Genomic DNA, 144,179 nt, shown 5'->3' on the forward strand with positions numbered 1-144,179 from the left:
GGAGCCGAAGCTCCCGGGTGGGGACCGGCGGGGATCCCTCCCTTCCCATCCTGGCGGCCGCCGCACCGGGACCACTCCTCGAGGGGTGGAGGGACCCACACGGCTCTCCGCTTTTCCACAGTTGCGTTTGCACGGAGCCTTTCTCCCTGCTGGATCCCACGGAGGACAGCTTGCAGGATGTGGCTTACAGCACCCAGGATGGTCCTTGGGAACGGGACGGGTCTGAGGCCGGTGGGGTGAGTGAGCCCCCCGCTCCAATCCTGATAAAGCAAAGGGGGAGGCATCAGGCTCAGCTCCGGCTTAGAAAACACGTATGCGTAGAAACAGAGCAGCTCCAGGAGTGCCACGGGGATCCTGTCCCCCAGGGCTAGTCCTGCACAAGCCAGTGGCTCTGGGTGCTGGAGAGTAACCGGGCGCAGCAGGACCACATGCCTGGGCAGGGGGAGGCACTGGCAGCCGAAGCAAAAAGCCAGTGGAGGGGAGATGCTCCACAGTCAGGCCCTGCATTCTTACATGATGGTGCAGAGGAACTGAAGCTCCCAACCAAATGCATTGCTCCAAGCACTGCTCTGAGGGTCTGGGTGGGCACTGTATCTCCCAGGCTCTGCTTGGGAACACCAGCCAGCTTTGAGACTTGTGGCTGTCAGCCAAGGAGAGAAGAACTGGGAAAGATGGAACCTACAGGGGTAACACTTTCCCAGAGCAGCTCCCCAGAATGTTTATCCGGCCCCCCATTTTTGTGCCCCTTGCTGTCAAATATGGGGAGCAAGGGACAAAAGGCCGCTTACACCCCAGATTCATCCTTGGGAGCAGCACACACCTTTCCCGGTAGGAGGATGAGCCACCCTGCTCCTTCCCCCAGCCCTGCACTCAACAACCACATTTGCATGAAAATTCACATTCGCTGCTGGTTTTGTTCTGCTCAAAAAGCAAAATTACTTTTTTAAGACCCAAATATTTCCCCGGCAGAGAGAAGCCCATTGGTGCTGGTGCGGGCTGCTGGTGTTTCCCAGCTCAGAGCAGGATGGCAACTCTTTGCATTACAATGAAGGATCCCGCTCCACCCTCAATCACTTGAAAATAATGAATCCAGCTTCATGATTTCTTCCTCACAAGGTTACACTGGTCTGGTCTTTTTCCTCATTGCTGGTGATTAAGATCTGGACCCTCCAAGGAAGGGTCTGAAAAACCTACTCACAGGAGCGTCAGTCCTTGCAACCTTGTCTAGGGGCAACAGCAAAGCTGAGGAGCTTGAGGTATAGGATAAATGTGTTATTGATGAAGTCCAAGTGTGGTACAGGGGAAAAATGTTATGTGAGCATTAATGCTGTTCATTTAACTGGACATTCATAATTTTGTTTTGATTAAACAAAGATTTTTAACTCTGGTGTAAAGGCTATGTGGAATCACCTTCCCATAAATTAATATGAATGTGTGCATGCAGGGGTAGACAAAAGATACAAACACGTTGTGGAGGGGGGTAGAAGGAAACCACTCAGTGATGCTCAGAATTTCAAAAGCCACTTTATAAAGCAAATAAAAATATTCATTGATTTGGTACACTCACATGAAAAATTCCTAGAAAGAAGGCTAAAAATGAACAGAAACTCTGCACCTCGCAGCTATTTTAAATTATATATCAAAACAGACAAATACACCTTCTGTACTTATTTATGTTACAATTACAAAGTCAAAACCAGGCACAAGTTGTAAAACTCAAAATGTTTTACTTCAAAGTCCCAAAAAATCTTCCCTCTCAGTCAAGGAAGCAGCATCTGACAAGGACGTGTCTGTGAACGCCGTGCTCTGTAGACTGCCTGCTGTGTCTTCCTCAAGAGTTAATAAAATCCAATTCCTATGCATTCTTTAAAACTCTGTTTGTTTTCAGGCTCTTAACATGTGAAGCAAAGGATGTTTGGAGTTTGGATTGACAAGCAGAGCTAAGCACAGCTTGTATATGTAATAAAGACAAAACAGCACTCCTACATCATCAAATGTCTCACAGGCAAATTAGAAAGTCTAGTTTACTTGTTTTTTTGCAATATGCTATTTCCAAGTGACATAGCCCACCTCACCCCCCAAAATAATCAGTTTTGTAAGAAATGTGTACATTTAAAACAAGTGTCATAGTTTAAAAACTACAGGTGTGTGTCTTAAGGATTTAATTTTTTCCCCCCAATTAATAAACGAACAAAAAAACCCCTGACATTTTCTACACTTAAAAAACCCCCAAACCCAAGCTAATTCCAGCTGTATCTTCCTGAGGGAGGTGGTAGTGGGTAGGGCCTCCCAGGGCCATATCCCTGCAAACAAACAAAAGGGAGCATTTATTTTTTGGATTAACAATACAGTAAACAAGTTAGATGAGCTTCAGGCGCCATACAAAAATGAAACAATGCATCCTTTGCAGAGAAGGTACCACAGGCAGAGCCAGGCATCTCTAAAAGCGATTACGGATGCTCTCCTGAAAACACAAGCTTGAACTTCCTTCCACCAACAGAGAACGGTTCTGTACAGCAACGGCCTCAGCTTCTAGCTGTACCGCAGGAGAGGCAATACTTCTAAATTAGAAATAAACTTGCCAAAAGACAGCACTGAGGACAAGTTGCTCCCAAGAGGTAACACCTTGGCATATTCTTTGCTTTCAGCGATGCTGGAAGCAAAAAGGTACAGAATGTTAAAGCCACAAACACATACCCACACCTGAAGGGCAGATTTGAAATGCAAATGTTTAATTCCTAGAGAAATGCTGGGTTTGCAGTATGTACGCTTATGCTTTACACAGAGTAACGCTCTAAATGTAATTCTTGTGGACTAACTGAAGCATCAATCTGCCTGTGCGCTGTTAGTGGGGACCAGTCAGGTTTATTTTTTTATAGGAGAAAAATAATCTCCCCCAAGTACCAGCTTTCTCTTCTAGTTGTAAGCAATCTCATGCTAAAGCAAGGCAGACATTTTTAAAGATAATAATTTTAAGGGAAAAAAAAGTATTTGTTACAGCAGCAGTATTTTTCAGCAGTCATTCATTTTCAATCATAGATGAAAGATGCCTAAATCCCACCTTAAAAAACGCTGCAAATCAGATATAGTTTTGTATTTAAATTTCGATGAGGCATTCTGGACATCAGTATCTAGTGAAATACCCATCAGAAAATTTCATTAAAAGTCCCCTTGAAACATTTAAAATTATTTCAAAACCTGATACGCTGCAGCAACCAGAAAGTTAATTAAATGTAATGTACTAACAAGGGCTATAGGGCTGGCTTTGTTTGTTTCTTACTTAGAGTTTTCTTTGGTGTGTAGGGGAAGAGGGGCTTTCTTTCATTTATTGAAAAGAAAAGTCCACCCATACGCTGTCTTACAGGGGGCTGAGAGATCCCAGGGAAACTGAAGAGAGTGCAAGCGAACCTGTGACAGAAGTTCACTTCAGCCTGCTTCTGCCAGGCAAGCAAAAATGACTTGCTGAACAGAAACCTATTTGTTACATCCTGGATTTAAAGGGCTCTGAAAGAGTGGGACTGCTTCAATGTCAGAAGGTTTCATGTTTGTCTTTGGGTTGGGTTGTAATCAATTACAAAAGGAAACAAGTTGACTACATCCCTTGAAAAACTCTTCCAGCTACATAAATAGCAGCAATCTCTGTACAGAACTTAAATTTAGAGATCTTGTAAGAGATATTTATCTGGACATTCAGTTGTGTATTATTAGACTAAAATAAAAATTTCAAACACCTGCACAACACCATCCAGTTTATTCTTCAGTTTTCTAAAACAGCTGGGACACGCCGACAAACACCCACTACCCCTGAGCAACCCATATCCATGGCAGTTACATTAATTTTGTAAGCACTCTGCAGGAGCGCGTTTATTAACCTCTTCAGACCATGTTCTGTATGCTGTAAAAAAAGAATTCAGAGGTGAAAGGGACCAAAGATAATTATTTATGCTGCTATGTGTCACCACTTCCACTTGAATTGCTTTTCAAGGCTTTAAAGCTTTGAAATTTACAGGCAGCAATGCTAGATTCAATTACTGGTTTTGCACCCTAAACCCTTTAAGGTAGCTTCTAATGTTACTCCAGTGCTGTCAAACCCAAGGAAATAATTACATCTGAAGTTAATTTAAAAATAACAACAAAAATGGTATGAGAAAAGGCAACAAAAATCTAAAAGGAGATAAAAAACAGTTGGAAAGCAATACAATTGCACAGGAAATTTTTTAAGGGAGCAAATTTACCTGAGCTGCAAGTTGTGTCCTTGATAATCACCGTGTATGTGAATACAAATAAAAATGTTGTCACTGTCTAGTTTTAACTTTGTTTAATGATCCAGCAGACACAAAACATGCTAGTGACAGGTGAACTGAGTTTTGGGTAAGCCTACAATATTGTCAAATGACAATCTGCCTCTTACTTCATCATTCAGGTGGCAAAGAGCTGGAGTTCGGTGAAGGCAGAGGTTTTCTGTCACAGCCCATGATGCTCTGAGACCCCACAGTTAGGAGATAACTTACCAAATGTGAACAGGGGATGTCCTCCCACTTCTGGAAGACAATTTCTGTTCACCTTTGTGATTTCAGCTGTAGATGTTACGTACGAAGATTTAAGGGTGGGAATAAACTAGTTTAAGCACCAATTCCTTTTGCAAATTTATTGATCTAAGCTGCCCAGGATAGAGGGTAGAGCAAAGCATGGCATAGCAGACAGACTTTTTTCAAGTATCTATTTCCCAGCCCTAATTAACTACAATTCAGACTCCACAAGCACCAAAATCCTCTGCTGATTTTTCTACGTTATTACAGCAGACCCTATATGGATTACTGCAATTATGCATTCATTCCCTAGTCTCCAGTATTTTAGGTAAACTTGTGTAACACAAAATGAAATGTTTTTGAAAACTGATCTATCAATACACCTCACCCAAATTTTAAATATCCTTAAAAAACACTGGGGGCTGGCTGCGCAGCACAGCCAGGACTTGAGCCCCACCATTTCCCCATGAAGCCTAACGCAATCATAACCCACACTGTCTAGTTTTACTTATAGCCAAAAAAAGTCCTGGAAGGATTTGTACTGGTAAGGCCTCCACACTATACTTGGAGCAAGGGTGCACAGTGGCATGCTTGCCTCGGTTTTTCCCCTGTTTCTTGCTGCAACACCAATTGAATGAGCTAAAGACAATTCTTTCTCCAGTCTTAAAAGCCTCTTCTATGCTAAAAATGCAGGGTATGAGTTGGGGCCGGGGAGATAGGAGTCTCACTGCTGCTAACAAGAGTCCAGTTAAACAAGAGTTTCAGAGTTGGGAGCACTGGGGCAGACTGCTCCCTGGCTATAGATCTTTTCAGCAGCACCATGTAATCCTGCTGTCGGCAGACAATGCTGAGAGCGGTATTAGCAGCTCACAGGCTGTTTCTGCTGGGCTTCGGTCCTGACAAGCTGAACCAGACAGAGAAGCACACTGCACTCTGCAAAAAGCTTCCCCAGCAAAGGCCAAACGCTCTGCTCTAATAAACTTAGGTTGATGGTACATGTTTCTATTTTATTAGTTTCCTCAAAGCCCCTACGCCGTAACAAAGATACGGTGCAAATGCAGTTGTGATACAGTGCTATCCGAGTCTCCCAATCAGAACAAAAAAAGGAAAACATAAAGCAGACAAAGGATCTGAGAAGTGGTAAAAAAAGCTATAAACACAATTTTTGCATACGCTATATAACATTACAATTTAAATAGATTGTACCTGCAGTCCCTGCTGTATAAGTAAAGGAGACTGGGATATAACAAACACTACAGGACAGAAGTCACATCTACGTGAAAACAACTGTATGCTGCCAATAGCATGGAGAAACAGTCCCAGAAATCAAACGCCAAATTGAACCCTGTGTGTGCTGTACTGTGTAATGCAAATGTCTGCGCACTAGGAAGACAGGCAGACTGGGAAGAAGAAAAGAAAAATGACGTGCGTACACGAAAAAGTGACTTGAGCACGTTTGTGAGAGGTAGCTGAATCGGGTCCTAACAGAAGGCAAATTTCAGTTCGCGCCTTAGTTTCCATACAAAGGATTGGGAAACAGTACTATTACAAAGCAGCTGAGCACTCTTCCTCCTCTTTCCCATTCCTGGCCAGTAACCTTCTCACAGCTGAGTAACAGTTCTGACTTACCAAAACAGCAACAGAACTTGAAGTTTAGTATAGATATCCAAATTTTCTTTTAAACTAATATGTAGTGTTGTAAATACTCAAAAGATATGCAGATTATGTTTTTACTGGGAACGCACACACAGAGAAATCATGTAAGCAAAATCATCTGCCGCTTTCAAGAAGCATTTTCATCCCGTGGCATTTTCACAAACTAATGACAAAGTCATCTATAATTTTGGATGAGGTTTTCCTATAATATTCACTAGTTTTCATTTAACCACTCAAAGCTGTTTTCACGTGTACTTTCACAGATGTTTATTTCTCTGTCTAGTAGAATCCAGCATTTGCATCTAAGCAGTTTTTCACTTAAGAGAAAGCCAATAAACATTCCAAGGGAAAAATTATTGAAGCTGTAAGAATTAACATTTTAAACATACTGGGGAGAAGCCCTTCTACCCCCAAGATGCGTAGCTGATAAATTACCTTATGCACAATGACGACTCCGGGTTAAACACTTGCCTTCAGATTATGTTTTCTCAGGCTGCAAGAAGCGTGTGACTTGGTAGTGTGTTTGATCTACTTTTAATGAAAAGCACTGGTAGCACAATCACGGCGTGGGCCTTTTCCCAGAGGACACACAGAGGGGCTGGACAAGGCCAGGAAGCTTACCTGTCAGTGCTTTTACTGGCGACACATCGACTAGCCTAAAACCAGTTTAGGAATGCCTAGCTAGTCTACATTCACTCTCCCCAGACACATGAAGGAAGCCTTACTCAGGAGAACAAAACATGCAAAATGGGGCAGTGTTTTCATACCTGTCTTCCCCTATCCATCCGATCTTCAGGTCTCTGTGGGTAACCCATTGGTCCGCCCAGCCCTTGGAATTGATTTGGCTGGTACTGATTTTGGGATTGCAGCATGCGGTTCCAGGCAAGAAGAGGAGCAGCCCCAGCAGTTCTGCATAAAGAAAAAACAGGTTGTAGTAGCATGAATTCTGCTCCTACAGAGAAATTCATGCCATAAAATCCACATTTCTATAGTTTCGTAAGATAAACGATTTGCCTCAAAGTTAAACACTGTCAGGGTCCAGCTATGCTTGCACTAGCACCGCAGATGGTCCAGTTGTTAAGAGGCAAATAAGGGGGAAAAATAATCTTCCAAGATTCTCCGTCCAAAAGAAGATATTTGATTATTGCTTACTGCCTCACCACAGCTCAAAAGCTACAGAACCAAGTACTATCACAAGCAGCAAATTCAATTTTACAAATTGGAGATCTTTCAAATTCCTTGGAATGATTCTGACCATTTTTATTTTAGGGGCAAATTTGACAGTTCATCCACACTGATCTTGAACATAGATTAAAACCCAGATATCACCAAGTTAGCTGATCGTAACACACCATCCAAAGAGTAAACATGTGCGATACAGGAGAATAAGGCTTTCTTTTCTAAATGTCCAGACTCTTTCTGGGAGTCCATTCTTTCTAGTTAATTGCAGGTTGCAAATGAATTCTTACTGCGAGTATTCTGAATCTAGGGTAGGGGCCTTGGCTGCTTTTTCCCATCCATTATTCTGCTCAATATGTCAGAAGGTCTGATCAGGAAGAAACCTTTTCAAGTTCTATTGATGCTGTTTTCAATTGACCACGGTGACCTAGCAACATAAGCACTAATTGGCATGGACTGACTGACATTTGGTATACAGTTTATATGGGAACGCAAATTCAACATCCATTATAACCTAGTTTGCTATCCTAGATTACTAACAGCAAGAAATGTTTTAATTGCCTTCAAGTACCTATTCTAATATTACAATTATAAAGCAACAGGTATAATACATCAAATCATTGTTTGATTAAAAATATTTAGAAAAATGATATAGCCACAGTCCTTAAAGCTGGGCATGGGCAAGGGTACGATTCCTTACAGAATTCATATCACTTATGTTTTGCAGCATAATATATTGTCATAAAGGAAAAAACATTGGCTACTTGAGGCAGTTAATCTTTTCTGACCCCTGTTTAAGAGAGTCAGTTGAACAATCTGTGGTCAGCCTGCTGGGAGACAGGAATAGCAGAGCATGAGCACTCCATGTCATATTTATCTGCTGCACTGAAAGTTACTTTGTAGGTCTTCAAAGAGCCTCTGCCTAGATTTGCTGGATTAAATTGGCAGGACTTCAGCCCTGGAGGAGCAGCCCTACTCAGAGGCTGATCTATTCTCCCCAGTGCATGTGTGGTTCAGGGAAAAGTATGGATTTCATGACCAAGGGAGTATTCACAGACAACAGTACAATGCTGGGCAGGCTGAGCTTTGAGCAACTGAGGAAGCAATGCTGAAAGAGGAAGGACTTTTAAACACACATTTCACCAGCTGGAACAGAGGCAAGGTTGGAATCAAGACAGGTAAACATAAGATTAAAATGAACGACAACAGGCATTTTGGACATGAAGGCTTACTGCTTTTGGATGCAAGCTGGTTTTGGTTTCACACTAAAGCCTGCAAGACAGCTGCTCCACCTGGTCAGATTAAAACCTGCCTGAATTATACAAAGGCAAGATAAACTCCTAACCATCTCCAGAAATGAAATAATTTGATTCCTGTTTAAAAAGTATGAGTCTTACGTGGTAAATACACAATTGGTAAATATGACATATAAAACGTGCTAAAAATTAACACCTATAAAAGCTAAGTGGTAATACCAATCTGTGTGGCTTTACTTTTAGTTTCAGAGGTATGTCCAGAAATGCAGCAATACCCAAAACATTCATTGTAAAGAACAACACTATTTAAAGTTAATAGCACATTACACTTCCAGAGACTAAACACCCCATATCAGTATTTTAAGTATGATACTCCTTTTGATTAAGTATTTTGAGCACCAACTTCCCCTCCACCCCCTTACTGCTAGAAAACAGCAGACTCTCCAGGAAGGATACATTGCTCAGCCTTAAGAAAAGCTACAGGGAATTACCCCAGCTCTAAGGCTTTCATCAGCAGTCACTCTGTCTCCACAACTTTCCCAATGTGCTTGTGACAAACACCCCCAGCGACTAATGACCACAGACCAACATCTGCTATGTGCCTGGAATGGGAAAATATATCACAAATTTCACTTGATATCAATATGTATTTGGCACAGATTATGAGTTTTTTATTTTAATAAAGTGCTGCTTAGTGCAAAGCTGGGATATTTAATGAATGAAGCATGTTAACACCAATATCACCATTATGTTGAGGCATTTCTGCTTTGAGATAGAATTGGTGATTTTCAGTTAGAAACACTACATATTCTAGAGGATTTTCCTAGTAGGAAAAGAAAAAAAAAAGTTGCAATGCATTTTCTGATTTAAAAGCTAAAAAAGCAGTTCACACTGTTTTGCTGTTCTTAATTCACAGAACTATGTACTATTCTTTAAAAAAACAATATTTTAGGTTTTAATCTGGTAAACAGAAACCAGGAAATTACAGTACTCACAGCACTCAACTTCATGCTCATCTAGCGGATGTATTAATTGGTGATTCAAATTACCTGAGGGTGGAGATTTGTGCACAGCAAAGCTGTGCATCATGGGTAACAAAAGATTTGTGCCACTTGGAATACCACATGAGTTCATGCTGGCAGTTACTCAAATGCACTATCCAGAGTTATGTCAACTTATGATTAAACAGGCACATACATACGGGATAGCTAAAATATAACTTCAGGAAGCTTTACGCAGTAAAATATTTCTGTGTTAAAAACAGCCTGCTTGGAAATCCCTTCTATGAGCAGGTTAAGCAAAAGGATTTTACTTCACCAGATTACAAATTCCCATCAGCCAGGAAACCTCATAGCAAATAAAAACACAACCTCTGAGATGTATCAGGTCACCAGCACAGAAGGAGAGAGCATGAAATAATCTCTGGGAGTCTACAGTAGTGCCACCCAGTCAGACCAGAGCCTGAATGAGACACACTAAAAGGTTTCCTGGTCAACAGCAGCTCCCCAATTTTGTTTTACATGCTGCATACTGAAGTGCATCACTCAATTTAAAAATAAGAAATGTTATGCAGTAGACAAGATTATCTGGATTATGAAGAAGCAGCTTTACACTACTGTTTTGTTTGTGGTTTTTTTTTTCCACTCAGGCCTGTGAAGCAAGAGCTAGTTTGGCCCCAGTACTTTATTCCTGAAATAAGACAAAGGCTCAAAGCTTTCCCGGCAGGCACAGGGCTCCTTGCTTATCCCTTGCTTCATGTCACAAATCAAGGATATTGCAGCCTCCTGCCAACCCACTTCATCTGAAAAGGGCTGGCCTCTCCCTCAATTACTTTCTTATTGGAAGCAAAGGTGGCTGAGACCAGAAATTCTTTGCCACTCTCCCTCACAGCACCTTGTTACTCCTGGAGCACCTGAAGCTGCAGCAGCAAGCGAGGACAGCCTTGAGAGTAGCAGTACGGGAACAACAACCTTGCAGCAGGCCTGGCAGCTCCCAGGAAATTAACTGAGAAACTGAAAACCTCTTGAAGGAGGGCAGGGAGGCAGAGGGGGCAGTCAGTTCAGCAAGTTCAGCCATTTTTCCCTACACCAAGCCTATCCATCTTTATGTTTCTGTCAATTAAATCTCCAGGTTTATACTTGGTACAGCAACTAATTCAACATCGGCCCCAAGCACCTGTTGGAATACTCTCCTTTCCCAAATCAAACACCTTCTGGGAACACAGCAGAATTACCCCCATCATCAAAACTTGCAAGTTAGTATTCTCATAAACCATTGGGGTATAACAAAGCATCAGGGAGGGAAAGCATTGTAAATACACTATTCTCGCTCAAAAGCTAGACTGGCATTCTCCATGCTCCTCTAAAGCTTATTTTCTAGGTGATGATGATGCATCTTGAATTTAGAGTCACCTCAGGGGACACCAGATTCCTCAAGTTTGGGAACTGAATGGCGAGGTCAATACTGCAACACTAGAAGCACACTGGACAGGTTGGAAGACCAAGTCACAAACACCAACTATCTGCAAAAATGCTTTGAAGTACCCAGGCAGCCTGCAGTCACTTCTAAAAATACCAGCACAAACCAAGCACAGTAACCTTACAACAGGATTCTGATTAGAGACAGTCTTTTATTACAGTTGCAATAAAAATGTGTATTTCAAAAGAGAAACAAATAGAACTTCTGGCTAAAAGAAGTTATTTATTTGTGACTTCAGAAACTCTTGCACTTTGTAAAAATAAACAGCCTGGTAAATTAACAAAAGTATAGCATTATACAAGTAACGACAAATTACAGACCTGTAGCAGTATTTCACAAAATGGTGCTATATAAATTGGATTTAATTAAGGTGTGGGAATAGGAACTCCCATGGACAAAGTAATATTAAAAGTTTTCAGTGTAAGATTCATTTATAATGCAATATTCCACATGGATGTGGCACAGGACAAGGGAGCTAGACTTATTTCAATAGGGATCAAAATGGTTGCCATGGAAAGCGTGACGGCAAAGAGCTCAGTAAATTCTCCCAAAGCTGATATTTTCAATGGTTAACATTTGCAAACAAAGCCAGGAAAAAAAATAAGACAAAGTTGTGCCTCACAGCAGAAACTTCAAAGATCTCGCATACACTGTCATCCCTCCGTAAATATAAATAAAGATAATTATTCATAGCTTTCGCAGGTATGCTGCGTTTATAAAGCCCATCTGACTTAAGGACATACAACCTATCAATGAAGGAACGCATGTAAAACATCCCTTATTATCAAACCATGTCACATTCTTTCTATTCGATGGCACTTATTGGACTGCAGATTCCATAATCCTTCCCTGAGTCCTTCTGCATTTAATTCAGTTCAGTCTTAAGTAGTTAAAGAAACTGTTTTCAGTGGCAACTAATAACTACTGACCTACAGTGACACTGCCCTACAATAGGCTTGTCAGGCCTGAAAAACTTGTACCAAAGAAGCTGATTAGGACTTCAAGAGGTTTGTAGCAAGAATCAATGGCTGGTCTGTACTAATGCTGCGGTCGCAGCACAGAAATGATAAAAGTGGAACACCATTAGTTATGCCTCATTAAGCTCCACAGCCCTCCTAAAAAGAAATTTGTTTAGCCTGTCCAAAAATCTAATGCAGTTTTAAGCTCTCTGTGTTCAATTTCATAGTATTTCAAAAGCTTCAATAAGATAAAGGCCAAAGAACCAAGAACGGTACCAAAGCACCAACAGTAAAGTTAATTTTGAAGTCTGAGTTTTAATGGAAAGCGGTTTTGCCTTCTTTTTAAGTACAAAGTACCCAGGCCTTTTTAAAAGGATGAACGTCGCATAGTGCACTCACAAAATATAAATAAATAAATAAATCATGAACATTAGCTAACTTAAAAACCTCCTGTACAGAATGATGTAATTAAATTTCAACCAAGTCCAAACCAAGAGGAAGTAAAATTTATGAAGCTTGGCAAAACCAAGCACATCCTCCTGGTGAGATTTTACAAAACTTCAACCCCTCCTGCCTTACCTTTGTGGTGTCGTCTGAAACAAGGGTGTAGGACCTCGCCAAGACTCCTGGGGTCTAAGATCTAGAGAGTAAAACAAATAGTTAAAATAAATTGAGTATACTTAAACTGTGCTCTGCTTACTCTTACAGACACCTGAGAACTTGCTTTATGAAGTCAAACAGAAAATCTCAACCTGGTTACACTACCAAATAGTTGGTTGTTACTGCTGATTTAGATAAGGCCCTTATGCCCATCACTGGCAAGCTTCGTATTGATTAATAAAAGGCAACATTTTTATTTTATCATGTCCAATAAGCTTCAAGTTATAAGAACAAATTTTAATTGCTATAATTGCCACTGGTTTGTGCTTGGATTTCACATGTATCTTCTCTTGAATTTTTAAAAATGCAAACCCACTTCTGTTACAGTAACAACTAAAGGCTTCACTTAAATGTTCATATTTCTTGAAAGTACATTCACCACTACACTACATGACAAAATAGACACATACACACAAGTACATTGCTGTGTCATCACAACACATCACGTTTGTGAGCAAAAATGATTATTACTCAAAATATGTGCGAGTCTTCCTCCAATTAGGCTAAGTTATTCTACAAAGACTAAAAGACTGACCAGAGCACATAATAAAGAGAAGAGTTCCACTTTATTCATGTTTAAATATATATAGAGAGAGTTATATTTAGGATATATTTAAAGTATTTAAAAGCTAACTTAGGCAATGATAATATAATATTAAAAATCTATTAATGATCTCTCAGATAATGTTATCAAACTGAATCATATCTTTTGGGGTAAAAACCCCACTTTTCCAGAGACCCAACGCTGCAGTTATAAGAAGCTGCAGTGAAAAAGACCACACACTTCTCAATTATTTCTTCTACCTAAACTAACTCTTTACAAAGATGTAGTAGTAACAATATTGCTTTAACAGGACATGCAATTAAATGATTGTTGTTTTTCTAAATAAACTGGTCAGTAAACAGGCTAAAAGAAACAGCTAATCAATGGCTCCCTGGTCAGCCCACAACACTCAAAGTGTGCATCATTCAAAAGCTTCAGTTTCAGTGACACCTTTGATTATTTTCAATGGTGTTTAAGTGTGACCTAATTTCAACAGCTGGTTCCAGAAGTTGTCTAATGGACACACTGAGATGGGACAGTAACGTCTTGTTTAAACTGCCAATATTCAAGCACATTAAGCTTTGCAGTAATTTGAAAGAAAAGTGGGAGGAAGCAAAAAAAAAGAACTAACAGTAAAAACTTGTGCCTCTCTCCTCACTCTGGCTGAATGGTCTGCAGGCTGTAATGGTCTAACCTGGACAGAAAGCTTTCACAGCAGCACTTGAGTGTGCGGGGTAAGGCATGGGCTGCCCCCATGGAAAATAAAATTGTTTCATCAGGGGAAACAAATTCTGATTCCCAGCTGCCCTGCTGTTCCTGCCTGGGCCTCATCGGGAAGAGCTAATTCAGCCCAGCAACAGTCGAGCTGGAGAGGGGCTGCATTTTATTTAGTTATTAAACATTACATGTATACACACAAACATCCCCAACCCACATATACATCTCCATCTCTCTCTCTTTTTATATCTCCGTATATCTCCCTCTCTTTATGTATGTACATACACACAGACATATGTGCTGTTATCAACTGATGCTTATGATCAGGTTTTATACTGATCAGCTGATGAATTACAGGTACTTTTACATGCATAAACAGGCTGTACTAACATGTTGCTTTAGTGATGCCGTGTTTGCTTTTGAATACAAGATTAGTGCAACAGAAGAAAACCCAGGCCCATTATGCTGTCTTCAGCTACTTTAGGCGAAACAAGCAATTAAATCACAATGTTAAATAGAAACACAAAAAAAGAAGTACAAAGATGAATTTATTAAAATAAAACTAAAAAATTTGGTGAAGCTCAAGATTGCCACTATTTTTAATCAAAAAATATCCTAAGATGTTATTTCTAATTACTTCCAAGTTTCACAGACACCAGCACCACAGAAATACATGCAATAGAGGAGAAATGAGTTCTGCTAAAAATGTTTTCAGATGCACAACACTCCTCTACCTGTAGTTACAAACACCTGTAGTTCTTCACCTGCAGCACCAGAATGAGGGCTAGGTTTTGGCTCTGTCACCACAAACAGACCTGCAGATGTCCTAGGCCTGGCTCCCTTTATTTGCTTGCTGGGAGACACACACTTCCAGAAAAAGAAAAAACCCCTTTATTCCATGAAGAATAATGGCCATGTTTCCCCTACCTTTCTCCTATGCATCGGCTAATCTAGGCAGGACCCCCAAGTATTTGGACAATTACTCATACTAATACAGTCTCTCTCTCCTTGACCCTCTCTGGTGAGAACTTCATATTTTAATTCAAGTTTATTAACATGTTTTCCATTCCACTGCCAGGGTCAAATGTTGCTCTGGTGAGAAACCCAGTGAGTTGATGATGGTCTTGCCCTCGTACAGTGGATCCCATTCATACAGAGTTTCTTAAACACCTGTGTCCTATTTAATCACTTTCTTTCCCTATGAAAAATAACGTAACCACATCTTTTTGCAGATCTAGGAAACAGCTTAAGAAAGAGTTTAATGAAATCATCACAAAAATATTTAAAGCCACCTTATTGCTATTCATTTGTACGGCTCCAACAGATAAAAATCTTTGAGGGAAAAAGCTTGGAGCAATGAATTGTACTTCAAAATGGCACAAAATTGGAGAAGAAACTTCAATTAATATTTTCTTTAGTCTTCAAAACTTAGGCATTTCCTAGAGCTATAAGGCCAAATAAACTGCCTTCTCTAGCAGCTCCTCAAGTAACAATTTATCTAATCAGTGCAGCAATCAAAGACAAGATTTTGTGTTTACTGATTGCACTAATCAAAATCAGTTTTCAAATGCAGCTAATTGACAAGTTTACTGACTGAAATGAAAGTCATAAATCAGATATCCTATGCTGCAGAAGCCAAATATGCCATTCACAGAGTACTGCCATGCTGCACTTGACTCCCCAAGTTATCAGCACAGACAATTATTCATCAACGGAAAATTGGCACATCGAAGTCAAATCAGAGAACAACAGTAAGGAACACCCACAGCAGGCTCTTGAGGAAGAGATGGCACTCCGGTTGACCGCATTGCCCTTCTAGAGTCTAATTTTACTTCATCATACATATAAAAACATAATATATAAAATGAAAAGTTGTTCTGCATCAATTCCACAAAATGTGGGAATTTTAACCACATCCTCTCTTGTTTTTCAGGAACCTGTGGGTTCTGGATGTTTCCCAGTCCAACCACGCCACAGCTCAGAGCTGCCCTCTCACAATTATACAGCTGATGAATGCAACTGACAAGGGGTAACCTGCACCAATTCTGGCCACAATTTCCAGGGCAAATGCAGTGTCCATGTGGATTGGTTTTGTTCAATAAGATGACCACCACCTACTTAATCCATAATTGAGGATGTTTTATAGTTTTGTGCCGTGGTCCCCATCTGCAAAAGCATCCTTCAGTGTGAACATCCTAAAGATTAATCTCAGCAGAAATTCTGGGCTATGACACTTGAAACTATTCTAACAAGGGTTTAAACAAGTCTGACTACCTGGCACAAGAGGAACTGAGACACAGGTGGTTCATTTGGCATTGATAGTTCCAGGTGGCCAGGGCAAGGCTCTGACCCACCAGCCAGGCAGGAGGATGCATTTCTGGAATTTCTTCCAGGAAGCAAGCACATCTCTCATGCTGTTTAACCTAGTCCGTCCCACTGACTGGGACGTTTGTCCTTGCGCCTCAGTTAACTAAGGAGGCACTGAAAAAAGACGATCTCCAAATGTTAAGTCAACCGCTGCTGTAATTAGTTGTAAAGATTTCTCTTCGCAGTCAGTTTAAATCAGAAGTTAATTAGAGTGTAAGACTAATCTCCTAGGACAGCTTGGTATCGCTAGCAGAAGAGGAGAAACACAACAAAACTAACTGACAAAGAGAGCATTTGTAGCACGTTGCGCTGCGGTCTCCCATGAAAACAGAGTGTGCCAGGAACCAGCTTCTCGATTCCAGGATGAAGAGCCCCGCAGAGCAACGGCAGGCGCACAGCCCCTGCTTTGTGAAAAAGCCTTTGTGTGATGACTGCCAGTGGCGTGTGAGGCCACGCACCGCAACGGCAGCTGGAGGGACCAGCAGGTTGACCTGGCACCTCTTTTTGCTGCACAAAAAGCACAAGATCAACCTCTGCCTAATGGGGAAGGAAAAAAGAAAAGGAAAACCAAAAGGAATAAACTCCTAAATCTTGCCAGGCACACCTGCAGAACAGCAATTGGGGATGCCTGAAGCAATTTAAGGGTGAAGGAGGCATATGAGGGGAGGAAGGGACATGTGAAAGAAAACCACCAGACAGTTTTTCCCGAGGCCAACATATGGACTGGGATTTCGTATCAATCAGCGGATTCAAGCCTCCTCAATTTGAAAGAACGATGGCACTGGGGCGTATTTGCATCTGGAGTGCCTCCTATACAACACAAGGTGCTCAGATGCCACGAGGACAAGAGCTTCCCAAGTACCTAATTGGCAAGATCAGCTCCACATATGTAAGGCAGGGAAAACTGCTTAGCAATAATTATTTTCCACAAAGCAACAAGACTTAAGCTTCAGAATACTTGAACAGGAGCATAGGGCCGATGGGCTAACAATTACTTTCTTTCACCCCAAAACCACGTAGATTTCCTTTTCTTGGAGACTGATACAGACATGTGATGCCTGTCTGGTAGTTCTGCCTTCCCATTCTCCACACTGTTGTTTTTAGATCATATTTCTTGTTTGTTTATAAAAACCACTCGCGCTCCTTTTAATCAAAGTTAATAGCTCCAGGCACTCATATTCAGTCAGTCTCTCCACTTAAACTAACCTCATTCCTCGCAAAAGAATTCTTCTGCATCCACTGCTCAACTACACTTCACCTACTTTGGGACTAGATAATAAGTTTAATTCATAGTGGCCATTGATGTCATTTATCTGCTGTTTCATATACAGCAGAAATGCAAGTCAAGTACAAAAATGCTGACAGCTTCACTATGCAGTAATCTGGCCTTCTATATGTGACAAAATGTTGGAGTTCAAACTTTATCTGTGTCAGCTATTTGAACTTCAAACACTCGCATAATTCAATATTGCAAGAATTCAGCTGAATAACGACAACTAACTTTAAACCAACTTTAGGTAGTTTAGCCATGTTTCCTCCCTTCTCAATCTCAACATTACAGCTCCAGAAAAACAGTTACTGATCACAGGTGAAGAGACAGGACTCTTAACTGGCATCCTTTTTGGGAGCCCTACACACAGACAATCCCTTCCTAGGATGATGAAGTCCACTTTAGATCACACAGAATTTATATTACCACTTGTTCATCCAGCCAACAGTAGTGGCATCCCTGACCTCCCGACCATCTCCTGCCTCCTCTTTGCCAGAAGTTGCCACACCTACCACAGGCAGGACAAGCCAATACAGGACTGTGAATTAGCAATTCTGGTTCAGTCTGGTATCTCAGCACCAGCCACAGCTCTTCTGTCATTCCTACAACCTCCCCTGATCTGCCACCATGTTTTCTGCATTAATGATTTTCTGTGTCCAGCATCCTCCTCTTGCCATTCTCTTCAGACACAAAGCATCAAATTCCTACCAAGTTTTCTGGTAATCCTGGGATTCAGCCAGTGAATATATTCTAGATAATGGATATTAGGAACCCTTAGTAGACATAATGCTATTTTTCCTATTACATTTGAATACTGGGTGTAGTATTCAAAAGGAGATCCCCCTTAAGAGTCACATAATTACATTTTAGGACATTTTAGTACAGCAGTTCCAAAAAGGAGCAGCAACAGAGAAGAGCAGCACAAGGTTAATCACTCCGCTTCCTAGTTTCCAAACAGGCAAAAAAAATGTAGAAGTTTCTAAGTAGTTTTAGGCTCTTTGGAAAAGCTACCAACTCACACAAGATAGACAATGGGAGAAGGCAATCACACTCATTTCAAATTGTGACTTGACATTTAACTCAGTCAATGCAAAATAATTCTGTGAATTAATTCAAACAACACACCTTCCCGTAATTAAACAAAAGCTAAAAGTAATGGAAGGTTTTAAATATTTTTTTATCTGGTGCATTTTCATTTATTTTCTAGGATTACATTCACGTTCTGAACAAGGGCAAATTTAACTGGTTCAGTTCATGGCCCATTGAGACTACACAACAAACTCAGAAATGTAGAAAGCAGAACTCACTTGACAACAGTTTAGGAATCTGCTGCTGTGGACTCATTAGCGGCCTGGCGTACGGGGCCCCGTAAGTTCCAAGAGGTACTGCGTTGGGATACATTCCTGGCATCCCTCTTTCCCTTGGCATTGCATGGCTATTACGTGTAAGAAATGGAAAGGAAAAAGAGAATAAGATTAAGATATCAAAAAGAAATTCCTCATAATGAGGGTGGTGAGGCACTGGCACAGGATGCCCAGAGAAGTTGCAGATGCCCCAACCCTGGAGGTGTTCAAAGCCAGGTTGGATGGGGCTTTAAGCAGCCTGGTCTAGTAGGAGGTGTCCCTGCCCATGGCAGGGGAGTCGGAACTGGATGATCTTTAAGGTCCCTTCCAACCCAAACCAGTCTATGATTCCCACTGTATTTTCTGCATTTCAAGCAAAAATCCACTAAACAAGTTTTTAAAAAAAGCAAAATAGGAGGAAAGCTACTCAGAAACATTTAGTGGAAACAAAAAAGCCCCAGATCAAGATGATACAGGGCATTATCACAAAATTACTGTAACACACAGTTTTCATCAACAATGATTTTAAATATCACATGCCAAAGTTTCCAACATGGAACAGCAGCACTTAATCTCTGACAGACCACCCCTATCCCCCTTGTCTCTCTTTTTTTTAATTTAAAAAAGCAATACAGGAGTAAAGTCATCTCACAGCAAGGCAGTCAATAACAATGCCACCAGTCTTACCCTAATGTTCTAAATGCTGACTGGTCCAAATGCACTGGTTTTCTGTCTCTGTTAAAACCAAGCTGTGGTCTCCAAGGTCTACCATCGTTGTTGGTTTTTTCCCAGTCTCCTGGCTTCAGGACAGGAGCAGGTTTCCTTAATGTTAAAAACAGTTCCATAAATATTTATCAGAGCAAATTCCCAGATTAATAAATGAAAATGGAGATATTTGAAAACTTACAAATTATACTTACTTTGCGCCAGGTAACACTACAGCTTTGAAAACAAAGTCTTCATCAAATTGTGGATCTTTGAAAGAGATACTAGAAGAAAGTATTTGAGGATTAGGTTTATTTGATAATTAAGACAAGCAAGGTGAAAAAGTAATTGCTGCATTATTAACAGTGATGTAGATAAGAGAAAATATAATATTCAAGAAGACATAACTTAAATTGCATAGTGCATTTCTTGCACACGGATATATTGACTAGGGTGGACTTGGATTTCTCAAATGTGACCTTTTTCCTTCCTTGTACCAAGAACCAGTTAAAAAGAAAGTTAAATGTCTATAAAACAGTCAGTCCTATGCATGGTAATGAAAAGTACCTTCTGCAGACCCTTGAGCACAAATCCTCTAGTGAAAGCACTGATTAAGTTCAAAAGCTACCGCAGTACAAATGGGAAGGGTATCGGCTTGCTACGCAGTTTAGTCAAAAGCATACAAAACTTAGATTGCTGGGGCAAGGGAGTTTTTATCCTGAAAGGCAGCTTTGCAGTTGAATGCATTCCCACAGAGGGATATGCACCTATTTGCAGTGACAACTTGCAGACTCTGTGCTTTGAGCTGCGTAGTATCTGACAAACTAAATAGTAACAGAGCAAAAAGTGGCTGAAAGCTTAATTTCTGCTGGTACAATGCATTGTATAGCAGCGTGAGGTTCCTCTAGGAATATTCACCCACATTCCATGCAATTCCCATCTCCTAGTGCAAGTATCCAGATCTCAGGCAGGTCTCACTAGGGACATATTTGAAGTACACAGCACTAACCTGCTCCCCGTCCTCTCATTACCTACCATTTTACACAGAAGAATGCTTGGGATGCCAAGAAAGATAAAAGCAGACAGCTAAGCGGAATAATCTCACTCGTCCAGATGAAATACATCTGGTTTTCAGCACTGAGAATGAATGAGACTTGAAGGAAAGGGAATAATGGTCCCTTAGAAAATTCAGTCAAAGTCCAAGAACTGAAGAGCAGGACCATGACTGCTCATATCATCTCAAAGGACAGGAAGAAAAATCTTTGCAATACAGGAATGGACAGAAACGTAAAACAATTCAAACCTCCTGACAGTGGCAGATGGAAAGCCAGAAACTACCTTTAACTCATCACTCAAAGTAACTAAATCCCCATTTAAGAACATTCTTTTTACAATATCCTGACAAGCCACAACTTAACATTTCTTACTGCCTGTATAGTTGTTCTAGTTGAACCAGGTTATGCCTCCTTGGAGAAAAAAAAAAAAAAAAAAAAAATCACACGGACAGACTGCAAGTGATTTTTAGTGTCTCAAGTATCTTACATGGCTCAAGAAGTGGGAAGTTATGGGCTCCAGCATTATTATACTGTGCCAAATTAAGCAAGAATGACATACAACACGCTAGGTCTACAGAAATCTGTTGTGAAGTGCAAGAGTAAAAATTATCTGTAACCACAAGATTTATTCTTGGAAATTCTACATTGTTTTTTCATTCATTATAAAGTTTCTTATCCCAAACATCACATTCAGGCAAAGTTCATGTTACTTCTTAAAGATATGAAGCTTATATTCCCAGGCATCCTTTGGGAACTGCTAGGAAAAAAAATGGATGAAAAACCCAAGAGGCAATAATCTACAGCTGGAGGGCTTTCAATCAATATCCAATTCTGTCACAAAGGCTTGCCGTCATGAACATTTAGTTTCCTTTCATTTAAAAGTCTTGATACAGACCATCAAGTTCCACAGGTGTTGCTCTTAGCTTTCCAAAGAGCCAGAAGTCCCGTCAGAGAGCAAGCAAAAAAGCAGGAGAGGTGAGGAATTTCTGAATGGATGAAGCATGCTGGGTTTGATGCACTGAGAAATGACCATTCTGGACATCTCTGCAGGACATGTCACTCACTATGTGCTATGCTTAACCATCCTAACATAAGCCTGCTGTGTTACAACACAGTGTCTTGGACCATGTTCTCACAGAAAACCAGAAACACTCAAAGTAAAAGCTTCGATTTTATTAAGAGATGAATTCTATTGCAAATTCAGCAACACAAAACACCAGAATAAACTGAGTTTTGACTGCTGTATTTTGTACGGCATAGCATTAAAACCCAGAGTTTACTGACCTGACTGCAGAATTTTGTGTAAGATCACGCAGCATTGGAACAGGAGACTCCACTGTCCTAGTGAAGAGAAAAACCTCTGTCAGAATGACATGTAACATATTTGTGACTGTTTGCTCCACTTTCTCTGTGACTACCACTCCAGCTCCTGTGAACTAAGCCTGCGACACAAAAGGAATTGCAAAATTAACTTGCCTTTCCCCTAAGTAAAATATTTCTAATAAGCAATGGAATTACCGAATCCTTATTTCTTCATGCTCTTGCTTTTGCAGCTGATCTGTGTGGATTCTCCAGAGTCTAACAGGGGTTCACACACTTTCCACTACTCAGTGGCCTGTTTACAAGCCCTGTTACTATTCCGCACCTTGGAAATGTCCCCATAGAGCTAGGGTTTGATTATAACAAGTCAACAGGTTTTAAGAAGGCAGAAGATGACCAGAGAGACAGACACAAATGCAGACACTGCGAAGGCACAAGCCTGCTTCATCAGGAAGAAAGAGGCTTTGAAGTAAAAAAAAAAAAAAAAATTCACGAGCCCCTCGAGATTTAATAGACTGACAGGTAGTTGCATCTTAACCCTTCCTTTCCTTCCTCCTGAAAACTTTACTCCTTCAACTCTAGTAGATAAACCTAAAAAGCTTGAGAAAATTACTCTTATCAATCAGAAACCAGAGCCCTCCATTGACCCTACTGCAGCACAACAGTCACAGACCCCTGTTACACACAAAGGTCACAACCTGTAACACACTCTGCCTGAATTTGATCCAAACCTTTTTTAGTAAGGTAAGACTTATTTTGAAGTGGCAATATAAATGCCTGCGCACCTTCACAAAGCTTCTGGCAAACTACTGCTCTAGATAAAAAAAAAAATCCATTTCTCAGGCCCCATCTATGGAAGGCAATACCCAGAAGAGTCGTCTTTTTCTTGCATTGCTATTCCTTCCAAGAACAGCTATGAGTTGCTCATATTCTTTACAAGCCATGACAAGAATAGAGAAATGTATATTAGCGAGTGTGACCTAGGATACATTATCTGTCCAACAAAATCACAGTGTTTGTGCATTTAATGCAAATGACTTACTGAACACCTGCTTATGCCTCTAAGCAAAGTTAGATAAATGAATGCATATCCTACAATGTGAAGATTACACTGATAATTTCACAAACTCAATGCATTATCTCGAAAACAAAAAATATTAGCATTTTTTGTATGTGTAGCTGGTAACAGTCCTGAATATAGTGCTATAGCCTAAATGAAAAACGCCAAAAATATATCTCTATGTGGATTTTTCTTTAACACAATTGAGATTTAACATATAAAAAGGAAAGTTGTTGGGGTATTTTTTTTTAAACAGCATGCGCTATTGGAAGTGATAGACTGCATGAAATCAACATTCACACAAAAGCAGAGAGGCCAAGACAACATGACCCTACCAAATAAGGCCACCATTCACTACTACTTTTATTTTGTAGTCCCTATGTACTTATTAAGAAGTTCAAACATTAGTAAATACATAAAAAAATAAATTAGTGTTCCATAAATGAAATGACAAGTAAAAAAAAAAAATTCACCAGCAATTAGACACATTAGAGCACTTGAAACGCGCTGATTCTGCTTTAAAAGCTTAGTTCTGAAATTAAAGAAATAGGATAGTAGAATCAGTCTTAGTTGTTTTACATTTCCTGATGATAATATACACCTAGTATGAAACCTAGCGGAAAAAGCACGTTCAGCCTCAGAACTAAATGCATCACCTTGTCAGGAGTTTCAGGTTTCTCCTTGTGGGCACAAAGAGATTTTTATTTAAATGCAGACATAACTGAAGGAAATGCCTTTCAGCATCAAACAACCCCAATCAAAACTATACTCACTGATCTGGAAGAACAGCATTTTCATTCAGCATAAGCTTTCCCTGGATTCCATGGCACAGCTCTGGGGGTATATCCACTGGCTATGGAAGAAATAATTTTTCAGCTGAAGCACTTTGTTAGACCTCCACCTTCACCACTGACACAATCCCTTAAGAATAAGTACAACCTACCTCTGTATTTTTGGTCTTGTATTGCTCTACAATAAAGTCACAAAGTGGATGGTGTTTTCCAACAAAGAGAACATCACCACCAAGACTATTTCTTCTGCCTAGAAAAGATGAAGGGAATGGGATAAGAATTCAGAGCAAACAGGGAAGGAAGGAACACGGCAAACCAGCATGCTGCCCTGTTGACGTCTCCACAAAAGGAAAGCTTCACTGTGATTTAGAAGAAAGCTTTGGACATTCATTGAGACTGCTGGAAATACAGCACCTCTGCCTAGAATAGGAAGTCCCTGGTCACAACAGTAGTTTTACTCTTTGCCAGCAACAGGAATCTTATGTTCAATGGGAGGAATGTTCAATTTAGGACAGAGTACTGTTGAAGATACAGATGGGCTAGGGGAAAATAAACCCAAAGCAAACAAAAAACCCCCAACCACCTACAAGAACCAGCTATTATTTTTGCACAATGGAGAAAGTAACACATACATTTGCTTATATAAAGCTGAGCATGAAGCTTCACGTATCATAAGTGGACACAGCCTGCCTACCGGTCAGAGGACAGCCAACACACCCATCAGTCTTACTGTCAACTCTAAGCTTGGAATCAGAGTTTATTCTTTTGCTTGCAACATAGTAATCTAACAAGAATTTTGACAGTGTATACTGGCAGAAGTTTTTCATAGGCTGCTATCTGACTTTCAGGTTAAGTCTTATGCAGGTCTACTCCAGTAAAATAAGAGTTAGTGACAGCTACAAAATCCAGTCCATCAAGGATCATTTTAATTACCAGCACCATCCATAGAGAAGAGGCTACAGCCAGACAATTCAATCCAAGCAAACATCTATTATACCTTGCTCATTTAGGGTGAAACAGTGGTAATACATTGTAACAGCATATCACAGTTCTTACTTTCTTCAGGAGTGAGATCAGGGTAGACTTCTTCCAGGGCAGCTCTAAGGCGCCGCTCGTCAACAAATGGCAATAATGCAACACCTAGTAAACCCAAAACATTATTTTTTTCACATGTGTTGGGAAAAAAAACCCCAGAACTAAACAAAATAAAAATGAAAGCTCCAACAGGTTCTTCACCCAAGAAAGAACTGTTGCACCAGTTTCAGAACATAAAACCCTACATTTTCATAAGTTGTGACCCTGCAGGCTCTTTACAGAAAAGAGAGTTCAGTGGTAGCACAAGTTGAAAAGGGAAGCTTACCTCCAACCTCCTCCCTCCATTCTCCTCCCCACCCCTGGGTAGGCACTGGGAAGCAGTGACCACTACCCTCATCTGCCTCATTTAGGAACAAGAGGAGCTCAGTAAGACAGTTATATTTTGTCTCGTTTGCTACAGATACTCCCTTGACAGAACTCAATACTACTTTATTCAAATTAATTTATTAAGAGACAACAATGGAAGAAATCACTCCAAGTTCAGTGATATAGATATTACCCATTAGGGACTATTCATACCAGCTATTAGTTTTACTCCCGAGATAACAGGGAGGCTCCTCTCAGGATCAAAATCCCTCACTAAACAGCACACTTTTAATAAAATTGGATGAAGCTGGAGAATGGGCTTCCCTGGCAGGCTCCAGTATATGCTTTCTTTTATTATAAAAGAATAAAAAAACCCACTAAGAAACTTACTGTGGAAATTCTACAAAGATTTACTTCTGTCACCCTCATTATCAGACGGAATCTAGAGTAATTGTTTCGGGTTTTATTTTATTTCCCCTATCATGAACACTACAGATTTTCCTGACCAAGATGACAGCAAAGGCTTCCTACTAAACTGATATTCATAGTTTGATATTTGTGCCTGGTCTACTGGTGGGCAGATCCCAGATACTCTTGTCATTAGTCTAAGATACAACATTCATAGATTGTGGACTTCCATAGACCGACTCCTGATCTAAACCTTAGTCTGCTTGAAATACTTTTGCTTCTGAAGTTAGATCTTTATGCGGCTTTATTTAAACATATACTACTGTCTCGGAGCTCAAGGAAAAGGGACAACCTAAAACTTTCCCTTTTTATTTAGCCTTTTGTAAAATAACAGGGAGCAGAGTTAGGTTGTACAGCCTGCTGTTGCCAACCACACCACCAAGAAATCTACCCCATCCATGCTTATGAAGCATGAGAATGATCTACTTTATCAAAGACAGCATCAGACCTCAGCCACGTTCGAATTTCAGCTGGAACATAACTGCTTGTGAGAGGAAATAATGACAAGCATACCCTGGAAAACAATTTATTTTCACCTTCACAATGCACTAGTGGAATGACAACAAAATGGGAGGTGTTCATAACCCAGGAGACCGCAAAAAATTGTCAATGCTGAGCTTTCAGAAGCATAATCACATCTCAAAATGAAGATAGTCAAAAATTGCATTAAAGAAAACAAGGTTTACATAAGGTTCTTTTGAACAGAGACAGTCTGTGCTTCCTGCTTGGAAAATAGTTCTTTGCAACTACCTTTTAAATAGGAGAATTCCAGGTGTTAACCCAGAACAAAGAATCGATAATGCAATTAAGCATTAAATGAATGAAAACTAATATAACAGGCTGCTGGAATCATGTGGGAGCTCCTTAAAACAATACTGCTTTAGAGTGTGAATTTGGACAAAAGGACCACATAAAGTTACTAGAATTACAACAAAAGAAAAGGTTACAGAGAGAAAACTTGCTGTGCAGCGTGTCTTGTAATACCCAGGAATATTGTCTTTCATTTTAGAACACTGTCCTGAGTAAGATATTTGAGTGTCTAACCCTGGCTATTTCAAAACACAGGTATGCTGCACAGGGGAAGAATCACAGAATTGCTGACATCAGTAAGAAGCTCTAGAGATCATCCAGTCCACCACCTCTGCTCCAGCATGGTCGTGGGCTGTTCAGGTTGCCCCAGGCAGGTTCCCCAGGACCATGTCCAGCTGGATTTGGAGTATCTCCAAGGACAGAAACTCCACAGCCTCTCTGGGCAACGTATTCCAGTGTCTGTTGACCCCAAGAGTACAAATGTGCTTTCTTATGCTCAGATGGAATTTCACATGTACCATTTTGTGCCTAAATAATCATTTATACCTCTAATTGTGACATTGGACTATTGGCTGAACACCAGATACAAAATTCAGCAGGCCTTTAAAATTAATATTCTCCAAAGGGAGAAGCTGCATTAAATACTGTATCTGTTTTTTCACTCTTTGTATGCATCCAAATATTTCTATATTCCCCAAAGCTTTTTTCACAAGGTACTAATGAGCCACTGATTGAACAGAACAAGATCCATTAATTAAATGCAAAAGAGACAAAAGACAATTACACAGTAAGGCTGATAAAAATAGAAAAATGATTAATCTAGTTCAGGACAAATTAAAAAATCCAGAATGACTGCTGAAATTACTACTAATCATTGCCAATCCTAAATCAGTTACTGAGCCATAATTTGTTCTTCATACAAATTTCTTTTAAAAAATATACCTGCTGCAAAACGCTTCTCCCACACACCAAGTAGTGCAAGTTACTTCTGTGACTTGGTGCATCATTATCTCACTAAGATAATTTTCCATTTTCTTCCTATTTTTACATAGATTCCTAATAACAAGGTCAGTATACTATAGCTCAAAAAAAAAGTTGAAATTTCACCTTGCCAAGCATATTTCTTCCCATTTAAATCGATAGCAAAATCTTCAGGGTAGAAGTCGATTATGCTTGATTCCTGTGTTCGAGAAAATAATAATAAAAGAATCATTAAAGCCAATTACTAAATTAATTCATAATGCCATGTAATACTGTACACAAAGCTAAGGAGAACTTTGACTAATAGAAATATCTTTTAGTAAATGACATTTAAGCATGAAGTGTGGTAGGGCACTTCCATTAGAGTATCAAAACAAGAAATTAAACAGGACAGAATAATTCCAAGTAACTGGGTTAAGGTATCTGTTTCCATGTTAAGTTTTGCAAGGTTTCTATAAAAAAGGGCCACAAAGTTGGTGAGGGGTTTAGAGAGGAAGGCATATGAGGAGTAGCTAAAGTCACTTGGTCTTTTCAGCCCGGAGGAGATTAAGTGGAAACCTTACCAGAGTCTACAGCTTCCTCACAAGAGGAGCAGGTGCTGAGCTCTCCTCTACGGCAACCAATGATAGGACTCAAGGGAATGTCAGGAAGATGTGCAAGGGGAGGACGAGGTTGGATATTTGGGAAAGTTTCTTCACCTAGAGGGTGGTGGAGCACTGAACAGGCTCCCTTGGGAAGCAGTCACAGCACCAAGCCTGACAATGAATATTTAAGAAGCATCTGGACAATGCCCTGCAGCACATGGTGTGAATGCTGGGGTTGTTCTATGCAGAGACAGATGTTGGACTTGATCCTTCTGGATCCCTTCTAACATTGGACATTCTATGATTCTATCTAAGTAAACAACCTTACTAAAATGTAAAAGCATCAGGAAACAATCTTTCTTACAGAAACATCTGAATTCAAAGAATCACTTAAGGATCTTTGAAGAATCCCTGCAATCAACCAAAACCAATCTTTCCTGGTCTCCATTATTTTTCTGCATTAAGAAAGTAGCAGCAAGTCATTCTCACACAACTGCAAGATGATATCCTTTCAGAGACGAATACAACCAGGATTCTTACCGGATCTGTCATGAGCTTCCTCCACGTCGGTGGCAGAAAATTTCCACTTGCAGCTGGAAATACTCCCATAAGTTGCTCAAGAGGCTTAAACTGTTGAAATTAAGCAAGCAGATGTAGGACACTTCTAACAAGCAGTTAAATCACAAATAAATAACTAGATGAAGATGGCCTACCGGTTTTGAGCCCTTCTCAAAATCTGAAGGCATGTCTGCAATACCCTCAAAGTCGGAAGCAAATGGAGCATAGTGAAAAGGGTAATACCAATTCCAGGATGCACAGCCCTAGGATAGAGAAACAAGAGAAACAAAATCATATAGCCCAGTCCCTAAAGACGACAAAGTTTAGCCCAGCATCAACCAGGAGGAGGAGTCCCCATGATTAGAAAAGAAAGAGCTCTTGCCTCTAAAGGTACTCTGGACTTCAGGTTGGGACTTAACTTTTCATAGCCAGACTAGATCAAGTGAGTTCATGGGAGAGTGAATGGAAACCTCTCGCATTTCTTCAGCGGCACAGAGCAGCAGACAGACTTCTATGCCAAAGTACTCTTGCTCTGTGCTAGGTTTGAGTAACTAAGGCAGACAGCCAGAGAGACAGGACCTAGCACCAGAAAGACAAAAGACCTTACAGCAGTTTCTTAACCTTAGCTTCAGGACACTCTAATGTGCTTCATGCCTTTTTATGTCCCCTACGAGAGAAAAAATATCCAACACACACGAGGCATGTGCACAAAGTTCCATAAAACCAAGCACAAAAGTTCCTTGCAAAAAGTACAAAACCACAGCCTACCCACACAGTTAACCAGTCCCTGGGACTGTTCTGAGGCTCAAGCCTGTAACAACTTGGACACATTTTCAACTTCTGCAGATGCTACCGCACTTTGAAAAGGGAAATACATATAGATGACACAGAGGAGGAATTTCCAAGCTCTCCATAACTGTATAAATACCAGAATCATGCCAGTCAAAGCCACTACAGTGGTCTCAATAGGAAAAGAATCAGTATTTTTCTAGCAGCACTCAGTTCGCACTACTGTTTTTCAATGTGACAACCCCACCCCCAGCTTGGGAATATGAAGGACCAGAGAACCCCACTATGATACACACTACAAAGTGTGAAAATGTGAATGGTACTTTTTGAACGTTGAAAAGTATTCTGGTTTCAGCTGTTACTCTTCTACTCAACACAAGCACTAGTACATACTTGGAGTAACATTTTGCTTTTCCCCCTCTTATTCTTCTGTCTTGAATATCGGGAAATATAAAGTGCATTCACTTGAAAGAGGCAAAATGATCCTCAAAGAGGGGAAAATGCAGTAAACTCAAACACAGCAGAACACAATGCACTTTATAAAGGAAATGTGGCTCTAGAAGGTCTAAGTCAAGTTTTCACCTCTTAAGTTATTTTTCTTAGCAGCACCACTTGAAACAAAACCTGACTATTTTGACTTCCAATTCTGAATAAGTAAATGTCAATGAGGCTCCTCCAGTGATATTTTTGGTATAAAATTACAGAGACTATAATTATTAGATGCAATTCTTCAGATGGTTTCAGTACATTTCAAAAGCCAGGTGGATAGTTTTATTTATTTATCTAGTCTTTCTCCTTTTTTTTCCCCCCCTCTCCAAACAGATGTACCCACTAGTGCAACATGCTCTGCATTAGTAGCTTCTGTAAGAAGAAAAGTACGTAATGTATTCTATCAGAAGTTTTATGGACAATGAGCAGAAGTCACAGGAAGCCATACTTATGTGGTAAAAAAGAAAAAAACAGCACAAAATCCCTCAAGCAAACCAATTTTGAAATTTCAATAGCTTCCTAATCTAACTTCTCTACAGACACAAAGGGATCCGACTGCTGCTCCACACCGATATAAGACTGCCCGCGTATAGCAGGTTACAGTACCTTGCCTACACATAATTCTGTTATGCACATACAGACAGCAGCACATGCAAGTATTTAATTGCTGCAGCATTTTCAGTCTGCAATGTAAATTTTATAAGATTTAAAGAAAGACTTGCCTTCTTTTAGAGTAACCTGAATGTGAAGCATAACGGCAAAAACAAAGCCCTAAACATTTGCGTACTTTCATCCAGTTTTCCTTTGGAACATTATTAAACCAGAAAACATTTTTCTGTACAGTCACTTTTCCTTGAGATCTTATTGGCACTCCTCCTCGATTTTCTTGAGAGCACTATGGTCCTGCCTGAAGTTGTCGTCAACCTCACTGATTTATTTTCTTTGTGGATGTAATCATCTATCACTTCTATACACACCAGTCACTTCAGCCAGAACACCTACAAACTCCGAAGGACAAGGAGTCACCTACGTACATCTCAATAATGAAACTAGCAAGTGTTGTTCTGTACTGCTTCAAGTTTGGTGTATGCCTGTTCTCCAGCTCCTATATATTTAAAGTCACAAATCTCTCAACAGCACACATGCAAACGCAAGCCCGGTTTAAGCAGTTACAAAAGCAGATAGTGATGTCTGCACAAGGCCACTGATCACAAACCAATAAATTCACAGCCCATGCTTGCTTTAAATAAATCAATCTTAACTTCACAATTTTCAAATGAATATAAATATTTTGGTTACCTTGTAAATATTACCCCAGTTTTGGCATTTACTCCATTCCTCTAAACCCTTCAGTTTCCCTTAAAACCCAGACTGCCTTTTGCAGTGGTTTTGTACTACTGCATCACTGAAGGTCACACTGACAGTCTTCCAACAAGTGGACACCCACTGCTCATCTGGAGATTAATTTACACGTGTTGGACACAGATGAGCATGTATAGAGTTCGAGGAATAATTTCTTGACATGGTTAAATGGAACACACTTTGCTTTCCAACAACCTTAACTGTGTGTAGGATCATGGAAGCTTCCACCGACATAGGTTTCCAGGTGACATTTGTTCTTTGCAAAAGGAGATAGAAATTCTGTTCTTCAGAAGGATTGGGAGAGCTCAGCTCTCCTGCAAATCAACTGGCGATCAAACCATAAACTAAGATTTTCATTCACTGTAACATTCAAGTCAGAGCGCAACTTCAACTAATTAATACAGTAGAAGGGAATATGCTCTCTTTTTGTTCCAAGGGGAGGAAAAAAAGGGGGTACACGTTAAAATAGCTTAACAAACTTTAAGACTGCATGGCCTTCTGCAGACATGCAAACTAATTGTCCTGCCTGTGCTCTAAGGTGGACAATTGCAAGCCACATATGAAAACCATGTAGTTTTATCAACGTGGCACTGAGTTTGAGCGTCAAAGCCCTGCTGAACCAGATAAACTTCATCGGCTCACACACGTTCTGTAGCCAAGTCACACACAAAATATACCTCACTTTGTCTTCAGGGCACGAAGCTAGTTATTAACCATCGGTGCAACCAACCCCAATATGTCTGACTAATCTCTTGCCAATCTGACATCTCAATTATCGAAAGATTTAAATCACATACAGATTACTTCAATCACAATACACTTTGTAGAACATCATTACAATCTAAGGAGGAGACTGACAAGTCAGTTCCTTTCAAATTCTTCCTAGCATTTCACAGGCTTTGTCCTTTGTTCACTCATTTAGTCATCAGCAATTTCACTATGCATGGCTATGTATTGCAAAGGAAAAATAAGCATCAGTCCTTAATAAACTAAACAAGTGCCATTACTGTATGTGAGAAACAAAACCTGCATTCAAGTCTCAAGTGTCAGATAGAACGGACACCCGCTTATTTTACAGCTTCAAAAAAAACCAAAACCACCACTGCTCTTCAAAAATTAATTATCATGACTTCCTGAAAAGAAATAGGGTGCAGACACAAAAGAAAACTGAAGTTTCAAAAGAAGAAATTTTTCAGTACCTGGTAGTAGTATCTGAGAACCCAACAAAGCCCTTCCACATAGGACTGTACAACTTTACGACGGAATTTCTCATCAGATGCATCAACATCAAATTTGTTTTTATAGTAGCGCTGTTTCCAACCAGTTTCCCATAACCTGCACAATGAACACAAACAGACATCAATACATGTCAATATATGCACATTTACATATCTGAATTCAAATACAAGCCAGTTACTTGATACTTCAATTCCTATCTTTATACAATTCAAGTGAAAGCACAAAACCTGATACTCAACAGCAAGAGAATAAAGTTTGGTGATTGGCATCACAGAAAATCCAGATGAAATTCCGAAGCCACCATCCTGATAAATACATCTTCAAAGCACTTGTAAAAGCAGGGTAGCTTTTTCAAAGATGTGCCTGCTACTGTCAGGATTTTTCAGAACAGTATTGTTCCTATCTGGCAATTTCATCTTTCTTATAAGGAATCTTTTACCAAAATCACCATTTGAACTTTTTCTTTAATTCTTTCAGCCATTAGAAAAAGAACAAACTCTTCCCCTTTCTTCTTTTGTTTCATCTGCCCCAGGACTTACTGGAATATCTTCCCACATCAAGTTCACTCATTTATGCTTAATGCCCCTCTCAAGCAGAACAGTGATATAGTTTCCCTACTATTCAAAATAAAAAATAAGCAAATAAATAATAATAAGCAGCTGCAGCTTGATTCCTGTATTCTGCAGCTGTTCAGACAAGCTATGATTACCAGAATTATCTGCAATACAGAAATCCCATGCTTGCTAACTCACATCAGATGAGTTCTCTTTTACAGAAGGATTTTCAGTCTTTCATGACAGAGATGGACACTGAAGCCAAAAGAGCAATCTCAGTTTATCCTCACTTCACACAGCTCCCCCTTATGTCCGTCCACAGATGGGGCAGGGGAAAATAACCACTTGCTCATCTTTGACAGACAAACATCTGAATCTCTCAACTCTGCTCTATCACATTTGGAAAAAAGTGGATGCTATACTGTGCCATATTTCAAGCAACAATATTCTGTGAAGAATATTCTGTGTTCAGTAAACACATGCCACAGGCTCCTCTAAAAACTGAGGAAGCAGCAATACAGCTGTGGCGGGCATGGGCAGCAACAGGAATCACAGTCTACAGACTCCAGAGCTTTTCTTCCTTGGATATTTTATCTCCTCACTACATCTTCCATGTTCCCTGCCATTCAACAGGTGACACGTGAATATAGAAAGAACAGTTGTGCCACAACCAAGGAGCTATTAATATACATGTAAAACTTCAAGTTTTCAGTCCTCACCAACAACGTAATCTGGGGGGAAATTCCAGTTCAATTCAGAACCTGACATCTAAAAAGTTAGTTTCAGTAACTCTACATAACATTTGGTTCAATAATATAACGCTTCAGAACTGGTCGCCCTCACAAATCTATCTGGGTTGATTTTGGGTTTGCTATGTGTTGTTGGGTTTTTTTATTTTGTTTTAATTTGAACCTATTACTCACCATACCGAACGCGTTTTACTCATACATATATCAAAGTTCACATGAATTTTGGTACTCAAGTGAACTAAAGCAAATTACAAATTTGATTTAGAAACATGCTAAATTGGATAATCCCTTAGGAAGGATATTAAAAAAATACTGATTTATGCTTTTTTACACAATGCATAAAGGATCTTCCCTTGCTTCTGTTTCAAGTTGGTTGGCCAGTGCAAGGATATTTTTAAAATATGACCTGTGCTAGTTTAAAGATGATTCAAAACTGATGAGGAGGTGAAGAAATAAGAGTTTTTTCCCAAGAGTGTTTGGTCTGGTTTTTTTCCCCCAAGAGTTTAAGAAAGCCAGGTGAACAAGGACAGAGCTGCTTGCACAGAAGTCTTGAAGGACACAGTCAAAACATCTACCGTCTACACGCATCTGACTAGGTAAACTCCCTGGCATCCAGACACTTGCATAAATTTCAGAAACCTTTTCCATAAGATAACAAAACCCAATCTTCCAGCTGACTAGAATTATTAGTTTTAGTTTTAATGTCTTTCTAAATACAAAATATATTTTTGTAAACAAGTCTGTTGTCATTAGTTCATTCATGCAGTTTTTACTTGAAATGAAAAGCATAACATTATTTTTTACTCAGAAAAGGATCTGAATAAATACTCTGCCTACAACTGAGCTTAAATAACTTCAGACTAATGCTTGGCATCAAAACTACTGCTACTTGTAAATCATCATATTTCATTCACACTAGTTGCTGTGAAACTCTTAAAGGTTCTTTTAGAATCTACTAAAATTCAAATGGAAAGCAAGATTAAATTTATCCTGACTTTAGATTAAATTCTGTTTGACTGATTAAACAAGAAAAATCAATCCATTCAGGTCTATACATACAGGAAAAATAAGAATGAGAGCTAGAATATCTGATACTGGAAGACCTGATGGGCTAGATGACACAAATAAGTCATAACAACAGTGCTGGACAATAGTGGTCAGTGCTTGACATGAAGTAAACCCTTACTGTTTTCCCATGACCACCTACATCCCCTGACTCTACAGAAAACAAAAACCTACTGGTTGCATTTATCAGGACAGAATCTTCAAGAAAAAAATTATAAGGGCCTCCATCCTTGACTTAAGACAATGGCTTGATTTAAACCTCTGATAAACTCACACTCACTGGTAATTCACTGCCAGTTAGTTCTCATAGAATCCCTATCCCTTAATCATCCAGGGATCAGCAATCTAAGACATTAAAAGAACTCATTGTAGACAAAACGGGGCCTGCCACAAATCAAAGATGGAGGAAAGCATATTGTGATAGTCAAGATAAATAATGCTGCACACACAGGTGTAAGTGAATTTTATGGGTTAAATAGCTCAAAAATTCAACTGTGAAACAGTGGCATTCAGCTCACATAATCAAAGCTGAACAGTGAACGTCTAGCCAATCTAGTGCTTGGTCTCAAAGGGAGTAGTGGCTCGGAGGATTGAAAACCTGCACGCATACTAATCTAGATACTTAGATTTAACAGCTATAGCTTACACATCTCGCTGGAATTTACTGAATATTCTAACCCTCCACATTAATTACCAGTGGATAAAAAGATCATAGAGAAGCATATGAAGGCACTGCTGCTCTAAGCTAAATGGCATTAATTAGACTGCATCTATTTCAGCAATTTGCTAACAAAGTGCTACAAAAAAATGGCTTCACCTGATATTATCCTCTGGCTCAGGTTCACTGTCACTATCTTCAGCTTTTCGCTTAATTCCTCCTGCTGGGGATGGGCTGCCATCAGAAGTGAAGCTGGTATTTGGAGATGGTGAAGTTGTCTAGGGTCAGAATTATTACAGATAAATAGAGAGGAGGGGTAGGAGTTATTAGGCATTTACAATTCAAGTTAAAATTAACAGCTCTGTGATTATCACATGCATTGTTTTCAGTTCCCCAGAAATTCAAGGCAAAAGCTATACAATACAACACTTAAGCTATTATTTCAATCAGCAAAAAGAAAAAAGTATGCATCACTCATTGTATTAAAAGAGGCAGGCATTGATACAAAAAGTTAACTGAATTTGAGGAAAAAAAAAGATCCAATAAGTGAAACAGTATAATTGATAAAACACAATTTTTTTTTATATATTCCCACTCTGGAATACAATTGTTTTCTCTAGTCCTACAGCTTACGCTCCAACTTCATTTTACAGCAACCATGGAAAATGCATATGTAGACTACTGCAAAAATGCTGCTTGTAATTCTGAACTGGCAGAAATACTCTATGTTTCTTCACAACTGATCTTTTAAATTCCTTTAAAATTTATCTATCTTACTATTATTGAGTCTAGAAGTCTAAAACTTCTCTCATTCTATAAAGAACTGATTTATTAAATCCCTGTGCAAAAGTTTCAAGATGAACAGGGAACACCAGCAGAAATTACACTTTGAAAAAACACACGTTATTTACTTAGACTTCAGAGAGAGAATACATATCTTTAGAATGAAAAGCACCTTTAACCAAGAACGTATTCACTGTTTGGATCAAGATCTATGCCTAGGAAGAAAATATTTATCACAATTATTATTTAAAGTTAACAATGAAGACTTCTAGCAGAGCACTCAAATTATTTCCAATATTCCTCACTTTCTAGTACCTTTCCAAAAATTTCATCTAAGTTTCTCCTCTTCCTAATGAAAAATCAATGCTTTGGAAAGTAAAAGCAGCTACCAAACATGTAATTAAGCAAGTAAAGAATTTCCGAAGTACAAATATCTACATCTGCATGTGTATACAAATTCCAAAAAGAGTATTAAAAGACCTCCAGCTCAGGCATTCACTTTGTGTCTCCGACAAACCTACTGAGGAAGTTAATAAACCTGTGCTCACAAGGTTCTGACACTCCACATGTCAAACAAATTTGGAGAGAAGAACCACCCTATTCAACTCGGATGCATTCACGTCACACTTGTCCTCACAGAGCTATTTAACAAGCAGTAGTATACCAAACCCTTCAATAAAGAACAGACTTTTATTCAAGTAGTCACATAAAAAATAGGTTATTAAAAGCCACTCCCTTGAAAAATACATTTTTGGTGACTGCTTTTCATGAAAGCTTGATAGGGTAGAGAAAAAGGTGTCCAGTGTAACACAGAACGTGATTATTCCCCCTTGTACATGTAAATACCTTTGAACACCTACTTACAGAATTCTGTCTGTCATGCATTCTCATCTCAAAGGCAGCTTGTCTAGGGTTACTGATTGCCTGAGGACTAGATCGATTTCCCAGAGCTTGAGGGGAAAATTGTCCGCCAGGAATAAAAGAAGGCTGATCCCTCTGAAAGATAAATATATACAGGTATACTGAAAAATATGTGTATCTCCACAGCAGTGTGATGATATGGTCTCACAATTTTCAGATTAACATGTTATATAAGCCAAACATAATTTATGCATTCACTCAGTTCAGCTTAAATCAGTTATGTTTAACAATCTCAACCAGACCTAAGATGGTACAAGTAAGACCTTTATATTCCTCTCCTCTACTAAGTGCTCTTAAAAAGAACCCAAACAAACAAACCCTGCATTTTGTGCCCATGCTCTTTCTACATGGGCTGAAAGGCAATCTTTTGGGGAAGTAAGACTTCATCTAACTCACTGCGAACAACATATTCTTTGTAAGTAAAATGAATGACCTCTTCCACTCTTACAGGGATAGTCAGGAAACACGCAATTTAAAAAATAATCACAAGATATAGATGGTACTCAGAGTGGGGATATTATGTGCCCTGAAAGTTTTTGAAGCTATGCTTATCTTGTTACATTTATCTACAGGAAAGCTGGGGAGGGCTCTTTGTCAGGGAGCATAGGGATAGGATGAGAGGGAACAGTTGTAAGCTGAAAGAGTGGAGATTCAGATGAGATAGTAGGAAGAAATTTTTTCTCGTGAGAGTGGTGAGGCACTGGCCCAGGTTGCCCAGGGGAGTCATGGATGGCCCATCCCTGGGTTGGATGAGGCTTTGTGCAACCCAATTCAGTGGAAGGTGACCCCACCCATGGCCCAGGGATTGGAACTGGATAGTCTTTAAGGTCCCTTCCAACCCAAATGATTCTGAGAATGTCCTAACAAAGAACAAAGCTGTGTTGAAATGAACATACAAGAGCCCATTTTTAAAACATCAGAATATTTTGTGAAGAAAAGAAAACTCAACATTGATCCAATAACATAATTTAAAAGATTCTGGCTTGTGTGGATCAGAAAGGGCAAATGTTTTCCCACAACAGCTAATGCTCCTCTATTGCATTTAAGAGATACCTAGCAACACTGCCTTGCTTGCAGGCAGAACGCGAAATAACTATGGTTTGGGGTAAGCCTTCCTTGTTTGTTTTTAGAAACATGCCTCTAATCAAGCAAATTTATTTAATGCAAACTGGCATACATATTTAAACCTAAACCCCTACGCCACTCAGTCAGCTGCCCTCAGCAACACAATTGCTCAGAAGACTTGTGCCAATGCATGGAAAAGCAATTCCTATACAGTGGCCATGCTGAAGCATCACTAAATAATCATGAAAGTGCAGATGTGAAGGACACAATATACAGCTATCATCCAGCACATTCAACACTCTCCCTCCTTTCCCTTTTAAGAAATAACATGCATTTCCTTATTTCAAAGCTCCAGTCTACAAAAAGCCATGAAAAACCTTTAAAACACTTTACACAGCCCAGAAAATACCATGATTACAACTGGAGTTTCAACCAACGTATCTGCTGAAAGCTATAACATATACTTTAATTCCTGCTAGTTTTTGCATTGTGAAAGGAATTAATTTACCTTCATTCTTTTTCTTTTTTCTTTCTGCCGTCTTTTAAAGTTATCCTAAATAAAGAATAAAGAGAAATAAAAGTTTAGCATCCATATTTCTTGTAAAAATATTTCATTTTCATCCTCTACTGACAAGAATGCCATAAGGGTTTTACGCAATGTTCTAAGACATAGGTCAATTCTTGTACCTGTAAATCCAATGGAAACGGGATAGACTTTTCTACCCTATCCTGAAAACCTACAGAGCGAAAAAAGTAGTTGTGTACTCAAAGCCCCACAATTTCAGTAATGGCTTATATCATCTCTTGAGCCTTACTTCAAGGTGAGAGCAGAGCCAAAGGACACAGGCTGCTTGCCTTCACTGGCACAGTTGCCAAAAAAAAAAAAAAAAGGTAGGAGAGGCATTAAGTCCTAGAAACAGGAAAAGAGGAGAAGAGGAGGCTCAAGGAAAGACATTTACTATTCTTGGGCCATGGAATCTGAAAACTTGAACAGCAAACTTACATTTCTGCTTCAATAAAGGTGCAAGCTGGGGCAAAACATTTTGCCAAGACTGGCACAGTATTTTTTGACTGGGAAGTAAATACAATTCTGCTCTTTCATTCACAAGGTGTTTTATCCCTTGTACTTAAACTAGGATACGTCTGCAAAAAACTACACAAACTGCATAAACAGAACAAAAGAACAACAATTTATGGGCATGTTTCAAATGGTAGGAAGCACTGCAAGGTAAGAATGCACCTGGAATTCAAATCTTGGTATTTTGCCCCTGCCCATGGCTGGCGCTTCCACAGGTTGTGGCAAATTACAAACCAATTCCTTCTTCAGTTTTTATAGCAGTTGTTGAAAAAGCTGCAGGCAGTAACAGAACTCATATACAGTTTTCATTTTGCTGTTACTTGGGATAACCAGAAAAACAGGCCTTGCAGTCCTGGACAAGGAAATCAGCTGGAAGCATGCAGTTCTTTCAGTATGGAGGAACGTACACTAGAGATTGTAATTAAAAGACACTTTTTTTTTCCTTATCCTTTTAAAGGAGTGTCACAGTCTAATAGTAATGCATGTGACTAAAACCAACTCCAAGAACATAACAAAAAAAAAAAATTACATCATCATCTTTTCTCTTTTTGAAAATACTATCTTCAACTTCTCCAACAGCCAACATGATCATCTGGACCCGCTGCAGGTTGACAAAACCACTTTCTGTGAGGTACCCCTGCAAATTAGAAAACAATAATTGGAAAACAAACCTTTTACACTCAGGTGTTCTTAAAGAAAGAGCAAAAAAAATTACCCCAGTTTTGTGCACCACATTTTTATATATGTTAACCAAGCGATCAATTGCTCCCTCCCTAAAAATGTAAACAGAGAAGCATGTAATTAGTATAATTTAAAACTACAGTAGGCACATAAACTTGCAGCAAAAGTAAACATACATTCTGATCTACCTGATCTCCAGAGATGGCAGATGAGGAAGAAAGTCATTTCCCACAAAGAAACACATGAAGACCCAGTCATCAACACTTCTTTCAAAATCAAAAGTGAAAGGCAAACTGGCCATTGTGAGCTCTCTTTCCAAGTACTGCAACATACAGAGAAAAGACCATTAGAAAACACCGTATGTAGTTTAAAAACATCATTTATATAAACAGATATAGTAACTGCTTGAAGTTACCTCTCGCAAAACACATAACCGGATGAAGATAAATTCTTGTTCAGACACAGGAAGACTGTCCGCAAACTGATCATGCTAAAAAGAAAGAGTTGCATTACATCTCAGCTCACCTTAACATTTCTCCAGCTCAATTTAAAAAGTTTACTTTGCAGGGGGGAGTTGAGGTACTCAAGTACAGTTTCTCAAGTTCTTACGCCAAGCATACATTTTCCTACTTCACACGTCTGTTTTCTTGCTGTTAAGTTACTGATCAATTTTTCTCTCCAGTGAAAAATAAAACCCAACAAAACATCACAGGTGAGGATGTTAGGTTCCCACAATATTTTTGTGCTACAGAAGTACTATTTTTACTTATTAATATAAGAGGAAGGATAGGCAATTCCAGTAATAGAATTTACATTATGTTTCAGCCAAAAGAAATGACAAGAGGGTTTCATTAAAACAAATTAGTTTAGAGATAAAAAGAATTTCTAGAAATAGCAAAATTCATACCTTGCCTTGTTTTTCTCTGGGCAAACCTTGGCAATCCTTAACCTCATGACCCAACTGGTTACAAAGCGCACATGGCTTGGGTTTATTTGGTTTAAACTCTTCCCTGATTATAGTGAAGTTTGGTTCATGCGTAGCTAACCCAAGCATAATCAAATCAGCTACCAATCAAGAGAGAAGAATAAAATAAAATAAAAGATAAACATTACTAAGCTTTTTTAAAAGTACATTCTACCTTAAGCAAGTGAGCCCACAATGCGCTTACCCACAAACTACCCAGATAGGATAACTAAGTGAAAGTTAGCCCTTTGGTTACAAACAGTGCTAAGTCTTTCCCCATAGATTACACAGAGGTTTCAAAAATGAACAAATACACTGGATTGTTTACACAAATATAAGTGAAAGCCTAAAAATGACAGCCTAACTCAATCACAAAAGAGCACCAGAGGGCTTAATAGCTAGCAAAAGAGAACTCACCATCAGCCCCACATAGACAATGATGAGTGTTTGGGTCATGGTTTGGTTGAGCTATACAAAAGAAAATTACATTTCGTCAGCCAAAATAAATTATTACCAACCATACCTTAATTTAAAACAGAATGTTAATTTCTATTTGAATTTTACCTCTTTGCCTTCTAATGTAATCCATAATTTTATGTTCACCTTCACCAGGAGCACTAGCATCAGACAAAATAACCTGCAAAATGTTTAAATTATGTAAACAATTTATGCCACCACAGTAAAGAAAACAACTTCCCTAGTTCATATCCTGAACATCAAATCTGACTTATGAATACTTAAAATCCAAATCTGTAGTTTTAACTAAAATATTATGGTTGAATATAGAATTATTGAACAGACCTTCATTTTCCTTTACTAACTGTAGGACAAAGCTGACATATCGATTCAAACACCACTGAAATTATGCCATTAACTAAGATATTTCAAGTTTCCTCATAAATCACCAGGGCAATCAAATTACGCACTAGAGAACTAACAAGATAACGCAGATGTTCGCCTGCTCCCTTTTAGATCTTCCAAACCTGTAGATACACTGACACATTGTCACATTACACACTTCCTTACATTGATGTCCAGATGAGCATTAGGGTTTATAAAATTCAAGCCTGATGGAGGGAATTAAGCAAAGTCAACTGCCCTCTACTTAGAAAACTTTAACAGTCAACTTATGGAAAATAAAACAGCCAGCTACATCACAGAAGACTAACTAGTGTGCCTTCTTGTACAGAGCAAACAGTGCTGTCAGAAGCAAAATTCAGTGGGAGAGGTTGAGGAACGGGAGGAGAGAATTTCAAAGCCCAGCAAGCTGATACATACTATTTTCATTGCCTGTCATCTACTGTCATCCATCATTAGAATAACAGAGAAAATGCAGCCTACCTGAGGTAGCAAATGAGGTAAGAAAGAAATAGTGGAAAGAATACATATACAATGTATCTTGACACTCTTCCCTAGAAGTATTCCTAAAACCCTGTCTCCCATTACACCAAATTGTGGCTTCTACTGTCAAACCTTCTCATTGCTCTTAAATGAAATCAAAACCAAATGGTGCTGCTAGATTGCGTTATTAGGATGAAATGCATCTCTGAAGTCCCAGCAGAGTGTGTAAGTTGGTCCATTATTAACAACAGCACAATTCCAGAAGATGAGACAAACGTGTTAAATTTATACCCTTTAATCATATCCCAACCCAGCCTAATAGATCACCTTAATCTTCCTGAAGTAGAACTGTGAAACTTACTGTCAGATTTTTCCACCCTGGGTCACTGTTCAAACGGTCAGCGATGTAATAGCGGAGACATTTAGCAAGATTGTCCATAAACTCAGTTCCCTAAAAAGTGACGGAAGAAAATAAATTAAACCTTCATTCAGACACTGGCAATTGCTGGTTGAAGTGCAAGATTACTTACCGGGGTGATACAGTTACTGTCAAATCTCTCTTTCACTTCTTCTGGAGGAAGAATGCCACCTAGAGCAATAAAAACATTTAACAGAAGTAAATCAATGTGGAACATTAAAACATTTTTTCACGATAAAAACACAAGCGGCTCCCCTGATAACAATTAACACTTACTGAAAATTTGGGGTTTTTTTCCAAGAAAATTACCATTAAATTATCTCCATCTTAAAATAAAGTGTTAGTGCATTTACAAACGTTGTTACTTCAGAAAAGTGATTTCACTTCCTATTCTGGCAAAAGACTGTGAAAGAAATTTCAAAGAAACCACACTTTCTAAATGTAATAAAACATTAGGAAATAATTATTTTCTTACATATTCTCCCCTATGTTTCCACTATCTATTCACTTGGGCTCACAAACAGGATTACACCAACTTCTCTCATCTGAGCTTCATAAAGGGTCTTCGTACTCTAGAAATGCTACAGGAAGAAACGTTAAAAAAGTCTTTGTCCTCCCTTTTTAATCTCTAACTAGGTTACACAATGGCCTTCCCACTTGGCCTACAGCATTCATTCCTCCTAAACAGTCACCTGAATTAATTGCTCCAGCCTAGACAGCATGCTTCAGCTATACACACTCCTTTCACTAGAGTCACAGCACTGTCACCCTTAGAAAGTTGCACTGATTTTATTTCCTCGCCAAGTTTAGTGTCTCCACTGTCAAGTAACTACCCGTGTTCACAGTTCATTATTCCTGTGCAGGAGTATTTTCATTTAATCCCTGCTTTCAAGCCTCAATGCTCCTTTCATCAAGCCCAATAGACTCGTATCAGGTTGATGCAAAAATTGCCGTTATTGTCACTGTACACTGCAATGCTTATTTTGGATTATAAACTTTTATTTAACGGTAAAAGGGTGTACTACATGAATAAAGCACAAATTTTGTTCTACTTATCCTATTGGCTTTGTTTTCACTGTTTATTCTTTTTTATATTATGCTCTCAAATCAAAGGTGGGGGAAAAAAGCAAATGGGAGCGATTTTGTTGGCCGGGACTTCTTCCACTGGATCAGGCTCCTCAAAGTCTCACCCAATTTGGTCTTGAACACCTCCAGGGATAGGGCACCTACGACTTCTCTGGGCAACCTGTGCCAGTGCCTCACTACCCTCAGAGTTCTAATGCCTCACCCCACATTTCTTTCTAACGTCTAAACTAGATCTGCCCTGTCTCAGCTTAAAACCACTCCCCACATCGCATCCCTGTACACCCTGATAAAGAGCCTCTCCCCATCTTTGCTGTAGGCCCCTTTTAAGTACTAGAAGGCTGCTATAAGGTCTCCCTGTAGCCTTTTCTTCTGAAGGCTGAACAACACCATCAAAAATGTACAGCTTGACACTGGTTCCAAAAATTTCGTAATGGAAATGAGAGCCTTGAAGACGAGGGTGATCATGGACATCTTTCTGCTATAGACAACCCATTGAGAGTCATTACTGAAGTGGATCCAAACAAAAGAACTCAAGAGGTTGCAGAAGAACTAAATGTTGATCATTCAACAGTTGTTAAACATCTGCACCCAACTGGAAAATCAAAAAAGCTCAATAAATGGGTGCTGTAAGAGCTGAATGAAAACAAAAATAATCAAATAATCACCATTACAAAGTCTGCTCTGTGCTTCTTTTGTGCAATAAAAACAATCCATTCCTTGACTGCATTGTGGCATGTGACAAAAAACGGGTTCTATATCACAACCAACCGCATTCCACACAGCGGCTGCACCAAGATGAAGCACCAAATTCCCTCAATCAAAGCTGCATCAAAAGAAGGTTATGGTCACTGGTGGCTGGCAAGGGGAATCATCCATAACAACTTACTGAATCCTAGTGAAACAACTACAGTAGAGAAGTATTTCCAGGAAATCAACAAAATACACCAAGAAATGTGATGTTTATGTCCAACATTGCCCAATCGAAAAGGGCCAATTCTTTCCCATGACAACACCCGACTGCACATCTTGGAAATGACTCTGCAGAAGCTGCATCAACTGGTCTACAAAGCTCTACCTCACTCAAATTACTCAGACCTCTCACCTACTGAGTACCACATTTTCAAGCATCTCAACAACTCCCTGCAAGAAAAGGTTTTCCACAACCAATCAGTAGCTCAAAATGCATTTAAAGAATTAATCAGTTTTGGGACTCCAGAATTCTAAGCTACTGAAATAAACAAACTTGTTTCTTGTTGGCAAAAATGTGTAGATTCTAACGGTTCTTATTTCAATTATTAAATTTTGTTCTAAGCTGAGAGATACTGCTTTTAAAGTCGATGGTTAAAACCATCAATTATTTTTGCACCAACCTAATACTTCCGTCCATAAGAGTTTTATTTAGTTTAGCTATCTCTGGTCTTCTGTTCAGTTAAGAGTACTCAACACAGATCTGCTTCAAGACAGGAGACAGAAAAATTAAAAACTGACATTTTGTTTTATTTTAGGTATTAACTTTGGAAAACACAAATGCATCCTCCTGCAAATTCGCTATCCTCTCCTTCTAGGAACACATAGGCAAACATCCACTGAGCTAGACATCCCTTTTCTAACCCTTACTCAAGCATTCAAAACAAACAGGGTGACTCTCACTTGAAAAACCTCAGATATGGCCACAGCTCTACCTTTTGCCAGAATTTCTTGTCTTATTTTTTGCTTCTCTTCAGCAGCTTCCATGCCCTCCTTTGATGCTCTGAATCTTCTTGACCGCTGTTGATTCATTTTTGCACGTGGAGCCTAAAAAGGTATCATAATGCCTGGTTCAGTTGTTGCATCTGGACAATTGTTTCCTTTCTGGATGAGCCTTTTGAAACAGGCCAGTCTGTGATTAATACAAACATCTAACATGACATCAGTCTAAGCTGGAACTAGAACAGGGATTCCTGTTGTCCCTCATGTCACCACTAGCTCTCCTATGGCAGCACAGGGAGCTGGACATGTTTCTAAATAGGTCTCTTGAGCCTCTCCATGAGGTAAGACAGCAGCATGCACAGCTGTAACCCCATCTCCATAATGCACAGTGCTCAAAGATTCAGATTTCCTTGCAAAATAAATTAAACTTAGTGATGCATATTTAAGAAGCTCTATTTATTATATACCCTTTATCCAACAAGAAACTCCTATAAATGTATTCGTAACTCTTTTGGAAATGAAAAGACTATGGCAGACAGTAATTAGCTATTACCAATGGCAGGTACCTGGAGTTTTTAAAAGGATACATCAACATTTAGTTGGGATTCCTTCTATATAAACACGTTGGGAATTCCTGAACTTGAATTCAGGTTAAAAAAACTTCTTATTTGATACTCATTTTATCTTTGAGAAACTGAAAAGTGTAGAAAAACAGCCAAAGCCTAAGAGACCTTCTGGTACTCTGCTAGGCCGTTTTGACATCTCTTAGTGAGGGTATGCCACCTGGACAGAAGAAAACTCAGTAAAGCAAGGCTAATAAGAAAAGGTGCTATGTTTCATTAGACCAACAGAGGTACTGAGGGGATACGAGGATCAGCTAAGGGGAAAGACAAGCTTTCAGCTTCAAACGTGCCTTAAGGCTAGCCTGTGAAATATTCCACAGCACAATTCAGTCACTGCTCATTTTAAATTCATATGCTTAAATGGTTTCCTGGCTTTTCCCAGTATGCATTATTACTAAATCCACTGAACAGTAGAGCATAAGCAGTTTCAGAGCATTACTGTCTTATGGAAGCTTCCTGCATTTCAGGAGCAAAGTTCAGGCTGTGGTAGACTACATTAGCCAGCTCACATAACCCTGAGGAAAACAAAACCCATGAATACTTTTAATTACACTCACTGCAATTGTATCAACAGTCTATTTTTCTCTGTATTTTTTCATTTTAGAAAACTATTTCCCAAAGGATCTTATGAGAGCAGGTGGTATCCATCCTAATTTTATTAACAGCCATTACCTGGAACTAAATATATCAATACTTACTACTCCATCTATAGCCATGTAAAGAAGTCGCCTTGGTCTTACGATGTTGAAGATCCTGTCAATATACTCAAAAATCGCAACCATCATTTCATCTTCATTTTTGGGTGCTGGTCTAAAAGACAGAACATTCAATATAATGTCTGAAATGCTACCAACAAATCCTATTTGTAAAAAGACAAAAAAAATTGCCTTACTTGTCTTCTGGATGTGTACAAGGGTGAATTATACCATTCATATCCAAATACAGATTATCGAACTCCACCTCATTTGGATTAGGTTTGCTTGTATCAATTGGAACCTTAACGCCATTGCACTCTTTAGCCTGTGAAACAAATATTTCAGTACCTGATTAGAGAAGTATCACAGAGGTATTAATGTACAGACTCAAAGTTTATTTTTTTCAAGGGCAGTAGGAAAAAAAAAAAAAAAAGACAGTAACAAGCTACCCACAATTACCTGAACATGCATGCTTACACTATTAAAATCGTGCACTTTTTTGTAAAAAAGATGTTTATAAGCCACCACAACTAGAAAATATTATGACTTACAGCAGAGTTGGGTCATTTCTGTTGATCAGCAAGCATTATAAACAACAAGTTTCCACACCTCCATATTATTCAAGAAAGCAATTCTGCTGCCAGGACCATACTGATCCCTCAAAATTTAGCAAAGGAACTTCAAAGTTTATAATACGACACTACAACTTCGACATGATAACCAAGAAGCATTGAATTCTTTCTACTTCAAACAGTAAATTCCTCAGATTGACATGTCCAAACAAACGTGCACTTCTGCCTTTTCTCACTGCAATCCAATATTTAAGTGGTATGCACAGGGCAGGGCAGTAAAAATGATTTGCCTATGGCTGCTCACAGATCAGAGCCCAGCTGACAACACGATGAGCATCCCAAAGTATATTAGCACATCCTGGTGAGCAAAGGACAACGAGATTTAACTGGAAAAGGAGTTTTCCCAGATTCCTGTGTACAAAGAAAGGAGATCCTTTCAGATCCCACCAGCCAAATCTCCAGTTTTGGTACATATGTGTTACTTTTCCTGGTGACTATCAAACGCATCAAGATGCTCAAACCCCTGGACTCTTCAACCCCTGCTGCTGAGTTTGCTTGTGATTTGAAGTTATTGAATCAGAGTGGTTTGAGTTGGAAAGGTCCTCAAAGGTCCCAACCCCCCTGCCATTGGCAGGGACACCTTCCACTGCATCAGGTTGCTCAAAGCCTCATCCAACCTGGCCTTGAACACCTCCAGGGATGGGGCATCCACCACTTCCCTGAGCAACCTGTGCCAGTGCCTCACCACCCTCACAGGAAAAAATTCTTCCAATAATCTAAATAAAACACAGTCATTACCTTCCACGTCTGAATATAAAGTAAACTTCTGACTATAATGCTTCATTTCCTCTGTGTTACTGCTTTTTCTGCTCCCAGGCTGCTGTCTAATGAGCATGATATCCAGGCTACATCACAGATTGTAAACTCTATGCTAAGTTATAAACACCCTAAACTACCTATAGCCACATGCCATCCTGTACCACTTGGACACTCTTGAACACTCACAAGAGGCTATACAAGGTAAATCCAGAAGTACAAAGAAAACTAATTGCAGCTTAACTGGGAGTAATAAACAATACCACCCTACTTCGCATCTGCTGCCACATCAGTGACAAGTAACTACCTAGGTGGAGAGAACAGTCTCTCTAATCAGCCTCAGAGACTGGAGTCGGCACTGCAATATCTACACACGGGAACCTCACCCCTTCTCTCAAGCCATCAAAGCAATCAGTTTTGTAAAAGAAACACTCTCTAGTGTTTCAAAGTGGATTAGTAACCATGTTCCATTTTGTTTCCTCCATATGTTTGGGTTTTTTTGTTTGAGCCTTTGTGTTGGGTTTTTTTTTAGTTTGGTCAAAAGGCAATTAGCAACAATGTAACAGCAATTGTGAAAACTCCACATTCTCTCTTTCAAAGCAATTCCACCAGCCAAACGTATAAGCTGCTGAATCAAACACCAAAAGCATCAGTGATGCAAGAGACATGAACTGATCAAGAAAAAGTTACAAGCCTTTGCAGTGGAATCATGACTGGAAAGGGTCATATCACAGAGCTGGAATGAAAAGCACTCTTGAATAGCTTGGTATAAAGTGGAAATTAAAAAAATTAATGTTGTGTTGTTACCTTATGGCTATGATCACAGGGTTACACGAGAGATGAGGGGAAAATGGGATACTGCCAGTCCTCTTCTTCACGTGAAACTTAGCAGTAGCTGATAAACTAGCACCATGCACTTGCTCTAAACATGTATTTGCAGACTTGCTGCCTGCTGAATGAGTTTCCCACCTCTCTCATACAGACTCAAACTGTCAGATGTAAAGAGAAAAACTCAGAGATCATACCATCAATTCTACACAGTCTTCTTGCTTAGAGAAGCAGTGGAACCAGCTGAACTTACCCACCTTAAAATGCAAAACTAAAACCCCTAAAGCAAAGGCTTTATTCAGTATTTACATTTTTCACAATTATAGGCGTATGGAATTCTTTCAGAGCAATTTTTTGAAGTAATTTTTAAATGACTCTACACTAAGTTCCTCTATTTCACTTCTTCAGAACAAGTGAAATTTCTCCTAATTCACATCTTTCTTATACTCTTCATCCAAACAAGTCCAATTCTGGCAGATGAAATCCTGACCACTGTTTACTTCCTTTATTGAACTTTCTAGAACAAAGAATTAGCAGAAATCAGTTGTCAGGTGCAAGCACTGTACAGTAGCTTGCAGTTCTAATAAAGTCACCCTGGGAAACCAAGACCTGCAATTTTAAAAGAAGATTAATCATTCTGGTTTACATCAGATCACAGGACGAGAAGCTTGCCTTGTGTTCTACTTGATCTTTCATCAAACCTCTTGCCAGAGCTAACTGCAACTCAGAAGATATCAAAGGCTTACAATGACATGATACAGAAAATAAAACTGCCCCCCTCGTCACAGATCTTATTTTCAGTCTTTAAGGTAAAGGAAAATAAGCATGATCTCTTTCAGATGGCTTTGAAAGCTATTCAGTTTTCATCTGCATACTGCTATGTCAGCAACTTCACCACTGCATCCTCATAAACCTATCAGATTTTTAATGTAACAGCCTTGTAAAAGGTTTAAGTATCTGGGAGAGATATCTCTTGTGATATAACTAAACTGTTCACTTTTAATCTGCAGCCTCTTTTGAAGCCATTGAAAATAGATCTTCAAATATGATACTTTAGTTGCAGCTTTATTAATTCGTATGCATTTGATTAAGAATATTCTCTCCTGGATTTTATATTATCTTCAAGATCTTCCTCTTATTCTTCCTGCTCAGCTTAAGGAGAAGATTAATCAGATTTAAGCAAAGGAAATAATCTAGCAAGGTAAGAGAACAAGGATCAACTTTTTAATATTTCAAAGAGACAAGCTACTGGGAGATATAAAATTTCTGATTAGAGAGATTTATAAGCAATCCTAAAATACATATAGAGCTGATTACATCGTGACAGAAGTTTAAATTAATCTACAGTAAGGCAAACTACAGCTTCTCAGTACTGTCCTAGTCCTCTCTCAAATTTATGAGATTTGAATGTAAAAAAAATGTAATGTATATGATTTATCCATGTGCTTTCCTTACTGTAATTGCAATGTGCTCTTAAGTCAGAACAAAGTACGTGGATAAGGACATCAGCACTTGATACTTCAGTTATTTTAGAAGTCATATTTATCCTTTATTCTAATAAAGAACATTTGCTATTTCAAGCTCTATTATTAAAAAACCAGAATAATGTACAATCACAAACTCAGTAAAACCAAGACTATGTAAGTCTTCATTTTACCTAAATACTAGAGCAGTTTTGATTAAAGACTAATTCAAATGTTTACAAATATGATGAAAAAACTAAGTCTTTGGCTTTCAGAGAAAACTGTACTTAATTGTTACAGATTGTAGATATTCTTGCTGTTTGAATTGTAACTGCTTTTATATAGATGGATCCTAAAGCATTATGCAGAAACTGCTGGACAAGCTTGCAAGACAAAAATTTAGAACACCCATTTACTGTGAAGACAAAAGTGTAAAATAATGTACTTTATAGTGTCAAAACTCTATCTGCACCCTCTTCATCAGAAAAGCACCGCTTCAAAACATCACAGCCAAACTTTACCTTGTGACCTTTTTGCTGTGACTGAGCACTGAGGCTCTTGCCAGCATGGCAGATGCGTGACAGATAACCAACGGAGCTGCTGCCACCACACTCCCAATGTTACTTTTGGAATGAGTGCTCATTCATGCAAGTCAGCCTTGGATGTAGTGAAGGAAAGGGGGAATTTGGTTAACAAAATTCCCCCCCAATACCTTTGCCACTCACTTTTCCCTGGCAGGCATGATAGTGATACACTGTCCTCAAAAGCACTTTAAAGTGAGGATTACCCAGATCCTCAGAATAAACCACAACTGAGACACAAAACCCAAAAGTTTGATAAAGCTCTAGTGAGAACCATCACTGCCAGCATCTTATTCCAGAGTAAGCATTCCTATGAGAGGCTAACAAGCTGTACTCGTAAACTCATGAACCATCACGCTCTGTAACAATTCCCCCAGGCAGACAAATCCTCACTGGAGAAAATAAATTGCTTCTTGCAGCTACAGGTAAAATAAACTTCACACTTCTCTCACACTGAGAGAAGCTAACTGAAACCACGATGGTAATTGAAGTAAGAGAGAAACTCAGTTTTACCTGTGCGATATTTAATTAATCCAGATGTACAATTCTGTTTCACAATCTGAATTTGAAATACAAAACCAGCCTGACCAAAAGAACTAAATAATATAATTGATCTGTCTACCATTCACACACACCAAAATCTAGCTGACGGTAGGCAGGTAATACATGCAGTTAAAAAAACCCAGTGGCAATACATAATCCAATCCCTCTACTCTTTTCCCCTATCTTCTCTACCTCGCCTGCACATTCCTATCTACTTCACAGTACTGCATTCTCCAAACACAAGGCATTTCTCCCAGGGAAGGACAGGAGGCAGCGCAAAGGCAGAAGCCACAGCAAATGCTCAGCAGCATGGATGTGAACCTTGAAAACCAGGACTACAGAAAAGAACAGAACACAGCTAGCACATCTTGACAAAAGTCAAATGATACAATTTATCTGGAGATGTGCAGAGAACAAAAACAGTTTGGGAAGCATGAACTCAAGAGTTTAAAAGCTTTGTTAGTCTGGAAGAGAATAACTGGCTGTGTTCACTACCCTGTAAAGCTACCACAGTGCAGCTATTCAAATCCAATGCAAGTCTGTGCTGCCACTGAAGAGAGACACCTCCATCCCCTCCTCACCTCCCACCTCCTATTGTGTCCCTTAGGATAGCACAAGCATTCACATGCCTGAAATGATGCACAGAAAGGAGCCAGCCTGTCTGAGAACCTGCCTAGCAAAACCACATAAACAAATATTATTTCAGCTGCGGTACTTCCACAGGTGACCACAGAGACTTCCGAGCTAGTGCAAGGGAGAAGATAAATATAAGCCATCAGCTGAAGGCAGGGACCAGGCAGCTTAAAGCAATTAAGAAACCGCACCTACTAGGAGTTGTGGGGTAGTAAAATCACCTGTGGAATCCAGCATCCAGGGTGGGACTAAGTCTTTATCAAAACCTGCCTTCTGTTGCTACAAAAAAGCGACATTTTAGACATCGTCTCTGGAAAAATCAGCTCTCTGTTTGAGAAAGAGATAGTTCTCCTACAATAGAGAATACCTTAGCATCATAGAATGGCTTGGGTTGGAAGGGACCTTAAAGATCATCCCGTTCCTGGGCACGGACACCTTCCACTGCATCAGGTTGCTCAAAGCCTCATCCAACCTGGCTCTGAACACCTCCAGGGATGGGGCAGCCACCACTTCTCTGGCTTTTGTGCCAGGGCCTCACCACCCTCACCGTGAAGAATGTCTTCCCCCTCCCCCCCATCTCGGGCCCTGGCACCTCTAACGGGCCCTGGCACCTCTAACGGGCCCTGGCACCTCTAACGGGCCCTGGCCCCCACCCTGGTCGTCCCACCCCACCTTCTCCTCCACACAGTTGACGATGATGGAGGGGTACTTGCGGCTGAGCCAGCGGAAGAAGGCCGGCACTCCCATGGCGGGCCCAGCACTCTCCGGGCGCAGAAGAGGCGGCGAGCGGCACTTCCGGGAGCAGAGGGCGGCGCGGGGCACCATGGGAGGGCGGGCGCGCGCCCAAAGCGGTGGCGGCGGTCACGTGGGCGGCGGATAGTTCTGTGTCCCGTAAGGCTGTGAGGGCGGTGGGGAGGGAGAGGCTGCTGGGGTATGGAGTGGGATTCCTGTTCCAGACAGTGGAATACTTTGATTTAAGCTAAAGGAGAGTCAGGTTTTCATTCAAAATAACTAGGTTGGGGATTTTTTGTTTTGGATTTCTTGGTTGGTTATTTTTGAAAGTGAATGCCTCTCTGATAGCACTTTTTTTTTATTGCATATTGAGAGCTGCCCTGCGGAGAAGGACTTGGGGGTGCTGGTTGATGAGAAGCTTGACTTGAGCCGGCAATGTGTGCGCTCGCAGCCCAGAAGGGCGGCTATATCCTGGGCTGCATCAAAACAAACGTGGCCAGCAGTCAAGGGAGGTGATTCTGTCCCTCTGTTCCTCTCTTGTGAGACTCCTCTGGGGTACTGTGTCCAGTTCTGGAATCCTCAACGTAAGAAGGATATGGAGCTCTTGTAATGGTCCAGAGGAGGGCTAGAAGGATGCTCAGAGGGCTGGAGCACCTCCTATATGAGGACAGGCTGAGAGAGTTGGGGTTGTTCAGCCTGGAGAATGCTTCAGGGAGACCTTATAGCGACCTTCCAGTACCTGAAGGGGCCTACAAGAAAGCTGGGGAGAGGCTGTTTACAAAGGCTTGTGGTGATCAGACTAGGTCAATGGGTATAAACTGGAGAGGGGCAGATTTGGGCTAGACATAAGGAAGAATTTCTTCACTATGAGAGTGGTGAGGCACTGGCACAGGTTGCCCAGGAGAGCTGTGGCTACCCCATCCCTGGAGGTGTTCAAGGCCAGGTTGGATGGGGCCTTGGGCAGCCTGATCTACTGGGATGTCCCTGCCCATGGTAGGAACTGGATGATCTTTAAGGTTCCTTCCAACCATAACTATTCTATGATTCTATGTTTTTTTTTCAAATAGTGTTTTTCCAGAAAATGTTAACACTCTTCATTCTTCTTATATCAAAACCACCGGCAAATAAAGCTCTCTGAGATTTGTTTTGGAGTTTTAGAAAGCAAGCATCCTTCAAGCATCTCCATCAATTGTGTGCAAAGAGAGAAGAGCTGGGGACAGAATATATATCCTGCTTACGTGCATATATATAAATTTTCCCAGAAATCTTATGCATATGCTATTACTTTCCCAGGTCTAGTTTTAATGTTATTATGAACTTCACAACAGTCAAATCTCTTGCTAATTGGGGTTGGCTCCAGCTCTGTCTGACCTTGCATTTGAGATAGGGAAGGACTGCAAACAGAGGTGATTATAGAAGACACATCTGTTCAGCACAGATCATACTTTACACAAGATGTTATCATTTCCAAAAGTGGTAAAAGAAGTAGCTACTATTACAAAAAGTGGAATATTTTGATTTAAGCTAAAGTAGAGTTAAGTTTCGTCTAAGCAATTGTACAGCATGTCACTCTGATAGCACGTTTTCTTTTAGACAGTGTTTTCCAGCCACAGTTCATTCTTTTAAGATAAAAAGTCATTATCCTACTCTACTCAGGCTGCACCTGGAGTACTGCATTCAGTTTTGGTCCCTGCTACACAAAAAAAAAGATGTGGACAAGCTGGAGAGGGTCCAGAGAAGGGATACTAAGATGATAAGAGGACTGGGAAACCTTCCATACAAAGTTAGGCTGAGAGAACTGGATTTGTTCAGCCTTGAGAGGAGAAGGCTTAGTGTAGACCTTATCACCATGTTCCAGTACCCAAAGGGTGTCTACCGAGAGGATGGAGACTCCCTTTTCACAAGGAATCACATAGAAAAGACAAGGGGTAGTGGGTAGAAGTTGCTTCTGGGGAGATTGCACTTGGATTCCAGAAGAAAAGTTTTCACCATGAGAACTGTTAAACATTGGAACAATCTCCCCAGGGAAGTGGTGAATTCCTCTTCACTGGACACTCTTAAGGCTCAACTTGACAGGGTGCTGAGCCATCTCACTTAAACTATGTATCACCTACAAAGGTGGGACCAGATGATCACTGAGGTCCCTTCCAACCTGGCATTCTGTGGTTCTGTGACTGAAGGGTGAGGTACTGGGAGAGGCCTTTTCCTCTTGGGAAGGAGAGGATGGGGCTGCTTTCAGTTCAACAAGGCTGCTTGGACTCGATGACTCAAAGGTCTTTTCCAACCTAATGATTCTATAATTCCACAATAAGGAATCAGACTGGAGAGTGAGGTTCTGGAAGATGCCTTTCCCCTTGGGAAGGAGGCAGTGGAGCTGCTTTCAGTTTCAGCAAGGCTGCCACCGCAGTAAGGAATCAGACTGAAGGGTGAGGCGCTGGAAGAAGCCTTTTCCCCTTGGGAAGGAGGGGAGTCTGCTGGCAGTGGTTTAACATGAACACTAGCAGGAGGGCAGAGGGGCAGCGGAAGCTGAGGGGACGTTGCCAGGAGCAGTGAGTGTAAAATCGCTTGGTGCGATTCATGACAGTCACAAGAAGTAAAGAAACCCCATCCCATCGCTTTCCCCATTGCATAAGCAAATAGTATTAAGTTAGACATTTCATGATGTTGAAATGGAATGAAACCTTCAGGTATTAAATGGGATTAACACAAGGAAGATTTTGTGCTCTCTTGTGTCCTGTCACTGTACACCCAACTTCATTAGGAGGGCAGTGACGGGGGCAAGGATATGAAAAAGCAGCCTGAGAATCATTAACAAAAATAACAAAATCTCAGCAGTGCTTATTGAGTCAACGCTGCTGATTTGGGGAGGGGAGAAGAACCTTGCTACTTTGCTAATTTGCTGTAGAACAATTTAACCCAATATTTTATTTCTCATTATTCTTAGCCTCACTTAGCTGTTGTTAAGCCATTTTCTGTTGTCACTCCTCTTAATAAAATCTGTGACTTGAATAAATTTCCCCAGCAACTTCGTATTGGAACCACATCTGTGGTATCAGCTAAAGATTGTCCTTTATCTGTTCCTTACAAAATGTTCCCTGATTGAAGTTTCCTATTGTAGTGCTTCTCCTCTTGGAATTTTGCGTAGAGTAAGACAGCTTAGTATTAACACTTTATTTGTATTGATGGGCAATCAGTTGTTTTTCTGATAATGCTAAAGAAAACAGAAGACAGCAGCACTAGCAAATGCAAATGAAATATGATCATCTTATCTTATAATTACTTGAGTAAACAAGTGCTGGAAAAAAATAATACTGTAACAAATATTTCCTTGAAAAGTCAATCTATGTTTTGCTAAAAAAAAAAAACAAAACCCAAACCAACCCCAAACTTGTATAAATATCCTACAGCAAAATTCTCCCTGCAGAAACATGACCTGGCATCCTCAGTGAAGGAGATGAAAGCACAACTTTTTAAGAACAGGATGGGTGAGGCAGAAGCAGCTGAGCTAGAGGGCTGCTATTGTGCCAGGTGTATGTCAGTGACTGGGAAATACGGAGTCTTCTCCACTGCAAGAAGGAGTAGCAGAAGTCTGCTGCTATAGGAAAACTATGTTGTTGACAAACAGTAGCAATAATTTCTCTCTGACATCTGGTTTGGAGTGGGAATGAGCTCCTTTCTCAGTACAGCCTTCTCTCTTGGGAAGCGACCACCAGCTCAATCAGCTTCCCCATCTGTGGCCAAAGACAGCAGGGGTTCTTGGCTCCCAGAAATCTCCTAAGCAGAGCCACCACCCCTGCATGTTGTACTTCTCTCTGCAGAGTCTCAGAGTCAGGGCTGTGTGCCCACGTAGACTCCGTTTCAGCTCACCAGGTAACAGCATTACTCCAGCATTTTCTTGTCAGCCCTTATGTGCTAACTTCCTTTTGTCAGCAGATGAACAGGGCATAAGCCAAAGTTTCACCTCACAACTGTGTGCATATGACACATGAAAAAAGAAGGTAGCACCAAGTTATTGCACATACCCAGCAGGGATATGGGAAGACTTTTCATTACAGCATTTTCTGTAGATGAGTGGCATGCTGATTTAAATCTGTTGAGGCTGTATTGATTGCAGTCCCCCTGTCCATCAACATCATCTGCCATCATCTTTGGGCTGCCAGTATGACAGCTGTGAAGGAGCAGAGTGAAGTTGACTGGCAGAATGTTTTGCATCTAATGAGCCTGTGCACAAAAAGGGTATAATAAATAATGCTCTGTAGGAACTCAGCTGTCGATTCAGCACCGCAAGAGAGAGATTGCCTTCACAGAAGCTCCCAAAGCCATCCGTCACCTGTCACAAGTTGCGTGTCTGTGGCTGAGCTGGACTGAGGGAACAGAAAGCACCAAAGACTGGTGATGGGCGCCTCATATCATGCAAGGAGATATAAAGTAGGCTGACATCAAGAACCCAGAATCACTCAGGAAGAGCTTAATACTACAAAGGCACTGCGGATTTGATACAGTGAAACTTAGCAGTGCATGCTGCTGGAGAGGCTTCTTCCAGATGAACCTTGGGCTGACATTCACGGAAAGCCTATCTAGTCTGCCTTTGGTGGGACATAATGGTGAGTGTACATTTAGCAGAAGGTGAGGACCATCAGGAATGAATTACCATGTCTTAGGGATGATAAGAAAAACACAGCTAGGAGTGACGACCCAGGCACCAGCCCTCAGCCAGTGGGTTCAGACATTGGTTCTGATATAGGTCTGCTGGGTAACACCAAGTCTACACTACACAAAGGACAATAAACCTCCAGCATGCTGCTAGGAGACTCCTGAGAAGCCCTTACACCTACCAGGTGGTCAGCCTTTCTGGTCTGTCCCAGCATGGCCCTCTACCTTGGCCAGTCAGCTGCTGGACCCTGGGCCACTCTCAATCCTCTCAATCCCCCTAAGACCCCCTCAAACCTCCTGCAGGAGTCACTCAATCCCCCTAAGACTCCCACCTTGAGTACCGTGTTCAGTTCTGGGCCCCTCACCAAAAGAAGGATGTTGAGGCTCTGGAGCGAGTCCAGAGAAGAGCAACAAAGCTGGGGAGGGGGCTGGACAACAAGAGGAGCGGCTGAGAGAGCTGGGGTTGTTTAGCCTGGAGAAGACGAGGCTGAGGGGAGACCTCATTGCTCCCTACAACTCCCTGAAAGGAGATTGTGGAGAGGAGGGAGCTGGGCTCTTTGCCCAAGTGACAGGGGACAGGACAAGAGGGAATGGCCTCAAGATCCGCCAGGGGAGGGTCAGGCTGGACATCAGGAAAAATTTTTTCACGGAAAACTCCATCACTACCGATGTCCAGATGAAGGGAGATGCCACCCCACTCTTGGACATCTCTGTGGGCACAGACGTCCCGATGGAAGACGTCACCGTTCCAATCCTGGACATCAGCGTCGCCACTGATGTGCCCATGGAGTAGGACACCACCCCAGCAATACCGTCTCACTGGGCTCTGGTGTCCCCATGGACGAGGGCAACGTCCTGGGGCAGAACATCCCCTGTCACCGGGATGTCAGGAGCAGCGCAGGGCTCTGGCAGGCAGAGCTGGGGCAGGAGGGGCATTGGAGCTGGGGCAGCGATCTGCTTGTTTGGGGGTTGGGAGAGGTATTTGGGGTATTTGTTACGGGGTGAGGGGCGGGTGTTTGTTTCAAGTGTTCCTGGTTTTTGGGAAGTTGTTGTTGTTTCAATGTTCCTGTTGTTTAGAGAGTTGTTGTTGTTTGGGGATTTCTTGTTATTTGGGGAGTTGCTATTGTTTGTGGTGGGTGGGTGTTGAGGAGGGAGTACTTGAAGTATTTTCAGAAACTGTTTTGTTCCTGTCATTTCATTAAAAGCCATTTTCTAGACCGGTTCTGTGTCTTCTTGGGGTGGGCAGGGAGTGCAGGGGCACCAGGACACAGCTCGCCAGAGGGGCAAAAGCCTCGCCCAGCCCAACGTCACATCTCCCAAGCCCCAAAGGGCACAGAACTGCCCCCTGGGCTCAGCCACCACCAGCCGGGCAGGCAATCCGGGGGGGGATGGGGACTCCCGTGGCCCCTGCCCCACGGCAAGCAGCCCTTTGGCGAGGGAGCCAGGACAGACGCAGCCCTGCAGGACTCATGGACACGGACCCACACCCAAAGCACCGCTGACTCCCACCGCTCTGGCCGCCATCCTCCCAGACTGGGCTCTGGCAGGGGGCTCTGGCTGCTCCCCACCACCCCACCGCGTCCCCACTGCAGCCCCACAGGCAGCTCCTCCAGGCTGCCCCATGGCAGGAGGGCACAGGGCTCAGGGAACAATGGGGGCATCACAGCAAAGGCCTCCCCCCAGCCCAGGCAGCTGACAGCGCAGATCTGCCCTTGCCCCCTCAGGCACTCGCTCCGCCGCGTGAGGCCACTCCAGCAGCCAGGCCGGAGGTGCCCGTGGGGAAGCCGTGCTGGCTGTCTCCAACGGGGCTGCTGAGCTCTTCTCTCTCCAGGGCCCAGCTGTGCAGCCACTGAGGGGGAGGCATTTAGGGCTCCCCTTCACTGGGAATTCACACACGGAAAAAGGAGCTCTGTCCATCTGAAATGTCCTGCTCGGGAAACTGCCCTGCCCTTGGATTTCAATCTGGTGCCGCGCTCCTGCTCAGCAAATCTTGTCCATTCTTCCCGGTTGCTTCTGTCCCGGCTCTTGATGTCACTGTTCCCACAAATGTCCAAGTCCCCCTTTCCCCGCAATCCCTTTGCAATTCCCTCCCTACAAGAACACCACCAGCGCAGTCGCTGCCCACTGCATCTCCTCCACCATCTCGCAGGAGATCCTCTACGCTTGCTCTTTGCCAACGGGCCCAGCTTCTTCTCGGCTGAGCTCTCCCCGTGCCCCCTGCTCTGCAGCAGCACCCCTGGGGCTCGGGGCAGCTATTCCTCTTCTCTCCACACACTCCACTCCCTCTGCTCCCGACGGTTCTTTCTTTGAGCACAGATGATGGTGCCTGAACCCCTCCAGGCCCCGGCAGCACTTGCTTTCCCTGCTGTCTGCCCAGCCCAGCCCAGCCACTCACACTCCTCCTGCCCACGACGGGAAGAGACAAATGGGGTGCAGCCCCCAAGCCCAGCTACACAATTCAAGCCAGTGCACAGCTCCAACAACACCAAAACCAACCCGAGCTCGGGCGGTTCCAGGTCTTTATTCTCCTCTCTCCTCTCCAAGAGCTCAGCACTGGGGGCTCTTGCTCAGCCGCCTCCTCCCCTTGAAGGCACCAGAGCAGCAGCCAAGGCAGCAGCTTCTCAGACTGGGCTGAGCAACCGGTGCTGCAGCCCAGCAAGAGCCTTCACACCCGCCTGCAAGGGAGGAAGGGAAGGGGAGAGATTTGCTGCTCCAGGGCAGAGTGAAACCCCAACCATGGGGCTGACCAGCAGCACAAGCGCTGGGAAAAGCTGTCCCCAGAGGGGAAAGCTCTGGAGGCCAGAGCCGTGGGGCAAGAGGGATTTCTGCCTTGTGCACACAGAGCACATTGGGTATGAAAAACTCGCCCTTGAGGGAAAGGAGCCTGTGCGGCTCTTGTCAGGCATCAGCTGCTCCCTGGATCCGTTCTCAAGGCTCAAGATGCCAGATCTGCTTTTTGCTTTGGAGAGGCCCCACACGGCAACAGAACCCACAGCTCCCAGGACGCTCAGGAGCGCTGGAGAGGAGAGCGCACAAGCAGAGAATCACTCAGTGCGCCAGCTCTGGACACCAGGACCGGGCGCTGCCACTCACCAGCATTAGACGTGGCTGAGGCCTCTGGGATGAAAGAGCAGCAATTCCATCCGGCTCCCAGCTCACCTCGTGGGCAGCATTCAAAGCAGTCTCCAACCCCAACCTGGACGAGTTCCCAGTTCACCTCAAGAGCACCAAGAGGCCTCTCTGGATTGATGCAAACCCTTATCAGTGCCCCCTGGCAGCCAAGAGGGCAACCGTGCCCGGGGCTGCATCCAGCATGGCATCGCCTGCCGGCCGAGGGAGGGGATTGTCCTGCTCTGCTCCACACTTGGGCCATAACAATGAGAAGCTGGGAGCTATGCTACCCTCTCCAGAAACATGGCACAGCTCACACCATCTTCTGGCTCATGGGAATGGCTGCTTTGGGAAGCAGGAGACCTCTTGTGTGCCCATGGGCTGCTTTGTCCTCTCCTTCTGCTCTCTGCGTACCTCCTATCCCACAACCAACTAACTTGTCCATCCCTCTCAGTGGGGCAGCGATCCCACTGGACGTGGGGAAGGGATCCTTGCTGGCCCAGGCTGTATCAGCCAGCCAGCCTCTGAAGGGAGAGATCATAGGAACCTTTGTGAAAAGTAGCCTGGCATAGTTAGAGAATGTTAGAGCCATAGTTAGAGCCTTGGCCATATATTCACCCAGTTCCATCCTTTGTGCAGCTGTTTTTCCAGTTGTTGGAACATTCAACACTGCACCATTGGCAACGTCAAACCAAAAGCCATGGGATTCAAAGCAAGCCAGCAAACATCTATACTAAGGGTTTCTTATTTTCAAGCCTTCTGCGAGACTTTATTTCATGTTCTCAGGCTTGTTTCAGACCTATGTGCTCTTTTTATGAAGCTGAATATTTTTACCATTTTAAAGTTGGTTTTGATGGGCTGGACCCACCAATTGGTGCCTGCATTCAAAGACACTGTACTGCTTTTCAGTGGAGTTTAATTGGGGTGCTGTTTTTTGCTTTTGAACTTACCATAATTATGAACAGATTTTTTTTTTATTATGTCCCCTGGTTTCTCCTTTCGAAAGAAAATCTCATGTTTAATGAACTTAATTTTAGATAAAAGGAATTAAAAGAGGAAAATTAAAAATGTATGAAGCTCCTAGAGTCATCCAATTACTGTGATGTCCACACAGCAATGCTAGCATTGATTTTACAAAGCAAGCAAAAGCAGAGAAATCACTGGGGCTTGTCACATGTAAATACCATTCTATTCCAAAATGTGCTGAATTATAAATGTACATTTTATGCATTTCTTCTTGATCTGTTGCAGAAGATAAAGATCAAACATGCCAGCCCGCCCCAAGTAGCATATGTATGCATACCCAGAATGCTTGCTGTCTTTTGTCAAAACCACATCTAGCTCTGTAGCTGAAATATCAGAATGCACATCACCCTCAGAAGAGGATGGTCTTTGCCTTCATAGTGCCACAAAAGCAGTGGCTGGGCTGTTGGAGGAAGCATCCCTGCTGAGCAGCATCTAGAGGCCAGGCTGATTTGTCCATTACACAGTGCTGTCAGTTCCTTATCTCTCCCAATGAATACCTCACCTCTGACAGCCTCTGCAGTTCTGCCACGTGGCTTTGTCCTGCACCTTTCCTGCAGGCACTGTGTGCTCACTGGGAGCAGGTGACTGCAGACAAGTGGCTCCCAGTCCCAAGAAAGAAAGAGACAAGGCCCTCCACAGAGTGATGCAGCTCCCTCGCTGAGGAGGTTCTTGTTTTACAGACAGCTCCCACGCTTTGAGGTGACGGTGCTCAGAGATGAGCCCTGTGCAACCATCTCAAAGCAAGTGGAAATCTCAGGACATATCTTCATTTATTCCCCAAAACCAAATGTATCACAAAAAAGGTCAGTCTCATGGGGTGGGACTGCAGTCAGATCAGGAAAACACTTAGCGGTTAAGAGAAAGCACACTTACAAGGAGGCCATGTGTAGTAACAAGCAATATTTATTTTGTATTTAAATTGCCTTTGATGATGAAGTGATGGACTGCACTTCAGGCAGCGGCACTCTCAGTATGTACAAGATGATATTGTTTATTTCTTCCCAAAAGCGAGCGGGGGGAATATTAATCATAGAAGTCATCAAATTCATCTGCTTCTGTGTTGTGAGTTTTTGGGCGCAAAGCAGCCTCAATCTCAGAGCTGCTGTCATCAGATTCGCCCCAGAAAGCTGAGGGTGAGAAGAAAACAAGAATTTTAAATAACATAAACATGGAAAAGGTTTTATGTCACAGACTTGATCTTTTGCAGCTCTCTGGAGGCAGAGAGACACCATGGCTTATGGAGAAGGTCAGAGTTTTGAAGACCACAAGACCTAGGTGTGTGTTCTGGATATGGCTTGCTATCGACATGTCGCTGTCTCTGATAACGGAGCTGCTGTGGCCAAACAGTGGGCTCATTCAGAGGTCCCACTTCATTGTTCCTCAAGGTAGCTGGAGAGAACATTTCCACTCCAAGCAATTTACTTGACCAGCTGCAGCCTGAATTACAGCTTTGTCTATTATGTTCCACTTTCAATCTCTCTCTCTCTACTCGACCCTTGAAGTCACAATTGAAAAATGACATCACAGAGTTGGCATAAAAATAGCGATGACGCCACAAATGAAAAATCACCACTTTAAGATAGGATCAAATACAGGCAAGATTAACTTAAAAAAACCCACATGGTTTTAACAAACAGCTCTGGGCATAAGTGAATAATTTCACTGAACTAAAACCAATACCTTTTAAATCCGGTTTGTCTAGGAGGTTCCTCAATACGTAAATTCATTTGACCCATGGAAAAAAATGTGGCACAAGGGGAAGTGTAAGTCAAGCCCACAGTCACTTACAGAGCTGTGCTTTCTGTCTGTTCCTAACTCATTCCAGAAGGCTGCTGTTTGTCCATCAGTGGCAATAGCTGCAATGCCCCAAATGAGGCAAAAGACTCAGAAACAGGGATTCAGGCAACAGGAGAGGGGAAAGCTGTCACACCTCATACAGAAATTTCAGCTCGTGTGCGACTGAGGCACTGTTAATGAGTTCAGTGCTTTTGATGGCACAAGCTATATAAACATCTTATCTACAAATGCAGCAGCTGCATCTTTCATCCTATATCCCTGGCCCCCTGGAACGCACATTTGCAGTCAGCAGGGAACATCAGAGCAGCACCAGCCGCACCCTGTGCTCACTCCCAAGCAGAACAGGTGGTAAGAGGCTGAACACACTCAAAGGCTCCAAAAAATGAAATTCCCCAAAGTAGAAGGAAACAGGCTGGGGATGTGAGAGAGGCCTTTCAAATGGTACCAAAGGAGCCATCGTTTACGGCATTCTTAGGTCAGCTTGGGTGCCACACCTCTCAAATCAGTTCTGTACCATTCAGGACTGCATAGTGCCTTAAGCTGAGTGCCAGGTAAAGCTCCTTGCTCCCAGCACTTATATGAGGTTCGATCAGAGTTGGCTTCAGACACCAGTGGCTGTTACAGTCATTAAAAGAGAAAAAACGAAATGCAGGGAAGAAGGAAAACATGCAGGGCCCAAACACCAATTTAAAAGAAAGCCTCCTTGCTCACGGAAAAAAAAATTGTTCCAGAAGCACACAGATGGGTGCATAGGCACCTTTGTGTGCCCACTTTCAGTAATTGTGCCCAACCACTCCTGCAACCCACATTTTAAAGAGAGGATCAAGGAAATGTCAGTTTTTTCCTTCTCTAGGCTTTCTCCTACCTACTACTCATTACTGCTGGATTTAAACCCTGGAGCAAATATCACTACTACTTCCACACCATATTCACTAGGAAACATGTCCTCTGTGGTCCAGAATTGGTCAATTGTCAACTATTTGCTGATTCCTGTGTTGAGACAGGGAAATTCCACACTTTCCTATCTCCTTATGCTCATACCTCATACAGTTCCACAGTGTTGTCCTTAAAGATTTTATTCAATATAAGTTACACTTAGGAAGACATCCATTTTAAATAACATAACACTGTTTACTTACCTTTGGATTTTATAGCAGCTACTGCTCCCTTCCTTGTCCCAGTCCTGTAAAAGAGAAAGATTTAAAATAATCAGCACATTGTCACAAAATTAAAAGAATGTTGACTTATTTTAAAAAGTTGACTTATTTAAAAAAACCCCAAACAACTGTGAGATGGCTTAAAAAGAAATCAGTAATTTCTGTAGTTATTTTTTTTAAAAATGTAGTTATTTCATCAATGGTTTCTTCACTTTTATGTCTTTTAAAAGGTAGAGAAATTAACATGCAGGAGGGACACTGGTCCAGATGTTCAGGCAGCGTGAACTGGAGTCATTCCTTGGTCACAACGCCCATTTACACCCATAGTGAATTCAGGGCACAAAGGATGAGAGCTCCGTCTATCTTTCGAGGCCTTTCAGATAAAGCAAAGAAAGTAAAGAAAAAATCCAAACAAAAATAAAAGCACCCCCCACTGCTGCTCACTGAACTTCCTTATTCCCCTTCCTGCCAGTGGACTCCTCTTGCCCAGCGACTGGGTTCCCATAGCATCATCCACATCCCTATGTAAATGTGCAATCTCCCAGCTGCCTTTGATCTACCTTGATGTATATGCAGTTGCGATTCTGTTCTGTTAAATGACTGCTCTTGTGCCTAGAGCATCACAGGCCCTTTTGAATCTCTCAAACAAGCTGGAATCATTTTGATCTTTTGTGTGTAGCGTGTGTATTGTGTTGGTGCTGTGAAATAATCACATAGGGGCAATGATGTAGGAGAATTAACTGTTATATTAACAGTCCTGCAATAAGCTCTAAAAATAAAGCTTCAGCTGATTTTAATCAGGAAGATCAAATAGGAGATATTTGTGACATTACTGCGTGAACTAGTAAAATATAAGCTAATGTCAAGCTGCAATTTGAAGCCGCTGTCACAGTCAAAACAGGACTCAATCAGCTATCAAAAATTTCATACAATTTGCTGCATTTGGCTTAAAGACGCGGCAGCTAATACATAATCGCTTAAAGTGGGGAGTTAAACATATTCTAACCGCTATTGTGGAGGCATTTGTGATAGAAACACACAAAAAAAAAAAGAAGCTGAGACGATTCACTGCTTGTCTTGTATCACTGTATTCGGTAAGAACTGGTGATTGCAGCTGGAAAGCTAAACCTAAAGCAGGGGGAAGCTGCAGTATGTTACAGCTACTGATGTTACAGAAGCTTGTCCTTTTAAATAAGAGAAAGCTCACACTTTAAATAATATTCCTTTTCTACAAACTGTGATTGCCATCAGCACTCCCTCTTCACAGATATACAAAAAATCCCAGAAACAGAATATTAAACATAGCCAAAGTTCAACCAAGACACCAATCTGAGGCTTAAGCACTAGTAACAACTAACAGTACTAGCTGAGTATTTAACAGCGACATAACTAATTATTAACTTACTATTTCTTTAGCTTATAAGCTTCAGTTTGTAGGCCTTCAAATGTTTCCCTGATGTTTTGTTAGTGTGCCATCCAAGTGCCTTTCCATTTTATTCAGAGACAAATCCTATGCTGCATCACACTTCAACTTCTCCTTCAAATGCATTCACTTAACAGTATTTCCAGGAAGTATTTTCCATTAGAGCCACTGGGTTGAGTCCTGCAACATGCTGAACACCCTTAACTCTTGTTCACTTTGGTGAGATTTCACGACCCTCAGCATTTCCCAGGAGGTGCTCCACAAATCCCAGGCTTAGCCTGTAAAAATGTGCTCAAGAGGCTGCAACTCTGGCGGCTGTGTCATTTTTCCCCTGGTGTAGAGCAAGAAACCACTTGTTGCTGAGTTACAAATTGAGAGGTGACTTCTGCAGCAGACTGCACAAGAACCATCTTATCTTCAAGTAGTTCAGTCAAACAAGATCAGGTGGCTGGCAGCTACCGCTTCCAGTGCCTGCTGCTTCATCTCCCATTGTGAAGAAGGGAGGTGCATGGGGCCTTCTTTTCTGCCATGCGAGGAGGTCCCTAGGTCCCTCCACCTTTCTCTGCAGTTCAAGCCCAGATCAAGCACAAGATGGTTGGTCATTTGGGCCCAGAGCCTATGCCGTGCCAAGGAACACCACATACAACATGAAGCTTAGGAACACCAGTGAGGACTGCCCAAGTCTTGAGCAGATTGGTCCTCTTAGGCAACTCAAAGCATTGCAAGGTGTTCCAGGTCCAGCTGAAGGCCACTGGTCTCATGGAAAACAGAGTATCTATTCACAGAATCATAGATTCACGGAATCAAAGAATCATTGAGGTTGGAAAAGGCCTCCAATATCACCAAGTCCAACCATCAGCCCAACACCAATCTGGCTACTAAACCATGTCCCAAAGTGCACATTTTTTTTTTTTAACGCCTCCAGGGAAGAAGACTCCACCGCTTCCCTGGGCAGCCTGTTCCAATGCTTCACCACTCTTCCAGTAAAGGATTTTTCCTAATACCCAATCTAAACCTCCCCTGATACAACTTGAGGCCACTTCCTCTCATCCTATCACTTGTTACTTGGGAGAAGTTACGGTGGAGAAAGATCACCATGGCTGTAGGAAGGTCTAGAAACCTTCCCTCTTCTGACCCAGCCTCCCATGAAGAAAAAGGTCACTGCTGATGGGAGAAGGAAAAAGACAGTTGTGTTCTACCAAAAATCCCAGACATCACAGAGGGATAACACTGCACCTCAAGAACCAGGCATTAGTATAACACTGCAGTGAAAGAAAGAGGTGGAGAACAGGGTGTCAGCAGAGGCTGAGCACAAAAGCTGTCAGCACAGAGAAATGCCTGGGGAGATAGGGAAAATGGAGCGAGGACATCAGAAAGGCCAGACTGAAAATCGCAGCTCTGCCAAACCAGCCCTGGAAAATGCTACAAGATACCTTTGCAACAGGGAATAAAACTCTTGAATTATGCCCAAAGTGTTAGTCAATGCTCATGAGATGCAAGAAGGCCTCTACGCTGCAAGACATTTGTGTTCAGAAATCAGCAAATTCAATCAAGAAAGTTATCATCGGTCGTACTGCACACACAATAACCACACAGACCTCCACAGAGAAATTTTAGGAGTATAAATGAAGGAAGGCCAGTTTCACTGCTTCGACTAATCCCCCGTCATGACCCTTCGATATCCATTTACACATTTGCTTCTTTCCTAAAATAATTCCAAACTGAACCCAGGCTCTAACAAAGAAAAAACACAAACCAGTTTAACTTCAAAGGCCCTTTTAATCTCTCCTTTACTCTGATGAAACGGGCTTTTTGTATTGAAGATGCTGCAACAATAAGAAATGAAAAAGCTCCAAGAAAATATATTTCCCTCTGTACAGAAAATTAATATTAAGAGCAAAATACCAGGCCAACAAGAACCAAATTAATAGAGGTGGCTCACTGAAAACCAGCAGAAAATGTTTACTTCAGCCTGAGTATCTTTTTGCTAAAGCACTTGTTGAACCTCTCTGTGTTTTGGTGTCAAGCAACAGAAGACACCCAAACACCCTGGGGAAAAAAAAAAAAACAACAACCAATTGCCAAACAAAAAAACCCAACCAAAACAAAAAAAAAAGGCAAACAAGCCAAGAAAAGGAAGACACAAAGACAACTACCCAAACATCAAGAGGAAAAAAATACCAAACCAATAAAAACCACCCAGCTACCAAGAGAAAAAAACACCACCCCAATACCAAGTTCTATCAGAAAAACAAACAAAACACGGAGTAGTAGCCTCAGGAACACTGATGCTCTGGCTCATCTTGTCAGAGGCTTGAAGCCTGTGCACCTCTGTTCCATGCACGCACCGTGGAGGCAGCATGGCATAGAAAACAAGCTGAGGGATTCTTTTTCGCAGGGTGGTGTTTATTAACCCTCAGCGAGAGAAGAGGCGAAGCTTCCCCCCAGCAATATGTGAGGATACAGAGTTGCAGATCCATCTTTAAAAATCATTTTTTTGACAGCATCTACAAGCCTGTTGGCAGTAAGCAAGCCTGGCTGCTGTGTGGCAGCGCCTCTGATGTGATGCTCTCAGCTGGGTACCTCCATGATCATACGCTTTTCTGCCAGTTCCTGCAGAAGTCCAACAGCTCTGTCATTTTCTGCTGATCCTTTACTAGAAATTGGGCATCACCCCAGTACTCCCCACCCTGGAAAGTCAGCACGGACCAACCAATCTATTCATCATGCCAGAACGCGAGTAATAATACAGAATTTAAGTAATTGCACTGTAAATAGCATGACCTTTATCTTAGGATACAAAGATCACTATCGAGCTACATTTAAGACTGTTCTCTATTTAGATACACCACACTGAAGGAAAAAAATACATTCTTGCCTAGAGAAACCTCTAACAAAAAGACTGCATCATAGCACCATGATGAAGTTGTGTTGGAAGTGCATAGGGCATCGCCACAAAAATAAACTCTATTTCCTATGTACTACAAAGGCGATGTATTGAGATAGATGTTGTTGCCTGTCTCCACAGACCATTCCTCACCAGGATCCACAGAGCATCGCTGCTGCAACATTACTATTTCTGCAACAGCTGTCTGCTAAGATTTTGGAAGCAAAGCTCACAGAAATATCTGTAATGTCAGAAAAGTGCGTTTGAATTTACAGTCAGCTTTGTACAAAAGTGACCTGAGAACTGAAATTACAGCAGAAGCATAAAACAATTGGATATGGGCTGGTTTCTCATTTCTCTCAGAAGCCTGAGAACCCTCTATACCGCTTGCCCTGGATTTCCTGGCAAACGCACGTCCTGAACTCTCCCAGCCCCAAACTTCTGGATTCTCTCCTCAGGGCCCCGGCCAGCCCCGGGGGTTTCATCCCCAAGTCAGTGAAGCAATGTCAGGGCTGGTTTTGAAGGTGGGGTTGTAGGGATGCAGGGGGGGGATGCAGAGAGATGAGGGGGGATGCACAGAACCAGAGTGCCCCCCGACGGCCAGCCCGCCTCGTCGCGCCCCGCAAGCTGCAGGCTTAGGGTTAAAACATCCCCCCTGAGAATAATCAAGAGGATGAATTATAATCTGCCAACTTTTATTTGCATATCATTACATCTGTGTTTGGTAAAGGCGGCTTTTGACTGAAAAACAGCCTTCGGAGACCAGACCAGATTACTTCCAGAAGACAGATTAATCAAATTTTAAAATATTTCACACCATGTTTATGCCCCAACAAATTAAAATCGTTATTTGGATCTCAGATGATAATGCACCTTTAATCTCCAGATTATTTTGAAATGAGACAGCACAAACAAGCAAAAGAAAAATGAACTGCTTGCATCAAAAATTCGGAATTACCCAGAAAGCTAGTGACCTCCACTGGCTGCATCCATTGCTACAGGACCACGAAATGCCACACACATCGCCTGCCGCCCACTCTTGCAGAGAGATTCAGTCCTGACTTCTGATACCTTTCCCCCTCACAAGTAATTGTATAATTTAACACGCTTTTTTCCACTGCAAAACGCTAACTCTTCAAATGAAAGTTGCATTACATGCATGTAAGTATTCCCTTGGTAAAGTAAATGAAGCCATGGAAAAGTAGTTTTATAGCTACATGTAGAGCAGGACAGTATTTGTGGGAGAAGAGGAAGCTCTGGCATGCACCTCCGAACAAAAGGGAACAAGTGGTCTTTACTCGGAGAGCAGCTTCCTATTAAGACTCACTCCTTCGTACATTATGCCTTTCATCCCCACTCAACCACAAAATGATTTTGCTGTAGGAAATACAATGGCAGAAAAAGATTTACATTGAAAGAATCTTTAATAATAAACTGTTGCAGATCTGCCTACTTCCCCGTGATTTATAATACAATAAACATCGGATTCTATTAAGTCTCATGCACTGAAGACATGCACTGAAAAACCGAATATGAAAGCCCTCAATTCTTCCCGTCTCCAGTACCATAATAGTGAAATGAGCATGTATAAATGTGCTAAGAGTATCTCTTTGCATCTTTTATAGCTTGTGTGTATTAATCTGTAAAGCTTATTAAGAAAGTCATTGCTATGCAAAGCAGCACCCAATCTCTTTCTCTTGCTTTTCAACAGAGCGCAGTGTTTAGCCAATAGGACCGGTCCCCTGCCCCTCATTCGGCATTCATAACATGCAACATTTGCACAATGTATCTCTCAAAGGCTGCTGAATAGAAAGCCTTAATACTCATGTAAACAACTGCAAACCAATTACTTAATGAATCAGGCCCACACATAATGAGGTGCCAGACAAAGAGCTATAAATGCATTTTTGCGCCCGAGCCTCTGCTTTAAAGTAAAATCCCTCAGCTGTAGTTTGGGCTTAACTGGCACATCATAATTATTGTCTGGAGGACATCAGAGGAAGCCATTTTTTTTATTTAGGTCCAGCAGGGTCTTTAGCGAGGTCACTCATCAGCTCAGTGACAAAACGGAGCAAAGAAGAATTTATAAAAAGTACCACGGCAGCGTTACACAGTTATGTTTATTCTCAAGTAGTGGGTTTCGAGACCACTTGTAAAAGCAATAAAGCCCGAGAAGTGACTGCAGTAAGTGGAGCGCTTAAATGTGAGCGGCAAAGAAATTGCACTGCGTTCTGGCCGCAAACAAGCAGCCGGACACCCCTTCCCTCTCTCCCTCTTTCTCACTGCTTTTGCTGCTCTCTGTCTCCACAGAGCATCCAAACACAAGGGCTGTTACCAAACTTCATGTTTAGAAGGCGGCTTTGGTTTTGACTCATTTAGAAAAACTGACTTTATGCCATTGTAATAGATTTTTTTTTTTTAGAGTAGCATCATCGTGCATCGGCACATGAAAGGCATGAAATTACAGGGCAGAGTGAATGATTTTAAACTCTATTACAAATAAGAAAAAAACCCAAAACACAGCAGTGGAAAAAAATGTACACCTTAGGAACAGCATCTGAAAAATGCAGAAGTCGCTGAAGGTGTTACTATCGAGCACAGCGATATCCAGAGGGAAAAAATTTGCAGACTTTTTCTAATTAGAAAAGACTTTTTTTTTAAAAAGAAAGTTCCTGTTAAATTATAGGCATTTTATTCACTTGTTTAACAGCAATCCTCTAAAGCAAGTTGGTCAGGGCCCGATCCTTCTCCTCCTGCTGTTCTGTGCTTCAGTAAATGGCTAAAATTTAGCATTTTAAAAATTCATATCTAGGAGCACACTTGCATTTTGTAGCATTAGGCAGCAGGGTTTGGAACATTGAAAATGAAAAGAAAAGAGTTTCAACATAATTCTACAAGAATTAATCCTAAACAAAAGCATGAATATCATTCATCAATATTGTATTACAGCTTGTCTTTATTTACTGTACTTGAACTACAGAAACACTGTTTTCAACACAAAACAATATTTGCAAAACTGGAATTGTGTCTCCTCTCAAAAGCGACCTCATCAACAAAAAAACTACAGGAAGACAGCACTGTATAAACAGATGGGAGTTAAAAAAACCATTAAAAAGCTTTAAAGTCTCTTTCTGAGTGCTACGGATGGAGTTCTCAGACCTGGAGTGGCGGAGCAGCAGCATGCACTTGCCAGGCTGTTCTAATAAGAGCAGATAAGGATCTAAAGCCTAGCCAATATTTCATGAGATGGCTGTGTTATATCCTATTTTCTGCTGCTTCTTGACCGCTAATTTGATTGCTGCTGTTTGATTACCACTACATGCCGACAAAGAATACAAGGAACATCCCACAAAACCGCTCAGGGATCCAAACAGAATGGATGTCGTTTAAAAAAACCTCACGAAACGACTTACTTTTTTAAGGTAAAAAAGCCCAACAAACAGCGTCCTTTTGGTACATATAAGTCCATTAATTAAATATACTCCTTGTGAAAGCAAGCAAGACGTGACAAATACACTAGTATCAAATATAAAACCCCCAGAGCCCCAAACCCATAAAAAGCATTATCCAGTTACAGCTAGTTTACATCTCGGATGCACGGAGAAGAAACCCACCACTTTATTTCTTGAAGACTTTATGTGTTATGTCTGCCCCTCTCCTGACAACTCCTATTGTCTGGCCCCTGAGTAGCCCTACTGAGAGCAGCTGTACACGCTAATTTGTGGTTCACTGAGATGTCAATTGAGTCTTAAAATGAGAAAACAACAGCTGCAAAACAATACTTGGCTGTGGCACAAATATTTTCTAAGGTGTACCAAAGTTTAAGACGCTTTACTAGATAAACATAAATACAAACCTTAACCCTAGACCAAGTGAAAAAGTAAAATAATCAGAGCTTCAGTCCTTTTCTGTCAACGTTTCTCATTCTACAGAAGCTTTTCAAATGTTAAAGGATTTAATGATTTACCTTGAGAAGGGAGGACTTCTTTCGTTCAATGAAAAATTAGTTTCTGAATGCGCTTCTCGGCTTCCTTTTGCTTCGGAACTATTATCGCTGCTATCCCAATCTGTTAAGCAAAAACATGAAATAAAGAAATAAAAAAATTTTCAAGTAGTAGTGGCTGAACTTTACAGCAGTGCTAAGTCTCCAGCAGCAACATATTCTTATTTTCAAATAGATGCACAGAACGCCCACAATCTTGGTTTGATGACAAAGTTGAGAGAGAAGCACACACCACGCAGTTATGGCATCTGCATCAGGATTTTTTGCTCATGATTAAGTAGAAATTAGTTAAAAACATTAAAAACAAGACTCCTTCTCTTTTAACTAAGTTATCTGATAATGATTCCTTGTCAATGGTGAAATTTTTGAAAAAAGAGCAAACACCGAGATTCTAAGAGCTATATCGCATCATGACAACTTTTAGCAAAACTTAAGAGGATTTCTCGGGTCTTTTTACTCTTTTCTTTTTAATCCCCAAGATCTCATTTACTTTAGCTAATCAGGAAGCAAGGTTATTTTTATTCTCCTTCCTCTGAAACACAGATTATTTTGCATAGTTATGGTTTTCTTAATATTATCTGATACATCAGTATTTTTAGCCATTCTCCTGAATTAGAGCTGTATTTGGGAGACAAATCTTGTGATTTTTATGATTTATACAGCCAAACACGCAACTATTTCCAAATCTTTAATCCATGCTTTCCTTTCTTTCCTTTCTCCCTGCTCTGTGTCTTCTCACTTCCATTCTGTAGAGATTGATTAAAAAAAGAAGAAGAGGTAAATGAATTCATTCACTGGAATTGTACAATTGCTCATCTTTGTACTTGTTTCCAAAGAACATGATGCTGAAGTACAAATCCCACTTTAAAAGGCTACTTTGCGCATATATATATATTTTAGTACTGAAATTATAAACAAGCACTGACTGTTATCAACTTCAACACGTTACCAGCCTGCTCAAGTGGATCACACCACTTTGTGCATGGATTTTAGTGGCACAAAACCTGCCCGCTCCCAGGAGCTTCCAGCAAAGAGGTGCAAGATGCTTAACTGGCACAGAGGATGGCAGAGCTCGGGCACAGGAGCAGCAGTGCAGTAGCATGTGGCTTTGCAGAATGAAGTCTGACTGCTTCTCAGAGAACACATGAAGGAAAAAAAATGAAAAATCAAGAATGGAGAGGAAAAAAGAAAAAAGGGAGGAAAAAAAAAAAGAGGGTGACAACTCTCTCTCTTTTACAAGTGTAGAGAAGCAGGGACCAAACAAATATTCAGTGCTTGTTTGTGCATTACTTTTGGAAAGCAAAACGAGCTACTTTAAAGTCAGAACTCCCAGAAATTGTTTTTCACTCAAGCAGTAAAGCTCTTAAGGTAGGTGCATTCTTCAGGGCTTCTCATGCATAGACTCAAACTATAACACACAACACGGCAGAAGTTACGTGCTCACTTCTTGCTGGGGATAGAGCAGACTTTTCTTCATGAGGAAGAAGGGGCTTTCCTTCTGCCTTGGGAAAGACTTGTACAAAGCGAGCTGTACTCAGCTAACAGAACACCACACACCAGAGACTACATACATTCAAAGTCCAGTGACATGCACCCTCAGACATGACTCTGGCATGTCCATGGTTGGCTCCTTTTGTGAAGGAGAATATGAAGCAAATGGCCTCCACACAAATCCTCAGCTCTAACCACCCTTCCTGTCTCAGGACACGTGGAGGGACATACCCACCTCATTACAGTATGTTATTGGACTGAATGCTTTTCCTCATTCCCCACAACAGGTAAGAGTTTCCAGAGCAGATGGTAGCTTCAGAGGATGCTAGCATGCTGGTTAAGCAGCTGCATCAGATACGTGCCTCTCAAAGCCTTCTCTTTGTTTCAGTCTTAGCTTGGGAACTCCACCCTGAGCAGGGACCTGGTATCCAGCTTGTTATCAACGAGGGTCCCTACAGACTCAGGGAAGAGCTTCTACCTGTGCACAAGTAACTTGCCCTGTTGCTGCTTAATGCTTTTTCCTCCCTCTCAGGGCAGTAACATGGAGCTCATCTTTCATCCAGGCATACGCACCACACCTTTCCAGCTGGCATTCCAAAGTTCACGTCTTTGCCAGCTTTACCAAAACTCAAGCTGAGCCTCTTCCATTGTTTCAATCTCCTTACAGCTTTTGAATGCACATCAGCCTCAGAAGACCATTCCTCCATGCTTTCTGTGCCTCCACTGTTTCTCCTTAATTCACTACATCAAACAGTAAGATAAACTACTTGTTCTTCGCCTTTAAGACCCCTCAGAGCCCAGCAGTCAATTATAATACAATGCTGGGCTATCAGTTCCCACTTCTCTCTCAGTAACACCAGACTGCCTTGCCAATTAGTTCGTGCATTCCCCTTGAGCATCTTTGTACTGACTTACATCCTAAGTACCCTACAGAAACTGGAGATTCTTCTAGGAACTCCTGAGCCCACCAGTGCACCTCCCTGGAAAATCTGCTGTGACAATTCATCCATGAAGCACCTGACAACGAGTAAGCATTCGGTGTGCAGCAACCATTACTTTGTGTGCTAAGCAATCACCTGGCTCTTACCTCCTCTTACCCCACTCATCTGCTTAATCCCCATGCCTTCAACAACACATCCACATTATATGCTGGAGGAAAGGAAGAGTCTTGATTACAGACATGCAGCATTAACAACAAAACCAGCCCAACCTGGACACATGGCAATACTTGCTTCACTCAGGAAGCACAAGTAATTGGTACAATGTACAGGGCAGCAAAGAGAAGACAGAAGGAATATGCTGCTAGGAGGGAAAGCCCTTACGCATTTTTTTTTGTTCCCGATAGAACTGTATCATGCCATAAAACCCTTCAGCAGAGCAGTGTATGTCATAGAATGGTTTGGGTTGGAAAGTACCTTAAAGGTCATCCAGTCCCAACCACACCTTCCACTGCATCAGGTTCCTCAAAGCCTCATCCAACCTGGCCCTGAACACCTCCATGGATGGCACAGCCACCACTTCCCTGGGCAACCCATGCCAGTGCCTCACTACCCTCAGAGTAAAGCAATCCTTCCTAATATCTAACCTAAACCTCTCACCCTCATTTTATTTCCTTCATAAAACTGATCATCACGTTTAAGGGAAAGTGTAACCTAGTTCAAAAAGACACTTTTATTCTGAACTCTGTGTGTGCATTTCTGTTGTTTCTTTTGCCAGACGCATCTACCTTGCCATGTTATAACAGCCAAGTGCACCCTCCCTGTCCCACACTGAGGACAGATAGAGACACACTGTGCTGAAGCACAAACATAGGTTTTTCCCTGAGCACACAGCAGAACACAATAGCCCTGGCAAGAAAGATGCACCAAATGGAGAAGAGGCAAAAAGAAAAAGATGAGTTTAGATCCCATCAGCAGCGTGCAGACTGAAACCCTCGGATAAAATAATTGCCAGCATCACAGAAACCATTCATCAGGGAGCAGCAGCACCGGGGAGCAGAGGCAAAGAGGAGAGCTTTGGGCTGCAACAGCACTGCTAGAGAACAGCAGCTCCTGACCGTGTCTTGTAACGTCTCCTGGGCTAAACACGGCTGGCTAAAAAGCACCTCTCATTTTCCCATCCAAATTCAGTAAATTACACTAAGTGAAAAAGAGATGCCATCTGCTTGATGTTGTCTTCCTAAGATGCTTTTGGATGGAGTGGCCTCACCAGACCACCAGCTTTCATATTCAGAAGACAACCTAGAAACAACATAGACACACAGGGGTGAGGCTGTACAGACTGGGTCCTTCGGGCATTTACTCAGTCTGAATGGTCAGCCCAGACTGCACAGACGCAACTCAACAAGCTTGATAAAACTCAGTCTTTAAACTCAAACTGGGATGTTAATAATGGAAAATTCTTAACCCAATCATTGCAATAATACTGCAGCAGAATGGGCACTGCTGTGTCCCAAACAACATCGCCCTCCTCGAGCCTTTTTCACACTGCATTGTTACTTCCACTCAGAAGGAGCAAAGGATCTGTGATACCACTATTAATTAAAAACACTCCACACTTTTCAACTTTAAATTAATCGTGCAGTCGGCATGAGTCAAAGGAGCTTTCAGGTCAGCTTTTACTATTTGGTTCTGAACAAAGTGGGTGTAGTTTTCTTCATTAGCCAACAATTCCCAGAAAAAAACCACTGTCATTGCATAACGAATCACTATTATTTTGTTCTACCAAACAGTTACTGATCTTTAACCCAGAACATACTGCACCAGGGCAACTGAAAAGAAGGTATTTTCTCCATGTGTTCCTCCTATGGCCTGGGTTGCTGGATCTATCAATTCATAGCCAAACACCTCAGTAGCTAAAAAAAGTGATGTGATGCAATATTCTGCAAATAACAAGATAAGACAGTTCTTGGCCTCATCTTTGCAACATCTACATCTTGCCCACTGTATTACCACTGTCTCATACAGGATGCAGCCCACACTTTTTATACATCAAACCCAGCATTAAAGCCCTCCACTGCAGCTAGAGTCCCCCAGCACAGAAGTGTCATCTACAGGCGCCAAAACATCTTTCTATGAATGATCTCCAAGTGCTTGGCTCTATCTGTCTGAAAATGGGAGAGGTAGCTCACCACATTGCTGGTTTTTCAAATGCAGACTGGGAAAACAGAAACACCACTGCATTCATCACAGGGTTCATGTATAACCCCTACAGTTCATGAGCAAAACTGCGATCTCCCACCCAAGCAGCAAAGCACATAAGCGAGACATAGAAGGAGTAGATGCTGCTCTACCAGGAGAGGAACAAGAGCACTGCATGCACTCCAATGCTGTGAAGAGCTATCATTCATTATTTCCAATAACAACTGATAATCCTGTATGCACAAACAGAGGTAGTTTTGGAGGGCAAAAGATCCAAGTACTTTTGCAGACTCAACCCAGACCTATCTGCATCTTCCTCCCAGACACAAGTGAGAGCCTATCCCAAAAGGAACTTTGCTTTTTCTGTGTGCTTTTATCACCAACAAAACAGCTAGCAGCTTGGGTATTTCAGCTGTCACTAGACCTCAAAGTCAATAATGCCTTTAAAGGAATACTATCGGCATAAGCTGAGCCTGCAAGCTGTGTAGTTTTGCAGTTACCTTGGCAATAGTTACCGCATTTGCATTCAGAAGTCCTGGTAGGCCTGGACTGCCATACTGCTAGGTCCTGGACCAAAATAGAAAACTAATGATAGCTCCTGCCCAGAGGAACTTTAAATATGAACAAGCCCCTCCACCACATTAACACTAATTACTGCACTTGCTGATCATCAAAGAGCTACACAGGATTAAAGGTGGGCTGTCAACTGCTGTGCCACTGCCAGCACACAAATATGCACACCTCTGCCTGGGGACCAGAGGTGTGAGTGCCACGGGCTCTTACTCACAAGAATTTCCCTTGTGATAAAGCAAAAAACTTACATACAGAGAGAGGATAAAGGCTACCTGCAAATCCGATAGAAGGATGTGCTCCTAGGAGAGCAAATAGATGGAAATCTCCAAATTAAAACGGGAGCAGAACACTGCAGTAATCAGTATCCAGAAGCAGATCAAAGACCCACAAGTATCATCTTCCTTCCTTTAAATGAAAAAAGATAAAATACTCATCATAATAATGTACCACTGTACGAATCTGTCCTCACAAAAGGAGACAAGTGGATGACCAGTGGACTGGTCCCAGTGGAGCAAAACATACAAGGAGAATACGGCTTGAAGGTGTTGCCTCTATTTAAAAGATTGAGGAAGAATTTTCACCTGCAATTCTTAACTATAAAAGGACTCTGAGATCTTTCAGAAACTTAAAGTTGAGCAGTGTAAAATGTCACCTATGGGAGCACATAATCCAAACTAATTTAAGGAAAACGTACAATCTTGTGCTGCCCAAGGTAGTTCTGCGAGACCATAATGGCCACAGCAATTAATCATGTACAGATGAACTTTCCTCATAACAGCAGTTGCAAATAGGTTGATATCGAATGAAGCAAAAAGTTGGGTAAACTTATTAATGCCTTCATTAGCACACTCCAAGCAGAACCTCGGGAACCTTTTAACTTCAAGCTCAAAGGACAACCTCACGGGGAAGGACGTGTGGGCGTGGGAGAAGTGTTAGCAGGATTATTGGCTCATTAAAGGTGACCTAAAAAGGAAAGTGGAATTGGCTTTGTGCCCTTTCATGTTCCCCCCCAATATACAAAGAAGGGCTAATTTTTTTTCTTCTTCAGAGGTTTTTCCTCCTTTTTTTCTCCATTAGAGATCTTATACCTGGAGAGTAGATGGAAGGTGGCATTCAATATGTCATGAAAATGAAGTCTGATGAGTGGAGAAGTAACACCATTTTTATTCAAATGCCTTATAGGTTTAACATCTATGTAAGTCAAAGACATCAATGAAGGGTAGGGAGAGAATCTGGTTTTGTTAAAGATTTAGCAAACCTGCCCCTTCAATAAAATCAGCAGTTTCCTACTCATAAATGAGACTCTTCAACAGTCATCCAGCAAAACAAAAAAATAATGGATTTTATCCTTTCTTTTTAATCTCGCACTATTCACCTACCTAAGGAACAGCAAAATAGCTGAATGAGTTCTTTTACATGTCTTCCCAAGATAAAAAACAAAGCATCCATGAAGAAAATGAGAACAAGCCCACATATCCTCCTCTATCCTCATATAACCTGGTATAAAATGAGATTGCTACTAATAGCTAACTCCTCTCTGGGAGAGATCATATACAAAATGTAATCCTTTTAAAGTCAATTATTACAAGATAGACTTCCACAAGCTTAGGAGAAGGCCCTAGGAAAGAAACCATCTTTATGCTGAGCTGCACTGCTGCACTGCGCCCACAGTCCCAGCTGTGCAAAAGTGTCCTGCCAGGGATGAGAGCAGGTCAGTAGATGTTTCAGCCCAAGACCCTGTTTAGAAGAGCTCCCGGTGCATGAGCCATTTCAGGTACCAACACAGATTTCTCTAAAGAACACTTAATACTACACCAGCTACGACTCTAAAGCAGCCCTTTCACCCAGGACACACACCTATCTCCTTCCTCCTCTACAGGCATTAAAGACAAAATATAGACACTTTTATAGAACATTAAAATAAATATTTGGAGGTTTTTTTCTGAAACAGAAGAAGAAGAGAAATCAATCAAAACTACAGAAGCCTCTGTAAAGTGCCATCACAGAAGCACTTCCACCCAACTCTCACAATGAAGTCCACCAGTGCCCTAAGGCCGCCAGTGCTTCAAACCAACACTTAAAGCCCTTAAAGAATAGAGCAAGTACTGTGCACCCCCCGGCCCCGATTTGTAACCTTTAAGCTTAGATAAAGTTGTACAGCAAAATGGTCACATATAGAATGGACCTTAAATTTAAGTTCATCCAAAAACACAAAGCCAACCCCGCAAACAAGTCCTTTGAGCCCAGATGACAACCCACACAGATGCTGCCCCTATTTCAGGCACTGAACAATTTCAGTGCTCTGGGGCCACAGCCTACAGCAAATAATGATGAGCAAAATGGAAAAAAAAAGCACTAGCCTGGAAGGGTGAGGAGCCAGAAGAGAACAAGAAGCCTGGAGATCATGGCCTGAAGATGAATCACATCTGAAAGGAGCAATTTTGCTTTCAAGTGAGATATGAAAAAAACCTCACTCCTAGAGACAATGTGACCACTGGCTACTGGAAATGCACTGCAACGGAGCAGTAAATAAAGCAGATTCAAGAAAGAATGGATTTTAAACTGAAGTCACTGGTTTCAGTGGTTAGGGAGACTTTCTTAGTGTTTTTACAAATAGGAATTATTAATATTTTCATGTCCATTCAGTAAGAAAGCTATGGGAGAAAATGAATTTCCATTGCGGCTTGGCTTTTGACCAGCTGATGTCTGAAGTAGACACAGACCATCAGGGTCTCCATCGGGAAAAACTACAATAGAGAATTCCCTGACAAAGCTGCACACAAAATCAACTAAAAACAGTATTGGTAAGTCATAAAATTCAGGATGGGTAAAAGGAAATGCACGGGATGCTACAGAGATCCAAACTGAACTGCCAGGACTCTCCTTAAAAACAAAAAAAATAGCATCAGTGATAGCAGTAGTTGGAGAGAGTCACCATTCCTGACGTTATTCTTGCTGGAACTCTCCGCAGTTTAGAGAGCTTAAACACCCATCCTCAAATCTGAATCACACCCATCCTCAAATCTGAATCCTCTTAAATTAGAAACAAAATCAAACCAATCCCAAGATTTGCTAAGGTTTAGATTAATTTTCAAACGAAAGTGTGTTTTGTCTCATGAAAAAGATTTAAGTGGCTTTTCATTCCTATGAAAAATCAATGCAATTCATGTTTTAAAATACGCTGTCATGTATGAATGAAGGGACTTTCTAAGAAGCAAGAAAATGCAAAGCATTCTACTGAAAAAAATAAAATCCAAGTTTTATTGGGCTAACATAGGAATATTATTGCTGCAGTATAATTCAGGAATACCAGAAGCACATTTTTATATTTCAACTGCAAATTAGGCTCAAAAAGCAGCAGAGGAAAACCTCTATAGAGAAATGAATTGCTCTCTGAAAGACAGGCTATTTTAAAGCCGTAAAAAAGCAGAAAAGCAATGGTGAGCATTGCATAAGCAGATGCCCTCGCACCTTTCTGTCAGAGTACACACCTGCATAAATAAAGATTTAGCCAAACACCAAAATTCATAAGGAAGTAGCCCATCACTTTACAAAATCAGGCAAAAGCAAATTGAGACTCATTGCAAAGAGTCCTGCCCTGAATACTGATGTGTTATTGACAGCCTGACCGAAAAGCAGCAACATCTCAGTATCCTAAGTGAGCCTCCTACATCTGCTGCAGGAGGATCTGAATGCGTCTTGATAAAACCTTTACTGGTAAAAAATTTGTGTTGTGTTATCAGGCAGCTTTTGTAACAGAGGTAAAGGCTCCCCAGCTAGTGGGGTTTTTCCCTGCGCTTATTCTAATCATACACATTCAATTACTCGAGAAAAGAAAAGAATCAAATCAGAAACATCTGTAGTTTGCCATATAATTACTGGATCTTCCCCATGGAGACTGACCTTTGTAACACTGATACCGAGACCTGAAAGGCTAAATGACAGGATATTCACATGGTTTAAATGTATAACATGATTACAAGGAATTAAATAGGCACTGTTATTTTCCATCTTGGTTTATGTTAACGTTAAGCATGGACTTTATGATCTTATATTTAATCTTTGTGCTCAGTATGTAGTAGCTGAATTTAGTCACTATTAGTGGACCCAAACCACTAAAACTCCATGTTTTGATTATGTAATAAAGTTGAATACTGGATTTGAGGTTAATATGCAGCCATTACTTTTACCTGTAATAGGAATCTTTTCGACCGCTCTTTCTTCCTTGCTCTCATCTTCACACCAGCTTGTGACTTCTGGATGTGAACACACCATAATGAAACACATTTCAAAGTCACAGTGATCAGACTGGTTTGTTTGCTTTTAAGCCCTACTCCCTTTAATTTCTCACTTTTGTTATCTCTTGTTTATTGATCTAAACCATCCATTACGGTTCTTAAAAGAGGTGCCTACTGTGAACTTTCCTTGCAAGCAAGGCTACCCTGCCTCTCTGTAGCTTCCAGAGAAAAGGACAAGCTAACCAAAAGTCTTAAATAATTTAAGACCCAATGGGATTTAGGAAACAAACAACCCACAGTAACTCTGCGATCTCATCCAGCAGCCCGACAGCAGCAGCATATATCATACCGAATGCTGAATATTAGTTTAAATCAAAGCCTCTGTCTCCTCGGTGGATAAAAGTTGCGTGAATTTAGGAGGCCTAAAGCAGTTTGTTTACATTTGCTGTGTAAAGAGCATTGCAACCTAATTGCTTGTCTCTTCCAGACTTTGATGTAAGGGGTGCTCTGAGAGCAGATTGAGCATGTTGCCGTTGCCAGCTATTACGCTGGACTAATATGTTACTTCCTTATCTAAAGAAATTAACCGTTTTTTCACAAATGTGTTCACCTTCTAATTTCTGAAACGGCACTGCACACCTTTCTCAATGTGAACCCTTTCAATATTTAAAATTTATTCTGTGGTCGGGATTTATAATAAAGGGCAACAAATATATTCCACCATTTCTAAAAGGCAGACATTTTTTAAATACATGCACACCTATTTTTAACAAATCCCACAAGGCTTGCTTTTCTATTCCTGCAGGAAAAAATAGTCACAATAGGTATCATGCGTTTTAAGGAGTAACAAGAATGACAAATGATACCGAGATACTTGGGAAAACAATTCAACATTCATTAAGAATATACATAAATCTGCCGGTTGCTATAACACAGGGCCCTGCAGATTTGGGTAGAAAATACAAATATACAGAGAAGCAGAGAAACACAGTACTGTCAATCGTGCAGTTGTACCTTTTAACACTTGTTACCTTGTTCTCCCGTGTCAGCGAGCTGGGGGACGTGTTTTGCTTGCTTTATTTCCCCGCTGTCATTTGGGATCAATGGCGAGCTGTAAGATGGTTCATTACTCTGAATAGATGACCTATCTCCACGCTCTTCTGGAAGGACCTCTTTCAACACAGGGAGAGCCTGAAGTATTAAAAAAAAAAAACAAAACACCAAAAACAAACCATAGCCCTATTGTCCTTCATCTCGAGCGTTTCCCAACATACGTTTAGGCTAATCTATACTTCACAGTGTAATCTGTTTCCAGGGTGGTTTTGTTAGATGTTAAATTACCTCCGAGGTAAATCGGAGTTTACTCAGGAATTGCATTCTGCCTTGAAGTCCCACAAACTTTGAATTATTCTTTTAATCATCACGTTTGCTGGAAATTCTCCCTATTCCCTGCCTCACACGTTCAGGGTAAACAAAACAGAAGAGTCCAGCGTGTATGCTACAACAGCAACAGACTAAAAAGAAATCTCTCCATTTCAGAGGCACAGCAATAAGGCAAGTTAACCCATGATGCTGGCAGTAGCTGCAGCTTAAAACAACACTGAGATCGATGAACCCGAATGCAGAGAACCTGATGCACAGCTTTCTCTCATCTGAGTATGGCTCCGATTTTAGTCTCTGTTATTCCTGCACATTCATAAAGTTAGCTCTCTCCTGACTCTGCATAGTGCTCTGCAGCAGTATTGTTCAGCCCTCTGTAGTTAAATGTATTTTGATGCAATTTTGAAAATTAAGTTGGAAGCCAGTACCTTCACAGGGAGCTGAATGTACTGTAAATACGTCTAACTTAAAAGCAGGCTTAAAATAAAGCAAGCATTTCTTAGGTTATCACCCATCTGTGTTAAAAGTTCTGTGTGTGGCTTTATAAAGCTCCTTCCAAGAGCAGGAGAAATCATCCCTCCTGGCATCTATTATTTCACGAAGACAAGCAAAGGCTTTTTGGGCATCCTTCCTACCTCCTCTTTACTTGTAGGGTGTTCCTTTAGGTTTTATTTTTTAACACAAAATATAGATTTGAGTCTTTATAATCTACTAGATTTTCTGCTTTAATTAGTTAATCATTTAATAAAACAATAAGACTTCAGCAATGAGGAGCAACACCTCAGAGAAGTCCAGGTTTTGTACCTTATTTCATATGTACCAACCTGAGAGTATGGAAGGTTTTTCATGGGAAAGTTTTATTGTCCTGCATCTGCTCCCTCCTCATTAATCCATATTTAGTCAGGAGGCCAGAATGGCACCTTTTCCATCTTAAGAAAACAGCTTGCTACACTTTTTTTCTTCCTATTAAACTTATGTATGGGAAATCTCCCTACAAAACCAATATGAGCAAGCTGCTACTTCATCAAAAAAATAACAGGTATTTTAAGTTTCCTTTTCTTAACGTAAAGAATGCCTTAAATTACAGGCAGGATTGGGAAAACTTTACTATTGAAATAATTCCCATGTAGCGGTTTACCTCAATGTGGATTTCTCACACCAGAAGTACTTTGTTTACCTATTTGCAGTATCAATTAACATCCAAATAGGCATGAACTATCGCTGACAAATACAAGCAGTCAATGTGCACTCTAACAAAATTTATCCAGGCAGAAGGAAGAGTCCCAACTAAAACTTGGTGTCCAGACTCACAGGGACCAGGGTGACCGTCGTGGGTCAACATCTCCATTAGGACATGAAGACATTTAACATGCTGCATCAGCCAAACAGGTCTTATTCTTACAGAAGCATAACTTGGCTGAAAAGGGCACTGGATTTCACAGCTTCCACAACCAAGACACTATCCCACTGCCCGGAAAAGGTGTTCTTACTACACCAGTTCCCTACAGCTGGCCTGTGTCCACAGGAACAATATCCAGGTCTTTTAACAGTAGCAATGGAGAGGTCTGTGAGAGAAGAGAAAAACTAATACTAAGATGTGAGACAATGGAAGACAGACATAATTTAGTGATAAGAGGAGAAGACAAGCAGGCAGGCAGACAGACTCTGCAGACCACTGGAATAGGTGAGATGTTGAAGGACTGGAGTAGGTGGTGGAACTGCTGCTGGTCATCACTAAACCTCCACAGATGGGGATAGAGCTGGCAGACTTGACACACCTATTTGTACAGTCAGGAGCTGAAAGCCTCCTCCTGCACCTCCAACCCTGCTGCCTGGCTGTACAGTACCATCATCCAGTGTGGTTCTTGACAGATCTTTAAACCCTCAGAGAAAGAAGTCATTAAACACGAGACAAAAATTCAAAACTTTGCAGTTGTAAATATTTAAGACCCATAGGTGCAGATCACTTATGCGTTCACTATTACATTATGTACATCTGTTCCTCTACATGCATGTTATGTAATTTATATTGATCCTGCTCAGTGCAACCTGTGTCAAAATAAGGTGTTTCAAAGCAGAAGATGCATCCTGGCATTGCATTTAATTAACTGGATCCACTTAATAGGTAATATAAATGTTAAATGCATATGCGTGAGCCACAGTAACATGGAGCGATAAACAGGTTATTACCACATATATTCGGCCATAAAGTTTGTGTTATTGAGCTTTGACTTTGTAAAAATTTTTACGTGCAATTATAAATTTACGTCTGGTATTTGTTTATCTGTCACCAGCACAATGATACATTCCTTGCTCATCTCTTCTACTTCACTGAATGTTTTAAGGACAGAATACAAATTACTTGCCCGCATACAGAAAAAGATATTACCCTGGCTATAAAATATTACATCTTCATTATTTGTTTCAAATGCTATTAAAACTAGAATATAGCAAACAGTTCAAATTGCTTTTCAATTTTTCATTAAATATTAGAGCAAAAATGTTTTTTGCCAATACTTTGAGAGTCAGAAGCAGCCAGGACATTGCCTCGGTGCCACAGTTCCAGCTTTCCTGGCATAGCTGCAGCTGGAGGCAGCGGGGATTGGAGCCCTGCCCTCCTCATGCTGTGCTGGGTTTGCAACAAAAATGGTCAGGGCACTCATGATACTACCGAACGCCAATACTTTTTTTCTTTGAAACAGTTAGTTTATGACCTTTTGCATTAACGTTTAAAAAAATGAGCAAGCTACTATCTGTAAAATGCTCTGCATATTCAGTGTACTAAACATAACTCTGTTTAAAAAAAAACAACAAATAAAAATACATCATTCATGATAGAAAGTTACTAAGCCACAGAGAAAGACAGATGATATAAGCCTTGTGATAAATTTGCATCATGGCAAACATGTGAGCTTGTTTATTTAAATAACTAGTTTGAAGGGTGAAAAACAGACACCTTGCTGGAGACCTTAAAGAGCCCATTTTCTTCATTACATGAAGTGCTGTACATGTTTGCCCCAAAACAAATGAAGAACTTGGATTCTCTCCTTACCCACCTCCTAATCACCTCCAAGGCTGATTAATGAACACAGACTGCTGGTCATTCCCCTTGAAGCCCACACACCAGATCGCATTAGCAGCATGGGGCCTGTCTTGCCTTAACGGTGCAAATTAGTCTCTAGGTGTCATTGATTTAGATATTATTAGAAGCAAGTGCCAACCTGGCCATCCTGCGCTGTCTTGCTGGAACCCAGCACGCGTTCAAACATCTCTGCCACTTCTTCTGTGAGCTGAACCTGGTGCTTTTTCAAGAACAAGGCATGACTGCTCAAGTAAGTCCACAGCATGTCCACATCCGACTGCTGGTCTGGCCTGAGAAACAAACTCAAGCACTGTTAGCAGGACACCCCACGTAGGCAAGACTCACACAGGGGCTGTGCTACTCATTTATCTGGGCAAGTGCGTCAACATGCAGGGGAAAAAGCCATCACACATTTTCTCCTTAATTCACATTTTTTTCTTTTAATTGCCCAAAGCATCATTTGTGACTTCTGCAAATCTGGGAAGGATGGGCAGGGATGATCATCATCTCTGCCCCTAGGTCTGTCCCAAGACTCTGGGTCAGGAGACGCTAAACTTTTTCTGCAGCCCCCAGTCTCAGCCATGAGCAGATCACACTTACTCCACCAGGCACTCTCCTGGCCACCCGCTCCCACAGGCTTGTCTGTCTTTTTTTTTTCTGAACTGTTTTCCTTATTTTTGAGCAAAAGTGTCTTCTCTTTTCAAAGCAAAAAATATAAACGCTGCAATCTTGTTTGCCAAAGATGTTTGTTTTGCCAGTTGCTCCAATGAAGTTTCACAAACAGGGGACTGAATTCCAATTAACTCCACAAGTGTTTGTCCCTAAGAAACCATTCAGGAAATACAACAGCGCTCGCAGGCATATCAGCTTCGAAAGCAGAACCAGGTATAAGTTAAATAGACCATTCTTCAGTGCTCACAAGTGCCCCGATCCTGCTAACACTTGAGCATGCTGAGCTTGTAACAGAGAAGAAGGTCTAGACAGAAGCTAAGTAAGAAAGAATGGAAATTGTTTTCATTACCACATTAAAGAGACCTTTAAAAAAAGAAAAAAAATCAATTCTCACTTGTCCTTGTGGCATACACACAGGGAAGAAAAAAAAACCACCCCATTTTGAATAACTGCAATTTATTGTTTCTAAAGGCTCTATGCATCTTCTGCTTCACAGAAAAATAATTTGCTTCTCAAAATTACATTCCCCATTCTTATGTGCCTGAGTCTCGCATTGAAGATTACAGAAATTACTAGCTAAGAGGTCTCTGAAGTTAATACGTTTCCCTCCCTGCCAGAGCAGCTTGGGACGGGAGATGCCGCAGACTGGGCAAGACAGAAGGACCCAGCCTGAGTGCTGCCCGACAGAATAAAATTCACCATCAGTGAGAAAAGGTAAACAAATGAATTTGCTTAATGTTCTCATTTTGAGTCACACGGCTGCTGCCAAGATGCATAAAGATCAGTACTCAGACGTCTTTATTTTCCAGTGCAATCTGAGGTCTGGCCCTAGGTCTGCTTTCTCTGCACCAGAGAGGCAGAGCAGACTTGAGGAGGAAAGAAAAGAATGTTAATCACACCTACACACAAGTTTTGTGTCTGCAATACCTGGTTTGCTTTTCATCTGCTGCTCTACCTTCAGCATTGAGTGTTTTCTCAGGTAGAAGGCATCCATTCAGCATGCTTTGTAATAAAGCCCGAAGCTGATGAAGGACGACTGCTTCGCATGCTCCAAGGTCGTCTTCTTTCATACTGCCAGCCTGATTATAAAAGCTACAAAATAAAGCAAGTATTACATGTAGCATTAATCTAAAGCCCAGACAGCCAGCATTAGTTTGGAGGCAGAATCAGTAACACTTCTTGCTAATGGGATATTGGTGGGACAGCCCAGAAGGACAAACATCTGTGACACACTCTGCGAAAGATGCAGAACAGGACAGAGGGGTCAAACCCAGTGCTTAGAAATATCAGGTTTAATCTCACACCTTTGCTTTTTGACAGGGAGAGTGGAACCTGTGAACGCCCACTTAGTGAAACTGCTTCTTGTCCAGATAGACCCAGCCGTGCAAAGGTCAAAGAGGTTATGTAGCTGGAACCCATCTCCAAAGGCTAGAGGGGCCAGGTCAGTCCAGGAACCTTTCCTCCTAATTCCCTAGAAATCCTCTAACCACCAAGTGCTTGTGAGAATCCTAGTTAATGGCAGCTGACATATGATTTTAAATAAAATTACAAAGCCATCCCTAGTTCTTGTAATTAAGAGCACAGAGGGACAGTGAGGGTACTCTGACCCTGTTTTTGTTAATATGTAGGTTTGGTGATTCTCTCCACTCTTTTACCTCAAACACTAAATTATTTTTCTGGTGGTTGTTGTCTACCTCAGTAAATCGTAATAGCACTACTAGCTCTCATTCTTGGAAATAAGTATTTACTTCACCTAAGGGAAGGAGCAAGGCTGCAAAAAGTGCTACATTTAGGAAAGAGTATTTGTTGGAGTAATTTGTGTACGTGCTTCTAAGCGCTATATTTCAGCTCTGGTGACATTAAAACAGTGAAAGGGGAAGAAGGCCTCTTAGCAACTGACACTGTTTGTTTGCAGGAGCCTGCTTGCTCTTTGCACCAGTCATTTGTCACCACAAGAGCCAGGACCCCCGCTCGAATCTCAACAGGCTCCTGCAAAGCTGCTCGGTAACAGCCTCTCACCATTGATCACCTGAATTCAATTAGAAGCATGTAAGCAATCAACAACAAAATTATTACAAGCATTAGGTTGGTTGTACGGCAGCAAACAAAAAAGAATAAAGGGGATGGGGTTAAGGCATAGGCAGCACTGCCCTTCTCTCCAATTCCTGCCTACTCTGTGAGGGTGGCAGAGAGGAGAGGGAGCTCACGGGGAAGCAGCATTAACCTGAGCAGCTCCAACGACCCCTTCATCCCTGCGTGCTCGCCCTGATACAGCACCCGGTGCTGGGGGTTCCTCCTCGCCACCGAGTCTTCTATCAACTGCAGCGCATGGGGGAGTCCTGCCAGCATCCCACGGTGCCTGTGGACAGACAGCAGACAGGGCTTGAGGTGACTTGAGCTGCAACAGGTGTTTTAAATGCATTCCCATCACACCAGATGGAAAAACAAACACCCTTCATTTTAGCTTTTCAATGCAAACAACAGCAAAAACCACATTGCTTGAGCTCTGCAGGAATTACAAAAAGCACATGAACACAGAAACCACCCAAAAGAATCAGCCAAGGCCTGAGACACAGCATTGAAATTACCCCAGCACCAAGTAGTTTAATTCCTTTACCTCCACAATTGAAATAAATCTGGTGACCACCTACAGGTATGGGGACATACTGGGACCTCAGAGGGGTTTTGATGAAACTGCACCTCTATAATGATGCAAATTAGGACTTAAAACATTGAAACAATGCAGCAGGCTAATCCTTGAACAGAGGTGTAAATGGCTATTCAGGTCCAGCCCGGCTGCCTGCTTTGTTGGGGACTTCCCAGGCCAGGTCTCCACCACCAATGTCCCAGCTGGGCTTGTGCCTGCAGAGCCCCACCGCAAAATAAAGATGACTTTTTTTTTCTCCCTCCCCACCTCACCCCCCACCATGTAGAATCTGCTATAGTTAACCTTGGTTTATGCTCCCTCAAGTGAAAAGGTCTGTGCGTGAAAACTTGCATAATTTTTGCAGTCATGCTTAAGCTGTGCTGAAAGTTGTGCCTTCCATCGAACTGTTGGGCAACAGTGAACAATTAAGTGGGAGCTGCCGTGCATTTAGTCGAGTTTCCTAGACATTTAATAAGCAAAACAATACCAGGGAGATCACATATGCAGTTAAACAGTGCTTTTTCTTTTCCCCTAGTCTTACAAACCCTGTATTTTAGCAGCCGTCTCGTTTCCCATTGTTTTCCTCCCACTGGGTGGTCCTTCCAGGGTGCCACTCGAGAGGGATACAATAATAAAAAGGGAAGGGGAAGGAAGGGACACCAACATAAAGAAAAACAAAATGTATGACAATCTGCAGCAGGCTACGGATCAGAGGTCAGCAAACAAGAGGTCCTTCTCTTTTACAGGTTGCTTCCTGGAAACAGTCTGATTAAGCTGACAGCTTGAATTATGTGTTACATTTTGTAATGCACAATCCATCTGTGCTAAGTCCTCTTCAATGCAGCTGAAGCAGCACAGGCATAAGCTCTGCCTTTTTCCTCCCCCTCAGCGCAGGCCTTAAAATAGTCATCATCTTTCTCTGCGCTAATTCTCTGAGACCCTCTCCCTCCTCCCGCTCCCCGGGTTTAAGCCCTTAAAGAAAAGGCCGGGTGCTGTAAGGAATGGTAAGAGGATACGGAGCCTTTCACCTCCAGTTCAGCAGCTCAGACCGGCAACAAGCAGCCAGGGACTGGAGCTATCAGGTGGCTTCACCTGTTGGGAGGGGAAATTGAGTGCCTTTACGGTGCCACTTGAACAAACCAGGCAAGCCCCCCACTCACCAGTGGGCTCCTGGGCAGAAGATCCAAACAGAAAGCACATAGATCAGGCTCTTGCATGGGTCTGAGCTGGCAGAACAAATTTGAAGAAGTGTGTATACAACCTCTGATGAATGCACCCACCTGGCACTGCTCAAAACCATGGAATTCAGTTATTAAAAAGGATGATTTTAGAAAATACAGTAGCAAAATCGCAGCACCCCACTGTGAGCTGCATCCAAGGTACAAAGCTTATACTAAACGTTTCACAGCAACACCACCTTTCTTTGGTTAATAATCTGATGATGTTACCATGATAACAATTCCTCTAGCTGGAAAGGGGAAAAGGCAGTTTGAGATTAGGCTAAACTCACCCAGAGTTTATGGGTTTAATATGACTGGCAAATACTTACTGGGGGAGAAGGGGGAGCAAACCCAAACTTCAAAAAAAAAAAAAGAAAAAAAAAGAAAAAAAGACAACAATATTTCTGCAGTAAATAGGAAAGGCATTTTCTCCAAAAATATAAACTTCTGACTCCCTGACACACAAGGATTTTGGTTTGTCTTTCAAGTGAGCTATGATCCCTGCACACAAGAGCTCCCTTCCCCTCCATCACTTGTACCAGTTTTATGTAAGATGCCAAAAGTGTACAACTAGCCCAAAGACAACAGATGAGGAACAGTACTTTGTTGATACCATGGCAGCAACACAGCTGTATTGGGAAAGTTCAAGCTATGGATATTTTAATTTAGGACAATAAATACAAATACTTTTGCAAAATTTATGCATAAATATGCAGAAATATTCAGCCAACATAAGAATTTAAGCTGAAAGAGGTGAGATTTAGATTAGATATTAGGAAGAAATGTTCCCCTGTGAGGAGGATGAGGCACTGGCACAGGTTACCCAGAGAAGTCAGGCATGCCCCCATCCCTGGAGGTGTTCAAGACCAGGATGGATGAAGCCTTGATCAACCTTTGGAAGGTGTCCCTGCCCACAGCAGTATGGTTGGAAGTGGATTTTATGGTTGGAAGTCCCCTCCAACCCAAACCTATGATCCCATGATCCTAATTTCATAGGAGAAAACCACATGGACTGAAGGGACATCGCAACACCTGTGATATTATTCATTCTGTGAACCTCTGGCATGATACAGTCAGACCAAAAAGAGTTGCATTCTCATAGTTTGTGTAATTTCTATAATTGAAATTTGTGTACTAATTACTTGGAAACTTCCCCAAGAATAAGCTCATAAATTACATTGGAAGACTCGAGCACACGTTCACACTGCACTTCACGTGCATTGGAAAGATGAACTTGGAAAGTCCTCCTGGTTACAAGTGGAACGATGGAAAAGGCTGCTTATCCCTCCATGAGACCTTGCGTGCCTGCAATTTTAGAAATTTTATCTGCATTTTCATCTTCAGGTAAAACAAATTGGAAGTTGTATCTTTTCTGCAGAAACAGCTAACAGCGGTGATTCCACTTCGATGGCCTTGGGAAACAGAGGTATTCAACTTGGCATAATATGAGAGGAAATCTCCATGTTCCGGTTTCAGTCGTGCTCTGGAGATAATGCGAGCAGTGAAACCTTTTGTTTAATTTACCTGGGCTTCAAGAGCACTGCACAGTATTCTCATTAGTTTATGAACAGTGAGACATCACTAGCATCGACAGGGAGAGAACAAAAGGTTAAATTACCATCGCTCAGATATGACTTCTCCAGCAAAGGCAGGCACTCTATGCAACTTCCCTACAAAGTGTTATAATTAACAGGTGTTATACAAAAGAAAAACTAGGTAAAAGCTATTTAGATGTAAATTAGATGATGTTTCCATAGCAAGCAACACTCTGATGCAAATGTGAAATAATAAAGTTACAGAAGCGTATATTGATGGCCACTAGTTTCTGCTCAACTGCCATCTATTAAAATGCAGACTAATATTGGAATCAATGATGTGACAGTGAATGTAGGAAGAAGAGATGGGTCAAGGAGACTAAAAAGCCACAAACAACCGAAAAAGAAGAAAAAACTCAACCAGCAAAGAGTACTCCTTGTTCTCCATGTGTAAAAATGCTAGTTGCTCTCCTATGTGGTCTCTCTGCAAAACATAGCTACCACCTAAGCACCCTGTATCTAGGTAACCACTCCAGCCACGAGCATTTTGCACGTGAGTAGCGCCCACACAAGGCATGGAGAGGTGAGGGGAGCAGCATCCACCAGAATGCAGCCCTGTAGGAGGGGAGCATGCACCTGCAGAAAAGGCCTTCTTCAATATTTCTGTTGTGACTAGGGGCAGGAAACTGGTGGTGAGGAGGGAGAAGGATGTTGTGGATACAGAGGACAAGGAAACATAAGTGTGCCACTAAGGGAAACCAGGCAGGAGAAAGGCAGCAGTCATAGGTCACAAAATTGTGGGATCAGGCAGTGGTAAGGGTGGTCAGGGGGCAAGGGGCACACGGACGTGAAGTACTGCAGAGGAAACCAGCAGCAAATCGGCTTTCAGAAGAACTAACAGCCAGGAGATAAGAGCTAGAGGAATGCTCCTGCACAGAGGGGGTATGTGAGGCTGAGTATTTGGGAAGGGAGGATGGTGGTGGGTATGGGGTTGTTCAAACACAGTGAGGGAGCAAAGCCAGCCCTCCTACTGTGGACCATCTCGTAGTGGATATTGCCCCACCAGGACAGGGATGTGCTTGTCTGTCTTGCAAGGCTGAAAAATCCAGCTGTGATTGATTAAGGCTGATGATCTGGTATTACAGTTGTTGTTGGCAATAACTCCCCACAACTTTCACACAGTGCAGAGGACAAGCCATGCCTCTGTGTCACACTTTCCTTATTCTTTTGCCTGTTCTCTCTCTGTTATTTCCAAATGAAATGCTTAGGAAATTTAATTAACTGGAAATCTTAACCCACTCAAAATACGCTGTTCAGTAAATTATAAATACTATTATATAAACTTGTTGAAGTAAGATTTGCGTACATTTACCGAATATCTATTGCATTTTAACAACAAGCATACTTAACTTGTGCAAGTCTGACACGAATGAGTTACCTGAAGCCATTTAACCACTATTATAGAATTAGCAAGATATTAAATAAATAGGTAAGAAGTTTGACCACCTGTAATCAAGCTCCAGTGTCACAGATCAGCCAAGCTGTGAAAACAGCCTCCAGGGCACATACTAATGAGTACCAGCAGAGAGAAAATATATAAGGACATACGTGTCTGGTGCTGAGCTGACGGAGGGCTCCCCCTGCACGGTGGGAGGGTTTGGTGGTTGCAGCGGGGAGCCCTCTGCAGTGTGGGCATCCCTATCCTGCTCCCAGCTGTCTCTTGGTGAGGCTGTTCCCTGTGGTACGCTGGGAGTGTTCAGCTTCACCTCCTCAGTGCTCGCAAGGCCTGGAAGCTCAACACTGCTTTCCTGGCTCACGTCCTTAAAAGTCTGCCAGTTACTCAGGGGAGGCTTTGGTCCTGTAGACAAATACATAAAAATAAATTATTCCCAAACATTAGCAGTACCAAGGAGTACAACGTGGTATAGGGAATTAAACTAAGATTATCTATGCTGTTTGTTCACCTCTTTCACTTAACACACGTGAATGTCTGCTCTTCCTTCATTCGTTTTGGGTTTCTCTACTCACAGCACCGTGTCCTTCTGCGCTCCTCTCACAAGGGGGAGTCTGGGGAGGCTCCAGCCTCCACTCTCAGGCCTCTTGGGTTTACAGCTCCAAACTCTGCACTCCTCAAAATCAACCACCTGCATGAAGACCAGCTACTTCAGCTGCTTCACTAAATAGTCTCTCTGGAGGAATGATGAAACAGAAAAGCTGGAAAAAGCTTTTCTTAGTGGAAGAAAAAAAAGGCACCTGAAGAGGCTACTATCGGACACATTTTTTCTGTCCTTGCAGAAGAAATAAATGCCTGGAGGCTTTTAAACTCTGCACATTAACTGCCTTCTTTAAAAGAGGAGTGTGCGGGGCTGAATTATGCTTCTAAGATGATAGATACATGCTTCTTATCTTTTTATAAAATGCCAACAGTTAATGGACCAGCTAGTGCTGTATCAAATCAGTATTGCCTCAGAAATTCCCAGTTTTCCATAAAATTCATCATGGGTTTAAAGTAACCAACATTTGCACACCTGCTAACGTGACAGCCCCAGCATTTCTGCTTGTCTTCATCACAGAGCTTCACTGGAAGCCAATCACTTATTTTACATTTTGTGCTGTGGCTGCTAAGCGGAGCCAGGGAGAAACCAGAGAGGCTGGCGAGCGAGATGCTGAACCCAGCCGGCAACAGACCCTGGTGTGATCTCGCTCCTGCTATGACACAGCCAAGGAGCTTCATCAGCTCCCATCATTTGCAGCACGGAATGTCAAGCTTAGGAGAGCTGGAACAAGCCAGTCCCCTCCACGCATTGAAACCTGGACCGCATTAGCCTGTTAACTTCGCAACACACATTTGGCAGCAGACAGACATAAAAAGCTCCCCAGGCAGTCCGAGGTGATTACCGTGTTGATTGACAAAAGCTCATTCTGATTTTGAACCCAACTGTATGGTTTCTCTGAAAGCAGAGATACTGCACTGCAGAAATTAAATGGGTATTTCGTTCCCAGACACGATGCTGGCCACCACAGCTTTCCCCGCGGGGAAGAACTGGCACTCCAGAGCTGTAGGCAGAGCCCAGGGCTAATGTAAGCCAGGCTGGACTGGTCTCCTTCCAGAACCAGTAAGAACAGGCTTTCATTAAAACAGAGAAGTGGCAAATGCATCAGATGAAAGAAAATGAGAAGCAAATAAATTTCTTAGACAAAGAAAAAGGAATGGGAAAAGAAAAAAAAAAACTTCAAGAAAGAGGATGCCAGAAAAAAAACAAGGAGAAGCACATAGAGCACCTGATGGGTACGCCAGCTTTCCTCTATAAAGAAACCCATAATTGCTACAGGAACCCCTGTATCATTAGGGTTGTCACCAGTTTCCATTATAAATAACTCCATTTTAGCAATTGTTACGGGGCTTGGAAAACCAGTTTAAGTTGAAAATTGCTATGTTAACTGGCAAGGCAAGTGAGAGTATTTCTGCAAGGTCTTAAAATAGGAATAAACTGTTACTTAGTGACAAATCTTTGTCACTGTGACTTCAAAACCAAGTCTGTTAGCTTACTTCAAAGTAACAGACCAAGCCAGTAAAATGGGAGAGAACACATTTTGCCAAGATGGGGCTAAGGGAGTAGCGGGGTGAGTTGGAAAGCAAATAAAAAAGGGAATGAGAAGTTGGAACACAGCCTACAAGGGCAGCACATCTCATCCCACAGCAAGAGCATCTCAGCTAGAAAGGTCTGCACTGCCTTTCTCAGTTAAGTCCAGAACAAGGCAGAGAACCACCACCAAGGAAGAGTTCAGCTTACATTGTCAAATCCCATTTTTTGGAAATAGACAAGTTGTGCACAAGTGTCTGAGGGAGAAGAAAATCAACTTGAAATAGAAGGGACATACTCTTCTAGTGAAGTAGGTTCACTTTAAACCTCTTTAGGCTCAGACTATTTCAAGACAACTGTAGGCACAGCAGCGAAGCAATCTTCATTTTCTAAAAGTGAACCTGAACAGGCTCAGTGTCCAGCAAGCCCTTGCCTGCCAGATGAGTGGCCAGGGAGGAAACAGAGTCAAGAAAAATATAAAAAGAAATAAAAGATAACAAAAAAAGAAAGAAGAAAGTGCTGTCATTCTTCAACCAGAGTGCAATACACACAGCAGAAACCAGTAGCCGTGGGCATTGCCCTGGTTGGGATGGGTGGCCCCAGCACTGAGCAGAGGCAGACAGGCACGTGTGCCATCATACCTGGGACTCTTTCCCACGGCTGTTCCTCTGGTTGAGAATCAGATACGGAGGAGATGAGCTGCTTGGAGCCTTCCTCACTGCCTGCCAGATCCCCACACCTTGCTGCTCCCTCCACTGATGCCTCACTCTCTAAATCAGCACTTCTGCTCTCTGGACCAAGTTCTTCAAGTGACGGAGAGTGTGAAGACAAGTCGGATGCTGAGTGACTCTTTGTGGCCTGGGGGGCTTTCTGCCACATGCCTAAACCTCCAGCAGCTGAGATGTCTTTATGGGCTCCCACACACCAGTCTGTTGCTGGACAATATAGTTCTCTTGGCACGGCTGCACCAGTGCTAATTCCTGCCTGTCTTCCAACACACGGCATCTGAAAAACACAGGTGGGAAATGGCTTAAGGAAACAAACAGGCAGCATGCTGCAAATGGAACTCCTAGAGGACGGCATGTTGGTTTCTGGAGAGAAAAGTGTTACAGAATTCAAGTATTTTGTACAGTATTGTGATTAGACAAACACTTGGCACGCATTTCTTGCATCCTAGTGTGAAAATGAGGGCCCAGACCTCAAGTGAAGTTCCATGAACGAAAACCATCAATGGTAAAAGGGCATTGCACCCTCAACCTGACTGAAAGGATTGAAATACATGAAAGACTCAAACTAATCTAAACAGTAACTGTTTTTTTTTATGAGCCGGCAAACGAGATTTCTGCAAAGGCTTTTAAGACCCAGGATCAAAGCATGACATTTAGATCTATCCACTGAAGCCACTGAAAACACCTTTACTCAAGTGGAACCCATCTGCTCTACTTGCACATGACTGCACAGCTGCCAGCAGTCTGTAGTTTAGGCATCACAGCATCCTAGAGCCAAGGCATGATCCTTAGGACCCCATTACAGTATTCATGGAGTTTCTGGAGCCACTTGCAGCAGCTGCTCTGAGCAACTACTCCTGCCACTCTTTTCATGGTATTCACTAGAAGGCAACAGGATGAGGAAGGGTTTCCAGAGAGTTTGAAACACACACACCTGCCATTGCTTACTTGTCCACATATCCAGTTTAGCTTGCAGCATGTCAACAAGCCAAATAAGAACGAGGTTAAAAAAAAATTTAAAAAAAATCACTGTATTCATTGTCTTCCTTCTGCTTTTTCTTATCTGTTAAATTACACAAAGGAGGAAGAATAACTACTCAGCTAACATCACATAGATGAAATCACATTTTCCACAAAGTAACTTTGGGCACTGAGCAGAAACATTTTAAACAGCACTTTCCTTCAAGAACTGTTGAACTTGCATGAAAAACAGTTCCAATGGTACAACCACTCCACTTCTAAATCCCAATATTTTAATACTTGCCTTTTTTTCTTTGTGAATCTACTCAATCAGAACAATTTAGGAGGAGTGGCTACTGCTACCACTACTACTAAAAGGTCACCACCAGTTTATGCAAAGCCAAAATTAGCTATCGTAATACCATTGTTCATACTAAGCACAGCTTACTTTTCAACCCCAAATTACAGAAGGACAATTTACAGTCACCTCCACACCCCTATCCTCACTTTCATTGCCTGACCTCTTCGTACCTCACAAAGTCAGCTGCCAGGGCCAGCTTAAAGGAAACAAAGGCATCTTGTCTAGTATGTGACCAAGTTTCATTTAAAAAAGCTCAAATTCCACATAAACAAGAAGCAGAACAAAAAGCCATGAAGTTATTTTAAGAAGGAGTAAAGATTTGTTACTCAGATCAAGTTCACAACTTATTCCATCACCACTGCTCTTGGGTTCCTCCTAATTACTTTTTGGTCTTGGATTTGCTGCTTTAAAAATGCATCTAGCAAGTACTTTATGGATTTAGCAGCTCCTGGATATAGTGTTCCAAAACAAATGCAATTCAAACAGATGTAAGTGTTTGACAGAGTCATAGCAGGTGCACATCTCTGAGAAGCTCCTATTCGAGGAAAAAAAAAAACCACCTCTTTTGTCTGCATTTGTCTTCTCAAAGACTGCATTTGTCTTCTCAAAGCAAATGTATGACAGGTAACTTTGGTGGTAAAAATAGTTCCTAGACCAATAACAACAGAGCAAAAATGTGGAGATGACTTACCTGGAACAGTCAACAAAATTACTGAACTTCATGTCACTCCAGCTGGGAGCTAAATGAAGACTCTGCACAAAGCATACTTAATGACCTACTTCTTCCTCCAGTGACAAACTAACAATAATAAAATCATGTTTTGAAGAGAATAAAGATAAGAAAAAAGTTTTGCTAGGACTTAACAAAAGGGCCCAGTCTCCCCTGGCAGTAGACAACCTCCTGAGAGGTAGGGAGGTGAAGTTGAGCCAGTGGCTTGCCTCTTCAGGCACCAGATGTTACTCTCAGCTGGTGACACCTCCTTTCTCAAGAAAGGATGCTCTGCTGCCCACAAGTGTTCCTGGGAGGTGCCTTGTGTCCAACAAACACAGTGGTGCCAAGATGCACAAGTCCAGAAATCTTCAAAAGACTTCAAGAAACTGCTTTGAAGAAGTCAGACCTCATTGCACAAAGGTTTCTGAAGCCCAGGGCAAATAGCTCTGCCAGCTAAGAAGGGCCTCTTCCGTATGCGACCTCTCCTTCAGCTTGTAACACCAGACTGCTGCTACGTTAGGCTTCATAGAATCACAGAATCATAGAATAACCAGGTTGGAAGAGACCCACTGGATCATCGAGTCCAACCATTCCTATCAAACACTAAACCATTCTCCTTAGCACCTCATCCACCCATGCCTTAAACACCTCCAGGGAAGGTGGCTCAACCACCTCCCTGGGCAGCCTGTTCCAGTGCCCAATGACCCTTTCTGTGAAGAATTTTTTCCTAACGTCCAGCCTAAACCTCCCCTGGTGGAGCTTGAGGACATTTCCTCTTGTCCTGTCCCCTGTCACTTGGGAGAAGAGGCCAGCATCCTCCTCTCTACAACGTCCTTTCAGGTAGTTGTAGAGAGCAATGAGGTCTCCCCTCAGCCTCCTCTTCTCCAGGCTAAACAACCCCAGCTCTCTCAGCCGCTCCTCGTAAGACCATAAGACTGGTGCTCAAGTCCTTTCCATGGATAATCATGGTTCTCTAGACAAATGCTGTTTGGGTATACCATTTCTGAGCTTAAGGACTCCCATAAAAATTGAGAGTCCAAACAGGTTAATATTTCATGGCTCAGAAAAGTACCAGATGCTCACACTGGTATTTCAGGGGCATTGAGATACTGACCACTTCCACAGATCACTTCTGTGATTGTCCTTGGTCTCCAAGATGACACTTGTCATGACACTTGTCATTTTGGACTTGTCACTGGCAAGGTTACCATACAAACCACTGGCATCCCAACTAGCGTGAAGGGAACCATTATGATACCAGTGCTGGTAATTAAAACAAGTTCTAAGCTGTGATGATTTGCATGCTGGATATCCCACCTGCTAACCTCACATGCTTGCTGTGACTGACTCAGTGCTACATCACCAGGAACAAACTCTTGTATTTTGGACATAACAACGAGCAGATTTTCAGTGAGGTGAAGGTGATGGGCAACAAGCACAATCAGCCTGAAAAGAATGGAGTTACAGAATAAGATTTGAGACATAGCACATAGACAAGGCAAAAGGATGCATAATTTAATTGAAGTTGCCTTTGCAGTTACGGAGGGAAATGACAAGGTACAGGGAGGAAAGAGTCCACAATCAAGCTATTGACTGTAATCCAACAGAAAGTGACATCTTTGGGTACACACCAAGTTCTTGTACTGTCCAAAACCTGCCAAGAGTTTTTAAAACTAAGTCATGCTGTAAGCCTTTGATGTTCTAGTATTTATGTAAACTTTTCCAAAGGTTAGAAATCCAGTCTCCTATGCTGGCTGCTTTTAATTGAAGAATCCGGCATTCACAAATAAACTTACCTTTTCACATACATCTGAATTAAAAACATAATTCATAAACTGCTGGAGGCCTTCTTATATAGGTCAAGGTCGCTCGGGTTCATTGCTTTGTATATTACAGTTTAAAGAATGCTCTAAATTCAAGGTTTTTAACTTTTTAATCTATGGGGAAAACTTCCTGTAAACTCAGATTAACGACTGCTAATGCACTGAAGGAAGAAAACCAAAAACCTTCCTCCTACTATAAAAACAAAATAGTGTGGCCTCTGTTTCTTTTCTGATAAGAGTCTTAAATACCAAACATTTAACTGCATAATAACATTTACTGGCAGCCAGGCAGCCTGCTTAGCAGATATATAAAGCAGGTAAAAGGAGAAAAAGTTAATTTCTTGGCTGAATGATTCCATCGGTAGCTATAGGGCAAACTAGAAAGTCTTTTAGCAAAGTAGCAGTTGATTCTTCTATCAATCTGCAGCACACATACTCTTCCAAGGAATGCATTAAATATGAAAATCATATCCCGTTATCATCTGTTTCCAGCTTTCAGCCCAGTAAGCTTTTCTTAATGAATGCTGTAGCCTAAGGGACAAGCATGCTGTTGGCTTTTCTGAATAATGGAGTGATGCTACCATTTTTGCTTATTACAATATCGACTAGCTGAGGGGGTTTCACACATAGTCACAAGTGACTACTCTTGCCAGCATGCTCCAAGTTATTACAAGATGTTTTTAGACATTTCATCTAAAAGAGCTTTACTGCTTTTAGTGAAGAAAACAGCTATGGTCTTGAACTGTATCATTTATATGGAGATAGGAGGAGGGATTAGAAGCCTGCATTACTGCAGATATATAGCAGAATATATTTAAGTATTCCTTGTCAGTCTTTTTGTCTGTGACTTAGATACGCAATCGCTTTTTGCTTCTTCTGAGAAAAGGTCAAAACACAGAAAATTATAAATACACCGTATGAATCGACTGCTGCATTTTAAAAAATATCCATCATTAAGAATACTTCCTTCTCAGTCAGGACCATTTCCACACTACTTGGCGTAGGAATTATAAAAACCAACACCAAGATTAATATAAACAGCTAGAGTTCCCCTTCCCTTTGAATTCTAGTTCTTCAGTTGAAACAATTGCACTTTTTACCCAGGTTATTCCACTTCACTCAGGCACTAAACAGTATTTCACACTACAAATGCCACAACAAAAATCCCCATGCAAAGACTGCTTAGCAATGCCTCCCTCTTCACACAGCAGCTCAGAGGAAAGCACATCAGTGCAATAAAACACATTTCCCCCCCACTTATTCTGCATTACCTGCTCGCTGTGTTCTTCCTTGTCACTTTCTGCTGCGAGGTCACCCTCTTGAAGTGATAATACACTTCTAATTTCTCTTCTATACCATGCCTAAACGTGAACAAATCCATTACATAAAATTGAAGGCCACCCCCACCCCCCAAATCAGCAAATATTACTTTGCATATCATGTGCTTTTAAATGTAATGTCCTAGCAGCATTTTTAACTTGGACTATACTTAAAAAGGCAGAGATCTATTTTGTCCTAATTTTTCTGCTTTCTTGAACAAATGATGTGGTCTGTACGCAACCTTAATCAGCTTTTTTAATACACATTTATTCATTCACGGAATTTAGAACCCTACAAAACAGTCATGACTTGTTGACTCAAATTAATTTCATCCCAACTAGTATTTGTAAGGCCAAATTATTTCTGCTGTATCCAATGACTCCGCTGCTTTTGGAGAAAATGAGCTTTAGAATCTGGTTTTGTTTTACACACATCATCTTTCAACTCACTGAGCTAGCATAAGGAAAAATATATGGCAGATGCTATAAAGAGCAACCCAGCATGAAAGGCAACTTGCTGTACTGTTACTAACAAACAACCACACAAACCACCCTCACCTCCACTACATTGTTTAATTGACCAAATGTAATGCATTCATAGTAGGACTACTGCTTAAAAGCCAAGCACACGCAGCACCTATAATTAATCCTGTTTGTTAGTAATTGTAAACCCCAATAACAAGTTACATTAGCCCTGAATGAAAGCACTTCAATACCTATTCTGCATCAGGTAATATGCTTGGAAATAAATCTTTAAAACAATTAACTTAACCAGCTCTGCACTTCACTGCATTTCAGGAAGTCTGCTATTTCCCAGGGAGTAGAAGCTGTTCATAAAATTCGAACAATTAAATTTTAAGAAACAAAACCCAACAATATGATGCTCAAAATTAACTTGAATCTAACTACTCGATTTTCCTGAAAGCTTAAGTGCATTTACTTATACTCCCCAAAATTACTGAACAAATTGCAGACACACAAACACAGGGGGAAAAAAAAAAAAAAGAATCTTTCAGAAACAAAAGTAGTTTTGTCAGCTACAGCCACACAATAAACTGTGCACACAGTGATGATAAAGCACTCCTAAAGGGCATTCTGTCTACAGGGGAAAAAAAAAAAAAAGAAAATAGTAATAATTTCTTTCTGTGTACATCCCTGATAGATTAAATGATTACATGCTTCATAATTCTTATGCAATCCACAACAAGGGGGCTTTTCATAACTGTAAAATAGAAGGTATGTAATCTTTGCTTTGTTCAATAGCTCAGAAAAATATGTCTTACTTGGAAAAAATAAAATGGAAGGTATAGAAACAGCAAAATGGAGGCAATGAACGAAAACCCTGCATGCAGATCAAACCATGGCACCACTGTGACTCCTACCAGTATGTTATAGCCACCTACCACAAGTCAAACTGGTGTGCATTGGGGTTACTCATTAAGAAAACACCTATGAAAAACAGCAGGGGAAAGCTAGCATCACAACATTACCCCCTAGTCCTGCTCTGCCTTAAATACAAATAAAAACAATTAAAGGGGAGGGAAAACACACACACACACACATCCCCCCCAGGACAGTGTCTTAACTATATGTTACTAAGCCAAAACAAGGAAAAGAGACTCTGTGAATGTCACCAGACCCAACAAGGTTAAAAGATCTACCAGGCACTACTTGAGCTGTAGTTGTGTGAGGATTATATTAACATGGGTATGCAACCATGGGAAGTTAGCCAGGCCATCAATTTATTAGAGTAGAAGTCAATTGCCACCATAAGAGACAGGTACATCTTTTCCATAGATCCTTTTTACTTTCAGAGGCAGAGAGACCAGCTAATACCCCACAGTCACTTGCTCTGTACACTCAAGTCATGGACAGCACCTCCCAAACACAAAATGTACCTGTGAACCTACTGGCATTTCAGAGAGAGAGTTAGTCAACATGAACAGGTCTCAAATACCATACAAAAAAAAAAAAAAAAAGCAGAGAAAAGCAAAGACTGGGGTTGTTGACTTTAGTATGAGCAAGGGAAGACAGGGTTAATGCGTTACAAGTCACAGCTAACAGGGGGAAGAGTTCTCTGGACCAGCTACTTGTTGTTGCTGTTCTTAATTAAAAAGGCAAGGAGATTCTCAATTAAATCATTGACAACTAATTTAAAAACAATGGAGTATGTGTGTATATGTTTGTTTTAGCTACAGTACAACATTCCTGTACACGGCTGGTTGTCACATTAGACTGATCTGACAAAAAGCTTATGATGATTCCAAAAGGACCAGACGTTGCATTAACATCCATAGTTAAAAGGAATGTGGATTTTTAGAAAGGACAAAGGCTCACACTTCAGGTAATACATTTACCTACTGAAAGAATGGAATTTTTCTAACTCAAGAACCGCATACAAAGGTTTTCTTGCCCTTTACTGTGATGCAGCTAGTGAAAACCACACTAGATGGTAGGAAAAAAACCCAGAAAATAAATTACCTCACTTTTACCACCCTACTTCACGCTACGCTCTAACAACGCCTCTGAGCGCAGTGTTTCCAGAGTAGATTAAAAGTTTTCAAAAAATACTTTAAAGTAAAGGTTTTCTCACTCACCTTCCTACTTTTATATAATTCTGTATTTTTCCCTTTCCACTCCCCATGTTTTTGTGCTGCAGTCTGATTCTTTGCTCCTCTTAACTTATTTCAGAAGCACTTATGTATTTCTTTTCACACACTTGCTGTGTCTGAGCACCTCAGCCACCCCATGCTTTTTTTCTTCCTGTCTTGTACCACCATCACCTAAGGGTGCTGCTCCATATCTGCACTTTCTGGACCCCAGACCCAGGCGTTTTAGATACCTCCCTTTAAAAGGATCACAGTCTAAGTCTTACTGTCTCAGACTGAGTTGTGTGTGCCCTTGAACACTGTTCGTGTTTTAATTCAAACTGCACTTCAGAGAAATAAAAACCAATCCCAATTGAGTTCTGGACTGCCTGGGGAAAAAAAAAAAAGAAAAAAGAAAAGAAAAGTGTTGTGCAAGTACCACATCACAAGGGCTTAAAATGCCTAAACTTATTTGTTTCTTTCCCTCCATTCTTCCAGCAAGTTTAAAGAGGGGAGTGGCAGAGGGACAGAAACAGCCCCTGCCAAATACTTCTGAAGAATCTACTGCTCTTAGAGTGCAGATATAAACACATTTTCCCCCTGTTTTTTACCTCCTCATAAAACCTGTCTCCATACATTAATGGCACAAGGACATCACTATTCATTTCTTAAATCTGAGACAATTACCAATCCGTATCATTTTGCAATATCCCAAATAGCTCTTCAGTGAATAGCAAGACAACATATTAAGAATACAATTAAAAAACCCTCGGAGTATGGCTGTTTCTTACAGTCTATTAAACTGAACTTACTTCAGTCACGAAGTGTGACAAAAAAAAATAAATCCTATTATTTAACCTTAAATATGGATCCTGTTTCAAACATTGAGACATGCAGAAATCTCTTTACTAGTACAGAAGACTTTGGTTAATGCAGAAATAAGATTAAAGTGATGCAAATATAACTACTCAACCTACAAACAGCATTACTTATACATAACCACAAGGAAAAGACAGACGCTATTTACCCCAACAGGGCTAAGCAGGAAAAGCAAAACGTCTGCTCACATTTGCAAATGAGGGTCTGAAAGACTGCAAAATTAAGAGAATCATCAAATTTCACTTCAGCATGAAAAAAAACAATCATAGCAATTCAGGCCTGATGGTAACTGATCTTTTTATCTCAACTCAAATTAATATAAATTCTATTTTAACTTCTACAACTTCTCCCCCTTCCCACTCCCCATACTATTTTAAGTTATTAAGGTAGACTGACTACACACTGAGGTACAGAAATCCTGTTTCAGTAACAATTCTACTCATTATTGGAAAAGAGATTCCAGCAGAGACTTGCCAGAAGACAAGTACTTTTCTCCAAAAAAGAAAAAGCTGCAGAGCGAAGCTGACTTTTGACAACTATTTCTGCAATGAGAATTACAGACCGGAACAACCGAAACAGGCAGAATCAGTGGCAGAGGGTGGCTAATGTAGCTGTTGAACAGGCACCTCCCTTTGTCCTCATGAGAGCTTTTATTCTTTCTTTTAAAATGTGATGGTCATGCATGTTTTCTGCCTGTTGCAGTAACTTTTAAGAAATGAGTCATTTAAAAATAGAAGAGGCGTGTATCGGCTCAACAGCCTCTTTCACAAGGTTAATTCACCCCAGCACGAGTTCTCCAGCTGATGACAATCAGTGAAGCCAGCAGTAAGACTCCTTTTGCAAATGTAGACCTTTGAGCTCACAGCAGTCAAGGCTGTGAGCGGACAAAGGAAAAGCAGCACTTGGATAACAAAGGTGCTACAAAGACAGTAAGAAGTATATTCTACTGGGTGTTGGCTCTTTTAAAGTAGACATTTGGTACCGCTACACTCCCACCCCGTCGGTTATGATGCAAAACTCAAGTATACAAGGTGATGAAACACTCCTTGGGCTTTACTTTATCACCCCAGAAGGAAAGTTCAACGTTTCCAACTCTGAAGGCACATGAATCAAGTCTCTCTGAGTACAAGTAAAACACTACCAAACCCCAAGATCTGAGCGATGCTGGAGGGAGTAGGTTTTTCCTCTAACTGCTGTTCAAGTATTGCTAGCTAACTGTTTAGTAACAGAACTAAGAGTGACTTCGTTTTAGCTCAGCTTTAGTCCAGATACAACAAATCACTGCGTATGAACTAAAAGAAGTTATTTACTCTTATTACCTGCTTAGTTACTTCCTCTGCTGATGAAGGCAGAGCAATAAGCATGGCTAAGACTGACTATGGCTATTTAGGGTGTTCACCCAGCAAAATTTAAACTGTGTCCTGAAACAACTTCCATTAAAGGTATTTGAATATTTTTAAGTAATAAAAGCCTTACTAAAATACAGTTTTATTACAAAGCCTTTATGAAAATACTACAACTCAGATCCTCTTTTTGCCCTAACCCAGACACCGCTGGTTTATTATGTTATCACTAACACTCCAAAAACATGATCCATTTCCACAATTTTTTGAATTTCAGTTCTCCCTTGCTTCTAAGGGACTCAGAGGCACTGGGCTCTTTACTGTAGACTAAGCATAGAGTTCAGTGAAGTGCTGCTTACTACCACTGCAGCTACATTAGGGTCTGTGACATCGTATGTTAGCAGAGCTTGGCTTCATTTCACATTCCCAAACATTACCACTCCAAACCATGTGATGAGGTTTCACTAGACCAAAGTCCTGACGTGCATAATACTCAGACAAAACCAATTTAGCCACCCTGTAATAACAGTAAGCACTAACGTATTAAGTCTTATAGAAAGTTACTTCCATCTTCTGAATCAACTCTGAACCTGAAGTTTTCATACGAGCTTCCAGTTGGTCACATTCCTTTAAAAGGGTCTGGTTTCGCAGATGAGATCTTCTCTGTCGTTCATCTATTTCTTTTAAGTATTTTGTCAGCTTCATGTATTTCAGTTTCACTCTAGAAGGGAAAAAGAAACTATGTAAAAAGCACGAAGATAAAACAAGTGCATCTATTAGAATTACTGTTCTTCAGACATATGCATACTAACACTGAAGTAGAAGCTGCTCCTCCAGCCCCCTAAAAAGGAGCAGACTCATTCTGCTGCACAACTCTCCAAAGCTACATTACATAAGTAACTGGAAGTTTCCTATATAATGTCAGATTTAAAAGGGGGTTGGATTTCAAAAGGATAAATATATTTAAAACACTTGTTTTAAATGGATTGTGTTTTAGTCAATTCAATCACATTAAATTGAAATGAAAATTATATTTAGAAGAACATGCTCTGAAAGTCATAAAAATTGTAACATTAAGGCTGTGTTTCCACAACTGCTTTACGCCAACCTAAATCCACGCTGCCACCAAAAGGGGCATCTTGCTCCAAGCCTTTCTTTTTTGTGCCAATATTATCTGCTATGTGGCCACATGGCAAATTAGGCCAGGAGTAATCCAGCTGAAAATCCATCTAAACCAGTTCTCACTCACCCAAAAAACAGATTCACTTTCAGCCAGATCAGTTTTCTTATTGGATTACAGGGCAGCCATACAAGCATTAGTGCCAACAAAGAGAATCTGAACCAAGGGCAGCCAGGAGCATCTTTTGGTCTCAATCTGCCTACAGGTCTGCTTAAATCAGTAGTGAAACTGCAATCTAAACCCCCCAAGCTCCCAATATTTTCAGAAAAACTTCAGTTCAAAATGTGCTAGATTAAAATAAATTAAATAAAACCACAACACAAAGTACATGGGATGTTTCCCCACCTGCTCAAGCATTTTTTTTTATTAAATTCACAGCTTCATGTTCTAATGGACTCTTTCAGAAGAGCAGTTCCTAAAGAATTGGCCATTACTGTACCTAGCCCTCAGTCCCATGTGCAAAGACAGAAAAGTCACCTCAAAGAGCTTTACAAAACACATTTGAAGAAAGAACACTGTAGGAAACACTTTTCAGCCCTCTTGTGTTGTTAATTGTTTTATTTATTTGCTTTGGTTTGTTGTTTAGGGTTTGAGTTTTTTTGTACATACTCTATATGCAATTGACATTAAGTAGATAACACAGAAACAATCCAATGAACAGGACCAGAACCTAGAATATCCTCTAGGACTTCCTAAAACTTGCAGATTTTAAGATCCTAGGACTTTCTAGCATGAACTATGCTACAGTGGTTCTGCAAAAGTTGCATAAAACCAACTTGTGTATTAGTTACTACTAAGAGAACACTTCAGAATTAATAGAATAAGGTAGTTACGTTATTGCTGAAGTTATTTTATCAATAATTTAGAAAAATGAATCTCACATTATGTATAAATATGAGTTTATTGTTACAAAAAAGCTTTTAAGATAACATTCTAAAAGCATTCCATGATATTCCAAGTCTTTCAAACTAAAATAAACTGAACTACAAGAAGCTTTTAAATAGGCTTACAGGTATGCATCAGACTTGCTGTATTCCATCAGTTTTCTTTCTAATTCCAGTCTTTTGGCTTCACTGGAAAAAAATAAACAACATACAGTCAGATAAAACTATTTCCCAATTTACATTTCTCAAAATGCAAGAAATCAAGAATTTCAGAGTATAAACTTTACAGAGCAAACAGCATGTCTTTGCTAGACTGGTAGCCTTACAGACTCATCTGCCAGCCAAGCTTATCAGAATGAAAAACAAACCTCAGAGATTTTAATTCTCTGTTTGATCCTCATTGAAACAAGAACTAGGTTGCTTTAAAGGGAACAGATGCCAAAACACATATACATCTTCACAATACCCACCAAAGCAGCCAAAGACTTCTGCCCAGCTGAAGTTGCAGTTTCAAGTCCCTTGTCCAGCAGCCCCAGGAAGGGCTAAACCCTGAGACTGGGCCCTCAGGAGCTCATCTCTCCTTTTCTTCCCCACTCCCAAGCCCAGGAGCGACCACTTTCAATGCAGGGAACACTTAGCTGAACTTGTGCAACTGGGCAACTCCCCAGAACTTCTTGTGGGATTGTAGCAATATGTTAAAATAGATTTCAAAAAAATCCTAACTCTTTCCCAGCTTACAGACGTAATGTGCTATCAAAGTACTTTTTCGATTTGAACTTCAAATCAAGTACATATTTCAAAAACATCTATGGTTGCAAAGCTGCTATGAGGCTAACTGTATCTACCCAAAGCAACGGAAGGGTACAGGCCAATGCGGATTGTCGGATTGCTTGAGAACAAGCTCCACACCTCATCTAGAACAGAATCACAGAATGGTTGGAGTTGGAAGGGACTTTAAAACACATCCAGTTCCAATCCACTGCCAGAGGCAGGGACACTTCCCACTGCATCAGGCTGCTCAGAGCCACATCCAGCCTGGCCTTGAGCACCTCCAGGGATGGGACGTTCATGACTTCTCTGGGCAACCTGTGCCAGCGCCTCACCACCCTCACTGGGAGGAATTTCTTCCTAATATCTCATCTAAATCTACCCTCTTTTGGTTTAAAACTGTTACACCTCATCCTACCCCTGCACTCCCTGATAAAGAGCCCCTCCCCAGCTTTCCTGTCAGCCCCTTTACGCACTCGAAAGCTGCTATAAGGTCTCCTCAGAGCCTTCTCTTCTCTGGGCTAAACAAGCCCAACTCTAATTTCAGAGAACCTCTGTTCAGAAAAACAGTAAAGCTGACATTATTTAATAATTACAAGCTGCATCTGAATATGAGCAATCATCCCATTAGCAAAAATATTTATAATAATAAATTGATAAGACAGAGGCTTCCAGCAGATTCATATTGCAAACCCTGCAACAATCAAAGCATGTACCCCAAGTTGCTTATTAAAAGATAATATCCTATTGTTTTAGCTAGGAAGGCTGTACAAGTGCAAGGGATATGGGCAGATACACAAGACTGCATGCACCCGTAAGGTTAGGCATGCTTAGACAGATCTGTGCACTCCCTCACAAACGTGTCCCTGTCACAGCCACACACATCTGCCCCCTCCCAGTTGCCCTGCACAGAAGAAAGCAAGGAAAAAAAAACCCTTTCTGCTTCTTAGTCTGAGAGATCAAGGCATCCATATTACCCATCTGATCCTGCCACTGTCTGAAACAAGATTAGGTTTTCATGTCATGTATGCAATTTAAAAGCCACGCTTCATCTGGGATCTCATCCTTTCAATTTCCTTTTACATGATGGACAGCTAAGCAAAAGCAGATTTCAAGATCTTGTTTTTACACTTCTAGAAGTAATTTTCATGACTCAATGAAGAACACTGATATCCTGATGGATGTAAAAGCCGACGGATGTGAACAGCCATTGGCTCCAATCCCATTTCTCATTCTCTGATACCACAGGTAGTACATCACATTCCTTAGCTCCTGAAATATTGTTTCCTATCCACCAGCACGGGTTTTCAGTATCCTATTAATTAGTCTGTTACAGCTATTTAGACTGCACATGAATATATAAGCAAGCTCGTCTCAAGGCAAGACAAAGCAGTATAAAAAACATCAAGTAAGAGCCTCTCAGGATTTGAGTATCATCATTACGGGTGCCTAAAATGGGTACCGCACAGCTTGTGGTGTCTTGCAACACGGCTTTGCCAAAGCACTGAATTAGAGGCAATTGAGACTTGACTTGTAGGTTTGGTCGCCCAGGTTCTGGCAAGGTTCCAACACAGTTTCTTTGTGTCAGTGACAGAAGTGAAACTTGAAGCAGTACAGGGATCATTCTGGCCACTCCACTGCATCACCATCTCTTTTTTTTTTTTTTTTTTTTAACATAAAAAACCCAAAGCTCTCTATCTGAAAATTGTATTTGTTCATGCAGATTTTCATTAGGTCAAAAAGCTGCAAATAGTCAGTTATCAGCTTTTTTCTTAAATGGGCAAAAATAGTACGCTTCAGAACTTTTTAAGGATCCAGGTAGCTCATTTTCAAACAACCCTGAATCTTCAGTCAACAAGAAAAAAAAAAAGTGTTAGTTTGGGATTAGAAAGCAGAATTAAACTCCCTGGTCAGCCACAAGCTCTCTCTAATCTCTGGCATTTCACCAGGTATTGATCTGTAGTGATATTTGATCCCTCACCTCCCATTTAAACCAGCAGGACTAAGACGCCTCAATATTTTTTGAGATACCAGCCCTTAGTCTCTTTGTGCTTCAGTTCCGCATCTATAATGTAGGAATAACAGTACTCCTGTCATGATATCCCGTTGAGATAAGTACATAGAAAATTGCTCAACACTTGGGCACAATGCAACCTTACCATAAAAGTAAGAAATGTTATTTTTATAGCTGTTTTTCTACACCAATCTGACATTAAATCAACTGTTGAGCACTGAGCTGTGTCCACCTTACCAGCCTGGAGCCTGGCCAGAGCCTGCTCAAGCCTCAGCCAACCGCACTGGTTCCCTGGGTGGGTTAGAGGGGGGCTGTTTAGCACCACCTCCTATAAACAACTGACACCAGCAGACATTTCAGAAACCAATAACTCCATCTGGTTTACAATATCCATTCAAGACATCTCAATATTTGTATACGTTAACTGCAAATCACGCTTAGTGCAAAGCATCTGGCCTCGCTGTCAGAAAAGTGATGCTAACTGCAGTTAGTCCCAGCGTTAAGTACAGCACTTAACTACACAATTTATTTACATCATCCCCTACACTGCTCCAGCACTGCCTTTCTCACCAGCAACCACTGAAGAGTAAATGCTGAGTAATCGCAACACGGTCAGAGCTGTGTAAAACAGAAGGTAAACTCTTTGCCCCATTTCACTTCTCATCTTAAAACATGTCAAATCTAATTCTTGATAATTTTGTACACAACACAGATACCACTGACCTGCATAATTTTTATATTTAGATTAGACAAAATACCAGTATTAGGAAATAAAATATGGCCAACAAAGTCTAACATAATTTAAGGCACAGTTATGGGCTTTTGCACAAATCTCAAGGTGGTCCATGCTGACTGTTTATCAGAAGCTTAATATCTGGTGGTTAATTTCTCAAGCACTTCAGAATTCAAGCATTTCAAGAAAAAAATTATGAGAACACGTGAATAATAATTATTCATGAGAAATCCCTTCTAGTTCCCCAAGAGTCAAACCAAGCAGGGGCTTCCTCCACCATAAGATCATAGGGGTCTCTGCCAACTTCAATGATTCTACGATTCAAGCTCTTGCACATAAGGATTATTAGCAGTGGCTTGTTGTTTGCTTAGGCACAAGTGTGAGCTGACAGCAGGGCTGCAGGCAGGAGGGAAACAGCTGTGGGACACTTCAGGTCTTGGAACAGGTGACTTGAAATGAGACCAGTGCAGAACTCCCAAGTGGGGCTTATAAAGCTGAAATGCTCCAGCGATTTAACAGAAGTTTCTATATCTTGTCTGTTAAAAAGTTGTTTAAGATAAAAAGTATCCCTTTGAGAAATTGTGAAGGGGAAATTGCGTCTGCAGTGCCATCCCCAGAGGCAACAGCAGCACACAACTTGCACTCTGGCATAAAAGTTACTCTTTCTTTGTCAAAACCACAAGTACAAACAAATCTTTTAGTTTTTATTTCAAAGTACAAACAACAGAAGTGTGCCAGGCAGAAAAGGTCTATTTATTATCACAAGACCTGTTACGCTGAGCCTCCAAAGGAAGCACAGCTTACACAATCATGCCGCCTGCCTGTAATTCTCCTTCCCCAAATAACTCCTGAACCTGTTGGTGCAACCAAATCAAAGGACCTGACGTCCAAAATTTATTACGTTCACAGAGATTTCAGAGGAGCTGAAGAAGGGAAGTCCATTCATGCACCATGAGCTCAGCCATAGTCTCAGATAACAGAGATGCTACAAAAGAGGTGACCAAACTTCATGCAGATGCGGCTTTAGGGAAGCACAAGACATCTCTGCTCTGAACAGGAGGGATATCTGCACGCAAAGACATAGTTTAAAGCAGCACGCTGTCCAGAACACTCAGATTTTAATCTGCTCTCTCCTTTCACTTTCTAACACTGCAATTTAGATAAAGTGTCTTTCCTATCTAGGGCCCACATCTTTAATAATTTCTATACAATAAAAGTATACTTTGCATACTCTTATCCAGTCTTTTAAACAGCAAGTTATTCCTGTTCTGTTTGACAGCAGAACAGAACAGGATATTAGTGCAGATATAGGGCACAGCACTTTTCTAAAAGAACTATTTAAGTGAAACTTCAGATTCTGCTAATTCTGTGTATTTGAGATGCCAGCGTGAGATGCAGAAATCAAAGTCTTCTGTTCTAGAAGGTCAGGTACTGCTTTAAAAGCACTTTCATAAGAGTACAGCATAAATGATCTTCCTCTCGGCAGAAAAAAAAGCGCTAATTGTTACCTCTGACACTGTGGTCATTGCAGTAACAGCACAGCTTCAGAGCAACCGACTGGTGATTGACATCCCTCAGGCCAAAGTCCCTTCTGAAACCTCACATCACCACATACGCTTGCTTTTCTCCTTAAGTCCTGAAGCACCCATAAATTGAAACACCTAAACCAACTTTTTTGTTAAATTATACAGATGTCTGGAGGTGAAACATCTGTATAGTCTCATTCATCAACCGGCCTGCTCTGTAAAAAAAAAACAACCAGCAGGTATGCTTGCTTGTTTGCTTAAAGTAAGAAATAATTCTGTAAACATTGCCAGAAGTCCTTCAGGAGAGCTACCCGAGGAGCACTCACCCATCCAAGCACATCCAGAAGTCACCCAACAGGGGTTATACAGAGGGGTCATACAGCAGAGGGACTGAAAACACACAAGCTGGGTGCTGCTCTAAAGGCACCCACAGGTGCAGATACCCACACGCATGGACAGACACCCACACGGACAGACACATGGGTGGACGGACAGGCAGACACACAGGTGGATACTCACACAGACAAGTGGACACATGAGTGGACACTCACATGGACAGACGGACACACGGGCGGACACTCACACGGGCGGGTGGACACATAGATGGACAGACCCTGGGACGGACAGACCCTTGGACGGGCAGACAGACACACAGGGGGACACTCAGACAGACAGACACACGGGTGGACACCCACATGGACAGATGGACACACGGGCGGATGGACAGACACGCGACTGGATACTCATACGGGCAGATGGACGCATGGGTGGACACACAGACAGACAGACGGGTGGACACTCACATGGACAGACGGACGGACACACGGGCGGATACTCACACGGACGGACGGACGGACAGACACCCGGACGGACACTCACACGGACGGACCCCCCCCCAGCAGTCAATGAGCCGAGAGAAGCTGATGCAGCAGAGAAGGCGACAGAAGCGCCGGGACCCCCGCCGCCCCCCTCCCCGGGCCGGGCCGCGCAGAGCGGAGCCGCGGGCAGGACCCCGCGTTGCCCACCTGTCCCGCAGGCAGCGCAGGAGGCGGCCGGGCCGGGGGCTGCGGGGCCCGCTCATGCCGCTCTGTTTACGGCCGTGACCGCAGCGACGGCTCCCGCCGTGCAGCGCGGCGGCTCCGCCCCGGAACCGCGCCCCGAGCCGGGGGCGGCCGCGCGCGGGGACCGGGGGGCCGAGGGCCGAGCGGCAGCGGGGTCTGGGGATGCCCCTGGGATGCCCCTGTATGATACCTGGGGGCACGTATGCGATGCCCAGGGGTGTCCGTGTGGTACCCGGGGGTGCCCCTGGGATGCCTAGAGTGCCCGTGTGCGGTACCTGGGGCGCCCCTGGGCTGCCCGTGGTGCCCGTGTGTGGTACATGGGGGTAACCATGCGATGCATAGGGGTGCCAGTGAGATGCCCAGGGTGCCCCCGTGATGCTTGGGAGCTCCTGTGTGATAAATGGGGTGCCCCTGGGATGCCCGTGGTGCCCATGTATGATACCTGGGGATACCCATGCAATGTCCAGGGGTGCTCATGCGATGCCCATGGTGCCTGTGTGTGATACCTCAGGAAACCCCTGGGATGCCCGGAGGTGCCCGTGGAATACCTGGGGTGCCCCTGGGATGCTTGGGGGTGCCGATGTGATGCCCAGGGGTGTCCCTGTGATGCCTGGGAGCTCCCGTGTGATACCTGGGGTGCCCCTGTGATGCCCATGGTGCCCATGTGTGATACCTGGAGGTACCCATGCAATGCATAGGGGTGCAAGTGTGATGCCCAGGGTACCCCTGTGATGTCTGGGGAGCCCCTGTGTGATACCCAGGGTGCCCACAGGATGCCTGGGAGCTCCTGTGTGATACCTGGGGCACCCATGCAATGCAAAGGGGTTCCCACATGATATCTGGGGGTACCCGTGTGATACCCAGGCATGCTTCCATGAAGTCTGGGGTGTCCATGTGATACTCAGGGAGAGGGAGAAGTGTGATTCCCTGGGGTGTGTATGCAATCCCTGGGAGTGCCCATTTGACACCTGGAGGTGCTGGTCAACAGCCAGCTGAATACGAGCTCTTATAGGCTGCCATATGCATAGGGGCATTTAAAACACATGGAGCTGCCCCTGCAAACCTTTTCCAGGGCAGGGAGGGTTTGCTGAGTTTCAAGTCCATTTCATTGACAGTGATGATTGGAAATAGTTCCCCCAGTCAGTATTAGTGTCAGGCACAAGTTGCTCAGAGAAGTCATGGCTGCCCCATCCCTGGAGGTGTTCAAGGCCAGGTTGGATGAGGCTTTGAGCAGCCTGGTCTAGTGGGAGGTGTCCCTGCCCATGGCAGGGGGGTTGGAACTGGATGGGCTTTAAGATCCCTTCTAACCCAAACCATTCTGTTAGTCTATGATTCAAAATCATGACAGAGGGCTCCTGATAGCGTTGCCAGTGCAGGAGTCTCCCCACTGCTGTGTTAGAACTAAATTTGGCGCCTGTTGAGATTTAAAGCATTTAATCCTAAATTATTATTGTATTTGTTAATACTGTTAAATCTGTTAATCTAGGTATTACTACAGCACTTAAAATGGCTCTCACAGTCCAGTCTCCAGTCTTGTGCTGAGGAAAATGAGGCCCCAGCCTGTTTGGTGACCTGGAGCAAGGCTGTAATCTCTTGGTCCCTGGAAAAGCAGGGAAACAGGGACTTTGCATGTTAATTCAAAAAATAGTTTGGAGCTGTTGAACACTTATGGTAACAGGATCCCTGTAAATAGTTCTTTTTCCTGAGTTTATCGTTCACTATGTTTTTCAGGAAAAACCTATCCAGAAAATGCAAATGTCTTCTTTCCAGTTGTATAGAAATTAAACACTTCAATAAAACCCCTGATTCTTCCTCTGAATTGCCACTTTGTCCAGTTGGCAGAGCTCACTGGTGTCCTCCCACCAAAATCCATCGATCAGTGGGAAAAAACACACCGCTTTCAGCGAGCACTGGACCAGCCCTGTCAAACCCTGCATTTACATCTCCAGCTGGTAAACAAAGTAGAAAAGGAAAACATGTTTTTTCATTTCAGATAAAAATTTGGATCCCTTTGAAAGAAAATCATCAAATTAGCGATTAAATTTCAGTGCCCTAATAAATAAAGTTCAAATACCGCAAGAGTGTTTGAATTTAAGGAGAAGAAATGCTACATCAATAGACAAAATTGTGGATAGCTATGAAATGCTTAAGCATAATGAGAACAGCAATCAGTATACAATTAGTATGAGATCATCATCATAATTACCCTTCGTTAGAACTTACGCCCAACAACTGCCACATGAAAGCATCAGCTGCAGTTGCAAGGCAGTCATGGCACGGCTGAGGATACGGCTCAAGCCACGTGCCAGCATCGGGGTTCCTCTGCCAGGTTTCGGTGTCATGTGGCTGTGTTCCTGGTGTTTTTCAACACCTTCAGCCTCAAACTTGGATAAGCCAAATTTAAATGTAAAGTAAAAAGCTTTACTGAATTGATGCAGCGGTACTTAATAGCCCCCAAATTAGCTTCTGTCACTTGAATAACCATAGCTGCTGCCTGGCTTAGCCTTTGCGTATCCGCTATAAATAAGTGGTTCAATAAGATATGGAAGGCTTTAGCTCCTGTAAGAGCTTACCTACTCAAGAAAAGACATATGCAAAGGATTTGCAGGTTTGGGAGCCTTTTATTATTGAATTCACATAAAATACACTCATCATAAAAGACGTGATGTTCTTTCCTCTATTTAGAGAAAGCAAAGATGTGTTATGGAGACCTCTGTCACAGCTCCAGTTCACATCTTCACAAGAAATGACAGGTGAAATTTGGGTTTGAGCTTGCTTAAATACCCAAAGTTGGATTTATTTTCCCCAGATCCTGACTTTGCAACCCAGGTCCACCACAGCTTGCCCTTTCCTTTAAAAAAATGTAGGGGAAAAAATGGAGCTTTGGCATCTCAGCCATGGACCCAGTCCCCTGCTCTCCTTGCGAGTTGTTACTAAGACTCCAGAGCCTTTCTGCCAGCGTGATGTTCCTGCATAGTCACAGGGGTGGATAAAATGGAAATAAAAAGGTTTTCATGTTGTTTCATAGTTAGATTGGTTCCACCCTCCCCTCCCCCCTTCCTCCCCCTTGGAAGTCCCTCATAACAGCTCTCATTGCTAATATCTACAGAAAAATAAATAGTCTCCCCCTTTGACACTGAGGTGAGACACTAAAAACCTGTTATTCCAGAATGTCAGCCATGAACCATGCTCTGTCGGGCTGACACATATTTTGAATGCATCACTGATTGTCAGTGCGGAAAACTGTCAAATGCTGTGTGGCGTCTGTACAAGAAAACACTTTCACATACTGCAATTTTGTTATGTTTCAAAACAGGCAAAGAATCCAGCTTTCTTAAGCTTGTACCAGGGACATACCAGGTTTGGTTCTGGAAGACTAAACTGCTTTCAAAAATATTTGTGCTAGCTAAAACAATATCAAAACTTTCAAACGCTTCTAGTGCTGTCTAAAATTACGAGCATATATTATATTTACTTACTGGAAAACCTTATTCCCAAACTAAGATTTCCTGGTTTCAGTGGAAAGGGGTAGATCTCCACCTGACAGCTCAGTGTGGGAGGTGAGATCCATAGGACTGCAGAGTTTATTTCTTTAGTGGACCTTGCAAACCCTGGTAGTTTTTTTTTCAGTTGTGGACCACAGTGGAGCAAATGGGAGGGGCAGGGGCCTCAAGGATACTCAGCTGCATGGTGGTACAGGAGCTGCTTCTCAGGAGGAGGTAGGCTGCTCAGCATCTCCCAGCCAAGGAGAAGCTGCCCACCTCCCACTGCTTCTCTTGCTCTGAACCTCTCAGCTGGGTAAAGGGGCAAGAGACATGGCAGAGGGTTGTCTTCCTGGGAAGGAGCTGGGAGGGAATGTTAAAGGTCATGGTGACAAACAGGGAAGGTGGTGGCAAAATGTTCCTGGTGGAGAAGAGGGGCTAGGAGGGGCTGGGTAATTGTCAGGGGGGCAAAGGGTTGAAATGCCAACAAGGACAGTAACCTGGCCTCACCGGTCCCAGCACTGTGAGCAGTACAAAGAAGAGAGAAAAAGTAGAAGGAAAGGCAAAGTTGAAAAAAGAAAAGCAGACAGGGTTAAACACCCTGGTGTTTTATTAATCAAAATCTAAGGAAATAAGAAGCCTTAGCCCGGTCCCCACAGTGTATTTCCCATTTTGTTCCTCTTGCCCTTCTTTTCCCTGTCTCAGTGCAGGGCACCCACTCACCCTCTGTCTCCCCAGTTCTGCAATAAGATCTCCCATGTTGACACTGATGGGCTCATAATTGACTCAGGAATAATCTTATTACTCGTATCCTTGATAACTAACATCAGTACCCCATCCCTGAAAGCCTACAAAGAGGAGTGTTTTGTTTGTGTTCTCCCTTCAGTACTTAACATTTCTTTTAGATTGTTTTAATTTAATTTTAATGTAATCTGATAAGAGCTGTAAAATTGTGAAACAAATCTGTCTCCTTCTGTCTTATTAAATTGACTTTGAATGAAATGATGGGGCTTTTTTTCCCCCCAATAGCTGCCAAACGAAAGTATCTCTTGATTCAAATGCAGGATTGATGAGCATTTATCTTAACAGCTTTACACAAGATTTTTAATTTAGGGAGGAAATTGCATGTGCTTTTAGCATCCTGCTTTCCTCTGGAGATGTAATAGTATCCTGGAAGGTGCAGAATTCACCTTATTGTGATGAGCATCTGGCTGAAGGGTGCTCACCTGCAGGAGACAAAAAGGACGAGGGAAAGAGAAGAAAGTGAAAAAGAATATTATACCTCTGTAGGGGGGAAATAAAAGATGGTGAGGGACTGACAGCACATCTCTCCAGAGACAGCCTCTTCCAGCGAAAGGCTCAGGGGCCAAGGTGTCACCCTGTGTCCCCATGCATAAGGGCACCATCAGGCTGTGCTCAGCATCACGGCTATGATGGTTTGCAGAGCACCTTCCCAGCTGCGAGAGCCTGATGGATTCTGCAGCGCAGGCAGCGGAGCTGCAAAAGGAGCTGGTCCAGCCTGAAGCTACATCTGCAGAAGGACCTGCTGTCTGTGGTAGGCTGGGGTCGCGCCACGGGTGGGAAACTGGAGCTAAAAATCACACATTTCTGCCTCAGTTTTTTTCTGCTCTATTTCTCTGCTTCATGCTTTTTCTTTCCAGGTGCTAGAGATCGTCCGTCTGTCTCTCTCACCTTTGGCCTGTCACCTCTCACCTATCACTGGCCCTCAACTACGTCTATTGGAGATTGTTGTCACTGCACTTTCCCCCATTTTCCTGAGTGACATATCCATATGCAGTATGTACTTGCTGCAGATTGTCTGCCACAGCCTCTAGTCTAAACCCAGAGAATTGAGGAGACACCACTTGGTCCAGGAAAGATAGAAAACTCTTTATATAGAGCAGAAATCATGGGTGTAGAGTGTCCTGGGAGAGAGCTCCCCCCCACCTTGCACTGCTGCCCTAAAGATAAAAATAAGCTTTTACATATTAAGGGCCCTCTGATTTTGGCCGTTTCACTTAATGTGAGAAATACAAATATTGCTCGACAACTTCTGGATTAGAAGAAACCAGATCACAAACTGAGAAACCAGTGATTAAACCCAAAAGGGGTGAGACTGCATGCACTGACGTACACAGCATGGATGAAACGTGCGAGAGCCTAAACACCTCAGCTTTGTTCCTTGCCACCATTTTGCTGTTTCTGCCACAACAGAGCAGGCTGGGGTCTGTGCGTAGTTTCTCTGGAAAAGGATTTGCAGGAACTGTACTGAAAAGAGGTTTTCCTCTCTACTCTTTGATTTCTAAGAGCAACCGTACATCCAGCTAGAGCTGGCCCACAAGTCAGGACAGCACTGAATAAATTTTCTTTTCTCTTTTTTTTTTTTTTGTTTTCAATTAGATTCATAATACATGCCCTAGTAGCTATGTAAAAGACATACAAAACATTTACATAATGCCCATATAAGTCTTTTTGTTAATGAATCAAGTCCCAAATGAAGAGCACTAATAATACATTAGTAATCAAAGAGCAAATAACACCACTGAACATATCTCAGCAGAGCAGTTGTGTGGATCCATTTCTGACTGTCAGTGTCAATGCCTGGAAAGAGTAATTAACATGTTGAATTTAATGTCTAAATTTTAATAAATTTAAATGTAATAAACCACTTTTATTAAATGTTACAGTTTCTTGAAACCTATTATTACTCGTTTCTCATGCATAAATAGAAAATACATTGTCTTACTGAAGAAGGCAGTTTTTGCTGTTGACAGGACAGGTAAAATGAGTTCTTCCAGCAAGAACTTGTCAACACAGAAGCCAATGGTAATGGCTGATAAAATAAAAAACTTAAGAAGAAGACTAGAGCATATAAAACTATATCATGTTTATTAAGAATGTAAGGGCCTTATCCACAGTCTATTGACATAAATGAAACGTCTCCAGTAATGTCATTGTCTATGGATTTTTAATTAATCCTGGAGAATTTAGATACAAGCACATGCTATTGTTTATGGTTCCATGTTGTTACTGAGCAACAGAAGTGCTGTGGCACAGGGATGGGACAAGTTTAGAGACTGTTTGAGGTAGGTGTCCTTCCTCTCCAGACATCTCAAAGTGCCTTTTGAGTCTCCCATGCAGTGTATGAGGCTCCAAGAGCAGAAGGGATCAGGTGTGACCTGACTAAGGCTTTTCCAAGGCCAAGGATCTTGAGAGGATGTCTGGGAGATTTTGGGTCTCTCTGCTTTCCCAATAATTCAAAGTCACTTTTGTTTCTAAGCTGTAAACACGAAGAATTAACCAGTCTCCATTTAAGTGTATGCTGTTGTCTGAAGAGGAAAGAGATTGACGGTATTGAGTTTCCCCATCCCTGGAGAGATGAGAACTGTATTTAGGTTTCTTGAGATGCAAGACAAGAGGCTGAATTTGAATGATACCGCTCTCAGCAGACAGTCTAAAGGCTCTGTTCCTGTCTTCTCTGAAATCATCTATACATTACACTCTGGTGTGCCGTGTACAACCACTGCTTTAATTTCTGCTGCTCAGTCTGAAACAGTTTGGATTAATTTCTGTGTAGGAAAGACTATTTTGTGCTACTTTAGAACGTTGTGGATGGGTTATCTGGGAAGGGTTTCACACCAAGGCATGAAAGAAACCACAAGGGTGTCTCATTTGGGCCTGCAGTTAGGAAAAAGAAAGCAGGGAGAAGACGACAGCTTACAGGTATGTAGCCAAAGTCAATCCCACAAGTACTTGTTTGGGTCCCACAGCATGGAGCATCACTCTCTGTGCAGGCTGCAGCTTGACCCAACGTACCATAGCATGGGCGAGGCAGAGCCCGCCACACATCGCAGAGCACAGCCACCAAGCTTTCAACTTCATTACAAATTGTGGAATGGTATACATCCATCATAGCGTTCAAATCTGCCAAACTCTCCAGATGAATCAATGACTGTGCTCAAATGTCTCACTGCTGTAGTCTTGTTCTTAAGTTTTTTTATGTCCTCATGCCTACAGCCACACGTTTTGGATACTTCAGTGGCAAAGTGGAGATATTACACCCCAACATTTTCCTAGCCACAAAAGTGCTCCACCTCACCTTCAGCATGTGGTTCCATGTCCCAAGTCAAGACTGTGCCAATGTTTTTGCCAGAATCTGCTTACTGGAGAACAGCGGCTTCATGGCCACATTATTCCCCATCTCCGATGAGTGAGGCAGGCAGCGCAACCACACGTTGGCCAGTCAACTCCATCTTTCTTGATCTTAACACTTGCTGCTGCTACTGTTTTAAAGGACAGGATGCTATCAGGCTCCTTCACTACTATTTTAATAAATGAGTAGATTGATCTTGTGTACCAACTGAAACACCGAAAAAGTTTTTCTTCTACAAATCATGAAAAATTAAAAGGAAAATGTAAAATAACTAGGAAATTCTTTTAACTGAATTAGATAATGTTTTCCTTTTAGCACCACATTTTATAGCAATCCATTTTGAAGAGTTGTTTTCTGCGTTGTCAGGGACGAGGCATTTAGACAAGGTAAAAAGCCTGGAAGATCCAAAACCCCAGACTCAAAGGGAGAGCGTCTGGCCTATTGTCTGTTTTGATTAATGAAGCCTTTTGCATAGTGAGATAATATGATGTTTACGGAGCAGGGAATGCTGCTGTGCTGCAGAAATATCAGAAGTATGAATAATATTCAATATGATAACAACATCAATAAGCTAATCTATGTATTACTGGATTCTGCTAAAAAATGCCTCAGATGATATTTGTTTATTTCATAATTGTCAGCCACTTTGATGCACTTGTCGTCAAGTTCAACAAGTGCTCCAAGCTACAAGGGTTTGAAACAAAGGGAAGCACTTGGGCAAGCCTTGCAGTTTAGTGGGGCAAGGGAAATAAGATCCGATGGCTGTTCCTGACCGACAGCTTGGGTAGCGAGCTGCTGCTTTGCTTGCAGACATCGACAAACATAGAGTCTCACGAGAATCCCTTGCTAGCTTAAACAAAAATATTTAAACCCTGGTAAAGATGGGTTTATTTCAGCAGGAATGTTTGCAACTCATCAGTGACTCCTGAAAACAAAAGGGAGCAAATCAGAAAAAAAGCAGTGGGAAATAAACACATTCCCCTGTGCTAGAATTCTCTGTAAACCCGAACTCATCTCTGCTCACTGTTTGGTTGCTGCCTCTATTTTATTTGTACTTCTGCCTGATGTTTGGAGCTGAATATCTGGACCCTACAAAGTCCTGGAGAATCATAGAGTGATTTGTGTTGGAAGGGACCTTAAAACTGGTTTATTTTTCAGCAAGTGCTACCTGCAGAGCCAGGTCAAATTTCATGCAGTGCAATAACTATATGGTGCTTTTCCGAATTCCCTGTTTCTTTGGAATCCAGTTTCAAGTGGACATTTGAGTATTTTTTTGCTGCTTGTCACAAACCACCGTGCTGGTTTCCTGTGATTTATTAAGCATTCCCCCTCCGTCCTGTGCAGAAGATTGTTCTGGTAATGAATGAAAGGATCCATATATATAAACTGTTAATTCACTTGAAAAGGAGAACGAGCATAAGAGTATTCAATTAATTAAACTGTGTCTGCTCAGAGCTCAGAATCACTGGGCCCTGCCCATATACTGGAGTACATGCAACAGCAGATAATTGTGCCAAACACAGATAGGAAGTGAAGCAGAAGTTGGAGGAAGGCTTGAGATGGAAAATATTCCAGCAGCGCTTCTAGATAGTGCTCAAAAATCTGATATGGATCTGCTTTTGAGGAAATACTTGGGTCAGTTGGGTACGCAGGTACGAGCCGGGAACAACAACAGTCTGGGATGACTTACAGCCTTTAAGGTCCCAAACGTTCTGCCTGTTTGCAGACGCATATCCCATACATCACCTCTCCAAGCACAGGATAGTGGTCTGGAGGGTGCCCCGTTTCCCTTAGGAAAGGGCCAGACCCTGGGAGGGAGGATGCTTGAGCATCCCGACCTCTCCCTCTGTATCCCCTCTGGTGCAGTATCGCTGTACCACAAGTTTCAGGTGTTAGATATGCAAGGGCAAATTCTTCCCCTCGACCCCCGCAGCAGCACAGACAATTCCAACAATCCAATGAACTTTTTTAACGAGCAAATCCTGCTCAATTAATACCCCCTGCTCTCTCGCGGGTTTTGTTTTCGTTCTTTTCCAGGAGGACACTTACTTGCTGCGCCTCGAAGGGCCCGGGGATGCACTGCCAACCCGACCCTTTAGTAGCCATCACGCAGGAATTATCTAAAGGCTAGAAACAAATCTGGGACGGCCACCCCGGGAGCCAGGGTCACACCGAGCCCCCCTCCTCCGCCTCCAGCCGACGGGGCTTAAAAATCAAAACAAGAGGGAAAAGAAAAAAAAAGAAAAAACAAAGAAAGAGAAAAGCAAGCAACCCAACAACCCCCCCCAACTCCAAGGAAGCAACCGAAGGAAAATCCCTTTCACCTGAAAGGCGACGTGGGGAAAGCGCCGATGTAATTTTCGGGACCTGCCGCAAAACTCTCATTCGCACCTCGGCTCGGAAGGGCTCTGGGGATAAGGCAGCGTTTAATCCCTGCTGCTGCAGCGGTGATTACCGAAAACAGAGCGGCGAACCAGCCGTGCAGGCGCTCCCTTTCCCGCTGGCTGCGGCTGCAGAGGGAGAGCGGGACCCGGACCCGACAGCGCGGCCGCCGCGCCCGGAGCGGGCTCAGGTAGGTCCCCCCTGCTTCGCTTCTTCCTTCTTCTTTCCACTCGCTTTTCTCTTTCTTTCCCCCACATCGTTTGCCTCGAGTAGTTTAATTCTGGTGGTTTTATCGTTGCGGCAGGGCGTCCGCATTAACAACCAGCAAAACGGACGCTCGCTCCCGTTCCAAATGGGGGGATTTCACCAAATTAAGAGGCAGTGGCATTCCGGCAGAGCGCTGCCGAACGCTGCACCTATACGGGCCGATTTCCACTTCTTTTGCAGAGAAACAGGGGGAACGGCACCGACAATAATTATCCATAACTGAAGGCAGTGGCTTATGCGACCCGCGGGATTGAAACTCGCGTGGAGGGTCAGAACACCCTGAAAGCTGCCCCGCTGGGGTGGGATCTCCGCCCGGCAGGCTGGGCTTTTGGGGCAAAACCCTGGAGAATCTGTTTGGTTGCCCGGGGGAAGGGACAGGATTTCTTTTCCCCAGCCCCACCGGAGCGGCTGCGGCGGCGGCTGCAGCGAGGAGGGGAGACGGGGCTGGTTCCTCAGTGGGTTTTGCCATCAGGGACGCTTGTCCCGCGGAGCCGCCCCGCTCCCCCCGGGCTCTCCCACCGCTCCTTACCTGCGCTCCGGCTCCTCCGCATCCCGGGATGCTCCCTCGCTCCCCGGCGCCGCCGGCGATCCCGGGACGAAGGAAAACGGGAACGATAGCGAGTTAGGATTCTCCCCAAAGTCCTCCTGCAAAGACTTTGGGGTGTTAACGTTAGGGCCGTTTCCCCCCGTCCCCCTCGGGACCCTTCCCAGCCGGGCGGGGCCGGGATCCCGCCGGGATGAGGCGGGCAGGTCCCATCCTTCCTCCCTGTATCGATTTCATCTCGGCGCTGATAGCATTTAGGCCAGGATTGGGGTATAATGGAAATATCATCAGGAGACAATTACCTTTTCAGAGCATTCACTTCTCCTCCCAGACACTGTTATTTGAGAAATAGGATCATTTGATTTCATATTGCACTAAATAACACCCAGCCGTCTCAAATTGCCAGCTTCTTAAAAGCCACCCATTGGAATAAATTGCAGAGCGACTCTTTTGGCTCTGGCTTCTCTCTTTTTTAAATTTTTTCCCCCCCTCTTCTTCTTCTCCAATATTACGGGAATTTGGAATAACTTGGGTGCTGGAGGAGCAAAGCGCCCGCTGCCTTAATGGGCGCTGGAGCCGCTAAGCCCGACCTGCGCGGGTTTTGCTCCTCTTTTTTCTTCCATCCTCACCCCCCCTTCTTTTCCTTTCTATTTTTTTTTCTTCCCTCTTTCTTTCTCTTTTAAAGCAAGATTTCGCCCCGTTCCAGCCCGGGACCCGCGGATGCCGAGGTGCGATGCGCCTTTAAGGCTATCAGCTCACTCCTGCTAATCTGGTCATCACAGGCTTCATTATATCGGTATTAATGTCATCCGCGGATTACTAATTAGATTTGCGGGATAAATGAAATTACCCGAATAGGATGCGTGGGAGGGGGAGCAAAGTCTCCCGGCGCTTCCCGGGATTTACGGGGTGAAAAAAAAAAAAAAAGGAAAAAAATTCCATTCTTCCCCCCTTTTTTTATTTTTACCTCCCTGGCCAGGCCGCCCCCGAGCCCCCCATCCCTCGCGTCCTAATCGTGTTCTCCTCCGACAGACACTAATCAAGTAATTTCCCAATCCCAGCCCCATCAAATTGCTCTTTAGCTGTTGAACTGTGGAGTTTTGCTCCTCTTTTCTCATGCTAATCAAGCCCATTCAGCATCTCTCTGTGAGGCTATTTGTAGTGGAATAAATCTCCTTGTTTGCCTGCTGCATGATTAATTGATATTGTTGTATGGCTTTTGTTTGGGCTGCGGAGAGCTGAAAGGCAGCGCATATTGGATGTGACGACAGGAGCTTGAAACATCATTTCGCTGCTGAGGTCTTTCAGAGGTCGAGGGAGAGACCGATCGCATTATTCATCCTATTTATTTATCCTTATTAGAAAATATGATGAAAGAATAAGGCCCGGAGTCTTTTTTAAACATTGACTAAACAGTGCATACACAACCCCAATTAAAAAAAGTGCCCAAGATGAGGCCTTTTTCCATATTAGAAAAATAGCTCTTTTTAACGAGGACCAATTAAATCGTACTTCATTTTACCTGAGATCTCACAATAGACTTGACAACAAATTGCCTTTCTTCTTCACTGTTAATTACTGGCGGAATCAGCCACGATCCCAGCGGCGTGAAGCCCTCCCCAGATAACCCACACAGGGATGCTCTGCCAAGGATGCGGGCATCCCTCCTGCCCCCATTCTCACCCAAATCCACTCGAGAGCATCATGGGTCTCCAGTCGTCTCCCACTCCAAGTGACTGCGGCGTGAGCCTAGCTGCGACCCTCCATCCCCTCCTGCTGAAGCATGTGGAGCTATTTCAGCCTGGCCTTGGCCTCCATTCCCTGGCTTCCATTCCCAGGCCTCCCCCGTGCCCCACCGCTATTTTAAAAACTCTGTCTCGGCTCCCAGAGGATATCACTGCAACCAGGAGATTCAATTAAATACTCCCAGTCCTTTCCTTCTCCCACAAATGGCTTTTTTTCCACCCCCTAAATATTTCCTTTCCCAAGTTTCCTTTTCAATAAAAAAAAAAAGGGGGGGGGGGGGAGAGAGAGGAAGAAACAAAACCCAAACTGGAGAATAACAGGAAAAAAAGAAAGAGGGGGGAAAGAAAGAAACTGTTCTCCTTTCTTTTCCCTGTATGCAGGGTAATTGATAGGCTCTATCAGAGGTCAGGATTTGCATAAGAATTAAGAGCAGTAAATTAATTTAATATTCCATGCACATCTCCAATTATTCCTGCAGACCTTTGTCTCCACGGCTGGCAGAGAGAAGGTTCAGCTGCTCTTCAACCAAACAACATCTGTGCAGTTAATAATTTGATAAACAGCTCATACAAATAGTTTCTGAATTATCTGCCAACCCAATGACTATTCAGTTTGGAAACACTTGGCAAGGTCTGTGTCGCGCAGTTGGGGCTTTGTAGCCTTGTTCCAGTGATTTAGCTGCCCAGGCAGACATTTTCCCTCCTTATCTCTTAAATATAATCAGCTACTTGCAACCAAAAAACATCAATAATAATATGTAAAATAAGTAATTACCAGTAATTAATAAAAGCTCGCACACACTCCATGCTCCTACTGCAGATGAGGTGCATGGGTGTGGGAGGGGGCTGCAGCCCACCGGGATGGAGCGGCTCGTATGCACTGAGCAAACAGCCTGGTGCATGCCTGGGCTGCTGCAGGGCTGGGGTCCTCTATCCCCACCTCTGGGGCTCCAAGGCTTCATCTCCGCTCGATCTGAGTAAGGTTTTGTGTCTGGTGTGAGTGCTCGCACAAATGAGAGAGGAATAGCTCTTGCTGGGTTTTGGCATGGCTCCCCTTCCCTGGCTGCAGGATTTACAGCCCCTTGGCTGCTTCCTTTCCTACACAACAAACAGGAAAGGGGATAAGTTTTTCTGGAAGTCCTGGCTGTCCCCCTGCTCAAGTCTCAAAGGAGGAATGGCTGAAGGGAGCCCTGCTACATCCAGATTTCCACCTAAGGAAGGCTTCCTGATTTTCACCCCCTGATTTCCAGGAGAGATCCAGTCTTGGGAAATTGAAGGAAACATCTACGTCCAGCTTGATGCTGGCCAACCATTACACCTTCTGATCCAACCCATGGTGATGAATCAAACTGCTGTGACTGCTGGACTTGCCTGATTAATTTTGAATGCACACATTTAATGCACAACCAACAACGCTAGTGACGGGGTAACACCCAAACGCTCCGCTCTCGGCAGCATAATCGGGACAATAACGTTGCGCAGACACAGATGGCCTTCACTAATTTCCTCTTCTACATGGCTTGTACTTTTAGCATCACCTCTGGAACATGTTAATAAATGAGAGTGAATATGTGTAGAAAGAGAAGGATTTACATAGAGATTGGGAACCCACTTGTCATGAGCTCGATCCAGTGAAACTGCGTGGCTAATGAAGATGAATGGGAGGGCTAATTTGTTCCAATGTGTTGCTAAGGGCCGCCCTCATTTGCAGGGGGAGCAGAGAGGGCTGAGGAGCTGGGGTGGCTGCTGGGCAGGATCCTTTCCACCCCACTGCTGGTTTTGTAAACAAATCGACTTCCTGGCATGGCAGCTGTGCTGTATTTCAGATTCTTATTCCAGTGCCTGCATTCACGGGGCTAAATTGAATGTACAGAATGATTCCTTCTTCCAGTTAATGCAACACAGGTGGCAAAAGTGCTTGAAGCAATTGAAAACTACACTGAAGTTTCAATAAGAAGTGCTTGGCTCAGCGTCCTGTAACGAGAGTCCCTAGCATTGATCTTGAAATGCTGTAAACATTCTCTAGTGCCGTGGTCTCAAGAGCTGGCTGCGCAAGAAGGCCTTGGTGAGCACAGCACCCCCATGATGGTGCTGCAAGGGCATCACACCAGGGAAGTGCAGCAATTAGAGTTGGGTGATCATCACTCACAGCCCATGAGCATTCATTAGAGATTAATTCGCTTGAGAAATAGTCGCGCTCCACCTTGCGAGTTAGCTTTTTGGCCATGTGCTGATGTTGAGGCACTGGTACAGGGTGCCCAGAGAAATCACACTGCCCCATCCCTGGAGATGTTCAAGGCCAAGTTGGATGAGACTTTGAGCAACCTGATGCAGTGGAAAGTGTCCTTGATTATGGTAGGGGGGTTGGGTCTGGATGATTTTTGAGGACCGTTCCAACCCCAAACATTCTATGATTCTATGTTTCTATGATGAAGGGGATTGTCCCCTGGGGTGGACCACAGGGAGACTATTTCCAGCTCGTGCTCCAGGATTTTTATGTAGAGTGAGATGCTGCAGGACACAGCCAGGGAAAGCCATTTCAAAACTTCTCTTCATAGCTACATATAATGGTATTTGCCAGACAAGTAACTGACCTTGTTCTTTGTCCATGCCCTCAACTGTATGTCCAAATATTCTGCTGGAGTGCTGTGGCACCTCCTGATGTGGCTCAGCTTCTCCCCTCCACTCCCCTGGCCCTGAGGGAAGCTTGTCTGATCATCAGAGCTGCAGCCATGGGTCCCAGGACATGGTCACACTGCCTGTGCAGGGTGGGATCCTGGCAGTGATGTGCTGCAAGGAGAGGTCTGAACAGCAGCCTGGTTTTCCACTAACTAGCAGTCAGTGGTGTGTTTGCTGCTGGCCTGTGGGAAATACAATCCAGAAGGGCAGCAGCATAGCTGGCAGACTCAGACAGCTCCCCAAGTCATCACGTGCTGCTGCTTAACTGCCTTGAGTCACCCTGCATGGCAAGTTCTTCTAAGCCCAAGTTTCTGTTGGTATTCTGCAGCTTCTGACAGCAGTTGGGGTAGTAGGGAGAGGACAAAACCAGCCTGAGCACTGCAAGAGGCTCTGATGAGTTTGGAAAGGGCAAAAACCTGCAGAAGTTGGGACAAGGTGGGCTGCAAACTCACCAGTGCAAAGCGTGCAGAAGGCATCAGTGTGCAAGTGCAACAGGGGACCTGGCACCACCTGGGCAGTGGGCAATGCGATGTTTCCTGCAGCACCCACAGGCACGCTTCGTTTAGGCATGGCCTTAAATTAAACACGTGAGAAATTGCCAAGAGTTCCCTTGGTGATGCCACTGCTTTTCACTTCCTTCAGGCATTAAGCATCACTCCAAAATTAATAAAAAGTTGATTTTAAAAAGATTATGATATTCATCAGGCTAAAGGAAAGGTTAATGTTCCTCTCCCTGCTTGCTCTCTTACAGAGGAGTCGATTTTTCTCTCCCTTTTGAAGAGAAAATTTATATGATGAATAGGAATCCAGGAATAGTGGCATAAACAGAAATGAAAGGATCAAGCGCCAAATTTGGATGGATATCTGGGGTTTGATAAACTACCACAGGCTTATCCTAGTGCCAGACTCTGCAACACTCGCTAGTTGTGTGGGACAGGCCAAATACTGAATTAACTGGTACCTTACCTGTGGGAGAGAGATCCCAGTGCTGTGGCAGAGACCCCGCAGTGAGATTCGGCAGTCACAGACTCAATTCCTGCTGCTGACAACTCATGCTGGGGCATGGTGTTGCCCGACTGCAGCGCTGGATTCAGCAGCACTGCACCAGCATAAACCCCAGAGCTCACCATGGTGAATCAGCCTCTTGAATATTCAACACCTGCAGCTTCAGGGCTGCTCAGACCCAGGGATTTGCCAGTAAATGGATGCTTTTTTCTCCTTTCCAAAATTCAGATTCAGATCAATGCACTGTGCTGTCTCCAGAGCCTGAGGCGGTTCTGACCTGAGACTGTATTTTGCCTCAGCTCCAATTAAAAAACCAAATGTAAACCCAGTTTTTATTTTAGAAGCTAAACAGAGAGCTTTAAGAAATTCAAATCCCCCTGCTACAGCCTCCAAATCCAAATGACCTGTGTTCTAAGGAGAGAACTGGACCCCTAGCTACTTTCCATCACCCCAGCAATGAGCATCCCCCAGCTCCTCATACACTTCTGATGGCAGAGGACGGGGTTTTAGGGCAGTCTGGGCCCTGCCATGGTGCTTTTTAAAATCAGGAAGATGCAATGCTGGTTCTCAGGAGCCAGGACACTGGAGACCTTGCATCTGCGCTGCCGTCAGCTCACCCTTGAAGCTCTTAAGCCCCTTTGGTCCCTCAATTTAACCACAGCAAGAGGATTTCAACACTAACACTTGCCAAGCAGTGTTAGGCAACTTAATTAATGTTTGCAGAGCTTTGAGCAGACAGCACTATACATGCATAAATTTTGTCTTATTCCAGCTAGGCCACAAAGCCCATGGAAATCCCAGTACTGCCACATCAGCTGGGATGTGATGGATGCGCCACCTCTGCAAGGAGTTTCTTTCAGCATCTCAGAGGTGATGCACCCCAGGCACCCAAGGTGAGAGGACGGCAGTGATGCTCAGGCTCCAGGACCCCAACTGTCTTTCAGCTCCTCCAGAAACCCCTCTGAGAAGTTCCTCTGACAGCCCTTGTACATCTTTCCTCTTTCAGGTAATGGAGCAGAAACCAGATTTGCTCTGCTGGTCAAATATGCGCCATCACAATTCTTGCACTATAGCTAATTCAAATAGGAAATACTTATAAAGAAAAACAGCTGTAAGGTGTAGATACAAAATAAACAAGGTACCAAACAGCTTCAAGTGCTGTGGGATTTTTTTGGTGGGTTTCTTTTATTTATTTATTTATTTATTATTTTAAACAAGTTCTCATGGGATAAGACACCACGGGGACACACTGCCTCACCCTAACACAACTAAACTGTTCTGCACTAGCTTCAAAATTCAAAATCAGTTCACTGCAGGTCTGGTTCAGGAGAGCATCCCCGGGCAGGCAAACACCCAATGGCTCTTTTCTGTAGCTTTCAGTTTGTTCTCAAGCGTTTCCTCCAGGCAGAAACAAACTTAAGCAAGCGTTCATCTTATCTGTGTTTAAGGTATTGGACCTTATACCAGGTGTCAGACCTCTGCCCGCTCCCAGTCCCACAGGTCCCTCCCAGACTTGTGCTCTTCCTATTTCACACACACATGAGCCCCTTCATGTCTGCTTCTGGCTGTGTGTGGAAATAAAACACCAAGAAAGATTGTCTTTTCTAGTGGGGAAGGGCAATTATTCCCAGTTTCCAGCCTATTCCTGTGAGTGACCTGGGCTGGGAGTGCAGAAAAACACAGGCAGCCCCTCTCCAGTGCCAAACTACTAGCATCACATGCTATTTGCACACTCATCTGTGTCACCACACAAGGCTGTTGACAACAAGCAGAGACAGTACAATGCAAAATGGGCCTGTGCTAATGGGTGCACGTAAGCCACTTTCTTACCACTTTTTGGAGCAATTTCCCTTTCATAGATTCATAAAGGTTGGAAAAGACCTCTAAGATCATCCAGTCCAACCATTACAGACTTGCTAATCGAGTTGCTGTGGCACTCTTTGTTTATTGAGCCATGGAAATGTCCATAATGAGAGGTTAAAATAGTAGTCATGCCCCATGATTTATTTTTTAAGTTCTTGTGTCTGTGTCTGTAAACTACACCAACTCACCCGGCTGTAGACCGAGGATAAATAATGCATTGCAATATATTTAGAGAATGAGAATGCAAACCACAGAAAAATATGTAAAGAGGAAAATGCATTTGCTGGGTGTAAGTTATTGGACCTTTAGAGGCAGGGAAGGGAGAGGCTGGGGAGGGGGTGGGGAAAGGCGGGGATTTGCTCCTGCCTTCCCTCCCGCAAATAAATCACAAGCCTCGCAGTGCTTACGCCTGAATAAAATATGACAGGTGTCTCTTCCAGGACCGGCATGCGGCTCTGTAACAAGTCGCACCGCTCACCATGCATACTGACTGCAAATTGGGAGGGTTATCAGCCACCATCATAAAAAAAATCCAACCCTCTTCCCCCAGCTGATTATGAACCTCATGCATAGCAAATGACAGAGCAATAACGCTCGCGTTGCCTGCAGCAGAGGTAAAAAAAATATAAAATATTTACAGACTGACAGGCTAATGGACACTTTCCCAAAGAGCGGTTAGAAAGAAGTAGTAAATGGGCCCGTGCTGATGCAGGGCAGCGGGCCCGGTCAGGGATCAAGACACACAGCACCATATCGGATAACATATAATTGGCAGGTCACATCCAAATGAGTGTAGTCATGCATCATCCGGAAGGCTTTTGCTGGTTATAAAGACACTTGTAAACAATTCAGCCGCTGAACATGGCAATAATATGTTGATCCGGCATGTAATGAGGTGTTCCTGGAATCAATAAACTAGTCATGAAGAGCAGGGAGCAAGGTCAGTGCCTGCCTTTTTGATGACCTTTCCTGGCTGGTAAGGACATCATATACTCTGAAGAGGACTTTTCTCATATTGCAGAAGGCGCCGAGTGTCAGAACTTCCATTCGCAGCAAGCAAATGAACAGCCGGGCTCTGCATGCTAATGAAGTCCAGGCTATTTTCCACCTTTTCATCTGCACATTATGCTCTTGACTTTGGAGAAGGTGGGAATTAGGTTGGACCCTCGTGTCAGACTGCCTGATGGCTCAGCTCCGGAAAACTGGTAATTGAAGCTGATGACTGATGCGGAGGAGGCCTGAATTTGGAAATAAACAGTTTCAAGCACTGCATGTCATTTCTAGAGAGACTGCTGAGTGAATGGAAATGAGCTCGGTTTCTCCAATCTAATGCAGTTTCTCAGCAGGAAAAACACTGTCTTGGAGGCAACAATGCCAGTCATTAAGATTTAAATGTTCTGGTGATAATGTAAGGAATAGCACCTGCCTTTGCAAACAGCACTTATGGACATACTGCCCCACGCCGGGATCTGTTTAATCTGCAGACCCCCAGCACCAGTCCTGGAGAAGCTGGGAGGCTTCAAACCCTGTTGTGGGGAGGGCAGGCACGGCACTTGGGTGTCAAAACACTGGAAAAAATATCAGCAACACCAAAACTGTGGTTTTGAAACATCTGTAAGTAAAAGCAACATTTACTGTGCTACATCTGCCCTGTTTAATTGCTCTTCCCAAGCATATTTAGCAGAAAGCCTGCTGGCCTTATCTTCCACTGCTGCTCACTGGGGTGGCCTTAATTCATGTCAGCCCAGCCACCAGCCCCAGAAAGATAAAAAATGGAGTTTCTACACAAGGCACTTAAAGGCCAATATTTTCAGACTTGAATATGAACGCTCTGCCATCCTAGCTGTTGGGAAACAACATTAAGGATGTTATAAGGCTTTTCAAAATCCTACCCGGTATGGTGAAACTGAGCAGAGCAACTCGTTTGCTGGGGCAGAGGCAGCCTGGCAGCCTTGCAAAGGTTTTCAGGGCTTTGAAGTGTTACTGTTGGGACAAGACCATTAGTTAATGATTCGTTATCTAAGGCACATTAGCAATGACATGCAGGGATATGAATAAGCAGCTAGCTGTTTTATTGCTGCCAGAGAAACAATATTTGGGGTCCTATTTTGAAACAAGGATGAGTGGAAGCGCTGTCCGTGACATGTTCCTAGCTGATATGGGAAGAAGCAGAGGATGCTTCAGCATACATTGCCCCCATTTGACACTGCTGCAAAGCCCATTCTTCCACCAGTACAGAATGCTTCATACACAACATGGAAAATAAGGGCTATTCATGCTTTGGATTTGTTTTTTCCTCTAAACCCAAGCACTGCTCCAGCAGTGAGTGCAGAGCTTGCTGATAGCTCAGCCCCTTTTGTGGGTTCACCACCTGAGTGCAGGCAGGATGGGGACCCACAGGATCCAGGTTTCTCCCCACTGACGTATGTGCTGGTGGTACAAGGTGGGTTGCACTGCAGACAGGGGCTCCCAACAAAACCCTTGGCACCCCATCCACAGGCCACTGCGCTCACTATCCCCATGGGGGCTGCCGCTTCCTACTCCCCGAAAGCCGTCATCTTTCCCCTCAGAGGTGCCTGCATCTCAGGAGTGCTTCTGTTTGTATAATAGTTTGCAACCCTTCAACATGAAAGGATATAGAAGGATGCAAGTTATTATTATGAAAATGAACCAAGCAACAGACAAAAATATTCAGGAGATGTAATCTGCCATCCCTACAATGCACTCGCAGAGAAGAGCACTTGGCAGGCAGAAGAGTAGTCGCCAGATACATTGCCTTTTGTTAAATTGCTTTTGCTCTGACAATGCCTTTTAAAACCACATGCAATCTTAATTTAAAATACCTAGTACCTAAAGGTACAGGGGCTCAATGCTGGTCTCCAGTTTGGGATTTGTCCAAAGCAATTCCACCAGCTTAATACCACTATTTCTCATTTTAATCACACAACAAACACGGGAGGCTGAATTCCGGTTGTAAGAAACTGTGGACCTGATCCAAACATCACTAAAAAAATCAATTGAACAAAGAATTATTTCTTTAAAGAAGTGAAGCCTGCGTGCCACATCACTTCTGTCCAAATCTTTGTCATGTTCAACTACTGAGAAAGTCCCCTCCCTATGTAGTCAGCTCTATCATGCAAAATGGGGCTAAATGCAAAATTCAGCCTTTTTTTCTTTCATTGTTTTAGAAAATGGTTAAAAGTAGGAAATTGCTAAATACAGTGGAGCAAGAAACTATTGTGTTTTTACTTTCCAAAGACTGAGTAGTGGAAAAGGTTTTAAGCTGAAAGACAGGAAATTTAGACTAGCTATTAAGAAGAAATGTTTTCCCTGTGAGGGCTGTGAGGCACTGGCACAGGTTGCCCAGAGAAGTCAGGGATGCCCCATCCAGTTCTAGGCCAGGCTGGATGAGGCTTTGAGCAACCTGATGCAATGGAAGGTGTCTCTGCCCATGTCAGAGGCGTTGAAACTGGATGATCTTTACTGTCCCTTCCAACCTAACCCCGTCCTATGATTCTGTGATTCTATGATTTGAAGATTCTACAAAAAAGAAACAAACCCCAAAATAAACCAACCATCACTTCCATGTCCGTTGTTTTTTTTCTGTTCTTGCCATAGCAGCTGTGTATCGTCCCCAACTTTTCACCAGTAAATTGAGCCCAAGCTCTCTAAAGATTAAAGGTTTAGGTGCAGGAGCCTGTTCTGCATCCCTGAACTCAGTGCTTAATAGAACAGCAACCAGACTCTCACCAACATCCACTAAGTGCCAGTTTTATCCTCCAAGCGCCTAAAGGGAGCTGAGAGACTTAGAAGCAGGAGGCAGCATTGCTGGCGCTGTTCATCATGAAGCGTAGGTGTATATCAAGGCAGGCTAAGGCAGGATGATGCCATCTTTGGGCTCATCCCATCCATCAGCGCCCCTCCTGGCCTCCCAACTTCATTAATAACCTCCTTCCCTATGCTAATAACCATCAGAAAATTATGCAGACTGTTTATATTTCTTTACAGCCAGAATAGGCTGCTGACACGAATCAGCCATTAACGATTCATATTGAGGAGTCGCCGCTAATTGTGCAGAATGTAATTAGTGATTATGTAATATCTAAGCTCTTGCAACTGTCATTAATGTCCACTATTCACTAGAGATAGTTCTTACTGAATTAGAGAATGATTACTGCGTGGTAAATCTACTTAATCCTAAATATGCTAATTAACACTGTATGCACTTTAGACAGTGGTTAAAAGCACTAGTAACCTCAAAAAAAGGTTGCAATACACCAGAATCTAAATTGCTGGCAATGTGTTTTCCTTCAAAAGGTAAATTTGTTTAATTAAACGGTATGGTAAACTGTTAGGCACAGCTATTGATTAATGCAACCCAAACAAGGCTTTTCTGTAACGGATCTAGTGAGGTGTTGCTGAGGGGCAGCGATACTCCTTCAGCATCCTGGACCTCCCACCACATCCCAGTCCTCCCACAGCATCCTGGACCTCCTACAGCATCCCGGTCTGGGCACAGCCACCTCAGCAGAGCCTCATGTAAAATAGCTTCCTGAAAGCTCTCCCTCCAGCATTAAATACTGTATTCCTTAGGTCATAAAGCATAACATTACTGCAGGCAGATCCAGTAGCCTCCCTCAATAAATTCTTACTTAAATCTTAATTTTAAGATTTATTTGTGTAAAACAGACTTTAGATATTAAATGCTACCTACTAAGTAAATGGAATACATAGAGCAATTGTACAGTTTTTGAAACGCCCCTTTTGAATGCATGGGGTGTTTAATGTATTCTGGTTTTCCATAAGAAAAAAAAAGCTATGGCTGTCATGAACCCTGAGGATAATAGCATTTTGTGATTTATGAAGATTCTTCCTGCTTATATATTTTATATAAATAATACTCCTGCATGTATCTTTGCACTCATTCATAATCAAAAGCTGCACAGGCTGTAAAAAGAGTTTGCGTAGTAACATATTTAAAATCAGCTTACAAAAATTGGATCACTAATATATCAGACACAAAATAAGTCATTGTAGCCAGCATACCAAAAGGAAAATTAACAGCACAATGCAATCCATGACACGCTTTTATCAGTGGACTGACACAACAAAAGAACACAAATTCCCACAAAAGGAAAGTTCCTCAGTAAAAAATAAGAAGTGAAAAGTACGATAAGAAATTAAGCACACTTAGGTTACCTGGGAGTATTAAATATTTACAACGGATAACGGGATTGTAAGGGCTCTTTGAAAGCCGTGCAATGTAGCGTGTAGCAAACTGATGCTGCTCTGCTAATATGGGGGGTAACCTCGTCGGGAGACAGGAGCTGGTCCCTGCTGTGAGACTGGGTGCTGCAGGAGGGCCAGGCACCTTCCCTGCCAGACCCCAGAGTTTTAGGGGATGTAGATTTCACCTTCACAGCTGCTTTCTTCTGTGCAGATCAGCAGTATCCCCTGCTCACTGTCCAGGGAAAAGCTAACCCAGGGTGCCCTTGGGGTCAGGAGCTGACAACACTTTCTCCATCAGGGGAGATGTACAATACCCAGGGATCCTCCTCCATGGTCACACACCACCTCTGGCAGAGCCCAGCCTATGGATGGAATCACCCGTGCCATCCAGCTACGCAGGATGATGGCAGCATGTGCCATGGGGATGACGTGGCACCCCCAGCACTTGCTGTGGTTCTCAGCTGTGCTCCCTGGAGGCTGGAAAGACTGCTCCTGCCACTCCTGTCCAGAGCTCAGCAAACCCTCCCTGCTGTCCTGCTGCACCTTCCCAGAATCACCTTCCTGAGGGGCTTGCACAAGCATCTCTTGAATTCACCCCACCCTCTGGAGAATGAGGTTTGCTGGGATGTTGTTGACTTTCCCAAAAGTCCCAGCTGCTGGAGCAGGGCTTCCTGAGAAACACAGCTTTTCATTCCTTTTTAAAAAGAAAATGGCTTGTATGTGGAAGGATGCTGAAGTTCTCAACAGCAAACCAGGTAGCAAATAAAAAAACAGTGTAAGTCCTTCAAAGTTACTACTATTTTATTTAAAACACCTGAGCTCCCCAGTCCCGGATGCTGCCAGGAGAGGAAGCACTTCACTGTCATTAGCAGCACCAGCAGGCAAGTGAAGTAGAATCCCTGAAGCCTCTCTGAAACAGCTCATTGCCCACACACACGTGCTCCTGAGCATTGCTTTCCCCCTCCCCATGCTATTGCAGCATCGTCTCATTAATACTTCCTAACTGGTAATAGCAACCTTAGCCTTAAACCCTTCTGTGTAGCTACATTAGTTCCTCAAACAGCACTCTTACCTTGTAGAATGGGAAGCCATAGAAGACAGTCAATAGATGATAAGATAACAGTTGTTATTTCAGTCCTCCATACCGCTGACGGGCTTTCTCTGCCACAATACAGCTCACTCCAAGGCAATAAGGCAAGGCCACTATCGCAGCATCACGCTCTCCTCACGGGTGCCCGGGGGCTTTGGCTGCTGCTCCCCCCGTACGAGCCCTGTCACTGGCTCCCAGGGAGGCATAGCCACAGGGGACAGATCCAGCTCCGCACATCCAAGGTCAGCACCACCATCGCATGGGCAGCTGCAAGGAACCCCAAGGGGGCATCAGGGCTCCTCACTGCCACCTGCAAGAACAGCCTCAGCATCTGGAGAGGCAGCTTGGCTGGCTGCAGATGGAGGGCTCCCTCCCCCCCTGCCTACTTTGCAAAACTCGTCTCTACTTTTGTAATCATATGTCTCCAGCAGCAAGTGGCCGCACCACCAATGAAGGCCAACAGAGAAATGTTCTGCTGGGTGCTGCAGGGACTCCACCAGCTGAGGCAGAGATTTTAACCAGCTTCTAGCCCAGGGTTCCTGCTGCCTTCAACATAATGGACATGTGCTCTGCTCCAGAGCTTGATCAGCCATGTATGTGCATGCTGGATTAGGTAGTAGAGCCTACCATTCCTCGTGTCTGAGCTTTTACACTCATGCTGGCTCCCAGCACCACCACAAACCATCCTGCCTCTGCTGACAGAGGCTTCCCTGCATCTTCCAGTGCTCCTGCATCCCTCAAAGCCTCTTTGAGCTCACTAGCAAAAGCCCTGCTGGCTTGTTCCCCTATCTCATACAAGACACAGCAGCATGGTCCTGCAGGTCCAGGGTCCCCAGGAGCCCCAGACAGGGCCACAACAGCCACATTATCCCCAGGAAAGGGGCTCAGACCAACCCAGTCCTGTTGGCTGGGCTGGCTTAACTGACTTTGTCATTTGCACCAGCTGATGCTCACCTAGGACTGAATTACCCCAGAGCTAGAGAACCCCGGCCATGCACCCATCTCCTCCTTCCCACCTGGCAGGTGTGGTGGGGCTGGAATGGTGTAGGAATATCTGCATTCCCAGCCTGGTGGCTGGCCTGCCAGCCCGGTGATGGGCTCCACACCAGGCAAGGGGGAGGTCAGCTTTGCAAAGCCAATGCTTCCAGTGCCAGTGGGCTGGGGTGCAGTGCAGCAGGCATGGGCAGGCGTTGGTTCTTGCATCCTGTCTCCCCTGCTTGCTCTGCAGCACTGCAATAGTTGCATTTGATCCTCCTCCAATTTGTGGTCTCGTTGCTGCCCACCAGAAAAGCTCATGCTTCTATAGCTCTGCTTTTAGGTCTTTTGGCTGGAGCCATTTCAGTGGGAAATGGACAGTTTGCAGATGTAGCAGTGTTCCCTTGAATCGCCAAATACCCTATTTCAGTCAAAGCTTGTACCTTGTTGGTATTTTTAATTAGCAACCCTTAATTATCACCAGAACAACTTACAGTATCATTAAAAAAGAGAAAACGGCCCAGCAGTGCACGGTCTGAGGCTGGGTGGTGCAGGCAGGGGATGCTCGGAGGAAGGATGCCTTGGCGGGGGCTTGGCGAGCGGAGAGCGCTGGGGGCGAGCACCCACGCAGCAGAGGGAGCATAAAGCTGCAGCAGCTCTCCCACTGTCTCAGCGTGCCCCCAGCTGGCAGATTCATGGAGGGTGCGGGGAGCAGCCTATGCTGCCAACCTCAGCCGCTGGACGTGGTCTGGGGAGGATTGTGGTACCCAAACCGTGCCGCCAGCACCATCATCTCCCCACCGCAGTGTCCCAGCCAGGTTGACCAAGCTCTAGCACTCGCAGGGGCTCCCCACTACCAGTAAGGGGTTTTGTCCCTCTTTGCAGGGGGCTGGGGGCTGCAGAGCCCACCCCAGCCCTGGGCCTTGCTGCTCAGGAGCCATCCATGCCCATCTGTGAGAGCCAAGTGTGTTCAGAGCCCGGTGCAAGTTTCTTTCCTTGGCCAACACTTATTTTTCTGCAAAACATAATATTACAGTGAGAAAAATGGAAATAATTTCTGGCTGTAAAGTCACAGCCATTACCGTCCCTCAGAAAGCTTTCACAGCCCCACAGCCCCCCAGCCCCCAGCCACCCCTTCTTCCCAGAGGGGAGCAGCGTGGGCTCTGGAGCAAGCAGCTGGCTCCACTTTGAGGAGAAAGGGATGGGCAATGGACAAGACACACTCCCACACCTCCAGGCAAGCTGCTCACTAGCCTCTGGAGACAGAGCAGAGGTTTGTGGTCCAAGCCAGGTTTGCAAGACAACAAGTAGAAACAGCATCAAGTTGAGTGTGCATGCCAGGCCTCTACAACGTTGGTGGCAGGGAAAAACACAGAAGTCAACTGGGGAAAGAAACAGAGCTCCTTCCTCCTGAAAGTCTGCTGCAACTGCTGTAGGCAGCGGCCAGGTGTGTCCCTAGTGCCAGAGACCCAGGGGACCACGCACAAGGCACAGAGCCTGCACTTTCCCTCTCCTCTACTACCCTGTTGCAACAGAGGCAGTGGTGCCAACACCAGGGAACCCAACAGATGGCCTTACAGACAGGGCTAATTGGTAAGGGCAGGGGAACAGGCAGTTTGAAAGGGCTGGAGCACCTCCCATATGAGGACAGGCTGAGAGAGTTCAGTTTGTTCAGCCAGGAAAGAGAAGTCTCCAGGGAGAACTTAGAGCAGCCTTCCAGTACTGAAAGGGGCTACAGGAAAGATGGGGAGGGGCTCTTTGTCAGGGAGTGCAGGGATAGGATGAGGGGTAATGGTTTTAAGGTGAAAGAGGTGAGATTTAGATGAGATCTTAGGAAGACATTTTTTACTGTGGGGGTTGCGAGGCACCGGAACAGGTTGCCCAGAGAAGTGGAACACCCCTGGAGGTGTTCCAGGCCAGGTTGGATGAGGCTTTTAGCAACCTGATGCAGTGGGAGGCATCCCTGTCCATGGCAGGGGCAACTGGAACTGGATGATCTTTAAGGTCCCTTCCGACCCAAACCATTCCATGATTCTGTGAAAGGCAATGCATTAGCCACATTGCTCACTGTAAGCCACGGCCGTGCAAACGTGCATGTACACACGCAGAGCGCTGTGTGTGCACACAGATGTGGACGTGTACCCAGGTGCACACGCATGTGCATATGGGTAAACATGGGTTCTTGGCCAAGGGGAACAGCTCACCAGTCCTGTAATGACAACCACCAGTGAAGGAAATGAAAGAAGTAGCCACACAATAAACCCCTAATTGCCTGGCAACAGCATTTAGGCCCCATTAGGTAGATTTGTAACTGCTTCCAGAGAAATAAACTCCTGTGTCATTAGATAACAAGGAAAGAAATAGGTTATTTCCTTTTTGAAAGGTATGAAAGCTTCCAATTGCCTGATGTATTCGCTTAGTAGATTATTTTCTGTCATCTCAGTTAATTGAATTTTATCCATTGCTCTGAGAATTCCTCCCTTTCGTGTAAGGTTAAAAAGTTCAGAGGAGTCATATTTTTGAACCTCGTCCATTTATCACATAAGCCAATCCCAGCTACACAAACTATGCCAGGGAAAACGTAGTAACAAAAACCTGTGCAATAATTGCTTTTTAGCATCTGGGTGAATTGGCATCCAAATAATTGCAAAACATCATTTCGCAAAATAGCATCCAGTTGGGATGAGTAACTGGAAGATACCTGCTGTGCCAGGCAATGCACAGCCTTTGGGAGGCCACAGACCGTCTGGTTTTGTGATGGTCTTTGCTAGAACACCAAATCTGAGACCCAGAATCAAACTAATTCTCCCAATTCCTAAGGGAGAAGACCACTCCCATGGGTAGCCAGCCACACGAGGTACAACACCAGCTCTTCACATTGCTGTGGCAGCACCACTGAGCCGAAATAACTGTGGATGTGGCCAGGAAGAGTGACAGCTTGGTGCTGCTTATCTCTCTGCATCTGCTGTGCAGCAGGTCACCACCAGCATGTGGATGCCTGCGAGGTGGATTTTCTGCTCACCCTCATTGTTGGCCTCCATAGGACCAATTTCAGACCCGTCAAAACCTATTATGGCAAACCTTCCCTGAACAAAACCCGACATACAGCTCTTCCAGGATGTCTCCTTGACATCCCTCAGCCTGAAAAGCTCTCCCCAG

The 144,179-nt window shown here is 42.6% G+C and overlaps 2 protein-coding genes and 1 long non-coding RNA gene across 6 annotated transcripts; all 3 read right to left on the reverse strand.

Annotated features, from left to right (window-relative positions):
- Nucleotides 1-1,502: 1,502 nt before the first annotated feature.
- On the reverse strand, nt 1,503-53,151 carry XRN2 (5'-3' exoribonuclease 2). Its single transcript, XM_069850292.1, has 30 exons — nt 53,049-53,151; nt 47,138-47,265; nt 46,944-47,055; nt 45,616-45,727; nt 42,960-43,018; nt 42,791-42,880; nt 41,653-41,725; nt 41,506-41,556; nt 41,032-41,189; nt 40,540-40,614; nt 40,313-40,446; nt 40,159-40,216; nt 39,973-40,080; nt 38,874-38,918; nt 37,244-37,375; nt 35,756-35,874; nt 32,531-32,666; nt 28,847-28,954; nt 28,674-28,763; nt 27,676-27,748; nt 24,946-25,029; nt 24,042-24,139; nt 23,872-23,951; nt 22,003-22,059; nt 19,879-19,947; nt 19,646-19,780; nt 18,923-19,050; nt 12,637-12,697; nt 6,953-7,094; nt 1,503-2,303 (listed from the first exon to the last, which is right to left on the reverse strand). The coding sequence occupies exons 1-30, from the start codon at nt 53,121-53,123 to the stop codon at nt 2,241-2,243; spliced, it is 2,853 nt and encodes a 950-aa protein (XP_069706393.1). The 5' UTR covers nt 53,124-53,151; the 3' UTR covers nt 1,503-2,240.
- A 9,634-nt stretch (nt 53,152-62,785) lies between these two features.
- On the reverse strand, nt 62,786-115,702 carry KIZ (kizuna centrosomal protein). 4 transcript variants are annotated; one of them, XM_069850305.1, is made up of 14 exons: nt 115,571-115,702; nt 109,631-109,693; nt 108,005-108,161; nt 102,583-102,672; nt 97,369-97,732; nt 94,752-95,001; nt 89,966-90,100; nt 88,669-88,833; nt 87,209-87,359; nt 83,639-83,798; nt 82,560-82,625; nt 73,130-73,229; nt 64,835-64,878; nt 62,786-63,025 (listed from the first exon to the last, which is right to left on the reverse strand). In XM_069850305.1, the coding sequence occupies exons 1-14, from the start codon at nt 115,624-115,626 to the stop codon at nt 62,922-62,924; spliced, it is 1,905 nt and encodes a 634-aa protein (XP_069706406.1). In that variant the 5' UTR covers nt 115,627-115,702; the 3' UTR covers nt 62,786-62,921. The 4 variants fall into 4 exon arrangements, 3 of the variants coding, with proteins under 3 accessions (XP_069706406.1, XP_069706407.1, XP_069706408.1); XM_069850306.1 differs by lacking the exon at nt 82,560-82,625; XR_011336821.1 differs by lacking the exons at nt 62,786-63,025; nt 64,835-64,878 and adding an exon at nt 78,642-78,774 and having other exon boundaries at nt 73,178-73,229.
- A 4,067-nt stretch (nt 115,703-119,769) lies between these two features.
- On the reverse strand, nt 119,770-125,063 carry LOC138717531 (uncharacterized). The gene is made up of 2 exons (XR_011336893.1): nt 123,183-125,063; nt 119,770-120,309 (listed from the first exon to the last, which is right to left on the reverse strand). It is a non-coding gene; the product is annotated as an uncharacterized lncRNA (long non-coding RNA).
- Nucleotides 125,064-144,179: the final 19,116 nt, after the last annotated feature.

This window comes from Phaenicophaeus curvirostris, chromosome 2 (genome assembly GCF_032191515.1).
Source record: "Phaenicophaeus curvirostris isolate KB17595 chromosome 2, BPBGC_Pcur_1.0, whole genome shotgun sequence".
In the NCBI taxonomy this organism is placed as follows: domain Eukaryota; kingdom Metazoa; phylum Chordata; class Aves; order Cuculiformes; family Cuculidae; genus Phaenicophaeus; species Phaenicophaeus curvirostris.

Excerpts from the sequence above, each read along its gene's own strand:
- XRN2 (XM_069850292.1), bottom strand. The coding sequence starts at position 53,123 with ATGGGAGTGCCGGCCTTCTTCCGCTGGCTCAGCCGCAAGTACCCCTCC. Across the intron at positions 35,875-37,243 it reads TGCATGACAGACAGAATTCT|ACAACTTCACCATCTCCAAA; the intron begins GTAAGTAGGTGT and ends TTCTGACCCTAG. Across the intron at positions 24,140-24,945 it reads TGATCTCACTCCTGAAGAAA|GCAGAAGAAATAGTCTTGGT; the intron begins GTAAGAACTGTG and ends CATCTTTTCTAG.
- KIZ (XM_069850305.1), bottom strand. The coding sequence starts at position 115,626 with ATGAGCGGGCCCCGCAGCCCCCGGCCCGGCCGCCTCCTGCGCTGCCTG. Across the intron at positions 88,834-89,965 it reads GGGTCGTTGGAGCTGCTCAG|CTTTTATAATCAGGCTGGCA; the intron begins GTTAATGCTGCT and ends TTTATTTTGTAG. Across the intron at positions 83,799-87,208 it reads AGACAGCGCAGGATGGCCAG|GCTCTCCCTGTGTTGAAAGA; the intron begins GTTGGCACTTGC and ends TTAATACTTCAG.